Raw genomic sequence first — 144179 nt, forward strand, 5'->3', positions numbered from 1 at the left:
TGATAAGAACATTTTTGTGGCGATAATAGTTTATACAATAATTGTTTTAATGTGATACTCACTTTATCTAATATATCAAAATTCGTAGAACAGTTCTGATGACAGTTCTGAATATCACCCACAGAGTTCTACCAAAAACTACAATAACATTATTTGTGACGATGACATTATATGAGATAATTAATGTGGGACTCACTTTTGTCATGTAAAAGTAATAAATTCGTACAAAAGATCTGATGGTATTTCTTAATACGACCCTAAGAGTTCCACCGACAACTGTAATAACATTTTTTGTGGGGATAACAGTTAATGAGATAATAGCATTTTCGAGAGAGCCACTTGGTCTACATTATAATAAATTGGCACAACCCTTTTGCTGACAGTTCTGGATAGCACCGAAAGAGTTTTTTTAAAAACCCTCATAACATTTTTATGGTGCCAGTAGATTATGAAATAGATTGTGTGTTCACTCTGCAGTGGGTGTGCGCCGATGTGAAACTTACTGGCAGATAAAAACTGTGTGCCGGACCGGGTCTCTAACCCCAGGCTGTGACGAAAGAATATCTTCACAATATCCTTTCGTCCAGGAGTGCTTCTTCTGCAATTTTCGTAGGACAACTTCTACGAAATTGGGAACGCAGGAGATGAAGTACTGTTGGGAGTACAGCTATGAGTACGATCGTAAATTCTCACTTTTATTTCGGAAAACCGAAAATCGAAAACCCGGATGTATATTCTACTAAATACAAAAAGTCTAAATGTTCAGCACTATACAAATGCCAGTACACCTTCTTAAGACTGACTGTAGTAACTGTAGGTGGAAGCGTGGGATGTGCACGCTTAGATGATTCAAGGAGAGAAGGCTCGTCAGTGCAAAACAAACAGATGGCTGAGAGAGCAGATACATCCACACGCGCCACTAACCAGATGGTGTCACACCTGTCGAGAATCGCACCAGAGGTGCAATGAGCTGTGGTGGAGTGCTGTTGGCGTGGTTACTATGCAACTTACTTGATGGGCATCAATACACCGTTATATTAATGTACAATACTTGAGAAACAATGTCATTCACACACTCCGAGTTCCTTATCACTCAGTATTAGACTAAATTACCGGCCTAGTGATAAGCAGCCTATCTACCTCACAGACTACACATCTTCGTGTTATAAGAAAAAAAGAGAAAAATACCAAGGGACACAAAATATGAATCCGGATAAACCGGAAATCCGGATTACTGAGGACCAAATAAACGAGGTTCTTATTTACAAATTTCAAACTTCTTATTAACTTTAATACTGTATCCCCTCAACATAATAACACCTCTATCATTCATGTATTGAATTAGAATTTAAACATACTACTTTGTTCGTTTGTACGGTAGATTCAGTAAATATACTTACATTTCTATACATTGTAAAGACTTTTAACTCTCGCTGTAGTGTAACTCATCAAACTTCCACACTTCATTCTAACTAGAACAAATGTTTGCAACAATATCAACGACAGCAATTTCAAATTTATTCGTTACACACAGCACATGTTTTTATGTATCCTAGCGGCTGGTGATGTTGCCACATAACTTTCATCCATGAGGGTCCTGGGCATATTTTTACCTGTTAGTGGGTCCTGGATGTCATGAGAGCTCAAAACAATTACTGTTTTACGTAATAAAATTCATCTGGTTCTTCCTGATTCTAAAAATATACACTTCATGTGTGCCTTTCATTGTTGTATGATTCAGTATCGACGCTAATGCTCTCTTGATGAGATATGAGCCGATTGCTCGTTTTTATCCACTGTGCCCTTTCGTATTTCATTTCAGCGATTAATTTATTTGTTTATCAACGTAATAAGTAGTACAAAGCTAATCCAGAATGTAAACTGCACTTAAATTCTGTTTGAACTGTTTAATAGTCAGTGTCCGCTGTCTGAACGTCAAATTTCAGATTAATACACTGCGCCTGGTTGCGTTATTTTATAGGAATTTTATTATTATAAGTGGGAAGTACTAGATAATGTTGAAGAAATCCAAAGCATATTGTTCGAAGAGCATAATATTATTCGAAACTTACCTGTACCAATAGGTGCAGCCAAAGCAGCATTTGTGATGCTGTAATTACCTCATAGATAACGATATTTGTCTATTGTAGTTTTGTATTCCAGTCAGAATTTTGAGAGCATCAGAGCCTCATTTCAGCGTGAGAGAGGGGTAAAATCAATAGATGATATTGAATTGAAAGCCTTCATCAGTCTCTTGTTTGTAATTGTTGTTAAGAAAAGTAACAGATAAAGCCTGGAAGATCTGTGTGGAACTGATGGTGATGGCATTGAAAAATTTCACCTCGCCAATGAACATAAAACGTTTCAAATTTATTCTGGAGAGCCTTAGATTTTACAGTCGCGCTATTCGTGATGAAAGGAGACAATTAGACAAGCTAACAGCTATTCGGGAAATATTTACTGTGTTTGTACGCAACTACCACAAATCTTACACCCTTGGAGAAAATGTTACAGTAGACAAAGAGCTGGAAGGATTCTGTGGAAGGTACAGCTTTCGCCAATATGTATCAATCAAAACGAACGAGTGTGGATTCTTAAGTGTGGATTCTTAAGTATTTTACCTGTACAATTTGGAAATATACGCTGTGTTGCAACCAGAAGGATTTACCAACTGAGCAATAAACATTTTGATGTTGTTCTGTGACTGTGTAAACCTATATATCAGTCAGGTCGAAATGTGAAAGCGGACAACTGGTTTACTAGTACTGGAATGATAATAGAGCTATGAAGGGAGAATTTTTCTTTTGTTGGCATGATGAAGAAAAACAAGCGTGGAGATTTCTCTAGAGTTTGCTATCAGTAAAAGAAGGGTTGCCCACATTTCCTTTTTTGGCATCCACAAGACTGAACTCTAGTTTCCTCCGTACCTAAAAAGGGGAAGTGAGTGACCCAGGCATCACGTTTGCATGAAGATAATTCGGTAGACGCTGACATTGTAGATAAACGGGAGTCAGCCACCGTAAATTTTAAAATAGCGTTAAGTGTGGTATTTTCACAGCGGATAAGCCGAATGCTTTGTACAACGCTGCAAGAAATGTGCGCCGCTGGTCAATGGTTGTATTTTTGTAATGATCAGTACAGTTGGAATCTATGCACAAGTGATTTATTGTGGCAACAGTAAGAATTGTATCAGAAGGAAAGGGTTCCTGAATCAGCTATGTTATACAATGTTGTTTTCTTCGCTAAATTCTGCATAACTACTGAAATTTTGTACAGAGAACTCTATAACTATGACTTATCTGTCAAGAACTCTGAAAACAATATATATTTCTGAAAAAAAGGGTGCCAGCTTCACAGTAGGAGCACTTATGCAATTACCTCTTAAACTATTACCTGCACTAAAAAATTCTACTAGGAATTTCGATAGAACTCTTCACGTGCTGTCCAGAACTGTCATCAGAACTGTTGTACGTATATATTTATATTTTCTGTAGAGAAAGTGTGTCCCACATTAAATCAATTTATCACAAACTATTATCGCCGTAGAAAAATGTTATTAGGATTTTCGATAGAGCTCTTGGGGTTCTGTTCAGAACTGTGCTCAGAACTGTTGTACTTATTTACAATTTGCGAAAATTGACGAAGAATGTTTTCGATACGAAAATTTTTTTCCAATATTGTTTTCGTCGCTAAATTCTGCAGAACTATTCAAATTTTGTACAAAGAACGCTAGAACTATGGCATATCTATCAAGAAATCTGAAAAAAGTATACATTTCTGAAAAAAAGGGTGCCAACTTCACAGTAAGTGAAAAGATTTTCTCCTTAAATTGCAATTATCTCGTAAGCTATTAACTGCACAAAAAAATGTTACTTGGGTTTTCGATAGAACTCTTGGAGTTCTGTTCAGAACTGTGCTCAGAACTGTTGTACTTATTTACAATTTGCGAAAATTGACGAATAATGTTTTCGATACGAAAATTTTTTCGAATATTGTTTTCGTCGCTAAATTCTGCAGAACTATTCAAATTTTGTACAAAGAACTCTAGAACTATGGCATATCTATCAAGAAATCTGAAAAAAGTATACATTTCTGAAAAAAAGGGTGCCAACTTCACAGTAAGTGAAAAGATTTTCTCCTTAAATTGCAATTATCTCGTAAACTTTCAGCTGCACAAAAAAATGTTACTTGGATTTTCGAAAGAACTCTTGCAGCTCTGTTCGGAAGTGTGCTCAGAACTCTTGTACTTATTTACATTTTGCGGAAATTGTCAGAGAATGTTTTCGATACGAAAATTTTAGTACTGTTGTTTCCTTCGTTACATTTTGCAGAACTATTGAAATTTTGTGCAAAGAACTCTAGAACTATGGCACATCTAACAAGAACTGTGAAAAAAATGTATATTTCTCGAAGAAGGGGTGCTAACTTCACACGACTCGCTGACTGCGCTGTGTGCAGTCTGTGGCTGGTTGGCCTCATTGTTGGAATATTCGCTTGTGTAGTGTTGGGCAGTTGGATGTGAACAGCGCATAGCGTTGTGCAGTTGGAGGGGAGCCGCCAGCAGTGATGGATGTGGGGAGCGAGATGCCAGAGTTTTGAGCTGACGATCTGGACGTGTGTCCGTCAGAAAAAAGAACTTTGTTTAATCGGATGTCACAAAATTATATAATGACTTTTGAACGCTATGAAGGTAAATACGTTGTTTGTTCTCTATCAAAATCTTTCATTTGCTAACTATGCCTATCAGTAGTTAGCGCCTTCAGTAGTTAGAATCTTTTATTTAGCTGGCAGTATTGGCGCTCGCTGTATTGCAGTAGATCGACTAACGAAGATTTTTGGCCGGCCGTAGTGGCCGTGCGGTTCTGGGCGCTACAGTCTGGAACCGAGCGACCGCTACGGTCGCAGGTTCGAATCCTGCCTCGGGCGTGGATGTGTGTTATGTCCTTAGGTTAGTTAGGTTTAATTAGTTCGAAGTTCTAGGCGACTGATGACCTTAGAAGTTAAGTCGCATAGTGCTCAGAGCCAATTTTGAAGATTTTTGTGAGGTAAGTGATTCATGAAAGGTATAGGTTATTGTTAGTCAGGGCCATTCTTTTGTAGGAATTATTGAAAGTCAGACTGTGTTGCGCAAAAAATATTGTGTGTCAGTTTAGTGATGATCAGAATAAGTAAAGAGAGAACTGCCCGAGTACGTTGTGTATTACTCAGCTGTTTCGGTATTAAATAACGTAAGAGTTTTTACAGCACTGTCATTCATAATTTTTCAAAGGGGACGTTTCAACTTTAGTGCCACATCTATTTTTAAAAATTTGAAAAACGAAATTACTGCAGCAATTGATAAACATTAATGGAGATGCAGAAAGTTGATCTTTGAGATAATGTGAAATTTGAATTAATTACATTATGTGTAATTGACTTTCGTTTATCCACATTTAAGGAGATGTCAAATTCAGCACACCAAGCGAAAACTGTGCCTAATTTATTCTCTAGTTTCTTCCGATCGTTCAGTGACGTTACTTCCCCGTGGACAACGGCATCGCCAGCGAACAATCGAAGAGTTCTTATACCGTGTGACAAGCTCACCTTAGAAAACAGACAGCTCCGCAGAAGAGCAGACTGGTCTCTTTGGAACTGATTTGAGGACGGTCAGGTGACCCTGCACCGGTGAAGTAACTCGTGGTAGTGCCATTCGATTGTCTGGAATTAGTATAGTAATACGAGTTGACGTGGTGCCGAGAGAGAATGGCTGGAAGAAGCTGTAGTAAATGAAGCTGCCTGATTTTTGGTGTATCAATGCTGTCTGTCCAACGTCTCCTCAAGGAACAGTCACTCTCAGTGAATGCAAATCCTTTTGAAACAAGTTTCCGAGCTGACAATGTGAAGGGAACAGCAGACAACTTACATTTAGAATATAGTGTCAAGCAAAAGATCATTCGTCAGAGCAGCACATAAAGCTACACGTATTACATGGGTCAAACGAGATGGAAATGGGACAGTTGTTACTGAGGGAATTTGGATTGCAGAAGACTTTATAATACGGGCATTTGCAATGGAATGGATGCGTTTATGAAAATAAACGGCAGTCGCCTGTTATATGATACTTTAACAGTAGCCTGCTACCAGTTTCTCACCGTTAGAATTGCATCTTTAGGTACATCTAAATGAAGGAGAATATCATGTGGGGGAACTAAAAAATATAATTTTTTAGAAATGGAAAAATCTAGGGAGAAGACAGTATAACTTTGTACACGAAACACGTAAGTGGCAAAAGCAACTGTAAAAGTATTAGTCAAGTTACATTCAGATCACTTATAAGGAAAAGTTGAGAGCATTGGACATCCCATCATTACCACTCACGTTCCAATAGATTCGTCGAAATAGAGACGAATATCGCCGTTCATATTTTAAGTTCCTTTTCCTCGTTTCACGACTTTATTATTCTTCTCTTGGAGCTGACCATCTTTTATGGCCGTCTTCTTCATTCCACCTGTTTCTAAATTTGATTTTCGTCACCATTTCAATGAATTTATTGGAATGACTGGTAATTATGAGACGTCAAATGCGCTCAACTTTTTCCTGTAAGTGATCTGAAAATAAGTAGGTTGACTTCTGTGTTGAAATTTGCTTTCGTCAATTACGTACGTTGTATATCACGTTATACTATCTTCTCTCAAGATTCTTGCCATTTCTAATAAAATATTTAATTTTCTTATATTTTTAATTCCCCATGCGTTAATTCTTTTTATTTAGATGTACTGAAGATGAAACTTTAAAGTTGTGCAACCGGTAGTGCTATTAAAGGAACATACAACAGCTGTTTGCGGTTATTTTCAACAATATTGATACCATCTTTGCAACAACATGAAAAAGCGTGTTTTTGTTTCATTGAAATGAAACATCAGTGGACTATAATGAGAGATTTACGATTCGACTGCCTTTATAGACTGGAAAACAGTTCTTTACAAAAGATGTTGGTTTTTAGTTTCAATGTTTCAAACTTAGTTTTCGCTCACATCAGGAAAAGTCGCCTGATTGCTTGTTTTTTAATTATTTCTTCGATTGGCACTGTTGGTACTGGCCTACTCCCACACTGCTCTGCACAACTGTACATTATTTGCGTTAAACATAGCACAGTGTAGCACTACTAATATTACTTTCTATCTTTCTGGCGAGATATATATGGTTAAGATTTGTGTAGTTCGCCAATTGATTATTTTTATTTAAAACTGTTCTTTGATTGTGCAATTCGTTTTAATTGCGTTATTTCGTTTAATTATATTACTATGTATTTATTTAATGTGTAAGAGAAATGAAGGAGTAGTGATGGAGTTGAAAATGTAAATGGCCTGAGGAGTTGGGGAGGGGGGAAGAGGGAGAGGGATGAGTGAACTGGAGGGAAAGAGGCGAAATGAAACGGGAGGCGGGAAGGAGACGGGAGCTAGAGAGAATGAGGGACTGGACAGGGAAACTATTTTTTCCATTACGTGATATTTTGTTTTTCACTTAAATCTACACGGACCGTATGCTATAGACACTTCCAAAATGACTACAGACGTGTTCACAAGGCTACACGTAAATGCTCATGATTTGATTGAAAGTTACAAAGTGTGAGGTGATGGGTGGTACTTAACCTTGCAACTGGTTTGCTTTCACACCGTACTCCCTGAGTGTCAGGCCACTGAGCTCATCTCAAAATATATTTTGACTTTAAAGCAAACAGCGCGTACATCGGTACTTGAACAATACGGGAAAAGACATAACTAAAAACTTTTCTTCCTAAAAACCAATGAGATAAACACTATTAATTCCAGAAAACAGTACCAATTAAAATTTTTGTGGTAGAAAATACAAAACATTTCTATTAAATCAGTACTTGCATTACATCTGTCTCAAGCAAAATCCGGAACAATTAATCCTTTCATAAAAAGGATTTGGGAGCACTAATTCCAGAGAGAGCAGGCTCAGTTATATTTCCACAAGGATATTCCAAATTATTTTCGTCAAAAATTTTCCTTGTCCCCAGACGGCCATAGCTGACCAACAACAAAACGAACAAGATAAATTTAAAGTAGTTATCGTTAGGCAAGATTGTCAGGGCCAGCTTAAGCCCAGCTGACCAGATTCTGTTAGTTGTAAAACACAAAAAATCTCCTTCGGCCTAAGAATAGCAACGGCCGGAACCGTTAATAACACCAGTTCTTTAGAAAGTGGCCGGTGCGCAAAATGTTAAACAGGCCAGTAATTTCGACGGAATCTAGGCTGTAATTTTTATGAGAGAACGACCGTGATTACCTGGCGGTATCGATGTATAAATATGCAATTTTTTGTTAAGCAAGGATGGCCGTGACTGGTCAGTAAAAAACCAATTAAATACTTGAAAAGTAAATGTAGCATAATATTAAGTAAGTGGCCGTTATTAACCAACAACTAAGTAAGTTACATAATAAAAGACGTAATTCTGCTGAAAGACTACCAGCACCTGTGTGGCAGTATCAATATGTGAATATGCAAATAGGCTGATGGGATTTACGGAGACACAAGTAGCTCCTGGGCGGTTCCTCGGAGATCCCCCAAATTAGTTCTTTTTTTTTTTACTTTATTGTCACCGTAATCTGTGGGCCAAAGCCCAGCTGAAGATTCCAAGACGGCTATGCACAGAAATGTCTGAAATTTATATGATCTGTTCCAAACAACCCATCTCGAACAAACATTAAATTTTTTTTATGCATCTTTAACAGTTTCTGAGATAAGAGGCTCAAAGTTACCCTACTTGTACACGTGAAATACGCACGAAAATCAGGTTTGAGGCGAAAAAATAGTATATAAAGTGACGTAGCCAGGAGAAATTTGATGTAAAGCGCATCCGTTATCAACGAACGATTCTGGAAACTCCATTTTGTAGCACTGAAGCATGTAATCTTACCCTCTCACACATCACTACTAAAATTCTCATTCTTTGCACAAATTTTGAAAGATTCGAGAGGCGTAAGATATACAAAAGAATAACTTTCTACTTCTTGTCCAAACTAGTTATCGTCCATGTTTCACTTCGGTACATGGCTACGCTCCATACAAATACTTTCAGAAACAACTTCCTGACACTTACATCTATACTCGATGTTAACAACTTCCTGACACTTACATCTATACTCGATGTTAACAAATTTTTCAGAAACGCTTTCCTTGCCATTGCCAGTCTACATTTTATATCCTCTCTACTTCGACCATCATCAGCTATTTTGCTCCCCAAATAGCAAAACTCCTTTACTACTTTAAGTGTCTCGTTTCTTAATCTAATTCCCTCATCATCACCCGACTTAATTCGACTACATTCCACTATCCTCGTTTTACTTTTGTTGATGTTCATCTTATATCCTCCTTTCAAGACACTATCCATTCCGTTCAACTGCTCTTCCAAGTCCTTTCCTGTCTCTGACAGAATTACAATGTCATCGGCGAACCTCAAAGTTTTTATTTCTTTTCCATGGATTTTAATACCTGCTCCGAATTTTTCTTTTGTTTCCTTCACTGCTCGCTCAATATACAGATTGAATAACATCGGGGAGAGGCTACAACCCTGTCTCAGTCTCTTCCCAACCACTGCTTCCCTTTCATGTTCCTCGACTCTTATAACTGCCATCTGGTTTCTGTACAAATTGTAAATAGCCTTTCGCTCCCTGTTGGACAAGAAGAGAATAGAAGCTTTCGTAATGTGGTGCTACAGAAGAATGCTGAAGATAAGATGGGTATATCATATAATTAATGAGGGGGTATTGAATAGGATTGGGGAGAATAGAAGTTTGTGGCACAACTTGACTAGAAGAAGGGATCGGTTGGTGGGACATGTTCTCAGGCATCAAGGGATCACCAATTTAGTATTGGAGGGAAGCATAGAGGGCAAAAATCGTAGAGGGAGACCAAGAGATGAATACACTAAATAGATTGAGAAGGATGTAGGTTGCAGTAGGTACCAGGAGATGAAGAAGCTTCCACAGGATAGAGTAGCATGGAGAGCTGCATCAAACCAGTCTCAGGACTGAAGACCACAATAACAACAACTTTCTACTTATCTTCATTATCTCGTTGTTGTTGTCGACGGCTCAAAGTCTTGACTAATGGTACATTGTTGCAGCTGAAATTTCGATTTTGTAGGTTCTTGATGACTAAATAACTGATGAAAGTTTTTCCTGTATTAGTCTTGAAATTTGTTCTTTGTCACATCTTTCGACAGCACACCATTTTTGCATTTTCCAAATTCGAAAGAAACCATAATTTCACTGTTGGTGACAAACTTTGAAAACGTGTACTTCCATCAGAGGCATGCCCGCCACTACCTGCATTCTACGGTACTCACATTATTCCGAAGAATTTACAAAGCAAAAGAGTTTACAAACTTTCTTTACCAAAGAGGAATCTTCGCTAAAATATATCATTATTTTGTAAATCAATCTAGAATTAAATTTAATAATTTGACTTAGATTGTACAATTAATTATATGAATTTTAATTATACCACAAATTATGTAATTTCAAATATTTTTAAAAGAAGAGTAACTTTAACTGTTAGTACATCCCCATTGTAATATAAATATTTTTTTTATACATTGTAGCCTGAAATATAATACATCGTATTCAAAATCATATGGATTCTTTTTAATGAAACAGCTGAGATAATTTTAACGCATGTAAGAATCGATCTTATACATGGTACCGGTCATCTCTATACAAAAAAAGGTAATGTTAGAGGAGGACGATTCATTATAAGAACATGCAAAATATTTGTGTGCGCAATATCTAGCCAGATGTGTAAAATTAGTTTTCGTTATTTCGGTTTCACAAAATAATTTTGCCGACCGATAAATTTCTTTTCATATGAGTTACATGCTCTGTTCAGGCAGGGAAAAGAAGGGAACGTCTGAGACTGCGAGTAAAATGTAACAATCAATACACCTGCATAGTCCACCTCATCGACCAAAAACTTTACAACTTGAAGTCTCATAGGTAAATGTCATGTAACAAGTATTTAAACATCACGTGCATACTGTAAACAAAAGGGAGAAGTAGTACAAGGAGAGTAGGAAGGACAATTTACGTTCAAATTTAGAATCTAACTGATCCCCACAGGTCGTAAATATTAAAAACTGACATGTTACTATAGTTAAGGATTTATACGAAATATCAAAATATTCTGCAATTCGCCGGCCGCGGTGGCCGTGCGGTTCTAGGCGCTCCAGTCCGGATCCGCGCTGCTGCTACGGTCGCAGGTTCGAATCCTGCCTCGGGCATGGGTGTGTGTGATGTCCTTAGGTTAGTTAAGTTTAAGTAGTTCTAAGTTCTAGGGGACTAATGACCACAGCAGTTGAGTCCCATAGTGCGCAGAGCCATTTGAACCATTTGAGCCATTCTGCAATTCAAATCAATATACACATTACACACAAGGAGGTACGATAATCCCTTTAAACATCATGCCGACAGTAGCTGCCCCTTGGGCAGGTAACATTGGAACAACCTTAAAACAGCAATTAATCTAAAACAGAAAGAGAAATTCGTGTACACTCTTGCATAGATAAAAGTTTTACAGAACATCAGTTATTTAAATGAGGTTAATGCTTATTTAAATGCGGTTAATGCTCGAGCGAACTTAACGACTTTTGTTTTGTTTTACCAATTGCCTAAACATGAAAACAGTGGGTGAAACTACCTTGGTTAATGTTTATTAAAATAATAAGAGTACTTAACTAAGATAAAGTCCAAACGGGACAAATAAACTATTAAAGATGATCACACAATAAAATTTCGCTTCCTACATGAAGTACTGAGTAATAGATTCGAAATTTGATACCTAAACATTACAATGATGTAGCTTTAAGGCAGTTTACAAGAACAAAGGTAACGGCCCCTTAAGAAACGCACTCAAAGTACAAAACTCAGTTCTCGCTATTTAACCAACCGGCCCTAGAGGCGCCACTGAAAGTTACTAGTAAACAGGCATCACGTACTCCTTCCCGTGAGATTACAAGAACGGATGTTCACCATGAAATCCATTTAGGTAAGAACTCCTTGGTTCTGGTTCCCACATAACTTTCCATCCACCGCGGAGCCAGGTGGAAATTTCAGAGGAGTGACACCTCTTTCCGTTGTGCGGCGAACGTGCGATTCCGACAGCACAGAACAACACTTCACCAGGCCGCACTCGCCCGGCTGGAATCTAGTATTTACTTCCACGCTCCGCCTAATCTCTGAGGCATAACTCTGCTTTTTTACTGCAAGAGCACACAGCGACAAGTCCATATGATTTCATCGGCATGACTCTTGTATCTTGGGTTATATCGGGAGCTCTTCTTACAAAGTGAGCTGGCAGTAAAAGAGCCGACTGCGGACATAATTCCCGCAACCTCACACGTGCGAACCGGAAGTCAAATTCCAAGGGAACGTCTCTTCTACCGCTCTTGAAGGCTTCGCGTAGGCCTCCCTCCACCTAGGCAGAATTCGCGCGACAGTGGTAACCTCTTTGAAATCGACAGAGACCGTCTCAGCACCCAAAATGTGATCGCGCTACAGAATCTTATTGTCAGTAACTGACTCCAACTGGATGTGGTATACCTGAAGACACTTGTGGACTCTTCTTCTTCTCGAAATGAAGTCATTGTCAATGCCACAGGCGGTGTTATGCGGTATTAAAGTGATGTCTCCTAAGGGCGAGTGGGTTTTGTCTGGCGTGTTTACGAATCCCCTTTACGCCACCTTCGTGCACACCAATGCTTCCTTTTTTTGTCTATTCGTAATTCAGTACATCCACCTCCGCATCTGAGTGGTCATGACGGCTGGCTACCCTGCTGAGGACCCGGGTTCGTTTCGCAGCGCTGCCAGTGATTTTTCGTCAGTGAGAGGACTGGTACAGAGTTCACTCAACCTCGTGAGTCCACCTGAGGACATACTCGACGGATTACTAGCAATTATAAGCCAAGAAACCTGACAACGACCCGGAAAGCGTTGTGCTAACCACATGTCCGTCCATAGCGCATCCGATGACTCCACTGACAGAGGACGACACTGGGGACGATCGGGGCCGATTCGCAAGTCTAGGGCCTGAACTCGGAACTTTATTTACTTATCTGCATAGTTCAGTATAACGTACTAGGTTCTATTAGTCAAATATTCTTCGAGCCAATCATTTATTTGCGACGCCATCCCCTCATGAACGTATCTTAGTTGCAATTGATGGTATAGTATAGTGTCGAACGGCTGTTGACAGTTCTACACGAAAATTTGTCTACTTTTGCTTATTTTCATTCGCTTATGACGTTTGGTTTTATGTTTATGGATAACTCTTCCCATTCTCAAAGGATATTTTTGGCTCAGAAACGGGCGGTTCGGCCAATAACTGGTGTTAAGTTCGCCAACCTCCTGTCGACCCCTGTTCACTAGTCTGGATATTCTGACATTGACCTCTCAATATATCTATTCTTTACTGTCGTTTCTTGTTAATAATATCAGCTTGTACCCAAGAATTAGCAGCTTTTACTCAGTTAATACTACGCAGAAATCCATTCGGCGTTTGGATCGCACTTCCCTTCACTCTTGTGCAGAAATGTGTGCAGTATACTGATGCATCCATTTTCAATAAGCTACGATAAGAATTCAGAAATTTTAGCAGTAATCCTCATAGGTCACTTCTTCTATTCTGTCGAGGAGTTGCTTGAAAAATTAAAGTGATTCCTGTGTTATATTGTTTATTGCGTTTACATAAATTCATTACTTGTCTTTTTTTGGGTTCATAGACATTTTATTTTACCTGTTTCACTTTTATGTTGTAATGGCGAGTACTGACATGTTCCATAACCTTGGGAATTTGCTCCACAATTTGGTTCTGAGGAACTTGACGTGTAAAATAAAATTAAAAAAACTCAATGGACTGTACCTATTCACTTGCGGCTTTTCCCAATTGTGTTTCAGACGAGTGTTTTTTCCGGTTATCTGCATTTTCTTTCAGGATAATTTCCTTTCCTCAAGGTAGTTTATATTATTAGTATTTAGAATACAATATAAATTCGTAAAACAGAGGGACATTACTGATATTGGTCTGCAATACTGTGTATACCTTCTCTTATCCTTCAGTACAACTGAATTTTGCTCTTTCACTAGTACACCGAGAGGATCCCGATTAATATCAATTAGCGAAGGGGTTATTTCACATAATATTCCCTGTAAGACCTAATAGGAATCCCATCAGTGCCCGGTAATTTCTTTATTTTGAGGAGCATTATTGATTTGGAGTACCGAGAACACTTATCTTACTTTCATACTTTCTATGAAAAAGAGTATAAAAATAAAGAATATAAAAGTAAAGAATATAAAAAAACACGCTCCACAAAAGAATTATGCGAGTGGAACGCAAATCAATAGATATGATGTTGGTGTAAAGACAAACAAATTATTACAGTGTCAGAAGAATTGGATGATTTATTCAAGAGAAAAAGCTTCGCAAATTGAGAAAGTCAAGGCTTTGGTCAACCTCTGGCCCTTACACAAGCAGTTCTTCTGCTTGGCATTTATTTACAGTTGTTTAATGTCCTGCTGAGGGATATCGTGCCAAATTCTGTCCAACCGGCGAATTATGTCGTCAAAATCCCGAGCTGGTTGGAGTGCCCTGCCCATAATGCTCGAAGCACTCTCAATCGGGGAGAGATCCGTCGACATTGGTGGCCAATGTAGGGTTTGGCAAGCACGAAGAGAAGCAGCAGAAACTCCCGTCGTATGTGGGCGGACATTATGTTGCTGAAATGTAAGGATGGTTCGCCACTAAAAGCAATGAAACAGTAATAGCACCCCGGACCATCACTTCTGGTTATCAGGCCATATGGCAGGTGACAGTCAGGTTGATATTCCACCACCGTCCGAGGTGTCTCTAGTCAAGTCTTTAGCATGGAACCTAATTGAGTGTAGTAGAATTTTTTCAGTGATGTCTCCCGCTTCGAACTGAACCCCAGTAACCAACGAAGACGGGTCTGGAGAAGACACTGGCAGTGGTGGCCTACCAACCTGACAGTCGTGCGCCACACGGCCCGACAGTCTGGAACGCCATTTATTTTCGTAGCAGGACACCTTAGGTCGTCATCCACGGCTCTCTTACAGCACAGCGGTAGGTCGGCGATATTCTACACTCCGTTTTGTTGTTCTCCATGGCAAGCCATACCGGGCATGCATTTCAGAAAGGTAATCAGCCTGCACACTGCGAGAGTGTCTGTTCCTTGTCTTCTTGCTTGTCAAACCCTACCTTGGCCAGCAAGGTCAACTCATCTCTCACCCCACTGAGAACATTTGGAGCATTGTCAACAGAGCTCTACAGACTTCTCGGGATTTTCATGATTTAACCCCAAATAGACAGACTTTGGCACGAAATCCATAAAGAAGTCATCCAACAACTTTGTCACTCAGTGCTGACCGAGTAACGTCTTGCATGAGGGCCAAAGGAGACCTAACGCGTTATTGACTTGCTTAGTATGTGAAGATCCTTCTCTTGAGTACATCATCCAGTTTTTCAATAATGATAATCATTTTTTTGTACATGTACGCCACATCTACCGGTATTCGTCCCATTTGGATGACTCATTCGTCCTGTCATTTTTTTTCTTCGAGTGTACATTTTTGTGTTTCCGCGACCATCATGCAGTTGTTCAAATGGTTCAAATGGCTCTGAGCACTATGGGACTTAACATCTGTGGTCATCAGTCCCCTAGAACTTAGAACTACTTAAACCTAACTAACCTAAGGACATCACACACATCCATGCCCGAGGCAGGATTCGAACCTGCGACTGTAGCAGTCGCGTGGTTCCGGACTGAGCGCCTAGAACCGCTAGACCACCGCGGCCGGCGCAGTTGCAGGAGCCTCAGTCTTGAATACATGTTTGAACGTAGTATTTAATATTGCGGCGATAATTTGAACAAAGTCCCTCTACTAACAAGAAAATAGTAGTATAACGTAGACGACTGCTTAGCTAGAAAAGCCTTCGTGTATACATCTGTCTGGTTTTCTCTCCAGGTCCAACATGGCTTCCAGTGGTGGGCAACTATTGGGGCATCCGCCGTCTGGGCGAAAAGTTCGGATCGCAGCACGAGGCATACGCGTACCTCGCCCAGAAGTATGGGTCTCCCCTGGTGGGCCTTCGTCTGGGCCGCGACTTGACCGTCATCGTCTCCACCAAGGACCTGATACGCGAAGTGCTCACGCGACCCGAATTTGAAGGACGGCCCCAAAACTTCTTTGCGTACCTTCGCAACTTGGGGCAGCGAAGAGGTGAGTTGCACCGCCGTAAATGTAATTCAGCAACGCTGCAAGAAGTTGCAAGTGACGCAATCAATCTCACGTTCGACTTCACTGTAAGGATACGCACTGAGACTAAAACCAACACCACCCTAACAGCATGTGGGATACATAAATAAAGACAAATAGGTATATCGGGGTGGTCACAGTTAAGAAAGGAAAACAAAAAATAAAGTGACTCAGTGGATAAGTGTATGACGTTAAATGTAAAGATCTGAGGTTAGATCTCAACCTGTCGTGTGTTTTTCCTGTCACTTATCGCTTATTTCACGTTTGGCATTGATTTATTTATGTGAAAATGCCAAGATGCTCTACGGTACGGAGTCTACGTTAAACTGGATCTGTTAGTTCTGGGGTCAGAGGAAGACAAGAGCAACACGACCAGAGGCTACAGGACCAGGACTAGTAAGGCACTGCGATGTTCAAACCACCCTTCAGGAGGAGGACACACTACTTTGTTACGTCAAAATTATCAGACGTGTACCACTTGTTTCAAAAAGTAAAGGATTAAAATGTTTCTTCTTCTTTGTATGGAAATGACAATTATTTATGAATCACTGTAAGTTGAGTGCCAGTAACGTGTTTTCCTTTAATACAATTCGACAGGGTCATGCCTCATGTTAGGAACAAAAACATGCAGACCGAAGCGAATAATTAGAATTTGTATCAGTGTCGCTTCGAACCCATGCCTCCTGCTCACTGGACAGGTGCGCTAACCGCTTCGGCTCCCTGCCACAGTGCCTTTGCTGAACTGCATGGACTACCGTAGCAAGGGTCCCTCCTCAATTCAAATTCCCATTCATGCTTCAGCCCACTTGGTATTCCCTCTATATTCGAACAGCATTGTAGAAGCTGTCCGACTGTACTGGAACAGCACATCAGTATCGAGCTAACGGGGGATCTTGTCTGAACCGCAGGCGCCAAAGTTTTAACCAAATGGAACTGTATGGATCCAGAGTCTTTTAAGTCTGAGGTGCTATTACAATAAAGCTGGGGAGTCTCTGCAATGCTGTTCGTTTTTAGGGGGAGTATAAAGTGGCTAAAGCATGAATTGGAATTTGGACTGAGGACGGAGGCGTGCTAGGGTAGATCGTGCAGTTGCAGAAAGCCACTGTGCCAGGGTGGCGTAGTGGTCAACGCATCTGCCCAGTGAGCAGGCGACGCTGGTTTCAATCCTGTCCTTGGTACAAATTTTCATTCGTCGCTTCAGTCTGCATTTGTACATGATAGATGTTTCAGAATTTATAAAATGCTCTGGAATCAAATAGTTTCATTTGATATATTTAATTTGTATTAATCTGTTTTGCCTAATTTCCACGACGATGGTCGGCTGCAGTGACCGAGCGGTTCTAGGCGCTTCAGTCTGGAACCGCGCGACTGCCTCGGGCATGGATGTGTGTGATGTCCTTAGGTTAGTTAGGTTTCAGTAGTTCTAAGTCTAGGGGACTGATGACCTCACATGTTAAGTCCCATAGTGCTCAGAGCCATTTTTTCCACGACAATGTTCCTGTGACTTTAAGCTAAAGCGTGGTCTTCACACCTGTCCATGCTTTTCTAACAGTCTCATCATGTTCAAACACATATTCTACTCTCTTTTTACACAATTCGCTCTAAAAACAATGTCCTAGTGATGTTGAACGGAGGATCTTGACACAGAGGTCAAGTCTAGCTTGAACAGAATTTTATTAACGCTTAAGTATCAGAAGGTTTCATCAAAAGTTATCAAAGAATACAAATAATGTAATTACAAAACTACATTAATAAAAGTAACTTTACCACTGTGGGTAGTATCAAATTAAATGGACGACTGCATATCCCTATTTGTGCAGCTCACGAATACCAAATAAAGAAACAAAATACAAATCAGAATTAAATCAGCAACTCAGGTTGCATACCTGAAACATATGAGAATCGAGCTAACCAGATTACAGATCACTCTGCAGCCGACTGTGAAAACTTACATCTCGTCAATATCAGTGAAGTGTGTCAAACCGCCCCAGATGGCGTGAATCTTCCGACATCTCTGACAAACTGTCCCCCCGCTCCCCCCCCCCCCCCCCCCAACGTCAAAATGTTTCTTATTCCTGCCTATCTTTTAACCTTTCAAAAATTAAACGTAGAGAGGACGACTCCAAACTATCGCCAATGTGACGGACCAGAAATATATCAAAATTAACAAAAAATTGGACAAAGAAAAGCAAATTTTCAATTTTTGCTTACAATGGCCCATTTTACCACTGCCACGTTGGCACTAGGCTGAAGTACAGTTACCTTGATTGGTCTGCCGGTAGGTTTCGTGCGCTAAGTGACATAAAGCAGTCTCATTGGATAAATCGAATTTTTTGAACGAAGCGGAAGAGACGTTTCTACGTTAACCGCGGTGCCAGGGCCTTCGAAGTTAGCACAGAAATTCAAAAATTTTGTGTTCAAATCATCAGAAGGGGATGAGAAGGGGCACGGCATACACTGTCCAGCACATAGGTAGCGGTCGGCCGTATTAAAACAAAAGCAGCGAAGCTGGCCTGAGCTTGGCCTCTGCGAAGGTTGCTCAACACCCCAGGGAGACATGCTTGACCTAATGAGATTCACAGACTGCCCTCTGCTGACAAATCAGACCTGAGAGCATACCTGTTCCACCTGAACCTGTAGGTGCGCATGGAGCTCTCTCTCCAAGTGTCCACAAATGTAACCAAAAATAGTGGTAAAAAATGAATAGATATTCTACAGCGATTTGTGACAGTAATTTAACACACTGTTATTAATTTTGACGTTTTGTTCTCGTATAGTCCAAAGATAGCAGTAGATTTGAAGCAGTTATTTTCTTCTCTTCATTTCTAATCCCTCGGAAGCACATGAACTTCTTACACTGCCTGCTCAAGCTGAGCAGGTCGCAGTTTCAAAACGAAATGGCGCGAAACAACTAGCTCCAGATCATCTGCTCCGTGTGTAGCACTACACTAGAGAAAAGGATTGAGTTCCTGTGGAAGATCGATAACCGAACGATTCATGCAGACTGGAATTTCTTTGGTTCCTCGCTAAATTCACATATTTTTTCAGATTTCATTCTGGTCAAACGTTATCTACATTTTGGGCAGTAGCTGATCATTGTTAACCTAGCGTTATGCAACATTGTCATCTTTGGTGAAAGTACTGCGTCGACATCAACACGTCAGCATGTTATTGTATTGATTAAAGTTTTGCCAATATTGACATCAGTCTTCAGGTGGGTGGTGCATTTACATCACTCTGAGGAAGGCCACCTGTTGGTTTGGTCAAAACATTGATCTATATAGCAGCTCATCATGGTCACATATCCGGGAAAGTTTTAATGAAGAGCGTATTACTACTTCTCATTTCCTTCTTAATTTGATACCAAAGACTTTATATACATTTACCCCCTTGACGATACAACCGAGGGAATCGAGTACAAATTTCCAGCATTCTGGTTTGCGTTCACGCAAAGTCATACTAACAATTACTTATTCATAAACAGAAACGTCCAAGCTGACTCGGTGTATGTACAAGACCGTGGATTTACCGTGGGGAGGAATGGGGTTCAAATCCCCGTCCTGCTATTCTGATTTCCCTGAATCGAATAAGGCATAAGCCGAACCTATGGCTTTCCCTGAGGACCATGAGATCAGGTTCTACTCAAACCTTACAATAGGGAACTACCGCACGGTATACACAACACTACGCAACGAAATGCTATTTTCAGCACTTAACTAACTGTACAACTGTACTTTCTCAAATAGAATACAGTACATGAAACATCCTCGATTATCCAAAAACACTTGTTTCTCAACTACCTTCTCTCTCTCTCTCTCTCTCTCTCTCTCTCTCTTTCTGACACAAACACGCACACACACACACACACATACCAAATACATTCACACAAAAATCCTGTAATTTCTCGCCCATTACATGCAGCACAAAAAGTCAATCCAACATTCATAATTAGCTCCATACTGGACAAAACAAAACCGATGAACAGATTACGTGAAACGGTGTTTTGTGTGTGTGTGTGTGTGTATGTATTTGTAGACGAATGCTGTGAACTCTCCCAAGTACAGCAAATTGCAGGCTGAGACGTAACACACGTCAACTTCCCAACGAGGCTACTTACGAACGTCGTATCCCCTGTCACCGCAGATATGAAGCACGGCGACCTTACGGAACTTAAAAGATCACGGGTTGCATTTCATTTGTGCGGGGTGTTCAAAAAGTCTCTCCGCAGTGTCGTATGACTGTTAGCCGCGCCTGTCCTATTATTGTTCGCTTGCCTGGGTTACTTCCCAGGTGGACTCTCCCAACATTCCACTGTTTCGTTTATATCAGTCAGCGTCGGTAGTATCGTTGGTGTGTGTCGTTATGTGTTGACGTGAACGTTTAAGTTTAGTTCCTTTGTTCGTTTGTTTCGTTTTTGTCACTGTTAAAATGCTAACCATTGTAGAACGCGTGTTCTTAGTCGAAAAAGTGTCAAAGCTGGCGGTAAATACATAGTTTCAGTTCGTCAAACATTTAATTCAGTTTTCCCGGAGACAACATTCCCACATCGTGATACTGTGCGAGATTTGATTAACAAATTTCGAGGTACAGGTTCAGTGACAGATGCACCGAGAAGTGGTAGTCCTAGCGTTTTGTCTGAGGATAAACTACTCGACATTTCCGATAAAATGTCCATGAGTTCGAACAAGTCAGTAAGAAAACTCTCCCAGGAAATCAATGTTAGTGTCGGAACGGCCCACATAGCTGTAAGAAAAAATTAGAACTTTTCCCATACAAAGTGACAGTCGCGCAAGAACTGAAAAATACTGATCATGGCAGGAGACTGCATTATTGTCAATGGTTCAAAAATTTCGTTCAACAAAATGGAAGGGATATTCTTAATGAAACGTTTTTCACTGATGAGGCGTGGTTTCATTTATCCGGGTACATGAACTCGCAAAATTCTGGTATGTGGAGTACTGCAAATCCATTGTGTATTCATGAGGAACCACTTCATTCTGTGAAAATAAGACTTTGGATTGCAATTTATAGACGTCGGATTGTGGGTCCCATACTTTTCAGCGAAACAATAAACGCACAACGATAATGCAGTGATATTCTGTACCCATTCATAGGAGAACTTTTGTTAAATGAAATACTGAACGGTTATTTTCAACAAGATGGTGCAAGCGCGCATACAGCTCGCGTTTCAATGTCACTGCTCGCTGATGTTTTTGGTGATAGCATAATTTCACAGGGACTTTGGCCTCCACGATCGCCTGACCTAACACCACCTGACTTTTTCTTGTAGGGTGCAGCAAAAACAACTGTCTATAAAAACCGTCCAAAATCCATCGATGAATTGAAAACTGCAATATCCACTTTCACTGCTTCTGTTACAAAAGAAATGTTACATATTGTCTTTGAAAACATGATTAGACGAATTGAATTGTGTATTCAACAACATGGGGGACACTTTCAACATTTAATGTGGAAATCTGTAAGTAAAAATGAATATTCAGTAAATTAATAACTTGTATTTCACTGAGTTTCATTTCGGTATATTCACTGCGGCATACGGCACGCGCGGATAACAATCATACGGCACTGCGAAGAGACTTTTTGAACGCCCCGTATAACAACCTGATTGAACACCTGACCAGTTACACAAGAAGACCGTGTGAGATTGTGTGAGTGATTCCCCTGCCTCTCGTACATCTCAGATGATCGACGACGTGAAGTCTGCCTATTTGACGTAACCAACCTCTTAGAATACTCACCGTCATTCCCACCAGCGCGCTGCCATCTTACACAGCACTCGCGTAATATTCGTGACAGTGCACCGTGCATCCAAGCCCCTTCAGCGAAATTCGGCTAAATCCCAGAGCGCAGAATCCAGTGCAAAATGAGGCACCGGCTCCAGTTCAAGGAGTTCTGATTGTTCCAAACTTAGAACAAAAGTGTCTTAACTGAATGAATTCTGAACCAAGAGTGTCCTTTCGAATCTCCCTCAACTTTCCTCCTATACTTCGCTGAGGTGCTCTCTCCCTGACACTACTGGTAATCGTAGGGCCTGGCACGAATGTCTCTCCAATGAGCGAATTATAACAGCAAACTTCGCTCCCACCAAGATCGTAAAATCTGAGCCGGCCAATTTACAGGTTAGCGCCAGTGGGAAGAGCCCTGACACTTTGTTCTCACACTCCATGGACTGTCCCGAACCCGCAAAACAGGTGAGTATGTAGCAAATGGAGAAATAGCGCTGTCTCTCTTGATCCGTTGTGGACATCGGACAGCGGCTAGTCAAATATTTAATAATGAAACAGTTTTGCAATTGAGATGTTATTTTATTTTTGCTAAAAGTTTCGGCAATTCGTTATACCATCTCCAGACCCCAAATGCACCTCTGAGAAACAATAGATAGTGGTATACTGGGGCCATATGTTTCTGCATGTCGTGAGTTCGTAGCTCAAGTGCTTCTTTCGAAGACTGGACTACTGCTTCATAGAAAATTCAGTACTTTATGACGTTCATTCTAAATAATCGATTACAGCTCTAAAGTAACAATGATGTATATAATTACAATACCAGAAGGAAAAATGACATTCTTCACTTCACATTAAGGTTATCTTTAAAAGGGCTTCACAAGTCTGCAACAAAAAGTTTTGATCGCTTTCGCAGTGATATAAATTGTCGGACATACAGCAAAGTAAAATTTGAAAACAAACTGAGAAAGTTTTCCCTTGACAATTCTTATTCTGTGGAAGACTTTCTATTACTAGCTTACAGAATCTGCATATCACTTCTTTTTTTGTGGAGGGGGAGACTAAAAGTTTAGTAACATTAAGACCGTAACTATATGTGCGGTTTAATTTGCTATGGGAATGTGAAATGATTCGTTTGACATCATTACGACCTATCGTGCAAAATAATCCATGCAGTATGAAACCTAAACTGATAAGTCTTTAAGCAAATTCTTCCGATTACTTTGCTGTTGACATACTGTCAAGCCATAAAACAGTGTAAAGCAAGTCGATCTGTGCATATCATGTCGATATTAAAGTAGTTTCAGCTGAGTAGTCAAAACAACATACAAAATGCGCATCTTATAGTTTTTTGGCCTAACACAGAAAAATAACCGGGAACTTTATGAAATATTTTTACGGAAATAAATCAAGAACTACAGAGAATGACTCAGAGTGTCGAACACATTTGGTTAAACAGGAAAAAGATATACATTACGTTTTGGAGAAGACGGAGATGAAAACGCAAACTCAAATCGCAAATATAAAGGAAAATCAGCAGGAGCTTCCATCCTCAGTAAGATCATTAACCGATAACCGAGATGGTTACTTTGAAAATGACAGGTTAGACTTCTTCCCCAGTCCGAGTTTGTGCTCTGTCTCGAGTGACCTCGTCGTTGACACGACGATGTGCCCGAATATTCCTTCCTTTCTTTCTCCTTATGTGTATGTCGGGTTGGGTTGAGCGTGCAACAATGAGCTGATGGAGAAATGGTTTGGCTGCGCAGGTATTTCGTTGGTTGACGGCAAGCTGTGGCAGGAACAGCGCGCTTTCGCAATGCGTCACCTGCGTTCATTGGGATTCAATGGGGCAGCCATGCAGGCTCAAGTGGAGGAGGAGGTTCGCGCCCTGCTGGAAGAACTGAGCGACAGCTGTGGGAGGCCGAGACAGCTCAAGAACCTGCTGCCGCCCTCCGTGCTCAACGTCATTCTCCAATTCTGCGCTGGTGAGTACACCCAACCATTCAAGTACTGCTACTTAGAGTCTACTGAGGTGACTAAAGTCATGAGATACCTCCTAATATCGTGTCCGATCTCCTTTTACCTGGCTTAGTGGTCGACGTGGCATGGACTCAACAACTCGTTTTAAGTCCCTAGTAGAATATTCACCCCTACTGCCTCTACAGCCGGACTGTAACTGCGAAAACATTGGCGGGGCAGGAATTAGTGAACGAGCTGACCTCTCGATTACGTCCTATGAATGTCTGATGGATGACCAAATCATTCGCTCAAACTGTCGAGAATACTCTTTCTAATCGTAAACAACTGTGGACGGGTGACATGGTGCATTGTCACCTATTAAGATTCCATCGTTGTTTCTGAACATAAAGTCCATGAATGGCTCAGAAAGGTCATCACGTAGCCGGACGTAACTATTTCCAGTCAATGATCCGTTCAGTTGAACCAGAGGACCCAGCCCATTCCATGTAAAAACAGCCCACACCATTCTGGAGCCACCACCAACTTGTCCTTCTTGACAGCTTGGGTCCTTGCCTTCGTGAGGCCTGCGTCACACTCTAACCCTACCACACCACCTCTTAGCAACTGAAATCATGACTCAACTGACCAGGCCAGGGTTTTCCAGTCTCTAGGGTCTAACCGAAATGGTCACAGGCCCAGGAAGTGCGCTACAAGCGATGTCGTGCTGTTAACAAATGCAATCGCGTCGTTTGTCTGCTGCCATAGCTCACTAATACAGCATTTTCCCGCGTTGTACTAATGGATACGTTCCTCATACATCCCACATTGATTTCTGCGATTATTTCACACTGTGTTGGTTGTCCGCTAGCACTGACAACTCCATGCAAACGCCGCTGCTCTCGGTCGTTAAGCGAAGGCCGTCGGCTACTGCGTTGTTCATGGTGAGCGATAATGCCTGAAATTTGGTACTCTCAGCACACTCTTGACACTCTGGATCTCGGTATATTGAATTCCCTATCGATTTCCGAATTGGAATAATCCATGTGCATATATCTGCATATAGCTACCCATTACTTTTTTCACTTCAGTGTACATACAGGTTTATTCATCGGTATCTGCGGGGTTTCGGAAGAAGCCTGCACGAAAACAAATGACACAGAAAATGAAACATATGACTGTGTAGAGCATCCCTTAAAGTTTCCTTTCGTAATACGCGCCGTGGCGTAGTTGCAGAGCGTGCAGCTATTGGGCAACAGTTCAGAACATGGGGACATATAATCCACTCTGTACCGTCGCGTCAAATTGGCCTGTGTCCGCAGCACAGTGAACAAGTTTTCAAATCAATTCCGCTGGCGCAGCGCCTTCGCGGGTAGCGGCAGCGACTTCAATGAATTCCGTACAAATATTACGTTTGCAATGTCACAAGTAGCGCCCATTTTGTGCATCTGTGATGTGAGTTAAGAGTTTGCAGAGATGCTGTATCCACTGATATGCATCTATTTTCTGTATGTCTTTTAGTTTTTTGCACAGTGGTCTTCTGAAACCGTGGAGCTATTTACGAATAAGCCTGTGTCAATGATAAGATTCACTGATGGCATTGCTATCCTCAGTGTAAGTGAAGAAGAATTACAGTATGTGTTAAATGGAAAGAACTGTTAAATGAATACAGAATACGGGTTGACAGTAAATCGAAGAAATACGAAAGCAACGAGAAGTAGCAGAAATGAGAACAGCGAATGTGGATCAGGGAGTAGACGAAGTTAAGGAATTCTTCTACCTAGGGAGTAAAATAACCCACGATGAACCTAGCAAAAAGGACATCAAAAGCAGACTACCTCTGGAAAAAAGACGTTTCTGGCCAAGAGAAGTCTGCTAGTGTCATACACAGGCTTTAATTTGAGGAAGAAATTTCTGACAGTACGCGTTTGGAGTTCAGCATTAGTGAAACTTGGACTGTGAGGAAACCCGACCAGAAGAAAATCAGAGCATTTGAGGTAGTATAACGTTTCCATAACTAGGAGAATGGGGAAACAAACTTTTCTTTAAGTAACGGTTGAATTTGTAAGTAAGACATGGGAGGGTGGAAACGTTGTAATTGGCAGTCCCGTTACGTAACTTCAAAGTACCTGCTTTGGCTCCAGTTAGACACAAAATAACTAAAATTTAAAATGACTCCTCAACTGATTAATTTCATGGGAAGTTCGAATGAAGTCTGTGTACTTTCTATCCAGCTATACCCGCCCAGGCGTAAGATACATACTTGGCAGAACGACAATAATTGACTACGTGAGAGAAATTTAAACTGCCATGCTGTATGAACATTGACTTCGAAAAGATCTGATTATTAGCTTCTGCGTAAAAAGTAAAGTTACTTTTTTAACAAGGTTCATAGTCCATGAAGATTCTACCTGTGGCTGTTGTCGTCTGACCGAATGTTCTCGTCAACGTAATTCTACCAGACACTGATGAGCTACAAAGAAAGTCTTTTTAACATTTATCAAGAGGATGTTGTGTACTCTTTGGAATAAAACAAGCTATTATATGAATTAATCATTATTCAACTTATGGAATTACACTTGTGGATTAAAACAGATGCTTACATGCTTGGCTGAAGATACCGAAGGGAAGAGAATAATAGCCGGTATATCAGCCATAGATACGATAGCGTTCATTGATACTACATCAATAAATTATTCCTTTGAATTTCATAGAATTACAATTCATGTTTGGGAAAAGTGATGAAACTAATAATTATCACTGTCCAATACAGTAGTCATAACCTATGATGTTGTAGAGATATGCCCAAGTACTCGTACATTTCTAGGCGTTACATAGCCCTCTGAATGGCAGGGGCAACGCACGATCTTAGTGTCTTCTGTGCTGCCATTAACCTGTGTCTAGTTGTATTACTGTCACTGTACAAGTCACTATTTGATAACTCCTTCATAATCACATTGTGAAACGCCAACTGAATATACCATTACGCATACCATCACTTCTGTGTTAGTTTGTTAGTTTTTGGGGGCATAAAATTTACCATAAGACATAGTACACTTTTACTACGAACAGTTACTCTTATTTGCCGATGGGTTGCTCGAAACTATCTACAAATATTGGTACTTAAGTTTTATGTAGAGGCATAGACCGTTACATCTTAGGTAATGTCATGTATAACACTATACCGACACTGTAATTGTAGCTCGGTTTTATAAGTTAATACCTTTGAGATCCAAAATTATTTGCAAAATTCACGTTGGTTTTATCCTGTTAGCTGGTTTCTGTTTCCAAGTAAGAATTTATTCGTACCAATTATTAGATTACGTAAGGTAAGTTAGTGTGTTTATCATAAAAACAACATACAGATATCAGAGAATTTTGGCCTGGTTTTATGCAGTACACATATTCGGCTTTTACCAATAAAGATAGGTATATTAACAATTTTTTTTTTTTGGTAGAGCAATAAAATTTCTTCCAGATATGATACTGCTAATTTCATTTGTTACACATTCATCAGTTTACTTTGGTAAAGGTAAAGCCATATTAATTTATCTCATATGCCTGTTTTTTATCAGAACATTCTGGAAATCAATGTTATGTAATTTACTTTAGTAAAACGGTTACGCAAAACCACATTTACCACAGATTTTTAACATTTTGTTGAGCAAACAAATTAAACTGACGTTACAATTGAGCGTTCACAGAATTTCCTCAAAAATCTGTGTGATTTTAACGATCCTATAATAGTTTCTGTTCTAGTATGTGCAGTTATGAGTACATAATTTTAACATATTAATTTCAACAATTCACATATATGAAATGAAATGGGCTGCATTGAACGGAAGGCTCCTCACGCAAATCAGAGGAGCTGGAGGACACTCACTTGGAGCAGTGCGCCGTGGAAACTGACGGCCGAAGTCGTGCGAGTAAAGGCTCAGGAATTTGCACATAGCCGGCCGGGGTGGCCGAGCGGTTCTAGGCGCTACAGTCTGGAACTGCGCGACCGCTACGATCGCAGCTTCGAATCCTGCCTTGGGCATGGATGTGTGTGATGTCCTTAGGTTAGTTAGGTTTAAGTAGTTCTAAGTTCTAGGGGACTGATGACCTTAGAAGTCCCATAGTGCTCAGAGCCATTTGAACCAATTGCTCATACCCTGGGATACGACGGGTTTTCCTCCCACTGATAACTCATCTCGACTCAGCACAACTATGCAGATTATGACAAGTCGCCGTCACCGCTCGTAATCAGCCGTAGAGTCCATGTAAAATTACACAAGGTCATTAATACATGTAGAGTCATTCTCACAACATATTTTGGTCTGAGAGAGGACACGTGCTATCGCATTAAGTCCCATGGATACTACACATGACATCATCATTTTATGTAATACCTGGTATAACAGCGTGAGGATTTTAGTTGTTAATATTTTTGACTGCATCACACATATAATTAAGCATTAAGAAGAGTTCACTATGATGCTAACATGCATTCTCATCAAGACATGTACATAGTTCAAATTATATGGTATATTGTGAGCCCGTTCCCAGCGGGTTGGCTCTGAAGACGGAATTATTGTTCCTGGAGCTCTCTGAAAACAGTCTGCCAACAATCACTTTAACTTCGCTGCTCTTATTATGTATTAAGAAATGTTCATTTCATGCTAACGTGCGTGCTTCTCCATATTTGTGCATAGTTCGGGTCAGTCTGCCCAAGCAGGCTGGCTGTGACGCTTGAATTATTCTTACTGCAGCTCTCCGAAAACAGTCTGCCAATAATAACTTTAACTACGCTGGGCTTCACCACCATCTGCTTATGTCAATCACAGGGCATGGCAAAAGTGTAGTGCACTGTAATCACCACTATAGATACCACTCTCAGTGACATATCAGGACGAAAAATATTATTCAAGCAATTCTCACATCTGCAGTAACAACTTCATCTCATGTCAGTCTAACATTACTTGTCTACTACTCATCCGTTACTTTCCGCTTAGCACGTTTACAGTGTCCTGCTTCACTCATCCTCATAAACTAGTCCAAATTGTTTACTGTTCAGCATCTTTCTTGTTTACTGTCTTTACTCTTGTGACCAAGCAGCAAGCAAAATCCTAAACACTGACAATATTTAAACTTAAGTCCACACACACACTCACACACACACACACACACACACACATATATATATATATATATATATATATATATATATATATATATATATATATATATATAGCGATCAGTGATGATTTATTTTTATCTGTTACATCTGCTTCAAGGAAGACATTAATGATCATCAAACTCACCAGTTTAATCGGTATATTTTACGGCAGGTTTCCATATAATTTATGCAGTATTTATCATGGGCTGTGCTGGCGGAAGGCATGAATAGCTTCATCTTGGTATCCTCTAGAGCATGCACCAATTCGCCTGTGACGCTTTTACCCTCAAATATTTAGTTTCAAACATAAACTGCCTACCACAAGCAAAGACACTGTGACATAAAGTAATTTTTATCACAATTCTGATGAGAATGGACCGTGGATCACTAAATAAGTAAGAATTGATTGCTTAGCACTATATTAAGAGTAATATCTCTTAAGATTCTCAAAGAGATATAGTCTTTATATTTTCTTGGTTTTCAGTAAACCCAGGAGGTAGCTGTTACCATCTGATTTTTCGAATGGTTTCATACGGATCCAGATATAATAAGTGCCACTTCTTCATGTTTTACCAAGGAATGGAGTAGTCTCTTTTTGCAATAGGTCTAGTATGGAATTACATCCACATGATACACAAGTTTTCGTGATGCTTAATGTCCTCTTCCTCTCAGCTGCTACCAGGTATATCCCACAAGTTTTCGTGATGCTTAATGTCCTCTTCCTCTCAGCTGCTACCAGGTATATCCCCATGTGATAAAATTTCAATTTTTATTCTTTGACTATACGTCCCATGTAAATCCTCAATACATGTTGTTGTTGTGGTCTTCAGTCCTGAGACTGGTTTGATGCAGCTCTCCATGCTACTCTATCCTGTGCAAGCTTCTTCATCTCCCAGTACCTACTGCAGCCTACATCCTTCTGAATCTGCTTAGTGTATTCATTTCTTGGTCTCCCTCTACGATTTTTACCCTCGACGCTGCCCTCCAATACTAAATTGGTGATCCCTCGATGTCTCAGAACGTGTCCTACCAACCGATCCCTTCTTCTAGTCAAGTTGTGCCACAAGCTCCTCTTCTCCCCAATTCGATTCAATACCTCCTCATTAGTTATGTGATCTACCCATCTCATCTTCAGCATTCTTCTTTAACACCACATTTCGAAAGCTTCTATTCTCTTCTTGTCTAAACTATTTATCGTCCACGTTTCACTTCCATACATGGCTACACTCCATACAAATACTTTAAGAAACGACTTCCTGACATTTAAATCTATACTCGATGTTAACAAATTTTTCAGAAACGCTTTCCTTGCCATTGCCAGTCTACATTTTGTATCCTCTCTACTTCGACTATCATCAGTTATTTTGATTCCCAAATAGCAAACTACTTTAAGTGTTTCATTTCCTAATCTAATTCCCTCAACAGCACCCGACTTATTTCGACTACATTCCATTATCCTCGTTTTGCTTTTGTTGATGTTCATCTTATGTCCTCCTTTCAAGACACTGTCCATTCCGTTCAACTGCTCTTCCAAGTCCTTTGCTGTCTCTGACAGAATTACAATGTCATCAGGGAACCTCAAAGTTTTTATTTCTCCTCCATGAATTTTGATACCTACTCCGAACTTTTCTTTTGTTTCCTTTATTGCTTGCTCAATATACAGATTGAATAACATAAATATATCAATATATATCAATAATATCAATACATATAAGATCTATTAATATTTCTTGGTCCTTAGCCAACAGGTAGCATTTGTACGAAGATAGGTCAGTCTTCGCACCCCTTTCTCTATGAAAATCAAGCCCAAAAATGCAGCCGATAATCAGTTTATCTATTACAGGGAATGGGATTCAGTTCCTCCATTTCCCAGTTCTACTTTGATCCATGCTTGCCACTTGACAGGTTGTGACCTGCTGCCAAGAGTACCAACAACTCGACAGTTCTGTACTGGATACTTAGGGGCTTCATTACTGTTATTTATTTGTTCAAATAAGTGCTGGGAAATCACACTGTCAACTGCACCTGTATTGAAAACACAATTGTAGGGAATATAGCCTACCACTGTTTTGATATTTGCTTGCTCAGTATTTTTGGGTTTGTTTGCACTGTTATTATATACTTCCAATGATTCTTGTCTCATATTGGTATCATCACTGTAGTGCAAAAGGTGAAGTTATTTAAGAATTTCGCCCTCACTACATTCCTCGGCCAACATATGAGGGCAAGACGTGATCGACCTTAGTTTGTCACATTACACACCCGAGGACGTGACTCCTCAGCCACTTCAATTACGTTCATGGGATCACTGGGAGTTGTACGGTGCTGACTGTAATTGTTAATGTCGCTGAGTTATTAACCGGCTTAACATTACTATTATTATTGTTGTTGCATCGTGGACTCCCTCCAGAAGGACCACAGTTTGATCATAATTATCATTGTTACTACAGCTGTACTATGAACCGCCCCCAGTTTTGCAGTATCTTGGTTGAAATCCAGTGTCAGATCTACGTCTTTTACAAGGATTCCCTGGATAAGTCGAGGAGGATTTGAATTTTGCCACCATTCACTTTTGGGAAAGGTGGTCTATCGTCATTTTTACGTGTTGGATATGGAACATCTCAAAATATTTCCGCAAATTACCATTCTTTCTACTGTACCTCTCAGGATTGAACACCTGTTGACGCAATCGTTCCTGAATACCTTGCCACCAGTACGTAACAAGGAAACCTAGCTGTAACCGTTCAAATGTTTTACAATATTCATTAGCTTCAGTTGCCCAGAGTGTCCCATCACCTTGAATAAGTGCTGCCACCTGGTGTATTTTCTGTCGCTCTGACCTTGAATGTGGTAAAATAACTCGAAACGATCGTATGAACACTGCAGGATGTAAAATACATGAAAATTTGTAATTGTCGAATCTTTAAAAGAGTTTCTTCCCGTAGCAAAGTAGACAGTGTTGGCTCTCCCCACATACGATATGCAGGAAAACAAGCACCAGACTTTAATCGTCTGCTCTTCTCCTTGGGAACACTCACTTGGTATCGCACGATCATTTAAATTCGACATTTTGTTTACTAAACTGGGACAGTAATTACCTATTTCTCTAACCCCAGATAATTTCTTTTGTAAATTATTGAATTGTGTAATCATTATATCTCTCCATCCCCGTATCTCTTTATTTAGAGTTTCCCTTATCTGACAGAGACCCGCCCTGAGTGACTTCTGTGGTTGTGTCTGTTCTACGTTATCCCATCAACAGAACTGCGTGCAGCTTACTTTACCCCTGAAGTTACTACCTCGTCAAGTTGTTTTTCTTTCTGCTTCAAGAATTCATTGAATTTTTGTTCTTGATTAGCAGAAAGCCGTTATAGCACGTCGCTACATTCTTGAATATTAGTTTTCATCGATTCTTGTTCGGTTTGTTTCATAGTCACCTCTTCGGAAAGTTTTTTGACTGTTTCTGGAACTTCACGGCGAGCAACTTGGAAATTCCACATATCAGTTTCTACTGCATGTTGCGTGACGGTGAGCCTGACAACTTCTGGCGTTAATGTCGTCATTTGTGCTGACGTAGTCTGTTGTTCGTTGTCAGTTTCCGCTAACTGAGATGCCGTGCATTTCTGCGCGGCTGTTAATGGAGCAAGTTCAGAACTTACGTGTTCAGTAACCTGGTTATTTACAAGTTCGGTTAGCTCAGCTTTTATTTGTTTCAATTGAGAATACAAACATGTGGAGATTTCGGTTTCAAAATGGTCCAACTGCTGTCTATTTTCATTTCTGAAATGATTGAGCTGCTGCTTACTTTCATTCGGAAATGATCCATCTGCTGTCTTACGTGATGCGACTGCTGTCTAATCTGATGCGACTGTTGTCTCGTCATTCCCATGAGAATTACAAAAGGAGAATAATGTTCAGTCTTCGAAATACCTTCAGCTAAAATCAGAACTGAGATCTGTTGTTGCGATTGCAACGTGATTGCTATCCGCGAGTGTTTCACATCCATCTACGGGTAAAGCGCCACACGCGAACAGCAAAGAAAATCCATACTAGTAGTTAATTTTACCATCGCGTTGTGCTGCGACGTTTTAGCCAGATAAATTTTCTGTTCGAGTCAAACTCTTAACAATCGTCAAAAATATGCCAGTTGCTCAGCTTTTTAGTCTCTCAATTCTTGCAATAATACTGTGAATCACGTCCCTGACAATGGTTACGGTCGCAGAGCATGAAAAACGAGAGCATGTTTTAGTACTAAGACAAGATAAAATTTTATACACGCTTAATTACATAAAGTTACCTACGTGGATCGAGTCCTACACTAGGATCCACCAGTAACGTTTTCGGAAGAAGGAGACTAAGGAAACAAACTTTTCAAGTAACGTGTTTGTATTTAAAATATGGGAGGGCGGAAACGTTATAATTAGCAGTACCGTTGCATAAGTTCAAAGTATCTAATTCAGCTTTAGTTAGATACAGAACAGCTAAAATTTAAAATGATTCCTCAAATGATTATTTTCATAGGAAGTTAGAATGAAAACACTGTATGCTATTTACCCGGCTACGCCTGCCCAGGGGTAAAATACTAAAAGCGGGAAATTTAAACTGCGGCGTTGAACGGACATTAACATAGAAAAGATCAGATTATTATCTGTTGAATAAAAAGTAAAGTTACTTATTGAACAAGATTTATACTTTAAGAAGATTCGATCTGTGGCTATCGCCGTCAGATCGAATGTTCTAGTCAGCGTAATGCTACCAAATATTGATGAGCTACAAAGAGTTCTTGTCAACATTTATCAAGAGGGTGCTGTGTCGTACTCCTTGGAATAAAACAAATTGTTATACGAAATAATTATTATTCAACTAATGAAATTATACTATTGGATTAAAACAGATGCTTACATACTTCGCTCAAGATAGCGAAGGGAAAAACGCAATGGTAGATTTTCATCAACCATCAGACATTGTAGAGTTCACTCACTGATTCTAGACCAGTTATATTCGTCCTTTGATTTTCATAGAACTACAGTCCATGTTTGGGAAAAATGATAAAATTCACAATTATCATTGTGCATTGCAGTATTCATAAACCATGATTTTGTAGAGAAATTTTTAAGTCCATTTCCAAGCATTACAGTATGGTGCTACAAACTGATGAGATAAAGCATGTTTAGGTTCTCCACTGAATCGGAGAGGAAAGGAATACAAGGAAAACACGGACAAGAAGAAGGGTAGGGTGGTAGGATATGTGTTAAGACATCAGGGAACACCTTCCATGGTACCAGAGGAAACTGTAGAGGGTAAAAACTGTAGAGAAAGATAGAGATTGGAATACATCCAGGAAATAATTGAGGCTGTAATTTGCAATTGGCACTTTGAGACGAAAAGGATGACACAGGAAAGGAATTCGTGGCACACCGTAACAAAACATTTGCATGACTAATGACTCTAAAGAAATAAATAAAATAAAATAAGAAAATAAAAAAGGAATCCTATTGGGTGCTGGGAGGTGATCATGTTGTACTACAAACGGAAGTTGCGATGTTAGAAAATTGCAAAATCTCCATCTCGTTATCCTGGTTTACTTATTTCATGGTTGAGCTAAATCACTCAACGCAAATATCGGGATGACTCCTTTTAAAAGGCTTGGGTGATATTCATCCCCCTCTCTCCCCCCTTTTCCCCTACTCGAGCTTGTGTTCCATCTCTAATGACATCTATGGGACCTAAACGCAAAATAATCTTGATCTTCCGCGTATTTCATTCCCTCATGAATTTTGTCGATAATGTAATCTGTTTCTGGACTTCAAGCCAATTTTTAACAGAGCTTAAAACTCATTATTCCACTTTAAAAACTGGTTTCTCCAAGGTAAGAAATTTTATACGTGTATTTCTTTGCTTTCACTACAGAGATGGTAATTAATTTTTCCGTGGTATGTTTTTCTGCAACTAAATGGGTCTTAAAGCAATTTCTCATTTTTTTTCTGTGTTCTGGTCAGCAATTTTCAAGTGTGAGCTATCAGGTATGTTGCTAAGAAGTTTTATTTATTTTTTATTTCACACTATTTCGTTTCCTCATTACAACAACTTCATTGCACACACTTTCCCTGTATATGAGCCACTACCGATCTCTCGTATGACACGCCTATCAGTACCATCGTAACGTCCAAATCCAGTCCACACATTATTCCAACACAAATGGCTCTGTGCGCTATGGGACGTAACATCTGAGGTCATCAGTCCTCTAGAACTTAGATCTACTTAAACCTAACTAACCTAAGGACATCACACTCATCCATGCCCGTGGCAGGATTCGAACCTGCGACCGTAGCGGTCGCGCTGTTCCAGACTGAAGCGTCTAGAACCGCTCGGTCACACCGGCCGGCTACTGCAACACACAAATCTCTCCTTCCACACCTCTGTATAACGTTTAACCGCCTCACCTGTCCATATCATGGAAAGCTGTGTTTGGTAATTGCGGTTTAGTGAAGTTCTTGTTGGCTACATTACCACTGCTATTACACAACGAAGGTAATAAATACGTCATGTTGCTGGTATACTTTCCATACAACCAGAAAAATCTTTGAATTTTTTGTAAGTTTTTGATGCAATATTTCGTTATAGAACTTTGTTAAAGGCACCTCGTAATGAATTTTGCACTGTTTCGAGCTTCTGTTAACGGTTGTGAATCATGGAGAGGGTGCGATCTTATAAAAGTGGTTGCTTCTGTAACAGCACCCTGACCCGTTCTGCTTGCTAAGAGGGATCTGTTCTGTCTGTTATTAATTTACTTGATATTAAACTCTCAACTGCCGTCAATACTATTTCATTGAAGTTGACCCAATATTTGTCCACGCTTACATAATTAGTGTGGAAGAAATGGTGACTGACTCTGGGAAAGCACCAATCTGTCTCTGGTTTTTTAAACAGATATATATGTTTTTCATTCATTTTTGGTGGATTTGGATGGTTCAGTATTCCTTCTCGTTACCACGATCTTGTGTTCATTAATTCCTTTATCCGTTATGTAGCTCTCTAGTTCCTCAGAATTGTTTGTCGCTAGTATGCCTCGTGTGCCATTGCAATTGTTTACACTTCGTCTCCACTCCTAAACTAATATGTCAGTGTAATTTAGGAGACAGCTTGCAGTATAATGTCGGACGTTGTTTCACACCTACCACCGACTATAAAAGTATCTTTTCGCCAACAAATCGACGGATGATTGAAGTTCCCATCAACGACAATACCGTGAGTCAGGTATCTACGGGAAATAAGGCTTAAATATCCCCTGAACTTTCCAGCGATTGTGTTGTCTGAGTCAGGGAAGCGGAAAAAGGAACTAATAATTTATTTCGGTTGTCGAGTATAGCCTTTACCCGTAGTAACTCACAAGGGAACAACACGACAATCGAATTTTTATTATTCGTATGCGAATAAAAATAACTTTTGTGAACACTTTCTATCTTTATTTCCTAACTCGTTTGATAAACTGGATTAACTTACATGAGTCTTAATTGCAGGTTGTTAAAAAAATATAATCTACCTTCAGCAAATGACGACTGGGTAACTATCAGACGTCGTAGATAATGTATTTTGTGTATCTCATGTCGGACATATTTACTGGTGCATGATGTGTTCTTCGCACTGAATCAGGTAATTAGAATGGCTATTTTGGAATCTGGGCCCCTCTTGCTAAAATATTTGCGGACAGCTATGAATGCAGACTAGCCAATCTGCAGTTTTCCACCTACCGTCTACATAAGGGATCCGCACTCAGAATTAGTCTATACTTCTGGTGGTGTTCGGCGGAGGCTCACGCTTGCTGATATTTGTTTAGACTTATTTTAAATTCTCCACATAGGCATGAGCTAATCATGTACATTCATTTTGCTCAAACTGCCGCTCTGACATTATATATAAAAAAAAATTATCTCCGTCTCGAGAACCATACGTATTAGATCAGAAACGAAGATTAGGATATTTAAAACTGTTGTAGAAAGAATAGCAATGGGTGGAGTAGAAACAAGGAAAATAACTGGTAGAATTAGGAGGAACTTCTGGTGAATGGAGATGGGATTTCGGAGATATTGCTGTAGGTTGACACTACGATCATCATCATCATCATCATTTAAGACTGATTATGCCTTTCAGCGTTCAGTCTGGGGCATAGCTCCCCTTATACAGTTCCTCCATGATCCCCTATTCAGTGCTAACATTGGTGCCTCTTCTGATGTTAAACCTATTACTTCAAAATCATTCTTAACCGAATCCAGGTACCTTCTCCTCGGTCTGCCCCGACTCCTCCTACCCTCTACTGCTGAATCCATGAGTCTCTTGGGTAACCTTGCTTCTCCCCTGCATGTAACATGACCCCACCATCTAAGCCTGTTCGCCCTGACTGCTACATCTATAGAGTTCATTCCCAGTTTTTCTTTGATTTCCTCATTGTGGACACCCTTCTGCCATTGATCCCATCTACTAGTACCTGCAATCATCCTAGCTACTTTCATATCCGTAACCTCAACCTTGTTGATAAGGTAACCTGAATCCACCCAGCTTTCGCTCCCATACAACAAAGTTGGTCGAAAGATTGAACGGTGCACAGATAACTTAGTCTTGGTACTGACTTCCTTCTTGCAGAAAAGAGTAGATCGTAGCTGAGCGCTCACTGCATTAGCTTTGCTACACCTCGCTTGCAGTTCTTTCACTATGTTGCCATTCTGTGAGAAAATGCATCCTAAGTACTTGAAACCGTCCACCTGTTCGAACTTTGTTCCTCCTATTTGGCACTCAATCCGTTTATATTTCTTTCCCACTGACATTACTTTCGTTTTGGAGATGCTAATCTTCATACCACGGTCCTTACATTTCTGATATAGCTCTGAAATATTACTTTGCAAACTTTCAATCGAATCTGCCATCACAACTAAGTCATCCGCATATGCAAGACTGCTTATTTTGTGTTCACATATCTTAATCTCACCCAGCCAGTCTATTGTTTTCAACATACGATCCATAAATAATATGAACAACAGTGGAGACAGGTTCCAGCTTTGTCTTACCCCTGAAACTACTCTGAACCATGAACTCAATTTACCGTCAACTCTAACTGCTGCCTGACTATTCATGTAAAGACCTTTAATTGCTTGCAAAAGTTTGCCTCCTATTCCATAATCTTGTAGAACAGACAATAACTTCCTCCTAGGAACCCGGTCATATGCCTTTTCTAGATCTATAAAGCATAGATACAATTTCCTGTTCCACTCATAACACTTCTCCATTATTTGCCGTAAGCTAAAGATCTGGTCCTGACAACCTCTAAGTGGCCTAAACCCACACTGATTTTCATCCAATTGGTCCTCAACTAATACTCGCACTTTTCTTTCAACAATACCTGAGAAGATTTTACCCATAACGCTGATTAAAGAGATACCTCTGTAGTTGTTACAATCTTTTCTGTTTCCATGTTTAAAGATTGGTGTGATTACTGCTTTTGTCCAGTCTGATGGAACCTGTCCCAACTCCCAGGCCATTTCAATTATCCTGTGTAGCCATTTAAGACCTGACATTCCACTGTATTTGATGAGTTCCGACTTAATTTCATCCACCCCAGCCGCTATACGATATAAAATTAAAAACGAAGGCATTGATAAGAGGATTAACCAGAGCAGCAAAGTAATGAATATAATCAAAGTAAATATCTTGAAAAGCTTTAGCCACGTATACTGCTTTGGTGAGGACAGAAGGCCTAAGAAGATGATGGAAGGGATTTCGACTTAGAGAAGGAGATTAGGATGCCTGAAAACATCATGTGAAGAGGGAGTCAGAAGAGCTATTTGCCAGAGGAATTTTGAGAGGGAATATTGAGAACACAGGAGGCTTTGGACGCTAGGATGCGAGAAACATCTTCAGTGCTGTATTAAATTGCAGTTTAAAAAAAATATTCTATTTGTTCAAAATCACGAATCACCAAAAGTTCTTGACTGATTGATCTGAAATTTTCACACAAAACTGCATTCTAATACAGGCTTGTTTCTATATATACAGGGTGGTCCATTGATAGTTACTGGGCCAAATATCTCACGAAATATGCATCAAACGAAAAACTACAAAGAACGAACTCGTCTAGCTTGAAGGGGGAAACAGGATAGCGCTATGGTTGGCCCGCTAGATGGTGCTACCATAGGTCAAACGGATATCAACTGCGTTTTTTTAAAAATAGGAACCCCCATTTTTATTACATATTCGTGTAATACGTAAAGAAATATGAATGATTTAGTTGGACCACTTTTTTCGCTTTGTGATAGATAGTGCTGTAATAGTCACAAACGTATAAGTACGTGGTATCACGTAACATTCCGCCAGTGCGGACGGTATTTGCTTCGTGATACATTACCAGTGTTAAAATGGACCGTTTACCAATTGCGGAAAAGGTCGATATCGTGTTGATGTGTGGTTATTGTCATAAAAACGCCCAACGGGCGTGTGCTATGTATGGTGCTCGGTATCCTGGACGACATAATCCAAGTGTCCGGACCGTTCGCCGGATAGTTACGTTATTTAAGGAAACAGGAAGTGTTCAGCCACATGTGGAACGTCAACCACGACCTGCAACAAATGATAATGCACAAGTAGGTGTTTTAGCTGCTGTCGCGGCTAATCCGCACATCAGTAGCAGACAAGTTGCGCGAGAATCGGGAATCTCAAAAACGTTGGTGTTGAGAATGCTACATCAACATCGATTGCTCCCGTACCATATTTCTATGCACCAGGACTTGCATGGCGCCGACTTTGAACGTCGTGTACAGTTCTGCCACTGGGCACAAGAGAAATTGCGGACGACGACAGATATTTGCACGCGTTCTATTTAGCAACGAAGCGTCATTGACCAACAGCGGTAACGTAAACCGGCATAATATGCACAACTGGGCGACGGAAAATCCACGATGGCTGCGACGAGTGGATCATCAGCAACCTTGGCGGGTTGATGTATGGTGCGGCATTATGGGAGGAAGGATAATTGGCCCCCACTTTATCGATGGCAATCTAAATGGTTCAATGTATGCTGATTTCCTACGTTACGTTCTACCGATGTAACTACAAGATGTTTCACTGCATGAGATAATGGCGATGTTCTCGTTTAGGCTTACGGGGATTTTTCGCTTGCATTGAATTTATGTGAAGCGCTGCTGCAGTGGGCCTGAAGCTAGGAGATGACTGATATTCTGTACGAATCTTTTGTGCAGTGAGAGCACCACGAACTTCTTCTTCCAAAAAGTTAAGTAGTTTCAGTACATCTCCTTCCGCTACTTCGGTTCTTCTAGCATGAATGACCCATTTCTGGCACATTTCAGCGGGAAATGCACGCAGAATTTTCTGAGTGAGAATTTTACCGTATGCCACTACGTCTTCTCCTAAGGCACGCAGTGCTTGAATACGACGGTTACATTCCAGGAATGTACTGTTCAGCGTTTCAGGTGTCGCTGACTGTGCAGGCTTTAGCGCATCCAAATAATCGAGGTGCGCCTGTATAATGCGATTGCTATCTCCGTATCTATTCAATAAAATTTTCTTTGTTTCTGCGTACGTGTTAGCCGTTATAAGTATTCCATCTACTAGCAACTTCGGTTCAAAAATGGCTCTGAGTACTATGCGACTTAACTTCCGAGGTCATCAGTCGCCTAGAACTTAGAACTAATTAAACCTAACTAACCTAAGGACATCACACACATCCATGCCCGAGGCAGGATTCGAACCTGCAACCATAGCGGTCGCTTGGCTCCAGACTGTAGCGCCTAGAACCGCACGGCCACTCCGGCTGGCCAACTTCGGTTCGCCTGACAGATACCCTCGTAGCAAAACATGTTTCTTTGCTGTAGAAAGGAATGGGTCTTTATCAATGGTCGATTCAAATTGTTCCCAGAAGCGGGACCACATTTCGACATCTCCACAAAATGACTCAAGCTTAATTGCTGGTAGCTTGACAGAGTGGAACACAGCTGGTTGTGTGAGCACTGGTGGTGACGTGATATTAATCTGCGACGTTGTGGCTGAAAACTTGTAATCAGTTGCTTTTGTAGCCTTCTTTATAGCGCGTTGACTTTGTCTATATATTATGAATAGCGTCATCTAATGAAACGAGCTTCTCTAGAGTTTCTTGAAGACGTTCCCTGTAATGTTCAAAATCATCAAATGGGCTTTCTATGGTAAGAGCATCAACAGCCGCAGAAACCGCGTAGCATTAGTCCTCTCCCTAGTTCGCTTTCTTTTGAAGTTTGCTAACTGTATCTCTGATTCGTCCTGCATTATGTCTTACTAAAGACGGCTGTTGTAAGATTGTTTAGGAGTGCGCTTGTGAATAGCTTAAACGTTTAACAAGCAGCGTATGCGCAAACGTAAGTGAAGGAAAACCTTTTAACAAAACTAGCTACTCTGAGTGCAAGTTTCAGACTTGCAATACAAAGCCGCAAAAATTGTTTGAAGCAACGAGTTCATGCGATCATATTGTATTGGAATGAACTTAGCTTGTGATGCGGTCCGACGTCGTCTCTTGTTTCCTACAGCGTGAAGTAAGCCGTTAATTGTTGAAATCACGCATGAAATCGCAATTTCTTCCCGGGTTTCGACACCAAAATATTACGGACACACAACACCTTGATTCCAATACAACATTAATTATATTTCTCTCCAAGGAACGTACATCATGGAATATAAAACATTAATTCAAGGATAATCAATATTTCCAGAGTGTCTATAATTACAAATATCAACCCGCAACAGAGGTGGAGGATGTGCAGATGGAGAGGGTGGGACACAATGGTAAAGGCATGGCAACAGGCTGGGGCTTGAGAGGAAGGGGGACACCAGGGGGTGGGGGGTATCGAGTCAGCAGATGATACACAGGGTGCAGATGTGTTCAAGGAAAAGAAGAAGGTGGGGGAAGGGGATGATGTCGTAGAGGATGCACATGGGGTCGGAAGGTGGATGTAGAAGGCGAGGTGGAGAGCCTTATAGAATCTGGGAACGGCGAAATCCAAGCATAACTGGCATAACAAAGGATGTGGCTTGGTTCAAATGGCTCTGAGCACTATGGGACTTAACTTCTGAGGTCATCAGTCCCCTAAAACTTAGAACTACTTAAACCTAACTAACCTAAGGACATCACACACATCCATGCCCAAGGCAGGATTCGAACCTGCGACCATAGCGGTCGCGCGATTCCAGACTGTAGCGCCTAGAACCGCTCGGCCACTCCAGCCGGTAAAAGATGTGGTGGGTACAGGATTTGGAGGTGTGAAGGATGGTGGAAGGATGCAGTCCCTATGTCCAGCTGGACAGGAGTTTCAGGAGGCAGAGTCCATTGTGAGCTGTGTGTTGTATCATAAGGAGATGGAGAGTCCAGGTGAAGTGGCGGTCAAGAGTGAGGCCTAGGTGTTTTAGGGTGAGAGTGTAGTGAATAGGACAACCATAAATGGTTAGGTAGAGATGATGGACACAGAAGGAGCGAGTGGTGTGGCCTATGATGATTACCCGGGTCTTGGAGGGGTTGATACAAAGGAATACTGGTTGCACCAAGTGTTGAACTGGTCAAGATGGGTTTGGAGGGTACAATGGGATTGTTGAAGGGTAGGATAAAGAGCCAGAAAGGTGGTGTCATCATCAAATTGGAGGAGATAAATAGGTGGGGGAGGGGTTGGGGGCAGTTGGGTATATCAGCAGTCTACAGGAGATAGAAGAGAGGGGAAGGGATGGAGCCTTGGGGCACATCAGCAGTGGAATAGAAAGTATGGGAGTTGGAATTGTGGATAGTGACATAGGAGGGACGATGGGAGAGGAACGAAGCAACGAGATAGACGAAATTTGTAGGGAGAGCATATGTCTTGAGTCTGAAGAGGAGCCCAGGATGCCAGACACGGTCGCAGGCGTTCTGGAGTCGAGGGAAACAAAGATAGCGGAGTGACGGACGTTGGAGGGAAAGAAGACTGTTAAGGTTAAGGAGCTGGTCGTCAGCTGACAAGGAGGGCCAGAAGCCACAGTGGGTAAGGTGGTGGTGCAGGTTACGTTGGATATGAATACAATGGGAGAGGATGGATTTGAAGATCTTACTGAACATGGAGGCGAGCAGATGGGATGACAGAAAGAGGTGTCAGAGGGGCTTTACTGCATTTAAAGAACAGCAGGACATGGGAAGTCTTCCACGGGTTGGGGTAGATGACAGTGGAGAGGAGGACGTTGTACACAGTATCAAGGGTAGCCAGGAACGGTTGAGGGGATTCCTTGAGGTGGCTGCATGTGACACTCTAGTGACCAGGGGCAGTGTTGCGTTTGGAGTGGAGGATGAGTGTGATGCCATGTGCAATGATGGGTGTGTTTATGTCTGAGAGGGGTAACTGATCCAAGTGCTGGAAACTGGGGGCGAGCAGTGGGACAGAGGTATCAGTGCATTCAAGGATGGTGGGAAAGAGTGAGTAATGAAAATGAGGATCATCAGGAATGGAGAAGATCTCGGTTAGGAGGGAAGCAAAATGACTAGTCATATTGAGATTGTCATGGAGAGGGCAGTTGTCATGGAGAAGAGGGTAATGTGGAGTGGGATGGCTACCAGTAAGGCAGTGGAAGGCTGACCAGTACGTCCAGGAGTTGAGAGGGTGGGTGGAGTTGATGCTTGTACATGTCTGGCGCCAGTCCTGTGTTTCTTTGCTTTAAGGAGGTTCATGGTGTGTCGTTGTCATTGCCAGTGGCGGAGGAGTGTATCCCAGTCACGGGTGCGGAGTAAAGAGCAGTAGAGCCTCCGGGGCTCATGAAGAAGGAGGATGGCATATGGGGAAAGTGTAGGGTGGTGAGGGTGGATGAATTTGGTAGGAGTGTGAGCCTACACAGCGGGAGTGATGGTCTTCTGGAGGAAGGAAGAGGCATGGGTGATGTCAGCCGGATGGTGAAAGGTAAGGGGGTGGCTTTCGACCTGTGAGGCAATGGAGTCCCGGTCGGTATCTCAGTCGGGGCAGCGGTAGTCATGGATGGACTTCGGGGGACATGGGTGGGGGGCATGCGGAGGGCCACAGGTTGAGAAGATGGAGGTGAGAAGCATGAGGAGGTGGTCACTACCAACGGGATTGAGGATATTCGCGGCGATACTTTCTCGTTTTTTTGTTTTCATTTAAGCAGACTCAGCAACCACAAAGTATGGCTGGGTACAGCTAGTTCTTCAACGGGTAAAGTACACTCCCTAACTCTACCAATGACGTTTTACATAGGAACATAAAAGGAGCACACGTTCTCCTCAGCTCTACAAACAAAACGTGAAAACAGTACTGCTATGAAGGCTGAGTACAAGGTGGGCTGAGGTTTGGCCGTCGAACTGTGCAGGATACCGCTTCCCCCGTGGCGACCAGCGCCTGCAGACGCTGCTCAACCTAGTAGAAACTCGTTCGCGCGCCTTCGACATGGCTGGAGGCAAACTCAGCGCCATGCCGTGGCTGCGATTCATCCAGCCCGAGGCAACGGGATACAACGCACTCATCAAGTTCAACGAGATGGCGCGCACATATTTTATGGTAAGCACTACAAGTCAAGGCTCACTAAATTTAAGTATACATATGCACTACTGGTTTCAGCAGAAAAATTTCTCAGCCTGACAGCGAAAGATAGTACTTGTAAGTTAAAAATAACTTATTATTCGAGGTAGTTTCTTTTGAGGTCTCTACACTTTGTCGCTCAGTGCTCCAATCAGTATATACCGACATAATCACCATTTCTGTCGATGCATTTTGTTTTTAGACGCTGTGATAGTTTTTGTATGCCCATGTCATACTAGCTCGCCGCCATGCTGTTCAGAAAGCTATGAACCTCTTCTTTCACCTCGTTGTCGGAGCTGAATCGGTGGGACCACAATTAACGCTGGCAGGTACTGTGAGCCTCCGAAAAAACTCAAACGGGCAATTCGGAACCGGAGAAGAGAAATGTTGAGCAAGGGCGTACACATTCTCCATGACAAAGCTCGCCCAAACATCGCTCGGCAAACCGTTGCTCTCCTGCAACAGTTTCAGCGGATCATAATCACCCACCCACCCTACAGTCCTGACTTGGCGCCCAGTGACTATCACTTGTTCCCTAGGTTAAAAGAACATTTGGCCGGAAAGCGATTCATAACTTTCTGAACAGCATGGCGGCGATCTGGTATGACATGAACGTACAAAAACTGCCACAGCGTCCACAAAAATGCATCGACAGAAATGGTTAATATGTCTAAAATAGCTAAATGTTCAAGCTGTAAACTGATGTAAACCATTGTAGAAATAAACAGGTCTATGCACTTATAAAAAATGGGAGACCCTACTTTTGGGATTACCCTCGTATGAGGCACTAGAGAATGTAATCTGAGGAGAAAGAAACTACTGGCACTTACGATCGGTCAGTTTTCCCAGTGTCGAAATACCTTTGCATACAAGTTCACTGATGTCGAACTTTTTTCAGTAAGCCTGCTACATTTTGTACCAAGAGAGAAAACCCTCTGTTGCCAGCTTTCAACAGGAAGCAGTACAAAAGTTGCTTATTTTTTGACAAAATTTTCATGTGCTAGCAGTGCTTCACAAATATACAAGGGTGTAACCGGTATAAGTGCAGTTACTTAGATATTTCTACTGGTGACTGAGTGCGGTGTACGGAACAACATTACATCAGTATTTACGTGATTTACAGAATAATAATGGTAGCTATTACAAGCTATAATTATAGCTATTACAAGCTGTATGTTTTTAGGTTGGTTAGTACCTCCAAATATGTGTGGCAGATCAAGCCATTAATGTTTACTTTCTCCTGGCTGCACATCATGTGTTGAAATGTGGACACGTTGACGGAAAACGGTTAGTCTATGCTGACAGCCGTAGTCTGCAGAAAACACATGGCCCTAGAGTTTGTGATTTTTTTTTTTTGGATGACTATTCGATACAGAGAAGAAACAATAAACAGACTGATTTGTGTACATGTTAAGGCACCGCATGTAAAAATATTTGCACTTATACCCTTACACCTACCTTACAAATGGTGCAAATGGCTCTGAGCACTATGGGACTTAACTTCTGTGGTCATCAGTCCCCTAGAACTTAGAACTACTTAAACCTAACTAACCTAAGGACATCACACACATCCATGCCCGAGGCAGGATTCGAACCTGCGACCGTAGCAGTCGCGCGGTTCCGGACTGAGCGCCTTAACCGCGAGACCACCTCGGCCGGCTCGTACCTTATACTAAGTGTATACATCTATATATGCGTCGCTAGTAACAGCAGAATTCATGAACCCTACAAATGAAATGTTGACAGAAGACCTTACATTTTAAAAACTAGAAGAAGATATTTGTGTAATGTGCGAGGAGTGTCCTATGGATCACTGTCACCTCTTTTTTCAAAGTTGAGATTACTGTGTCTATATGTTTGCGGAGTTAACATCAAAGGCAATAACGAACAACGTGGAGTCTGGGAATAAATTCGCCATTTTGATTCCAGAAATAAAGCAAATCTGGATATACCAAAATACAGGTTAGAAAGTACGAGAAACTCATAAAATAAATCTACGAAGAATCTTGAATAAATTGTCAGTGCCCATTCGGTCTCAGCCTATAATAATTTTTATGCAACCAAACAATCAGTTTTATAATTTAAAATAGTCTTCCTAATATCCCACATAATCACATTAGGTTTTAAGAACTTTATTGCAATTACTGCATTTGTCTATAACAAAAATATTTATGGACTTAATTAATAGTAATACTAGCTGCTAACGATTTAGAATTTTTCTATGCAACATTGTGACACTTGATGTAGCCATTGCGAGCGCCCGTTTGTATATACAGGGTGTTTCAAAAATGACCGGTATATTTGAAACGGAAATGAAAACTAAACGAGCAGCGATAGAAATACACCGTTTGTTGCAATATGCCTGGGACAACAGTACATTTTCAGGCAGATAAACTTTCGAAATTACAGTAGTTACAATTTTCAACAACAGATGGCGCTGCGGTCTGGGAAACTCTATAGTACGATATTTTCCAAATGTCCACCATGCTAGTAATAATATGGCGTAGTCTCTGAATGAAATTACCCGAAACCTTTGACAACGTGTCTGGCGGAATGGCTTCACATGCAGATGAGATGTACTGCTTCAGCTGTTCAATTGTTTCTGGATTCTGGCGGTACACCTGGTCTTTCACGTGTCCCCACAGAAAGAAGTCACAGGGGTTCATGTCTGGCGAATAGGGAGGCCAATCCACGCCGCCTCCTGTATGTTTCGGATAGCCCAAAGCAATCACACCATCATCGAAATATTCATTCAGGAAATTAAAGATGTCGGCCGTGCGATGTGGCCGGGCACCATCTTGCATAAACCACGAGGTGTTCGCAGTGTCGTCTAAGGCAGTGTACCGCCACAAATTCACGAAGAATGTCCAGATAGCGTGATGCAGTAATCGTTTCGGATCTGAAAAATGGGCCAATGATTCCTTTGGAAGAAATGGCGGCCCAGACCAGTACTTTTTGAGGATGCAGGGATGATGGGACTGCAACATGGGACTTTTCAGTTTCCCATATGCGCCAGTTCTGTTTATTGACGAAGCCGTCCAGGTAAAAATAAGCTTCGTCAGTAAATCAAATGCTGCCCACATGCATATCGCCGTCTTCAATCCTGTGCACTATATCGTTAGCGAATGTCTCTCGTGCAGCAATGGTAGCGGCGCTGAGGGGTTGCCGCGTTTGAATTTTGTATGGATAGAGGTGTAAACTCTGGCGCATGAGACGATACGTGGACGTTGGCGTCATTTGGACCGCAGCTGCAACACAGGAAACGGAAACCCGAGGTCGGTGTTGGATCACCTGCTGCACTAGCTGCGTGTTGCCCTCTGTGGTTGCCATACGCGGTCGCCCTACCTTTCCAGCACGTTCATCCGTCACGTTCCCAGTCCGTTGAAATTTTTCAAACAGATCCTTTATTGTATCGCTTTTCGGTCCTTTGGTTACATTAAACCTCCGTTGAAAACTTCGTCTTGTTGCAACAACACTGTGTTCTAGGCGGTGGAATTCCAACACCAGAAAAATCCTCTGTTCTAAGGAATAAACCATGTTGTCTACAGCACACTTGCACGTTGTGAACAGCACACGCTTACAGCAGAAAGACGACGTACAGAATGGCGCACCCACAGACTGCGTTGTCTTCTATATCTTTCACATCACTTGCAGCGCCATCTGTTGTTGAAAATTGTAACTACTGTAATTTCGAAAGTTTGTCCGCCTGAAAATGTACTGTTGTCCCAAGCATATTGCAACAAACGGTGTATTTCTATCGCTGCTCGTTTAGTTTTTATTGCCGTTTCAAATATACCGGTCATTTTTGAAACACCCTGTATATAGGGTGAGTCACCTAACATTACTGCTGGATATATTTCGTAAACCACATCAAATACTGACGAATCGTTTCCACAGACCGAACGTGAGGAGAGGGGCTAGTGTAATTGGTTAATACAGACCATAAAAATGCACGGAAGTATGTTTTTTGACACAAACCTACGTTTTTTTGAATGGAACCCCGTTAGTTTTGTTAGCACATCTGAACATATAAACAAATACGTAATCAGTGCCGTTTGTTGCATTGTAAAATGTTAATTACATCCGGAGATATTGTAACCTAAAGTTGACGCTTGAGTACCACTCCTCCGCTGTTCGATCGTGTGTATCGGAGAGCACCGAATTACGTAGGGATCCAAAGGGACGGTGATGGACCTTAGGTACAGAAGAGACTGGAACAGCACATTACGTCCACATGCTAACACCTTTTTATTGGTCTTTTTCACTGACGCACATGTACATTACCATGAGGGGTGAGGTACACGTACACACGTGGTTTCCGTTTTCAATTACGGAGTGGAATAGAGTGTGTCCCGACATGTCAGGCCGATAGATGTTCGATGTGGTGGCCATCATTTGCTGCACACAATTGCAATCTGAGGCGTAATGAATGTCGTACACGCCGCGGTACATCTGGTGTAATGTCGCCGCAGGCTGCCACAATCCGTTGTTTCATATCCTCTGGGGTTGTAGGCACATCACGGTACTCATTCTCCTTTAACGTACCCCACAGAAAGAAGTCCAGAGGTGTTAGATCAGGAGAACGGGCTGGCCAATTTATGCGTCCTCCACGTCCTATGAAACGTCCGTCGAACATCCTGTCAAGAGTCAGCCTAGTGTTAATTGCGGAATGTGCAGGTGCACCATCATGCTGAGACCACATACGTCGACTCGTTTCCAGTGGGACATTTTCGAGCAACGTTGGCAGATCATTCTGTAGAAACGCGACGTATGTTGCAGCTGTTTGGGCCCCTGCAATGAAGTGAGGACCAATGAGGTGGTCGCCAATGATTCCGCACCATACATTTACAGTCCACGGTCGCTGTCGCTCTACCTGTCTGAGCCAGCGAGGATTGTCCACGGACCAGTAATGCATGTTCCGTAGATTCACTGCCCCGTGGTTTGTGAAACCCGCTTCATCGGTAAACAGGTAGAACTGCAACGCATTCTCTGTTAATTCCCATTGACAGAATTGCACTCGATGATTAAAGTCATCACCATGTAATTGCTCATGTAGCGACACATGAAACGAGTGAAAGCGGTTATGCGCATGACACTACTTTGACTCAGTCCACCGGCTCTCGCAATGTCCCGTGTACTCATGTGTGGGTTCATGGCAGCAGCAGCTAACACACCAACTGCACCCGCTACTCCTGTGACGGGCCTATTACGGACCCGTTTGCGTGCTACGACCATACCTGTTGCATACAGTTGGCGGTAGATGTTTTGCAATGTGTGGCACGTTGGATGCTCTCTGTCCGGGTACCGTTCTGTATACACCCTGCAGGCTTCAGCTGCATTTCGTCGATGCTCGCCGTAGATGAGTATCATCTCCGCCTTTTCAGAGTTCGAATACACCATGGTCACAGTTCCTACAACACTACACTATCACAGACGTCTGGTAACAAGGTGTACTACAATTGGTCTGCGTGCGGAGACGAATGCAGAATAACAATAGCAGCAAGCGCTATATGCGGACACTGCGACAGCTAGACCAAACCACAACAGTGCACTACAGCCACACTCGTAAACACGGTCGTCATCGTAAACATGTCCCTGCAGATGCTGCTCGTCGACCGTGGCCCGTGTTTGTTACAACACGCAACTGAACGTCGGAGGTTTCAAGCGTCAACTTTAGGTTACCATGTCTCCGGGTGTAATTAACATTTTACAATGCAACAAACGGCACTGATTACGTATTTGTTTTCATGTTCAGATGTGCTAACAAAACTAACGTGGTTCCATTTTAAAAAACGTAGGTTTGTGTTAAAAAACATACTTCTATGCATTTTTTACGGTTTGTATTAAACAATTACACTAGCCCCTCTCCTCACGTTCGGTCTGTGGAATCGGTTCGTCAGTATTTGATGTGGTTTACGAAATATATCCAGCGGTAACGTTAGGTGACTCACCCTGTATATATATATATATATATATATATATATATATATATATATATATATATGTGTGTGTGTGTGTGTGTGTGTGTGTGTGTGTGCTCGCGTTTCAGTGTGCAAGTTTGTTTACATATTTTTGTCGTGGAAATACTGGAAATTACACCAATAAGGCATTATCTTTTTATAAATAATACAGGTCATTCGGATACTTCTGAATACGGCGCAAAATTAAGACCATTCGGATACTTTTGAACAAGTGGCTACATATTGGTTGGCTGTTCCGTTTTAATGGCTCTTTCATCTTAATGAGTGATAAAATAATGGGCTGCTTAGTTTTTGTGGCCTCTAAAATACTAGGCTGTTATTGCCTGTTTGCTTTATTTGAAACAACATTTTCTTTTATTATCTCTCTTGTTCTTATTGGTCTGGATATACTTTTAGGTTACAATTTCTTCTCAGTGTTATAACAAAAACCTTCTTCTTTTTCAGACAATTATCGAAGACCATAAGGCAACATATACGCCAGGGAAAAGGAGAGATCTCATAGATGCATTTGTCTATGAAATGGCGAAAGTAGAAGAGCAGCAAAATGAAAATACAACTTTTACTGGTGAGTGATAACTTTCCTGCGATATGAGATTTGTGTTGCACTGTAATAAAAGAGGGCTGAGTGAATAAAAAGTTGTACCTAGTCTTTCATCGCCGTGCTGTATGACACGCAGTGCTTTCGGACTTTTCGCCTATGCCCTCAGGCGTCCGAGAGGTAGTCAAGTAGTCTTGATACTTGCCGCCTCCTGGAATCTAGCGACAGACTTTTAATTCATTACGCATTTCTAGAAATGACTGCTATTGCATTACTCCGCGGATTTAGCTCTGCTGCGGCGAGAAATGCTGTAGCTGTACCAATCTCTGATGACTTAGATTTCTTTGGTTGTCACACTCTTGACGGAAAATTACGTCGTTTCCCCATGCCCGTGACGATGGTTGCGGCCATGTCCTGCGGTAAAAGGAAATGGGATCATTGGCAGAACTTTGCTGGAATACAGACCTCTGTCACTTCACCATATAGCCCGTTACCGAGATGCACAAAAAGGGCCGAACCAGCATCCTCGTGCATGGAGGCCAATTACATGTCTCAGCACACTCCTCTCCTCCACACAGCGGCAAAACATAAACGCTGATGTAGCGCACCTGGCAGGCATGCGTCCCCACAGCACAAGCTACTCGTCGTACTGGTATATCTTTCTGCGGCCACGAGTGACCTCTGTGCCCGAATTCTGAGACTACATTCAGTTTAACACGTCAGAGCGATTGCAAAAGATTCTGAAGATCGTGGACGGGAAACTCCGCAAGTGTGACTGTTTATGCTACGTCTATGGGCCTGAAAGAGAAATATCCGGAACCGCGGGGCTGCTACGGTCGCAGGTTCGAATCCTGCCTCGGGCATGGGTGTGTGTGATGTCCTTAGGTTAGTTAGGTTTAAGTGGTTCTAAGTTCTAGGGGACTTATGACCTAAGATGTTGAGTCCCATAGTGCTCAGAGCCATTTAACCATTTTGTGAAATATCCTGTGTCAGCAGTAACCTGATACACAGATTCGTCAGCAAAAATTCTTCATTGTACCAAAATAAAACTGTCTACATTATTATGCAAGGATTTCGAGTACAATTCAATCGTGACATTACAGTTCCAACTGAACTGTTCTACAGCAGTGAAAAAGACGAGCTCGTGTATTGACACTACTGGTCTAACTTTCACGTTAAGCTGCACTTGGTTAGGACTGCCTTATGCTGTCACACAGTCCAAAAAACACGGTTCTTTGATGAAACAGAATCATATACACATAGGAAAGACAGAAGAGTTGCTATGTTTTCAAGTTTCCACTTTCAGCTACTTTTCAAAGTCACCCAAAAATTATAGTGCCTCCATGATAGTGTGTTAACTTTTACTTGGAGTACGATTTGTTTGTCATCTTCTCCTGGTAATGCTGTTGTTGTTGTTGTTGTTGTTGTGGTGGTGGTGGTGGTTGTAGTGGTTCTTTATTTACGTGACCATTACGGCACTCCAACCCCAGTTTTCGAAACCAGTAATATCGTACTACTTTTCTGCGAAGTAACAGACATATTTTTGTGACAATGTTCACATTTGGTTTTATTAATGTATAGGTACTCCGATGTATCGATATATTACAGTGATATGGTTCTTGTGTTTATTCATTTCTGTGAGACTGTCATAATCTTTGACTTACTTGTAACCGTTTTTGCGCGAATGCGCACTGAGCAGTCTTTGTTTCACTTTGGCAGAACTTAAGTTGTTATTTCGCTTAGTAAAAGAACAGTCAAGTCTTGTGTTTTGTTAAAGTAGAAATCAAATGTATAAAGATTGATACAAAACTGTTTTCTTGATGATGTGACAATTGAGAAGAAGTATATTTGAATTTACAAGAAGTTTAATAAAAATGTGGATCGTGAACACCAAGTCAAAAATTACTTCTACCATACTATTGTTCTGATCTGGGATTGTTTGATCATTAAGAATTTCCTGAAAAACGCTTTTGTTAGGTCTTCAAATATTGCTAAAATACAGATCTAGACCATCTAGCTGTCAAAGTGGAATCACCCTAGAATCAACAAGATGTGCCGTAACGACTTCGACGAAATCTATGTGACAATCCCTTCAAGATAAATGCCAAATTAATGACTTTTTTACAGTGACCTCATTATTTCCATTCTGACGATACCATCCACTTTGTTGTTGCCCGATAAAGCAAACATATGCTGTGTGAGCAACATTATAAATTTGATTTCTAATCTACTTTGCAAGTGGTGGTTTTGTTAGATGGTGCTGGTTTTCTCCGGAGACTGGTTTGATGCAGCCCTCCACCCTACTCTATCCTTTGCGCTCCTCTTCATCTATGAATAACTACTGCGAGCTACAGGGTTCCGAATCCGCTTATTGTATGTATCTATTGGTCTCCCTCTAAGATTTTTACCCCCCTTCCACACTTCCCTCCAATGCTAAGTTGGTGATCTCTTGATGTCTCAGAATGTGTCCTATTATCTACCCCTTCTTTTACTCAAGTTGTGTCACAAAGTTCTTGTCTCCTCAGTTCTGATCAGTACTTCCTCAGTCCGCAGCTCGTGGTCGTGCGGTAGCGTTCCCGCTTCCCACGCCCGGGTTCCCGGGTTCGATTCCCGGCGGGGTCAGGGATTTTCTCTGCCTCGTGATGACTGGGTGTTGTGTGCTGTGCTTAGGTTAGTTAGGTTTAAGTAGTTCTAAGTTCTAGGGGACTGATGACCATAGCTGTTAAGTCCCATAGTGCTCAGAGAGAGTACTTCCTCATTAGCTACGTGGTTTACCCGCCTAATCTTCAGCATTCTTCTGTAACACCACATTGCAAAAGCTTGTATTCTCTTCGTGTCTAAACTGTTTATCGTCCATGCTTCACTAGTGTACAGGCCTACAATCTAGACAAATACCTTCAGAAAATACTTTCTAACATTTCAGTCTGTATTTGATGTCTCTGAGCACTATGGGACTCAATATCTGAGGTCATCAGTCCCCTAGAACTTAGAACTACTTAAACCTAACTAACCTAAGGACATCACATACATCCATAACCGAAGCAGGATTCGAACCTGCGACCTTAACGATCGCGCGGTTCCAGACCGAAGCGCCTAGAACCGCTCGGCCACACCGGCCGGCCTGTATTTGATGTTAACAAATCTCTCTTCTTTAAAAACGCTTTTCTTGCCATTGCCAGTCTGCATTTTATATCCTCTCTACTTTACCTGTCATCAGTTACTTTGCTATCCAAATAGCAAAACACAGCTGCTATTTTCAGTGTCTCATTTCCTAATCTAATTTTCTCGCCATCACCTGACTTAATTCGACTAATTCCATTATTCTTGCTTTACTTTTGCTGACGTTAATCTTACATCGTCATTTCAAGAAAATGTCCATTCCGCTCAACTGGTCTTCCATATCCTTTGCTGTCTCTGACAGAATTACAGTATCATTGGCAAACCTCAAAGTTTTTATTTCTTCTTGCTGGACTTTAATTCCTACTCCAAATTTTTCTTTGGTTTCCTTTACTTGCCTTCTCAGTGCACTGACTGAATAACATCGGTGTAGGCTTCAAAATTGTCTCGCTCCCTTCTCAACCACTGCTTCCTGTCCATGGCCGTCGACTCTTATAATGTCGTCTGGTTTCTATACAAGTTGTGACTAACCTTTCGCTCCCCGTATTTTACCGCTAATAACATTAGAATTTCAATGAGCATATTCCAGTCTACATCGTCAAAAGCTTTCTCTAAGTCTACAAATGCTATAAACGTAGGTTTTTCTTTCCTTGACCTATCTTCTAAGATAAGTCGTACGGTCAGTATTGCCTCATGTGAAAGCATTTCTCCGAACTTTAAACTGGCCTTCACCGAGACCCGGTTCTACTAGTTTTCCATTCTTCTGTAAGGAATTCATGTTAGCGTTTTCCATTTACGACTTATTCAACTGACAGTTCGAAAATTTTCGCTCCTCTCAGAAACTGCTTTCTTTGGAATTGGAATTATTACATTGTCCTTGAAGTATGAGGGTTTCTCACCAGTCTTATACATCTTGCACACCAATTGGAGAGTTTTGTCATGAATGGTTCTCCAAAGGCTATCTGTAGCTCTGACGGAATGCCTGCGCCTGGTGCCTCGTGTCGACTTATGTCTTTCATTGCTCTTTCAAATGATTATTATTTTTTTCTTATGGGACTTAACTACTAAGGTGATCAGTCCCTAAGCTTACACACTACTGAACCTAAATTATCCTAAGGACAAACACACACACCCATGCCCGAGGGAGGACTCCAACTTCCGCCGGGAGCAGCCAAACAGTCCCTGATGCCAAATTGTTCTCAAATTATCATATCTCCCATCCCTTCTTCATCTACATCCTCTTACATTTCTATACTATTACCTTCAAGCTCATCTGCCTTGTATAGGCCCTTTATATACTTCCTCAATACTTCAGCTTTCCCTGTTTTCCTTACGACTTGTTTCTAACAGAATGTCTACTCCTGGGGCCTTGTTTTGACTTGACTTTCAGTGCTTTGTCAAATTATTCTCACAGTATGATATCTCCATCTTCATCTATATCCTCTTCCATTTCTCTAATATTCCCTTCAAGCTCACCTCCCTTGTAAAAGCCCTTTATATACTCCTTCAATATTTCAGATTTCCCTGTTTTGCTTGGGACTGGTTTTCCATCTGAGCTCATGATATTCGTAAAGCTGCTTCTCTTTTCCCCAAAGGCTTCTTTAATTTTCCTGTGGGCGGTATACATCTACGTCCCCATCAATTCATTAATTATAATTTTGTATACCCTTTCATCTGCTTCATTTGCTGCATTTTTTTATTTTCTCCTTTCATCAATTAAATTCAATATCTCCTATGTTATCGAGGATTTCTACCAGGCCTTGTCTTTTCACCTACTTCATCCACTGCTGCCGCCACTACTTTATATCTTAATGCTACCAATTCCTCTTCTGCTGTATTCCTTCCTCCTGTATTTCTCAACCATTGCCTAATACTCTCTCTGAAATTCTCAACGATCGCTTTTTTTCAACGTATCTATGTCCCATCTCCTTAATTTCCAAACTTTTTGCAATTTCTTCAGTTTTATTCTATGGTCCATAACCAATAAATTGTGGTCAGAGTCCATATCTGCACCTGAAAACGTCTTAAAATTTAAAATCTGGTCCCGAAGTATCTGCCTTACCATTATATAATCATTCCGAAACCTTCCAGTGTCTCCAGGTCTTTCCATGTGTACAACTTTCTTTCGTGATTCTTAAACGATGTATTAGCGATGATTAAATTATGCTCTGTGCAAAATTGTACCAGATGACTTCCTCTTTCACTCCTTCCCCCCAGTCAATTTTCATTTATCATTTTTCCTTCTCTGTCTTTTCCTGCTATCGAATTCCAGTCAACCATCACGTTTGAATTTTCGTCTTCGTTAACTATCTGGATCATGTCTGCACCTACATTTGCATCTACATGGCTGCTCTACAAAGCACAGTTAAATACCTTTACCTCAATTCTCTGTTATTCCACTCTCTAACAGCGCACGGAAAAAACCAACACGCCGGCCGGTCGCAGGTTCGAATCCTGCCTCGGGCATCAATATGTGTGATGTCCTTAGGTTAGTTAGGTTTAAGTAGTTCTAAGTTCTAGAGGACTGATGACCTCAGAAGTTAAGTCCCATAGTGCTCAGAGCCATTGAACCATTTTGAAAAAACGAACACCTATATCTTTCTGTGTGAGCTCTGACTTCCCTTATTTTAATATGATGATGGTTTCTCCCTAATAGGCTGGCGTCAATAAAATATTTTCGCATTCGGAGAAGAAATGTGGCGATTGAGATTTCGTGAGAAGATCCTGTCGCAACGAGAAACCTCTTTCTTTTATTGATATCCGCCCCAAATCCTGCATCATTTGCGTGACACTCTCTCTCTAATTCTGCCCTTCTTTGAACTTTCTCGACATACCCTATCAATCCCATCTGTGAGTTTCCCACACCACATAGCAGTGCCCCTAAAGAGGGCGGGCAAGCGTAGTGTAGGCAGTCTCTTTAGTATATTTATTGCATCTTCTACGTGTTCTGCCAATACAATTCAGTCTTTGGTTCACCTTACCCACAATATTTTCTATGTGATCTTCCCAGTTTCCGTTGTTTGTCATTGTAATTCCTAGGTATTTAGTAGAGTTTATGTCCTTTAGTTTTGATAGATTTATCGTGTAAACGAAGTTTAACGGTTTCGTTTTAGCACTCAAGTGGATGAACTCACACATTTCGTTATTTAGTGTCAATTGCCGATTTTCGAGCCATACAAATATCTTAATTAAACCGTTTTGCAATTGGTTTCGATGTTCTGATGACTTCACTAGACCATAAACGATAGCATCATCTGCATATAACCGAAGTCGGCTGCTCAGGTAGCCACCTAAATCGTTTATGTAGATACGGAACGGCAAAGGGCCTATAACATTATCTTGGGGAACGCTAGATATCACTTCTGTTTTACTCGATGACTTTCCGTCAGTGCTATGAACTGTGACCTCTCACAGGAAATCACGAATCTAATCACATAACTGAGACAATATTCCTTAAGCAAGCATTCTGATTCCAAGCTGCTTGTGAGGAACGGTATCAAAAGCGCTCTGGAAATTTAAAAATACTGATGCAATTTGAAAACATTTGTCGAGCTCTCAACACTTTGTATAAGTAAAGAGCTAGTTGTGTTTCGCGAGAACGACGTTTACTAAATCCGTGTTGACTGTGTGTCAATAGACCGTTCTTTTCGAGGTAGTTCGTAATGTTCAAACGTACCATATGTTCCAAAATCCCGTTGCGCATTTAACGTTAATGACATGGACCTGTAATTTGGCGGATTACTTCTACTGCCTTTCTTAAATATTGGTGTGACCTGCGCAACTTTCCAGTCATTGGGTAATGGTCTTTCGTGGAATGATCTGTTGTGCATGAAACATTTCTTCAATCTCTTCATCATTTGTGGAGCTAGCTGGCATATAAACATGCACTGGTGGGGTAGGTGTTGATTTTGTGTCTATCTTGGCGTCAATAATGCGTTCACTAAGCTGTTCATAGTAGCTTACTTGCATTCCTATTTTCTTATTCATTCTTAAACCTACTCCTGCATTACCTCTATTCGATTTTGTATTTGTAACAGTCTGTTCACCTGACCAGAAGTCTTGTTCCTCCTACCACCGAACTTCACTCCCAGTACACATAACTTCAACCTATCCATTCCCCTTTTTAAATTTTCTCTGCTACCTGCCCGATTAAGGTGGTTTTATTTTTCCTGATGACAACATCCTCTTGAGTAGTTCTCACTCCGGAGATCTGGATGGTGGACTGTTTCATCTACAGAATATTTTACCCAAGAGGATGCCATTGTCATTTAATCATACAGCAGGGCTGCATTCTCGAGAAAAATATGCAGCTGTAGTTTCCCCTTTCTTTCAGCCATTCACAGTATCAGCACAGCAAGGCCATTTTAGTTGATGTTACAAGCCTAGGTCATTCAATCATTAAGAGTGTTGCCCTGGCAACTACTGAAAAGGCTGCTGCCCCTCTTCAGGAACCACACGTTTGTCTGGCCTCCCAACAAATGCTCCTCCATTGTGATTGCACATACGGTATGGCTATCAGTATCTTTGAGGCAAGCAAGCCGCCCCACCAACGACAAGGTCCATGGTTTGTGGCTGGTAATGCTAAGTTATGCTATTACTTAGTGGAGACTACGTAATACTTTTCCCCATACATCATCATTATACAACGAAATTGTGGCAAATGGTTCCCATTTTATATTCAGTTACAGATGAGCATTAAATGAGACTGTAACAAATTGCTCCCTAAATCACCATGTTACACTAAAATAGTAACAAGTTCCCCCATGTACAAAATGTATGCCATCATCTGAGGATAACGCCAACATATACTGTCACACAGTGGAAACGTCATTGATAAGTAGGCAAGGAAGTGACAGTTTAAACAAAAAATAGGCATCAGGAAATGAAGTAGTATTCTAACACCACCCAGTGTATGTGTCATGATTTGAAAGTAGGTGTCAGTTGCTGGATCTTATAACTCTATTATAACACTACATCCTTGACAGTGTGTGTGCCATATGTTAAGAGTTGGGGTCATTTACTAGATCTCAAATGATACTATAACACCATAAGCTGACAGTGTACATTGCACAAGCTGATTAAAAAAAACGCAACAAAATAAAATAAATAAATAAATAGAAATGTGTGTATTATTTATCAAAATCTAGCCCCAGTGAAATTATAAAACCTTAAATGTGTGCGTGTGTGTGTGTGTGTGTGTGTGTGTGTGTGTGTGTGTGTGTGTGTGTGTGTGTGTGTGTGTGCAATTGTCAACCAGTCTCAGCTTGTCTGAGGAAGTGCACACACATTTACATTGACTCAGTAAAATAGGACATGCTTTGAGATTGCTTCAATGTGAATATGCAGCTGTCGGCCATTCTAATCGTGATGTCACTGTTGGTTACACATCTTAAATTTAGAACAAATCTCCAGGCGCCTGTGAGATTGCTGATTAAGCATACTTACACATCTTAGCACAATCCCACTGATGCTGGATTCATGTGGTCTGGCGAGTGAGGAGTAGTGGGAGGGGATGGGAGCATGTCTGTAATGTCAGAGGGGGGAGGGGGAGACTGTGCAGAGATGTTTATGTATTGTAAGACACCTTTGCCTCTCTCTTACTTTCTTATACAGCAGTAGTATTCCATCTGGTAGTATCCCCATATATTGTCATGTAATAAAATTCTTCAGTTAATGATCAAGTTTATAATTTATTTTGTTTATAGTTCGGCTACAAACTACTAATCGTCACCTACAGTCATCCATTCATTACGTCAGGTTTCTTTCTACTTATCATCATAGCTAATTAAATAATGGATCATGACGTGTTCTAGTTGATAATATGCAGATAGTGACTAGTTGTTTTTCCAGATAAATTACTTCAAACGCATCATGTGCAGCAGTCTGCTATGTGCCACTGTTATTGTCCAAACATTTACACTGACACTTATTTTGAATTACGCTAAATAACTGCAGTTGTTTGCATACTACTCACATGTTTAATCTTCTACATCCTTCAGTATTTAATATGATACTAGAAAAAACCATTAACCAGTTGATCCATAAATTTTTTGCATAGCTGAGCATGCCCACCGTGAACCCACGATTTTTGGCTCCATAGATTTAACAGAAATGGGATATTGTCTCACAGATTTATTATCCATTGTGAGTAATCCAAGCATTATTTTGAGGATGATTCTATTTATTACAACTCCCCTGCGCTCCAGGAGTGTATTACACAATATGAAACTTTAAATTTGAAAAAGTGTAAATATCCTGATTTTCTTCAAATGTCACAAATACAGGGGAAAAGTACAACCAGAATCACAAATATCAATCGTGACCGTACATTCTACAAAATACCAAAGAGAATGATTGATAAACTACTGTACCTAACATTTTGAATAAAGTTCAGTCTTGATCACACCATTTATGTTTCAATGACATAGGTAACCGGTTTCGGTTATTTTTACATAACCATCATCAGACCCATGGCTCCCTTAGGATGGTAGGCGGAGCTCTCCTCAGCTGCTACGAAGTCAACTGATGTAGCAGCTGAGGAGAGCTCCGCCAACCATCCTAAGGGAGCCATTGGTCTGATGATGGTTATGTAAAAATAACCGAAACCTGTTACCTATGTCATTGAAACATAAATTGTGTGATCAAGACTGAACTTTAGTCAAAATATAATAATCTATTGATCACTGTATTCCAAAAATGTTTGCCAAAATTGCACTGTACCTAAACCCATTAACAATGTAAAGTTTTGCGGCAAATACAGGCAACATAAGCTCAACCCTGACGATTCAGGCACCTCGGCTTCCCAAACCCATGAGCCCCATTTGATATTTCCAATATGGTGGTGGGGAACCAAATATTAGCTGTAGCTGGGAGTTGAAAATGATTTAATTTCGATCTACTCTATACATTTGGAGTTTTCACGGAAGTAGCTGTGACAGCGTTCAACGTTCCCTATAAGTTTTGAAATTATGTAGTTTTTATCATTTGGTGCACTACTATTCATGCATTCCAAGCTGATACTCGGCACTGTGGCTGATGGGAACGTCCATAAAGGCATTTCCAGTTCACAGTCGTTCCCATCAGCTAGAGCACTGAGTCTCAACCTGGACTGCGCAAATAGTTCTTTCACACATGATATAGTCGCCAATGTGAGATGACACTGTGGGCGATACAGTGGATTCATATTGTCTAAATGAAATGTCAAAATTCTCCGTTGTTCCTCTAAATAGTTGATACTTTCAATCAGGTTATCAATAATTCCCACATTCTTAGCCGCCCAAGCATGTGCTCTGTCACTAATTACATCAACAGGACATTCACCTTCAACTTTCCTTCCATTGATGAAATCGCAGACTATATTTCATCAGTGGAGAAAATTACTCACCTTTTCCAATAAAGACCCAGCTCACTTGCCTCTCACCACTGCAGCAACCAAAGACCTCAGAAACACTCTTAATTGTTCCCAGAATGAATTTTCATGCTGCAGTAGAATGTTCAATGATTTGAAACTTACTCAGATTAAAATTGTGCGTGGGGCCGGGACTCGAACTTTGGAGGTGTGCCTTTTGTGGGCAGGTCTTCTACTGACTTAGCTACATTCACTCTGGAAATAAACGCCTATAGTCCAGATGGAATAAGATGATCCCTGACAGATGGCAGCACTGTTGTCAACTTTCGACTGTAAAGCGCTAAAAGCTGCAGGCAAAACAATAGCTGTCTGTTGAGCCGCAGTAACACTGAGACGTTGCCATAGAGACCTTCAAAAAATCGCATTACGTGACTGTTTGAGGTAGACACACAAAGCACCCATGCCCAGCCCATTGTGTCAGGGAGCTTCTTACACCGACTCTACCATAGGCTGTAGCTAAGACATTTCTCTGAAAGTCTTTTCCTCCAGGAGTGTTAATCCTGCTGCGAAGTTTGTAAAGAGGAGAAAGGTACCGGCAACTGTGAAGCTACGAAAACCTGCACTTGGACAGCTTGGTAGGTAGAGTGATTATCTGCAAAAGACAACGGTCTTTGGTTCGATTTCCAGGCTGGCATACAATTTTAATCTTCCAGAAGGTGCACTTTTGAACATCTTTCGAGCAAAGCCGGGTAAACAAATAATGAGATAATATGATAAACTGCTTTTCTATGTCAAAATGTAAAGCAGGAAAAATGAGTGAGATCGAACTGGCAGGAACAGGGAGGGATAGAAGGTCAAGCATCTCATGAGAGATATATAACGTACATATACTCAGATCTATGATACTGTGAAGTAAAAACGTCAGAACAGGGCTAAACAAAACCACATCCTTAGTGGTAAACTCTAAGAATAAACTCTTAGAGTAATCTACGAGAAGAAGTCATAAATCCTTGTCAGATATTGCAATTCAAATGCAATGACCATGACAGAACAAACCGTCTGAAGGAACAACTGAAACTAACAGTGCGTCATCACAGAATGCTACGTGGATGACCACTTTCAAGGATTGAGATAGGATTGAGCAGCAATGTCTCCAACAATGTACCAATATAGATCAAGATATGTTACAGCCAATTAGTTGTAGCTATAGAGTACTCGAATGTGCCTCATTTTAGCAGACGTGCAAATACGTGCACTTTTGACCAGTCTGTGTTCGTTTTATCAGTTTTCTGCTTTCATTTCACAGTGTTTTAGTTTAGTTACATAAGCTCTTCAAGACCAGTTTGGTGTATTGTTCTTTGTTTTCCAGAGAACCAGCTTCTCATGCTGTTATATGACATGTTTGTCGCTGGCTCAGAAACGACAAGCAACTCTCTTCGATTTGCTTTTCTTATGATGTTACGGTATCCTGATGTCCAGGAACGAGTGTACAAAGAGATAAAAGAAGCAGTTGGTAATGATAAACTTCCAACTCTTGAGGACAAAGACAGGTAATTAGATCGTTTATACACTGCTGAAAGTATAAGAGAACATTTTTAAGACTTGGTAACTGCAAACCATTCGTAATTTTGTGATATCTCTAAACAATTAATCTTAATATCTAGAATTGATTTACTTTACAATTTATCAGACACTAATATTATCATACACTTTGTTTAAGCTGTGAAACTAATTAGCTAGTATTGACCATTTACAAATTTAACTTTAAAACGTCGTCTTGCTTTTCAATCATTTGTTTTCAAATTTATAACGTCTTTGTTGTATATTTTGCTTTATCTGTACAGATACCTGTTAAAAATTCGTTTTCGTATGTTATCTCAAATTTCTATTGTCTGCTATCAGTACCATTGTTCTCCTGTTTTGTTCCATTATCGAGAATGATTCAGCTGTCTCTATCGATCATTTTGTTCAACCCTCAACGCCTTCGAATATCACGTGCAAGATTCTCACATTCTCTCACTTGCTAGGCACAAGCTATTAGTCCTACAGTAAAACATGAACAGAACATTTCTGCTGGAAATTTAATGTAGTTTTCGCTGGAGGCTACGGTTTTGGAGTTAATCAAGAAAAAAGCGTTTGAGGGTAACTCTCTTTCGTTTTTCTGGAATAATTCGAGAACTACAACCACCAGGGAAAACGTATCCCAGTACAAAATTCAACTACATTAAATTTCTTACAAAAACGTCCTGTTCATTTTTTATTTAGGGCTAATATTTCGCACTTGGCGAGCGAGAAAATATAAAAATCTTGCAGACGGTATTTGAGAGCATTGTAGGTTGCATAACCCCAGTCAGAAGGGGCAGCTGATTCACCCTGTACAAGGGGCAGTCAAATGAAAAACGAAACCAACGGGAAAATGTTATCTTAACTGTTTGCTATTTAAAAAGTAATCACTATAACTGTTAATACATTTATCTCACTGTGAGACAAGATGGTAAATATCGTCAGGAAAAGTGTTTGCGGTTGTCTACACAACCATAACTGTACCCAGGCGTTTACGTCTTCACATGAAGCAAATCGATGGCCACGAATGTCTTCCTTCAGGGCTCCAAAAACATGTAAATTGCATGGTTGTGGGGGGGGAGGAGGGGGGGGGTTGGGCGGCGAGTGAGGTTTGAACTGTATGGAAGATGTGTAAGGGATTCCAAACGAAACTTGTGCTGCATAGTTGGGACAATGTTGGCAACATGTGGGCGGGCAGTAGCGTGGAAGTACCGAATGGAGCATGTCTTGCAGCGATGGCGAGAAGAGGATGTAAGCAGTCATCTACCGGCTATGACTTGCTGACAGCCACTGCGCTAAAAAACAAAATACTGAGCTGGATAGCACCTGCGCGTGCCTAATTTTAATCGATGTGTAAATATGTGTGTGAGGAGTAGACTGAATGCCTTACGTAAATCCTAGATTCAAAATGTCTATCATGAAGTACAGCAAGTAAGTGCCGTGCACTAGTAGGATCTCACCCCTAACATTCTGCAAAGTTGGATCGAACTATATTGAATTTGATGGTAACAAATAGACTTAATCTGTTTGAGGGCTTCCGCGTTGAAACTAGTAGTAGTGACCATTAAGGGGTTCCAGCGAAGATAATTATCCAAGGACAAAAGTTTACTAAAACAAGCAGAAAGATGTGCTTGTTCACAAAATTAGATAATCAGGCAATAGTGTCATATCTGAAGAAGAAAATTGAAACATTTAACTCTGGGCGGGGACATATAGAAGAGCTTGGACTTACCTTTAGACAAATAGTTGGTCAAGCACCTAGTAAACGAGTTCGTGATGGGAATGATATTCTCTGTTATTCAGTCTCTGTAAAGGAGCATAGAAGAAACAGTAACAACTGCCCAATAGCTCTGAAACAAAGTATAGGACCATAGACAGAGAAATGCTAAATGAAAGTCGTTTGGCTGCCGTAAAGGCAACGAGTAAAGCCTTCAATGAGTACCGTAGCAGAAACGTTTCGAAAGTTGTCTCGCAAAACACACAGATATTCTTGTCGTATATAAAAGCTATCACTGACATCAGAGTTAGTGTCCAGACGCCCATTTACGACACTGGAATCGAAACTGAGTACAACGAAGCAAGAGCAGATATAATGAAATTCGTTGTCAAATGTATTTTTTTTTTCTTTTTACAAAGGAAATTCCAGGAGTACTACTGCAATTTAACTGTTGATGGAAGAAAGTACAGGCCGGCACACGAGCCAAAAGGGTAGCGGAAGCGGTCCACAAAACAACTACTGTCCAATACCCTTGACATCCGTCTGTTGTAGAATCTTAAAACATATTCCGAGGTACCTCCAACACAATGACTCCACCGTTCCATATAGTACGGATTCCGAAACTATCGGTAGTACGAAACCTAGCTCGCACTATTCTCACGTGACATACTGAAACTTTTAACCAAGGCAGTTAGGTAGAAACAGTATTTCGTCATTTCCATAAAGGATTCGATTCAACACTACACATACACTTATTATCGAAAGTACGATCGTATGAGGTGTCACGAGAAATTTTTGACTGGTTGAGGATTCCTTGGTAGTGAGGACAAAACATATTATCTCGAATGGAGAGTCGTCGACAGATCTACATCCACATCTACGTGATTACTCTGCTATTCACAATAAAGTGCCTGGCAGAGGGTTCAATGAACCACCTTCAAGCTGTCTCTCTACCGTTCCATTCTCGAACGGCACTCTGGAAAAACGAGCACTTAAATATTTCTGTGCGAGCCCTGATTTCTCTTATTTTATCGTGGTGATCAATTCTCCCTATGTAGGTGGATGCCAACATAATGTTTTCACAATCGGAGGAGAAAACTGGTGATTGAAATTTCGTGAGAAGACACCGTCGCAACGAAAAACGCCTTTGTTTTAATGATTGCCATTCCAATTCATGTATCTTGCCTGTAACACTATCTCCCCTATTTCGCGATACTACAAAACGAGCTGCCCTTCTTTGTACTTTTTCGATGTTATCCTTCAGTCCCATCTGAAGCGGATGCCACACTGCACAGCAATACTCCGGAATATGGCGGACAAGCGTGGTGTAAGCAGTTTCTTTAGTAGATCTGTTGTACCTTCTAAGTGTTCTGCCAATGAATCGCAGTCTTTGGTTTGCTATACCCACAATATTATCTATGTGATCGTTCAAAGTTAGGTTATTTGTGATTGTAATCCCTAAGTATTTAGTTAAATTTACAGCCTTCAGATTTGTGTGACTTATAGCGTAATCGAAATTTAGCTGATTTCTTTTAGTACTCATGTAATAACTTCACATTTTCCTTATTCATTGTCAATTTCCACTTTCTGCACCATACAGATATCTTATCTAAATCATTTTGCAATTCGTTTTGATCATCTGATTACTTTACAAGACGGTAAATGAAAGCATCATCTGTAAACAATCTAAGACGGCTACTCAGATTGTCTCGTATGTCGTTAATATAGATGAGGAACAATAGAGGGCCTATAACAATTCCTTGGAGAACGCTGGATATTACTTCTGTTATACGCAATGACTTTCCGTCTATTACTACGAATACTCCATACCTTTCCGACAGGATATAACGAATCCAGTCGCACAACTGAGGCGATACTCCGTAGGCACGTAGTTTGGTTAGAAGACGCTTGTGAGGAACGGTGTCGAAAGCCTTCTGGAAATCTAAAAATATGGAATCAATTTGGCATCCCCTGTCGATAGCACTTATTACTTCATGAATATAAAGAGCTAGTTGTGTTTCACAAGAACGATTTTTTCTGAAACCGTGCTGACTATGTGTCAATAAATCGTTTTCTTCGAGGTACTTCATAATGTTCGAATACAGTATATGTTCCAAAACCCTACTGCAAATCGACGTTAGTGATATAGGCCTGTAATTCAGCGGATTACTCCTACTTCCCTTTTTGGGTATTGGTGTGACTTGAGCAATTTTCCAGTCTTTAGGTACGGATTTTTCTGTGAGCGAGTGGTTGTATATAACTGCTAAATATGGAGCTATTTTATCAGCATACTCAGAGAGGAAACTGACTGGTAAACAATCTGGACCGGAGGCCTTGCCTTTATTAAGTGATTTAAGCTGCTTCGTTACACCGAGGATATTTACTTCAATGTTTCGCATCTTGGCAGTTGTTTTTGATTGGAATTCAGGAATATTTACTTCGACGTCTTTGGTGAATGAGTTTCGGAAAACCGTGTTTAATTACTGTGCTTTAGTGGCACTGTCATCAGTGACTTCACTGTTGTTATCGCGCAGTGAAGGTATTGATTGCGTCTTGTCACTGGTGTGCTTTATGCATGACCATAATCTCGTCGTGTTTTCTGCCAGATTTCGAGACAGAATTTCGTTGTGGAAATTATTAAAAGCATCTCGCATTGAGGTACGCGCCATATTTCGAACTTCTGTAAAACTTTGCCAATCTTGGGGATTTTGCGCTCTTTTAAATTTGGCATGTTTTTTTCGTTGCTTCAGCAACAACGATCTGACCCGTTTTGTGTACCATGGGGGATCAGTACCATCACTTATTAATTTATGTGGTATGTATGTCTCTATTGCTATCGATTCTATCTCTTTGAAAACGTTCCACAACTTTTCTACACTTACATGATCAAATCGGAAGGAGTGACGATTGTCCCTTAAAAAGGCGTTAAGAGCTTTTTTATCAGCTTTTTTGAATAGATGTACTTCGCGTTTCTTTTTGATTGCAGTAGGTGTTATGGTATTCGGCCTAGCAGCAACTGCCCTGTGGTCGCTAATCCTGTATTCGTCACAATACTCTCTATTTGCCCAGGATTATTTGTTGCTAAAAGGTCAACAAGTATGCTTTCGCAACCATTTACGCTTCGAGTGGGCTCATGAACTAATTGTTCAAAATAATTTTCTGAAAAAGCATTCAGTACAATTTCGATGACGTTTTATGCCTGCCGCCGGCTTTGAACGCATAATTTTTCCAGCATGTCGACGGTAGACTGAAGTCACCACTTCCGCAGCTCGTGGTCGTGCGGTAGCGTTCTCGCTTCCCGCGCCCGGGTTCCCGGGTTCGATTCCCGGCGGGGTCAGGGATTTTCCCTGCCTCGCGATGACTGGGTGTTGTGTGATGTCCTTAGGTTAGTTAGGTTTAAGTAGTTCTTAGTTCTAGGGGACTGATGACCATAGATGTTAAGTCCGACAGTGCTGAGAGCCATTTGAACCATTTTTTTTAGTCATCACCGACTATAATTGTATGAGCATGGTACTTATTTGAAATGAGACTCAAGTTTTCTTTGAACTGTTCAGCAATTATATCTGATGAGTCGGGGGGTCGGTAAAACGGATCCAATTATAGTTTATTCCGATTGTCAGGTATAACCTCTACCCATACTATTTCACACGAACTATCTACTTCAACTTCGCTACGAGGCGAACTACCTCTGACAGCAATAAATACTCCACCAGCAACTGTATTTAATCTATCCTTTCTGAACACTGTCAGATCGTTTGAAAAAATTTCGGCTGAACTTATTTCCGGCTTTAGCCAGCTCTCTGTACCTACAACTATTTGAGCTTCAGTGCTTTCTATTAGGGATTGGAGCTCTGGTTCTTTCCCAATACAGCTACGACAATTTACAACTACAATACCGTTCGTTTCTACAACTACCTTACTGTGTTTTACCTGCCCACTTTTAGACGGACTTCCCTTCTGTGATTCCATGAGACCCTCTAACCTAAAAAAAATCGCTTCGGGTGTACTCCAGGGAAGTGTGTTGTGACCCTTCCTGTTAATGTTGAATAGCAATAGCTTTGTATACGACGTTGGCATTAACATCAGACTTTTTATGGATGGTGTGGTAATCTGTAATGAAGTAATGTCTGAAAAAAGCTGCTCATGTATTCTGTCGCACTTCACAAAATGACATCAACGTATCACAAGTAGTAAATCTAGCTTTTGGACCATGATTTATGAGTTCCAGTTCTACGCCTGCCCATAGTACCGTCCTCGTGACGTCACGGGAAGCAGTTGCCTGCGTTCTGGGGGAGCTGGAGGAAGGGAAGGGGAGTTGGTGCATGCACTAAATTTTTGGTACATTTTATGCCTAACTCATTGAACATGAATGACAATACTGCTTATTCCAGCAATACGGGGCAACGTGCCACGCATCTAGGTATCACTGGAACGAGTCTATAATGTCTTCACTTAAAAACGAACTGTCAACAAATATTTATAGCCTCCAAATTCACCAGATAGAACAACATGTGATTTTTTCCTCTGGGGACACTTGAAGAGCAAGACCTGTGAAACAGATCCACACCCAATACAGAAACCGATAGACAATGTCAACTATGAAGTTGCTAGCATCAGTATTCGAACTTGACGCAGGGTGTATCGGAACAGGTGATAATCACTTGGTGCTAGGTCTGGGCTATATGATGGATGTTCAAAAACTTCCCATTTAAACTTTTTGAGGAGGTCTTCTGTGATGTTGGCACTGTGTGGTCGGGCGTTGTCATGGATCAAAACAACGCCAGACGAAAGCATTCCTCTGCGTTTGTTTTGAATGGCTCTGCAGAGACGACGTAAAGTTTCAGAATAAGCTTAGACGTGCACAGCTGTGTACTGATGTTGCAGGGGGACGTTCTCAACATCTCCTCACATAAAAGTAGCCCGTCTCCCTTTTAAATGCGAATGCAATATTTTGAGTTCTGAAATAAACAGCTACAACAATGGACAGTTTTATGGAATAATCGATAGTTAGCATTCTTCTGTCAGCATTTCAGTCTATTTCTTCGGTGAAGTTAGATGTCCCTCTTAACGGTCTGCAAAATGACTTTCTCGACAGAAGAAAGAATTGAAATTATATATGTACGAGGGCTGTTTTTTTTTTTCAACCTCCGATTGGCTGTAAATAAAAGAAAAATGTACAGAAAATAATAAATTTACTATCAAAAGTGCAGTAAAGTCTTAAATTATTTTTCTACGTAATCGCCAAAACGATTGAGGCACTTGTCATACCGTGACAAAGGCTTTTCGATGCCTTCCTCGAAAATTGTTGCCGCCAGTGAGGACAGGTAAGTCTTGACGGCGTCCTGAAGTTCTTTGTTAGTAGCGAAGTGCTGCCCACATAACCATGACTTCAGTTCTCGGAACAGGTGATAATCACTTGGTGCTAGCTCTGGGCTGTATGGTGGATGTTCAAAAACTTCCCATTTAAACTTTTTGAGGAGGTCTTTTGTGATGTTGGCACTGTGTGGTCGGGCGTTGTCATGGATCAAAACAACGCCAGACGAAAGCATTCCTCTGCGTTTGTTTTGAATGGCTCTGCAGAGACGACGTAAAGTTTCAGAATAAACTTCCTTGGTTATCGTCGTAGCCTGCTCCATAAAGTCCGCCAGCAGCACTCCTTTGTGGTCCCAAAACACAGTGGTCATTGCTTTTATTTTCGTCAGTGTGAATGTTTAAACTTTTTGGGCTTGCTTCGGGAAGCTGTGTGCATCCACTGCTTTGATTGTTCCTTTGTTCCAGGATTGTCATAGAGGACCCACGTTTCATCACCAGTAACAATCGACTTCAAAAAAACGTTTCCCTCATTGGCATAACGTGTGAGAAACGATAATGCTGACGCCATCCTTTGCGTTTTGTGGTCGGTACTCAGCATTTTTGGGATTCAATGTGCAAACAATTTCCGATAACCTAGGTCTTGAGTCACAATTGTGTACAAAGCAGATCATGAAATGTCTGGAAATTCATCAGACAGTTCGCTAATTGTACACCTTCGTTTGCATCTCACCGCCTGATCAACATGCTCAACGAGGCCTACAGTGGCGACAGACTTGCGACCTTGTCCACCTTCGTCATGGTCGTCTGTTCGTCCCTCTTTAAATTTTCGACACGATTCCCGAACACTACCATCACTCCACTCATAACGTTGTTACCATACACGTTGCTCACTCTGCGATGGATTTCCGCAGCACTACATCCTTCTGCTTGCAGAGAACGGACCACACTTCGTAACTCACATTTGGCGGGAGCATCGAGCGTAGTGGCCATGTTTACAAGGACGTAGCTCGGCTACAACTGACAAACTCCAGCTGAAAATGGCAGAGGTTGTGGTGGGGGAGCTGCGCAATCGCATGACGCACAGATCCGGCCCCTCCTTACCTCTTACTTGCGTAGATGGACGATCGGAGGTTGAAAAAAAAACAGCCCTCGTATATATATACGAGGAACAGAAATCGGTAGGTATGATGAACTTCCACAGACAAACAACTGATTACAGTTTCACAAAAACTGGGGAGTTATTCAAGAGAAGAAGCTTTACAAACTGAGCAACTCAGCAATGCGTTGGCCCACCTCTGGCTCTTATGCAAGCAGTCGTTCGGCTTGGCATGGATTGACAGAGTTGTTGGATGTCCTGTTGAGGGATATCGTGCCGAATTTTGTCAAACTGGTGCTTTAGATTGTAAAAATCTCGAGCTGGTTTGAGGTCCATGGCCATAATGCTCTGAACGTTCTCAGCTGGGCAGAGGTCCGACGACATTATTGGTCAAGATATGATTTGGAAGAGCTAAGACAAGCAATACAAACCCTCGCCTCATCCAGTGGACCTTATCCTGCTGAAATATAAGCCCAGGATGGCTTGCCATGAACGACAACCAAAATTAACAGAATATCGTCGATGTGTCACTGTGCCACGGATGACAACCGAAGGGGTTCTGCTATGAAATGAACTGGCAGGGCAGACCATCGCTTCTGGCTGTCATGCAGTACGGTCGGCGACAGTCAGGTAGGTACCCTACCATTGTACAGGGCGCCAACAGACACAGCTTCGGCCAGGAATCTCAGTGACTGGAGAAGATTTGTCTTTAGTGATGAGAACTGAGCCTCAGTGACCGGTGAAGACATACTACACGTATCAAAAAAAGTTTTGCATCACCCTGGTTCCCAGAACTCCTGAAGGTAGACATTAACTGTGGATATTGTGTCACAGACACCGTCCCTTTGACTGTTCAGAAATGTCACTAAACCCTCTCAAAGAAAAACAACCAAGCATGAGAAGCCCCTATTAAATGGAGGGGGTCCGACAGCCGATCAGTTCCAGTTATGCCACCAGGAAGGAGGTACACGGCTCGTCTGTAGTTCAACCATACCTAGACGGTGAAAACCGCGATTCAGTCGCGTACGCATTGCTGCTTTGTGCTAGGAAGGACTCTCAACAAGGGAAGTGTTCAGGAGTCTCGGGGTGAACCAGAGAAATGTTGATCAGGCATAGAGGAGGTACAGAGAGACAGGAACTGTCGATGACATACATCGCTCAGGCCGCCCAAGGGCTGTTACTGAGGTGGAAGATCGCTACCTACTAATTGTGGCTCGGATGAACCCTGACAGCAACGCCACCATGTTGAATAATGCTTTTCCTGCAGCCACAGGACGTCGTGTTACGACTCACTGCGCACAGTAGGCTGCACGATGCGCAACTTCACTCCGAACGTCCATGACGAGGTCCATCTTTGCAACCACGACACCATGCAGCGCGGTACAGATGGGCCCAACAGCGTGCCGAAAGGACCGCTCAGGACTGGCATCACAATCTCTTCACCAATGAGTGTCGCATATGGCTTCAACCAGAAAATCGTTGGAGACGTGTTCAGAGGCAACCCAGTCAGGCTGAATCCCTTAAACACACCGTCCAGTGAGTGCAGCCAGGTTCCCTGACGTTTTGGGGTCGCATTATGTTGGGCCAACGTACGCCGCTGGTGGTCATGGAAGGCGCCGTAATGGCTGTACGACACGTGAATGCCATCCTCCGAGCGACAATGCAACCATATCGGCAGCACATTGGCGAATCATTCGTCTTCATGGACGACAATTCGCCCTCCCATCGTGCACATCTTGTGAATGACTTCCTTCTGGATAACGACATCGCTCGACTAGAGTGGCCAGCATGTTCTCCAGACATGAACGCTATCGTACATGCGTGGTATAGATTGCAAAGGGCTGTTTATGGATGACGTGACCCACCAACCACTCTGAGGGATCTATGCCGAATCGCCATTGAGGAGTGGGACAGTCTGGACCAACAGTGCCTTGATGGACTTGTGGATAGTATGCCTTGACGAATACAGGTATGCATTAATACAAGAGAACGTGCTACTGGGTATTAGAGGTACTGGTGTGTACAGTAATCCGGACCAACATTTGAAGGTCTCGCTGTATGGTGGTAAAACGTACAATGTATGGTAATCCACTTCAAGAGTCCTGCAGTCCTAATAACCATCTAAGAGCAGTTTGACGCAACACGACCATAAATTTTTGCCCATATAAATAACAGTGGAAGTGCATACTACCATAGATTACTGCCTGCATCTCCTTCTTAGTAGTAGAATAACGTTGCTCTACTTTGTTCAAGTGTCTGGATGTACATGCTACAGGAAGCTCTTTGACAGTATTCTCTCCTAGGAGAACCTCCAGAGCCAAATTGCTTGCGTCACAAAACAGGATAAATCCTTTTTCAAAGTCGGGGAATATTAGAACTGGGTCCGATATCATTCCACACATTAAAGTACTGGCATTCAGTAGACCATTCAAATTTGCACCTCTCTATAGTAGACAGTCGAAAGATCTCACAGTTTCAGCAAAGTCGTTTATGCATCAATGATAATTATTGAAGAGGCTGATGAAACTCGACAACTTTTTAACTATCTTGTGTGGCGAAAAATTCTTCATCTGCATGTACATAGATATTCCACACTCCACCGCACACTGCGTGGCAGAGTGTATCCTGTACCACTACTAGTCATTTCCTTTCCTGAACTGCTGAGACCAAGGGTGGAATTGTTTTCGTACCTTCCTTGCTAGTTATAAGCCCAAGGTAATTTAATTCCGTTGCTGCAAAATTATATTTATCGATGCTTAGTGTTAGTTGAGCTGTTCTCAGTCTTTTAAATACGTCCTCCAACCACTGTTCATGCTCTCCCACGTCCTTTGAAAACACTATTATGTCACCCAGACAGTCAGACTTCGGTCTCATGATATCCACTCTTTGAATCTATTGTGGCGAAATAGTTACACTGACCCAACCAAGTTATCGAGAGTCCCTGGTAGGTTTGGTATTTGATATGCATTGATTATCTTTCATGTGTTGAGGTATCAGCAGTCACAGTTAAATCTTTGTCTTTTGGGGTCATCTGGTGACTTTTCAAGACTAAAATTACGGGTGCCCTCAGGGACTACCACTATACTCAATAATACCATGAGCTAGCTGCTGGTCGATAAATCATCTATTACTGGTTGCATACTCTTTGGAACTTGATATAGGTTCTTGCGCAGTGGAACATTATTCCACGATGGTATTCTCTGTTGCGTGAGTGCCGTTGCTGCTAACAGACCACTCGGATCAAACACATCCATGAACTGCAGTAATGAACCTTCCTTTGCTTCTCTACCATCCCCCTGTAAGCGTTTCACTTTCTCAGCTAATGCAGATGGTTTACTTGCGGCAGAGGTCCTCACTTGACCTATCTATGTCATCTTTCTTCAAAACATCTAAATTAGCAGTTAGTAAACCCTTTGCAGACTCACTTCGTCCATACCAAATTTATCAAGACTGACTGGAATCATAAAACCTCCGTCTACGTCACTGATGTGTTCTATACTTCTGCCTACAAAATAGTGTGACTTACCTAATTATTCGCTATTTTCCAAAGGTTCTTCAACATACGATAAATCCTTAGGTAGGTCCATACCTAAGCTCACCCAGATCAACTCCCCTGTACCTTCCAGTATCGTAGTCCAACGAATTGATGTTTAGAATCTGTGTCCTTCATGATCAGTGAACCTTGCGACAGTGTAACACTTGTAGCTATTGCCCCTAGAGGAAAAAAATGTCCCATCAAGTTGAGTTCTTCGCTTCAAAATGTCAAAATTTGCGTGAGGTTTAACAAGAAAGTCGAGTCTCAGGGCCGCACACTATCCCTCGCCAACACGAAACAATAATCTACAAGCTCTCGAAAACGCTTTTTCCCATGTTAAAACTGTACAGCGTTGTTCCCAATCATTTCAGGTGATTATCACCTACTTCACGTAATCTATACTGTGGTGACCACAGTGTCTTAAGGCCAAGAGATCTAGACTGCGTACTGACACTTGAGCCCCTATGTCCAACAGAAATCAATGTTCTGTACTTTGCCTAGGAATCAACGCTCTGTCTCTGCATACGTTTCTGCAATCTCGTGTTCAATTGGGACTGCCGTCCGACGAATGAGGCACTCCATTCCCGTTTAACGACCGATTATTAGGACGCTGCTTATCCCGTGCTTTCTTCTGACAATCACGAGCTTTTTGACCCTCCTCCCCACATTCATTACATTGAGGCTGACGACATTGTTTCCTGATGTGGCCCATGCGCCCTTATTTAAAACACTTCGCTTCAGAAGAAAAAGCACCACGATCACTCTCTCCTCCTCTAATTGTGTAGCAATCCTAATGGCAGCAAATAAGACACTTGGCCTTGACATATCAGCAAGAATACCTCTTAGAAACACGCTATCATTCTATCGGCTTCTGTGTTCTGCGTTAGTTCATACGTTTGCGAGTTCACTTTCCTAATCCTGTCAGAAAATGATTCCACTGATTTGCCGTGCTTCTTCGATAGTCTGTTGGGCTTTTCCCGAAAGAAAGTCGCGCTGTTCTGCTTCCGATAGCGCTGTGTTACACCGTTAGCCAGTTCATCACATGTTTGGGCCTTACTGAGGGTCTCGTGCTACATTACGTACGCCATTGCGTCATCCAGGAACCGTAATTTGGCCATGTTCAGTTATGTTTCTTCCGACGATTTTCCCAATTTTGTAGCAGTTTTTACATCACCAATAAAGACAGATACATACTCGTTTGCCTACCTCTGTATCGATGGAATGGGTAGATACACTCAACCGGGTTTTATTTGTTCCTGAATCAAGGAGTCATTGGCTGCAAACGGCTACCCATTGCTCTTTTTGCCTATGCAATGCTTCATTATGATGCCCTGTTGCGTTGTAATTTGTAACAACGCGGATATCTGTCCACTCAAAGCTTCTACCGTTTCATTCGTTGTTGCTTCTCGTGTTTCTGACACTTGTGTAAACCCCATCCGCCGTTCTACTAGAAAACAAGGATACTTCACACACTACAGGCAAAAACAAAAAAAAAGGAATTAAACTACACTTGATCTCTACACCACATCGTAGCCCAACGGGATTTTGTGCATGTAGGCCACAGACGTTGACATCAGTAACACATTGACTTTTGCTGTAATGGCGCCCTCTGCTCTGCAGGCGACCACAGTGACAATGCATACACTACTTGTAAACTTGCTCGTGTCACAGCGATGAAACAGGAAGGTGGCTGTGCATGTGGTACAAATTTCTGCCTCGGATAGCTGTCTGCTGGTAGCTGGTGTTGTTGCGTCGACATCCACAAGAAACTCAGCATAGGAGGTAGGAGGTGTGGACAGGAGATCGGCATGACTGTGACACCAAGTCCCATGAAGGACTTAATACAAACAGAAAGCACAGCCTGGTCTCGAACCAATGGCTGTGGATCATGGAGCCTACTCGTCTTGCTGTCTGGCATTGTTCTATTGTCATAGTGGAACTGCTGGTTTCTGGCAATAACGAGCGATCCCTGCCCTAAGATCAAGACTAATTTAAATGCTTCTGCCAATTTGTTTTGTTAAAACCGAGCACTTAGTCATGTTTCCAAAACAGAAGATGTGACCTCATGTGGTGACACCACTTCACTTGCTTACACCGATATAACGGTGCAATGCCATTTACCACTAAGCTCTGCTACCCTCTCTGTGCAGTCCACTGACACATCTGTTACTGTAACACACTTGGCGCCACATTTTCAGCAAATGACCCACAACTGTTGAAGCAGTGCACCATGATGCTTACATTCTACTTTTTCTTACTATTTGTTGAAGAGTAACAATTTTCTGACCAAATACTGAGTTGTGGCGGTACACTGCTACACTGCCCTCCCATACTGAGAAGACCCTGTCCTCTGGGTCTTATCCCAGCCCAAGAACTCTACTGTAATTACATCCACTCGTAATCCATAAAACTAGTGCCTAAAACTAAACTGGATACGCTTAACCACTATGCAAATTAGTGTGCTCATCCATGACTTCATAAATTTCCCTTTCATTCGTTGTTTGTGGCATCCAGTCTATGGAATTTGGAATTAGGTCGGAGTCACCTTTCTGCATGGCCTGTCATTTCAAATATGTGAGAACTAGGCACATCTAAATTGGAGCCACCACAGCACTAGGAAGTGCCGTGCTCAAAGTCGCAATTTCTTAACATTTACCATCCTGGTACTGTTTTGCGTGCTGCAACAATTGTTCTGGAGTGATGTGACCCTCCTGAGCTGCCAACATTCAGCTTAGTGAATGGTCAAGGTTAAGTTCCCTGGTGTTGTTAAGGTAGGTGAGGTTTTTTTGGACAACATCTCTATAGGTTCATATGGCCAGTATACCTGTATAGTCAGGGTGATTTGTGCTCCATTAAAAGCAAAGACTGGTTTTTCACACCTTTAATCACAATGACATCACATCCCGAGAACTATGTGTTGTACAATGATATAATATTGATCATACATTCACTGACATAGGTGGATACTGTCCGAAAAATGTTTTGTGAAAAGAGTTAGTAGTAAGGAAGTAATAAACTAAAACGTCATGCCTGATATGGTAGTTTTACTTCATGAACAGCGAAAATGTTGTACAAAATAAATGTTTTTCCTTTCATCATCTAGTGAGAGGTGTCAGCTAGAAAAAGAAATGGAAGGTTTCAACTTTTATATAAAATTTGTTGCAAATGCATAAGTGCTTTCTTTCTCTAATACTCAATGAATATAGTCTGGATATTAGTATGCAGTGAAATACATTGTCCCAAGACATATATACAGTTTCAAATTATAATACTTGTCTCACTGCATCAAACCTTTAACACAAGATTATATATCTTACTGAACCAATTATTACAGCATTGTAAATTTTTAAATTAGTCAGTAATTTTATGAAACACAGGAACTCAAATCTCTGTTACTCTCGAGACTATTTTGTATGCAACCTGTAAATGGGAGCAGTAATGTTATAACCATTCATGTCTACCTAGAACTGGCGTAGCCCCACTACTCTCTATGAGTGAGTTTTCACATATCTTAATCACAATGACATCACATGCCAAGAACTACATGTTGTACAATGATATAATATTGATCATACATTCACTGACATAGGTGGATTCCATCCGAAAAATGTTTTGTGAAAAGAGCTAGTAGTAAGGAAGTAATAAACTAAAACGTCATGCCACTATCAGTGAAAAGTCATGGTCTCTTCTCCCTCTCCCTATCATCAACCAATCACAGCACAGTATTAAAAATGAAATAACAAATCAAAAATCCAAGATGGAGGAAAGAGCCCAATTTTATTGGTGGGAAATCATAAACTGTCTCCAGTTCACCTCTATTCTCCTATTCTAACCAATCATAACGCAGTATTGAAATGAACAAAGTCCAGGATGATAGAAATAAACCAATCGTTCTTTATACCACAGCTCCTCCTCTTTGGAACCAATAAGAGCATATTATTAAAATATGTATAAAATGGCGTCTTGTTATATTATTTCCAAAAGACATTTTAAGTCATATCCATTCCCCTTCCCCTCTTCCATAACACCAACGAATCCACAAAATTTCAACTATGTCTCTTGTGCTTTATACCCCTCTGCCACCTCTTTGCAACCAATCAGAGCATAGCATTAAAAATTGTGTCAGATATGCAGTAAAAAAATCATGTAAACAAAAATTTCTTGAAAGTCAAAAATATTCATCATTTCTGGGATAAAAATCAAGCAACATTATTTTGATACAGAGCAATTGTTTACTTTCTATGGTACTTTCCTACTACCTATCTCCAACCAGTCAGACTGTAGTGTTAAAATGGAATGTGAAAAAGGCGTCAAGTTCCATTAATTCGCTATAAAAGCAAATATACTTACGTACACATACACAACTCTGTTTTTAATCAGCATTGTATTAAAATTATGCTTCACATTGGAGTAAATCATCATTAAAACGAAAGATACAGTTACATTGAAGTCCCATCTGCACTGTGCTCAAAAGTATCCAAATGATCTGAATTATTTGCCAAAAATGTGTCACACACTTCGTTTTGCTTTCCTGCATTTAGAGAAATTACAATGCAGCCCCATCTGAGCTGTGCTCAGAAGCATCAAAATGACCTCAACTATTTGTAAGAGAAATACCTCACACACTACCCTTCTCCTCCTCCAAACAGTATTTTAGATACGATTAAAATGAAAGGGTCAGTTACAGTTTATCCTCATCCAGGATGTGCTCAAAAATATTCAAAATAATTACCAAAAAATACAGCAAAGTATCTGAATTGATAAAATAACGAGCTGTGTTTGCATTACTGACTTCAAAAAATCTTTAATGGACTAGCTTACAAACCGTATCACTAAATTTCGTTCAAATCTATATATCATTCACTATGAAATATTGCTAGGAGTACACAACAAATTCTCCATAAATAATTAAAAACCAATGTTTGCTTATTCAACGTAATTAACCAATTAGTAATACGTAGTTTAAAAACCAACGTTTGTTAATTCAATGAAGTTAACAAATTAGTACTACTTAGTTTCTGAGGAAGAGTGTTACTTTAAATTCCATTCCCCAAATCCTGAGAACTCGAAATAAAACAGCTAATTTATGTTTCCATTACTTACTGTCACTAACAGATGGCTGCACTGGTAAAGCATTTAAACTTGGATCTGAGGACCACAAGTTGCTTACTGTCACTGACAAATGACAGCACCGCTGAAAACTCTACATAAACTATCCTTGCACCACACAACAGAGTCTCAAATTAATTTCTTTTTTCACATTAATGATGCTTGTCAGGTGTTGCAACATTCCTTACAAGTCTAAATAGCTGCAAAAATACAACCGAAATACCAAAAAGTGCATCATTTATGTAAAATAACGTAACATTATTTTCCACATACACACATAGTTATCACAATAGTGCCTAGAACGGGGTTGTCAACTCTAAATTAAGTACTCCAATGCTATTTCCATGCCCAAAGGGTACTTACAAAGAACATGATCAACTAGCAGTTGACTTTATAGAAGTTACACCCAAGTGGTCGATACCTTAAAATTATCCTAACCATGTTTGTAACCTCAGAAAATACGTGGTAGCTACAGTACTATCATAATCACAGAAGCATACAAACAAATAGACAATCTGAGTGTAATTAATTAAGCCTACTTTTGATGTAAGTCACAATACACCCTCAAATGAATTACATACATATCTAAATTGATCTCAAGCACCATTTTAGAAGGGATAAAGGTAATGTATCACTATAAAAACACATAATCGATGACAATTACTGCTTTTATTGCAAATGATGCAGGCCTATTAGAGGTTATATGTGCACTAAAAATTCTTGCTGCAGTTTGCAATATTTACCAATCAGAACTATGGTGTCCTAGCCCTCTAAAAGGCTTATAGAGTGTATTTCCTATAATCAACTATTAAATAACACCATCATCTACTAAAATTACACCACACGCAAAACAAGGTTTAATTATTTCGTATCGTCATAACACTATGCATTCTTACACACATATAATATAGCCAAACGACAAAAAAAAATGAGAAAACACCATATCAGGAATGAGGAATGGTAGAGGATGTTCAATTTGAGGAAGGAGGAAGTTGTTTTATTGCGATATATCACTTAAAATGCAGAACGACATGCTTTACTTTTACACAGTGATGAGACGAGCAAGAGTTGTAACAGAGTGTTGGAATATCTCTACAGACAATGTCAGAGTCGATATCTAGAAAATAAATAAAATTATCATCATTTATTGCGTTATAAATAAGATTTCACACACTTGCTAGTAAATAAAAAATTTTCAAATTTAAATTGGCTGTATCATTTATTAAAATTAATAGAGTTGGCTTATGACCACTAATGATAAAAACTGTTAGCTATGCAGCACTCGTTTTTGATGAAGTTCAGTAGGTGCATCACACTTGCAAGTTCTGTGTTGGATAAGATTTGAAATGTATAAGATTTATACTTACCCTGGGAAACGGAGACAGGCAGGTATTTGTGTAAAGTACATACTAAATGATTATCTACTGATCAGCAAGGATCGAAGATATTTTGTGTCCCTAAAGGAAAACGATTTGCGTATGTAAAAACGTAGTCATAAGTTAATTTGCTCTGAATCGGCAGTATTCTTAGATAGTAGAGTGCACAGTTGTGAGAAAGACTTATGTATGAATCATCCGCTAAGAGATGATTGCCCTAGAATTTTAACACATTTTTATCATCAGTTTCTTAAATGATGTTCTGAAGGTATAATTTTCTCATTTAACTCCACCCTTGACGTCACATTTACATTTAAAAATTATGATACACCTGAGCTACCCTTTACACTCAAAAAGAATAATAGTGGATTAATCTTGAATGCCACACATTGTGATTTATCATGTGAACTATTTGATATGCCTAGTGTATTGCCAACTACATTTCATGCAACTGTACATTTGCCATTACTGAGAATTTTATCTGCTTATTACAATTATTGATACATGTTAACATATGGAGAGCATTCCTTATCAAGTTTTTCTGAAGACAATAATGTAACTAAGGATATCCATGAAAATGTAATTTCTTCCAATAATGAGTTAAACTTGATTGAAGCAGCAAATAGAATTAAGTCCTTCGATTCATCCAGTAAGCAGTGAGCATACTTGATTGTCAGTACTGTGTTTTTTTGCTTTTATTAATTTGTATTTTGTCAACAGCATTTGTCTTGTATGAAATTGTCATCCTGAAAGCTCGCTTCTCAGTACCGAAAGTTACTGTGTCTGTAAATAAAATACATGTTGCAATGTCTTCTGATGCCATGAATGGCGAAATAAATTCATAACGCCCAGGAGGTCGTTTTGAGTCACCTATGGTCGCTCTTTTTCTCTGGGGAGAGTGATGTAAGGGTCTACGGTTTTGCACGTAGCCGTACAGTATGTAACTAGCGCTCGACAGCCGACCTATCTTGGAATGCTGACAATTTGCTTGGTCAGTAGACGTGCGTCGGGATGCAGAGCGCCACAAGAGAGTAAGCCACTGGCCGCCATCCACAGCGCGCCATATAACTAGCGCGGCCTCGCGCGTGAATATGTCTCTTGTCTTAGCTCACCATGGAGCCTTTCGATACGACTGTAATTAGCCGGTGTTAGAATGTCAGACACAGTGATGACGGGTACGTGTAGTGTGTGTGTTTTATAGTCAGTCTTTTGTTAATAATCTGTTTAAACTTACTTCTCGGTGTTCACGTATTCTGTACCTCAGGGACTCACTGCTTACGAATCCTGACAAATATTTCGTGTAATTATCATCTGGGGGTAACAACACAAACAACCGTCTTATAATATGAAAATTATTTTGAATATCTTGTATTGTGATAGCGTACATCACAGTTCACCTGAAACTTGTTTTTGTCATCCCTAACAAAAACTATTCAGAGCACATGTATTGCGAAACGAGTAAAGAAATCCGAGAGCTGTAAAAAGCATTCTGCACAATTGATGTTTATGTACTTTACACGATAATCTTGCTGTTCACTTTGGGTGAATAAACACTTTATTTACTTTGAATTCCCTGCCTCATAAGGTAATTCGTTCTTAGGTAAACAGGCTCTATTTAACGCGATCATTCTGGATTTCACACAAAAATGCATTAGCTTCCTTATGATATGTAGGAGGCCATAAGATATATGTTAGAGAATAAGGGCTGCTGCATATTTTGCTAGACTGTTAGAGAGAAAAGATTTCTGGTGACTGAAACTTTTCCTGGCCTGCCACACAAAAGTTCAACAGATTCCTCTGGACAACAATGAAAGCAACAGGAAAAATGAAAGAATTAATGGTAATAATAGAAGCACCATCATTTAAACAGAACTTATAATGTTGCACTGCGGAAATTTATTACTATACCACTTATCACAAATCTTTCAGAATCAACTTTATTTAAACTAATTCTTTGCTATGGAATACTGTGTTAGGGGGGAAGGAGGAAAAGAAGTTCAGTCAGCTTAAAAATTTAAATCATAACACAGTTTTAAGGAAAACAAATCTTGGAAACTGCAGTTATGTGTTACATGGTGGAACCAGTATAAGGCGTTAATTTACCATTTGCTAGCAACAGATATACAAGAAAATTTAAGTAATGGTAGCAAAATTTAGTATTTTATTTCACACAACCAGACACAAAAGTATAGTTCAGCTATAGGTGACTTGACATCTGTGCCTGTGAGTGTCACCACATATGTATATAATTCTATTTTAAAAACAAGAATATAATCCTTAGTTTTTGAATATAATTATTTTTGTGTAGAAACTCCTTATCTGAGCATTGTGTAGCTTCTCACTGTGGAGTCTTACTGCGTAACGCAGTCTTGTTTTGAAATACTCACTAAGTACAGCTTTTCTCAAATGAGAAATGTGACTATTGAGGGGATGGCCATGTGAAACATGTTCATTAAGCTGAAGAAAAACGTCCCACAAAGCTGAGATAACTAATTTTTCGAAGGGTTTTTCACATTAAAAACCGACATTTGTCTAGTACTTGCTGGCATATTTTGCCCAGAAAAGATCATCGTTGAATATAATGGACAAGCTACCTTTGTTTTTTCTGTTCAAGATACATGAACTTGACATAATGAAATTTTGCGAAAGTGGCTCTTCATCATTTTGTTCTGTTTGCTAGCCAAATACAGAATGAAAGAAACTGGATGAAGTAAGCAAGCACATCATAGTTTTTACAATGGCAGTGCAAATAGCACTAGTAGCTCTTCAAATCTGAATGTATCCAAAAATCTATGCCAAGCAGTTTCAAACTCCTGGACATCTCTCGTAACTACTACTACATCAGTTTTCTTGGGACTGACGCCTAGATACTGTTTTCTGAAGCAGTTTTGCACAATGATCAGGGCCGTTGTTTTAATGGTAATACCAATTTTGCCAAGTATTACTACCACTAAATCGTGTGAGAATCCTTGCTCGTTGCTCTGCCAGCCACGACTCCGTACAGCAGTAAGAACACTTTCAGTTGATCTTGACGCACAGGTAAAGATGAATATCGGCTATTAATTATACCTACAAAACCGGTTCTTGTTTTTCAGTGCTCTAATAACGTTCCACCAGCAGCATCATTTAATGTAAGTATTCAATTAATTGCTTGCTTTACGTATCAATATCAATGTAAATGGCAAAAGCCAAAAACTATAAGCGTTAATTTTGTGTAAAAACCGGACTTATGGATATAAATGGATGTCATTTCGTGTAAAAACTTAACAAAACAGTTCAGACGTATTTTTGATGAATTTACCATAAAAATAATGCTGCCTGCAAAATGATATTTTGTCTCCTATCCCTGTGGAATCGGTGAACTACAAGACAGCGCATCAAGAACAGATATTCACTGAAAAAGTGTAATTTTGTTGCTTATGAAAAGAACTGTCAAAATGTTTCATCTGCTCATTTGTGAAATCGATAACCGTTGCATTAATATTAGGAATTTCAGTGAAATGAGATTGATTGTACTATTACTTGTGTAAAAGCAATACGACAATTCATTTTGTTGTTAAAGTCATTGCTTGATTTCAGATAATGAGAAAAACTGTAACTGTCATATCCACTCAATATAGCATGTATTAATAAAAACTTGCCCATCTGTCCCTATTCACTTGACTTATTGTCGTTTTTTAGGATAATGACGTATTGCAAAGTCTGTGTCACTTATGGGTCATATTCTGTTACGCGGAGCATTGCATTGTTTCAGCGACCTACGATAGGCTATTGCTGAAAGAGGTGCTTGTTCTTCCGAATTTTTGATACAAAATGTGATGCATCATTCTGTCATTTCTGCATCCATGCGAAGATCGAAAGTAGGAACCATGTTTGATTATCTTCGATGAAGCAATATCGGTCAACAGAATCGAATATTGCAGACTGAGTATCATTATCTTTCGTTTCGGGCCATGACAAATATGCGTTTTGAGAGTAGTGTTATTCTTTTGATGTGTACGACTCAAACGAGAACGCAAACTAAGAGACGTAATCGTCCTGAAGTTTGAATCATTTCTGCTCTGGCATTTTTAAAACAACGTTTCAATACATTCTTTTATAAGAAGAATTTATGTGAATATGATTCGTAAATAAGCAAGACCTTGACCATTGGCACATGTTTTATATAATTCACATAAAAGTGTTGTATGAAAATCAATGTCTATGAAATAATAACAGGAACATTTGTTATTTGTAGATTGGTTTACACCAGAGCTGCTCTTATGGAATCACAGAGAATGTGTTATGTCATACCAACACGTGGAATTCGACGGGTGCTAGAAGACACCACCCTACATGGCTATAAACTTCCAAAGGTTAGTATAATAATGTGTCGCATTGAAACAAATATAACGCAAACATGGGTGAAAATCTTATTGCTGAGAAATTTTCTCAGAGTATCAATTTTTTCCATACAAAATTCCGGGATTTCAATAGTTGACTTTTTACGTTAAGATAGTTATTGTGACATCTGTTTCAGTAGACGTATATGGTCTGGCTAGCCAACGATAGTCTAGCGTTGACTGTATTACAGGGTTACGGCGATGATCAACATCTTGGGCAAAACGACATTTCGTTTGCGGGGACGGTAATTTACTTATTGTACAGTATTTTTTTATGACACAATCACTTTCTTGTGATACAGTCACATCAGGTTTCGACCTTCAAAGGCCATCTTCAGAAGCTATGCGCGGCATTTAATGAGCAGGTGTCCTTGCGCTGGCAGCTCACGCGTTGACAAGTAACTGAGATCCGACACATATCTGTTCTACACTCGCAAGTTACCCTGACGTCGTAAAGTAGCGAAAGATAGAAACTGAGTTGGAGTAAACATGTTGTCATAATAACTATATTCCTATAGTCCTTTTCGAAGAAGTAACAAGGTTTCTTTTTCATGTACTTCATTTGTCACAGCACACAAAGCAGGGGCACAAACAGAGATTATAACAAATTAACACCTTCTTTCACCCTCAAATGGACCTCAGATCTACCTAAAACGTAACGGCGCAAGAACACAAACCAAAGAAGCTATTAATGATACATTAGTAGCAAACAGCGGAACGAAGTGTGCTAAGAAAAGCAGAATTGGTGAGCTGAAAGAGATAGAAGTAGTTCATACGGTAATCGAAGTAACGTATTACCATTCGATTTCTCTTATAATATACACTGGTCAGCCATAACACTATGACTACCGACCTACTATCGATACAAACCCGGCGATAGCATCGTCACGTGGTGAGGGATGACTGCTAGTCAGACACACACACTGTACATGTAGTATCAGTGAGCATGCTGCCACGTGTATAATGGGGAAGGCATATGATTATACTGAATTTGACTGAGGACAGCTTATCATGGTCCGCAGGCTCGGCACGAGCATTTCGGGAACTGCTCGACTTGTCGGGTGTTCGAGGAGTGCTGTGATGAGTGTCTTCAACACGTGGCTAAATCTAGATGTAACCAAGACCAGACGTCGCGTGGCTGGACAACCACCCCACGTCAAAGATGTCGGATGTCGTAGGGTGTGCAGACTGGTGAAATAGGACAGGCGGCGAACTGTGTCGGAACTAAAATCAGACTTTAATGCTGGGCAGAGTACAAGTGTGTCTGAACACATAGTGCACCGAACACTCCAAACGATGAGCCTCCGCAGCCTCCCATGCAGGTGCTGACGTTAGCACCACGACATAGGCACTTTGATTGAAATGGGAACGTGACCATTGGTTCAAATGGTTCAAGTGGCTCTGAGCACTATGGGACTTAATTTCTGAGGTCATCAGTCCCCTAGAACTTAGAACTATTAAACCTAACTAACCTAAGGACATCACACACATCCATGCCCAAGGCAGGATTCGAACCTGCGACCGTAGCGTTCGCGCGGCTCCAGACTGTAGCTCCTAGAACCGGTCGGCCACTTCGTGACCATTGGCACTGGATGTTGACTCAGAGGCAGAGCTTTCCATTATCTGACAAATCTTGATACCTTCTTCATCATGCCAATGGGAGGGCACTAATTCGTCGACTCCCATGGGAACAGCTCCTTGACACCTGTCCTGCAGGACAGAGACAAGCTGGCGGCGGCTCCATTATGTTCTGGGGAATATTCACATAGGTACACATGGGTCCAGTGGAGCTCGTGCAAGGCGCCAATAGGGCCAATGAGTAACGTACACTTGTTGCAGACTACGTACACCCCTTTATAACAATCATGTTACCTGACAATAGTTGCATTTCTCAACAAGACAATGCGCCATGTCACAAGGCCAAGAGTATGATTGGGATTTTCGAGAAACACGGGGGCGAGTTCCAATTTATGTGTTGACCCCATCCCCCCTTGCTCAACAGATTTGAACCCGATCAAACACATCTGGGATGTGATTGAACATGGCGTTAGAGTTCATCGCCCCCCCCTCCCTCCCTGGAATTAACGGGAATTAGGTGACTTGTGTGTGTGTGCAGATGTGGTACCAACTCCCTCCAGCGACTTACCAAGGCCTCAGTGTTTCCAAGCCACGACGCGTCGTTGCTGTTATCTGTGCCAAAGATGAACATACTGGCTATCAGGTAGATGGTTATAATGTTTTGGCTGATCAGTGTAACTGATTTGAAGGTTGGAACCATGTTGTCGATCCATCGCTGGGTATTTAGTTTCTCAGAACAAAATGAACTTTTATTGCAGTATTTGTTTTGCACATTAGCCAGTCTCAGTCTGCTGCGATTTCAAATGCGGGTGTAATATAAAACACTGACGTTTATTGTTGTTGATTGTTGCAGCTACACTTCAAAATGGTCAAGAAACGAAACTGGGTTATACACTAAACGAATGTTGATGACATAGTTCAGCGTGCATAATAAATTGTGCAGCCTATGATGGACAAAGTGGTTTTTGACCTGCATTAAATATCTTGATACTTTGCATCCGAGTGTGAGGATACTAAGTAACTGATTTGGCTTATTTGATTTTTCTTGTATGTATCCGTTCCATGCAAAATAAAAGCCTGACCCGTTGTTCCTAGGTATTGTGCCAAGGAGGATTACACGAATCATCGCACTACGTGATATTTCAGCCATTTGCAGGAGATCCCTTTCTGCAATTACGGCTAGAAGAACACCCAAAAGTCATTGAAGGCCTTTTTCGTTTGTCTAGCAAACCTTTTTAAAAGAATTACAAAAGCATTCTCGCAAGGACAAGGAGGCAGCATTACCACACCCAAACAACACATGATAAAAACCTTTTTTTCATAGTGACAATCTCCTTGGTTTTACGTTGTGTTCCTCTGCTTGCAGAAAGTAATAATTAACAGAGATCGGCTTCTTGCAGGATCGCATTTTTAAGTTTATTTTCACGACATGTTGCAGCACAGCTTAGCAAACTGAATTAAATATGCTCACAGTGTGTAAATAAATTTATTCTATTTAAGGCCTATAAATTAAAGTTATACGCAGTATACAAATTAAAAAGCAAAATCTCTTACAAATTCATTGCAACTAATGTGAGAGCTGCACTGTCTTGTCTATAAAGTCTTATTTGTACAAGACATTCTGAACTTTATATAAAGCATCATCAGCGGTCAATTTTGTCTCCCGCATTATTTTCACGTGATCTTCTATCCACAAGCGTTTGTTTAATTTCTAGCACACTACACTGGGATTACATGCAATATTTTCTCGTTTACATTTTTGTATACATCCACATTCACGTCGCGTACTTTGTGTAGGTACTTTGCTTTGATCCTATCGTTTCGTTGTTTTGACTGTGGCAGTGTATACTATTTCGCTATGTGTTGCAAGTCCATTAGTACTTCTTCCCGTATAATAATTCACACATGTACCAAGACTGTTTCAAATCGTTTCAGGCATTCCAGAGTTACAATGGAACACCCAAAGATGTGTATTATCGTACATAGACGACATTTTGTGTTTTCTGAGAATATCTATTACATTCACGAGTGTATACTGAAAGCGTTTTGAAGCTTTGTCCCAAATAGTGAACTGACTCTTGACTAATTGTTTCACTGGCCACTCTCAGGTAAGAGTATTCAGATGAAGATCTGTGTACAAAATAACCACTTTATGCAGCATTTCGGATTCACTCGATCAATTTCAGGTAATGTGAATCATGGAGAGGGGGGAGGGGGATATGTAGGGCACTGGCCATTCTGGCAAAAAATCGCTTAGTCAGCATCAATCAGACAGCTGAGGCAATTATGTAAGTAATATTCCGCTTACAGCAGCACCAGTACTTCCTTATCTGGAAGGTAACTACACACCAAGGCCAAGAAGGGGAGGGGGTGGAGAAGGGGAGGGGGTGAAGAAGGGGAGGGGGTGGAGAAGGGGAGGGGGTAGGGGACTGGTAATTGTGTCGTATCAGCATCAACAGTACCTTATCTCCAAGGCCATACCAGGAATCAAGACTTCAGTAGAAGCACATCTGGCTATGTGTGAATGGCATGTAGTGGGAGGGAAGGGGGAGACCTCCACAGCCTGCCCCCTCCCCTCTGCCTCGTACCCTGTACCTATGTGACAGCCAGATATGATAAGGAATCTGAATTTCCTAAAGTACAGAAAAATTTTGTCAACCAAAATTCCTGGCTCATGAGTCACATTAGTAAAATTCATGAGAAGCTGTATATTAATCGCCATGGAAAATTGGAATGATTAGATAGCATACTTCTCTATAAATAATTAAAAAACAACATTTGCTTATAAAATACAAGTAATAAATTAGGAATTCAGGTTTGCTAAAATGAGTTTCATCTTTAATTCTATCCCATAAATAATGGAAATGCAAAAAAAATCAAGTCCTGTATCACATTCCAGTTTCTCTTGTCACCAGCAGGTGGCTACACTGCGACAATATAGCACAGTTCAATCTTTGAAGCATAATTTCTTTGAGGTTAATACTGCCACCAGTAGGTGGCAGAACTGTATAAATGTGGATAGTTCGTTGTTTTGTACAATGGGTAGTTCTCACTATCACCAACAGAAGTTTCAACTGTTAAAACGCAACAGAGTCGAAAATTAATTATTTTCAATATCTAAGATGTTGAAATATTCTAAAATGTCTGCAAATTACATAGGGAGCGAACAAAGTGCGATGTTCACACAAATTATCCAGAGCCCAACTGAGGTCCAGTACATGAAACACAATTAATGTACACAATATTGCGAAAATATGTCAATGTGAAAGAAAGTGCAAGTTAATTCCATATACGCACATATTTGACCATTTAGTGCCGAAAATTGTGTACTCCAATGCTAGATATCCATACTTAACAACTGACATTTTATAAGGCAAGCCTAAGGATTCTGTGTCATAAAAGTAACCTGACCAAACTTACAACTGCAGGAAAATGTGTTTTAGCTAAACACTATGCTAAGCAAGCAAACATGTAAAAAACCTCACAGCCTGAGTGCAACTAATTAGATCTATTTTTGATGTAAATCATGTTAAACCCCCAGATTAAATATTTCCGTATTTAAATTGTTCGCAAGCACCAGTTTAGGAGGGACAAAGATAATGCATCACGTTATTCACTAAAAAAATATAATTGATGATATTGATTGCCAGTTATTGCTATTATTCTAGATGAAACAAAGTTTACTGAAAACTACGTATAATAACAGCAATTTACAGTCAGATCCATGGTGGCAAGGGTCTCTGAAAGCTTTGTAGGCTGTATTATTTTCTGCAAGTATGAAGTCACAATATTCCAAAAATTCTGCAAAATGTTTCAGCAACACAAAATGTGTGATGTTTGCATCGAGTATCTCGACGTCTATGATGGCACAATATTATAAAATGTGCTGGAAAAATGTACTATTTACGTTGTAGGAGTATCTAAATACAATACAATTGTCTACCAAGAGAAGGAAGAAATAAATTGCTTTATTACAATATAGCCGTTACACTACAGAACAAAAGGAACAGTTTATAAACACTCGACCAAAAGTGGTAACAGTAAGAGATGCGACATTTCCAGAGATAATCTCAGAGTTAATACCTCTGAGATAAAGTAAAATACTTATCATTTATTATGAGATGTTTCACACTTTTCAAGCCCAAATAAGCTCCAAAACTTAAATACTGCTACATCTAATGCGTCAATATAACTCATTAACGTGCATGCTCATCGCAATACATGCAAGACTTCTAGGGAAATTCAAGCAAAACTAACATTGTATTACAAGTAAGACTGCTCATCTTGCAAACACAATGAGGCATCAAATATGCCTAAGGCCTATTGCAAGACATTTCATGATCACCAACCACTGCTATAAATGAATTCCGAAACCCATATCGAAGAGAGGTTATTCGCTGTAACGTACAGATATGTAAATGTAGATTCAGAATTATTTGGGTTCTAAAATTTAGTGGGTCATAAACAGAAATTATATCAGAAATTCTACCAAACCTTGACGCCGCCTCAGCTGCAGTACACACACAACATCAAGTCCTCAACCATGTCGTACATGTTAGGGTCTCCAATAACAGTCTTACAAAGGGATCAAACACATGATCCATTCTGTAGTGGTCTCCAGCCTAGTATTACCACGTTCTTTAGCCAAGGGAGGTGTAAAAGTTTTCTGTAGCTGCATGTCTGGATGCTTTATAAACTCTATAAGTAGGTTAACAAAAACTTTGTTCATTCCTGCTCTTATGATTTGACATATAAATGTATAATATAGGTTTTACTATAAAACTGGAGGTCATTCAAATTAAACACTCAACTCCAATTGTGTCATCATATAACATATCCCTATGTGTCGCTGTATATGAAAGATATCACCTCCAAGTGCCCAAGTGCACATCACTCTCCACCTAGGAAGCTTTATAGGCCCACCAAATCAGGCTGGTTCTGCTAATATAGATTCATAATGCAGTGTCCTGAGACAGGATAGTAATTGAATCCGTTGATAACATATTCCACAAAAAGTGGGGATGAATAGTAATGTAACAGAATAATTTAATGGCAAACTCTGCGATTTGTGTATGAAAGAGTGCCAAATCGCGACAGTCAGACTCCCCCACTGACAGTATTGTGAGGAGCAATATTTCTCCATTTTTTAATATACAGTCGATAGGCAGCACGGCTATGCCAGAACTAATACCCTCACAGAAACCAACCACATCAGACAACATTTAAAGCCTTTTTTGGGCGTTCGTGTGATCATTGGTCCTTTCAGAGAGATGAATGTGTGGGCAGGCCACTTGCCTTGTACTTATACTAAGGTTTATTTCAATATCCTGCAGAACCCAATCCTCCAGATCTGGTGTATGCACAGTCTGCCACCTAGCATCGTCTGCTGAAAGGACTCATTTTCACACAAACTCGCAAAAATGGCTTCAGATGTTGTGTGATGTGGTTTATGTCTGTGAGGATACTTGTTTTGGTATAGCCGTGCTGCCTCTCGACCAATTCCATCTGCTTGGCCATATACAAACACCATCTCAGCTTATTCCCAATATAAATACCAGACCACTTGCGCTGCTTACAGTACGCTGCATCTGTTATACAGCCTGCAACCCATAAGGACCACACAGCAAATGATCACAGGAAATTTCATTTGTCAGCTCCCCTATCATGGCAATGGCGCATTTCTGGACAAATGTTCACAGGACATTTTTTCTTCACTTTTCCGTTCGGAGTCTGTCCCTGAAGTTTGTCGGTTTTGTTAATGCTCATCCTCTAAGAAGACTGTAAAGAACCTACCACCTTACAACTCAATAGTAGCATATACCAGTGGTGACATAAAGATTGTTTGTTAATGTGTGTTTCCAAATACATTAGTACCTCATAGTCTCTTTGAGGGGAGGAAAACCATTTGTCTAACATATCCACAATAACAGCCTTTATAACAGGGAATCACACATCTACCAGTAACGTCCAATGCTTTGCAGGGAGTTTCAGAGAGCCAGTCCTAGCACCGACGAATTCTTGTCAGCATGTGGCTATACACTTTTATAATAATCTCTCTTTCGGATGCCCCACTATTTATAGGGCGCATGCAAGGGGACTGTGCAGCAAGGATATCATCTTTTTCTCAGAATGCATACTGACGCGTGAATTTCTGTGGATATCACTTATTCAGGTGTGGCCAATAGCTGTCACGAAGAACAGAACAATGTTATCACGCAGAAACGTATGGTGTATATCTGTGGAAATAACACACATGGTGTGACGAGAAGCTACACTCACTCCCATGACCATGACTCTGTTATCCATTGTTCTGCAACTGTTGTGATCCGGATTGACAGTGCACAGTGCCAGTGCTGCAAGGCTCCTCTTGGTATCAGCCAAGGCTGAGAACCTTTAACTGTAGACTTGGCATTGTGCGTGGTTGCACTTTCCGCTGCAACCGAAGAGCAGGCAGGACTCATGGTTAGCAGCTGCAGCTGCATAGCGTTTACTGCAGACTTGAACGCCAGAGGGCCCCCAGCGCTTCTGTTGAAGTCTTCTACTCTTTAAATGAAAAATACAGTTTTGTTTAAAAGAGGGCAATTTATTTATTGGTGGACTATGTGATGATACTTTGCAGAAGCAACTACACCACAGCCGACCACATGCAGTTTCATATGGTCACATTCAGCCTTCGCACTCGCGCTAAGCACAACACACTTAACAGCTAACGCCTAACATTTGACACCTAACCCCTGATACCTAAAACATAATGCCTGATGCTTAATGCCTAATGCCTAATTCCTGACACAGTATATTGTCCGTAAATGCACCGTTATATGACCAACGTCCAGTGCTTTAAATGTTACACAACACACGCAGCTTGTATTAAAATGATGTGTAACATAGACATGATATGATCTATTTTCTATAAGCACACACTCCTTCCATCGCTATTCATAACATTTCTGGCCTTTTTTTTTCTCCAAATACTCCATATCTCCATTCTAAGATACATGAGGAAAGACATGAAATGAGTAACAAATAGCACAGTGCAATGTTGTAGCACTGTTCGATGTTTTACCACAAATACACCGCTAACACACACTAAAACGAGTAGCATAACACGATAACTTCGTTTAACATTAAAACCATAAGGTGCAGATAGATGCTCGCTAGCCACTAAATAATATATATAATGACACTTATACAGAATACATGCCTCTGAAAGTCATCTACACACAGCTGCTGCAATAGGTAGATCCCTCTCAGGAAAGTGTTAAGCTGACATCAGCGAAAATCAGTTTGTACTGGGGCTATACACAGCAGGTTATTGTTGTGTCTAGACAAGACAGCCTAGACACAATGAGAGGAAGCCGAAAGGCACGCGCTTAAACTCACGCAGGCTGGCGTGAGGTCTGAAACAGGATACGTAATGAATGCTATAAAGAAAAGTACGTAGCTTCTGGAATACTTAACTTTAATCCACATTTGTAGAACATCGCTCTTGATGATACATTAATAGAATCTCAATATCAATTGAATACGGCGCCTTGCTAGGTCGTAGCAAATGTAGCTGAAGGCTATGCTAACTATCGTCTCGGCAAATGAGAGCGTAGTTGTCAGTGAACCGTTCCTTGCAAAGTCGGCTGTACAACTGGGGCGAGTGCTAGTACGTCTCTCTAGACCTGCCGTGTGGTGGCGCTCGGTCTGCAATTACTGACAGTGGCGACACGCGGGTCCGACGTATACTAATGGACCGCGGCCGATTTAAAGGCTACTACCTAGCAAGTGTGGTGTCTGGCGGGGACACCACAGTTATCTACCTATTCAGATTAGAATTTCGAACCTAGATTGTCTGAAGTGGAACAGCGGCATTCTGGTAATAGGGAACACCTCATCCTGTCATGACAATACATGACAAGATTCCACATTATAACCATTGTAGCATTAACACAGGTATAAATCAGGCACAGAAGCAAGGCATCCAATGTAACTCACAGGTAGGCAGATCGAACTAGAGAATTTGAAGTCAATGGTCATGCGATCAGTGTAGTTAAAGATACACTGCGGTTCATAAGGCTTGAGACACAGATGAAGGCATCTACCTGTAATGTACAGTACGTTTATACCACGATACCCATGCAGTCTGCAGTTTTCTCGACGAGTATGGAGGTGGGGGTCCTTTAAAACAGAGAGCAGCTGTACACAAAGATATTAATGTACGCTACTGGCCATTAAAATTGCTACATCGAGAAGAAATGCAGATGATAAACGGGTATTCAGTGGACAAACATATTATACTAGAACTGACATGTGATTACATTGTCACGCAATTTGGGTGCGTAGATCCTGAGAGATCAGTACCCAGAACAACCACCTCTGGCCGTAATAACGGCCTTGATACGCCTGGGTATTGAGTCAAACAGAGCTTGGATGGCGTGTACAGGTACAGCTGCCCATGCAGCTTCAACACGATACCACAGTTCATCAAGAGCCAGTTGCTCAGCCACCATTGACCAGACGTTTTCAATTGGTGAGAGATCTGGAGAATATGCCGGCCAGGGCAGCAGTCGAATATTTTTTGTATCCAGAAAGGCCCGTACAGGACCTGCAATCAGCGGTCGTGCATTAACCTGCTGAAATGTAGGATTTTGCAGGGATGGAATGAAGGGTAGAGCTACGGGTTGTAACACATGTTAAATGTAACGTCCACCGTTCAAAGTGCCGTCAATGCGAACAAGAGGTGACCGAGACGTGTAACCAATGGCACCCCATACCATCACGCCAGGTGATACGCCAGTATGGCGAGGACGAATACACGCTTCCAATGTGCGTTCACCGCAATGTTGCTAAACATACGTTCCGTATTACCCTCTTGAACCCACCGATTCCATATTCTGCTAACAGTCATTGGATCTCGACCAACGCGAGCACCAGTGTCGCGATACCATAAACTGCAATCGCGATAGGCTACAATCTGACCTTTATCAAAGTCGGAAACGTGATGGTACGCATTTCTCCTCCTTACACGAGGCATCACAACAACGTTGCACCAGGCGACGCCGGTCAACTGCTGTTTGTGTATGAGAAATCGGTTGGAAACTTTCCTTATGTCAGCACGTTGTAGGTGTCGCCACCGGCGCCAACCTTGTGTGAATGCTCTGAAAAGCTAATCATTTGCATATCACAGCATCTTCTTCTTGTTGGTTAAATTTCGCGTCTGTAGCACGTCATCTTCGTGGTGTAGCAATTTTAATGGCCAGTAGTGTATATTCCTGACAAAATACTCCAACCTCCAAACTAGTCGAGAAAACTAAAGGCTGTATGGTTATCATGGTATAAACATTTGTTACAGAGAGATGCCTGCATCTATAGCTGGAGTAGCTCGAGCCTTACAAACTGCAATGTATCTACTAATACACTGAGCACGTGATCACTACCTTGCAATTCCCTAGGTGGTTCTGGCTACCTTTGAGATAAGAGCAAGAGATTTAAATTCATTTGTGGCAGAGAAGATTTGTAGGATATAATGTGTTGGCTGAGTGGATCATGTCCGAATACCAAAACTCAAATAAAATTAAAAAGAAAACAGAAAAACGCACTTGATGTAGATGTGTAGTGCCTGATGGCACTCCTGTTGTAAAGCTTAGTATGGACAGATTCATTGTTGAAACTCATTGCAGCAATTTTGTGTCGCAGACGCTTTACGGCAGACTTTTTCGCCCCTCCATCCGAAGAATCGTAATCACATGCTTGATTGAAGGAAAGCAGATACCGGTAGCTGAAAGTTGAGTCTCGGCTGCGATGCTCCAAAATTTCGTTTATATAAACCAACCAAGGAAAGGGGAGCTACTATGCACTGTGGAATCCGAACCACAGTCTAATTGTGCTGTATCCCCACTTCCTTGACGGGTGAATGACAGGTTTAAGCGCAAAGTAAAAAGTGCTCATACTGGGATTCGATCCCACAACTTTTCGGCAACTAGCTGCAGAATCTGGTGCTAGGACACAACGACATATACATATTTGTTTGCGCTTGCTGCTTTCTCGAGTCACTGCTTTTCCCTCGAGTTGTGACGGCTGATCGCTAGGTGGATTTGGCGTCGTCATCGTTTCCGCAATGGCGAGATACTTTAATTCGCATAATTCAGTCAATTTCTACGAAATATTTATAAATTGTATACAGATACCTTCTTGATGAATCGGTTTATCGAGTAGTCAAACCTAGATCAAAAGCCGTACGCCACTTCCTATGATTAGCCTTCATATATAGAAGGAAGCGGTTAAAGGCGCTGCAGTCTGGAACCGCAAGACCGCTACGGTCGCAGGTTCGAATCCTGCCTCGGGCATGGATGTTTGTGATGTCCTTAGGTTAGTTAGGTTTAACTAGTTCTAAGTTCTAGGGGACTAATGACCTCAGCAGTTGAGTCCCATAGTGCTCAGAGCCATTTGAACCGTTTAGAAGGAAGCGAGCAGGCGACTTCACTTTATACGGCGTGAGTCAGGAGGAAAGGCATATGCTTTGAGGGTGATAGTGCTAGTGATTCCGAACAAAAAACTTTAAATGAACGTATGCGCTTTTCTTAACTACGTCCAAGATACAGCAGTTTGAAAATCGTGGGTGTTGGTCGCATGTCATGTTCACATGTAAAAACAACCAAAGCGACAAAAGGCCACATAGCGTTGTTTTTACTTTTCATAGGTCATTTTTCTGAATCCGAACTTTTTTTTCCACACACACACATTGATTTAGTGAGCCCACTGCTTCCATCAGTAGTCTTCCGATGTATCTTCACAGCAACTGACTTGTACACCAGTTGGGCTGATGCATCTCCAATTGCAGATATTTCGGCGCAAGCAATGGCCGAGACATTCTTTACTCATTGAACTCTTCGTTCGTATTTTACGTGCATGTGTTCAAATAAAGGACTTCATGAACGAGCTCATATCAGTATGACAGTTGCTTCCTACAAGACTTGCAAAATGTGTTGTAGTTGACAGTGGACATTTTTAACATCTTTTGTGCGTAAATATACACAATTAAACATAACATTATATCAAAATGTCTCATTAACCGGCATCTGCATTTGTTCTATTCCCCATTGTTTTCATTAGTTTCTCCTGAAACTGTTAAGAACAGGACATATGTTCAGAGGACACTTTTTGTTCAGAATGACTTATTCTAACACCACTCAAAGTATGTACCTTTCCCTCTGACTGACTCACTATACTCATTGAGGAGACGCAAAATAAATGTTTGAAAGTTTTACTGAACTTCAAAATAGTCACCGTCGTTATGTATAATCCGTCGTCACCAATGTGGAAGTTGTAGGAAATCCTTAGCAGCACCAGTTGTGTTGCTAATGAGAGTGGAGCTGTCTATTACTCGAAGAATCTCTGACGATTCTCAAGCGAATACCATGAAATTCTCCTTCAGCTTAGAGTTCAAGCTGGAGTCATGGCCTAGGCTGTGTCACAAAAAATAACAGCTTTAGAGAGAGAAGCGTCGACGCTTGCTGCTGTACCCACACTTCATTTTGCATGACAATGATGAGGCACAAGTTGTGACTAATTTGTATTGTCGATTGAGCAGGGAAGAGCTGTACCATCCACCGCATTCTCTGGACTTAATCCCTTGTGACTTCAACTTGATAACCAGATTGAAGAAAGCATTCGCTTTAGAACCGTTACAGATATTATTCGGGTAATAGACCGCTCCACTCGCACTATCAACACAACCGGCTGTACTAAGGGTATCTTACGACTAACACATCGCTGGTAAGGGGTTGTACACAATACTGGATACTAATCCGAAGGACACTAAAACTTTGAAACTTGTATCTGTTTTTTATATGTTGTAAATAAGTGTAATGCCACTATTGAAGTTCCAAGCTCATATGTCAGAATTGTTCCACAGGTTTCTATTCAAGAAACAGGTTAGCATTGCATATTTAAAGAGTATGGTCCGTCAGAAACAAGCTCATATGCATGTTAAGGTAATCATTATCAATAGTTCACTGCTGCATAGCAACTAGTTCGTCAGCAAAGTGTCCAGTCTTATTTTATTGATGTTATTATTTACAAATACTTTTATGACTTTTACTATATTACTGTGGTTTCTTAGACGCCACGTCTGGATATTCGCTCCCAGGATTCGGCCCCAGATCGAAGCCAGCATGCAGATTAACGCCAAGGGCCAGTGTGCCAGCCAGTTTGGATGTGACTTTTAGGTGGTTTCCCACATCCAACTAACCAGGAAAGTACTTGGGCTCGAACAAACATAAATACACCAAAATCGTGTGAGAAATAATGTAAAGGTCTCTTATTGCACTAGTGATACTCCAGCATCTGCAAAACTCTGCAGTCGTCCGTTAGAGGCCTTTGCGTATGCCATGCCGCATTGCACACAGACCTGCCGGTACGCCAGTCGGGACCAGTAGGGACGGTGCAGTGTGCCTCTGAAGTTGCGTTTTGTGACTATATTTGTGTATTGGCTCGGCGATTGGTAATCAATCCTGCTAATGTATTGCGATTGGTTGAGACGAAGTTACGAAGGACCCTTCTTCTTAAAGATGGTATTCGTGTAGAAGACGAATCATTCGCGTGTTTTCTGGTATCTCTTATAGTGTAGAAATATGAGCATAAGTTAGAAACAGATACTGTTGTAACACTAACACATAATGATGATGATAGGGATGATAACGACGAACAACTCATTGCAAACGGTAGTGCTACGGCAAGTGCGGGAAGAGGCGATGGAAGCAGTGACAGTGAACACCAACCGTCTCCCACGAAGAAGGTTAAAGTTGCAAGTATCATCACGGCGTTTGATGACAACACACTGGAGAACATGTACGATGATTATTACGTAAGAGGTTTCGACACATACGACAAGCTACTGAAAAGATACCCTAAACTGAAGTCTAAAAGCAATATTAAAAACATACAGGATTACGTGGCAAAGAAAAGAGAAGGAAATACAGTTTTCAAAGGAAATCGTACACTGCTGTTCAAGACCATCAAGGAGCGTGTAATGGCGAAATTCGATGAAGCGCGAGAATGCGGTTCCGCCGTTCATTATTGGCATTTACAACATTGGGCTTTGGACGTAGCCAGAAATCTCGGGTGTACAAACTTTACAGTTTCATTAGGATTTATTACTAATTTGAAAAAGGAGTTTAGGATAACATTACGCCGTATCACTATGCTCCAAGCACGAAAAGATAAGGATGACGAAGAAGAGCTGATTGAAAGAGCTCAAACATTTGATGCTCACGTCAATGAGCATATCACGAGAGAAAACATCGATATTAGTTCTGTATGGAACTGTGATCAGAGTCAGTTCAACTATGAACTTTCTTGTGACAGAACACTATCCATGAAAGGGGAGAGAAAAACTGTCGCGATATTGCAATCAGTTAACTGTGCAACACGTAGTTACACGATCGATGTTGCTATATCAATGGACGGACGATTGGCAGACAAACTCTGTATTTGTTTCCCAGAAACCAGTGGAAAGTTTGGACCCCAAGTATCAAGGGAAATAGAAACGCGGTGCCCTCCAAATGTCGTCGTCGATGCAAGTGTGAGTGGGAAGATGTCGAAACAACATCTGAAAACGTTTTTTCTGTCAGTTTAGAATCCACATTTGTAGAGAAAGTCATTAGTACTTTGTGAATCCTTCTCTGGACATAAGGATGAACGAGTACTACTGGAAGCATCTGGCGGAAAACATGTAGATTTAAAAATCATTCCGCCTAAAACTACAAAATATGCACAACCTCTGGATGTGTACTTCTTCAGGCAATATAAAATATAAAACATAAAACTTTGAGGTTCACTGATGACATTGTAATTCTGTCAGAGACAGCAAAGTACTTGGAAGAGCAGTTGAACGGAATGGGCAATGTCTTGAAAGGAGGATACAAGATGAACATCAACAAAAGCAAAACGAGGATAATGGAATGTAGTCGAATTAAGTCGGGTGATGCTGAGGGAATTAGATTAGGAAATGAGACACTTAAAGTAGTAAAGGAGTTTTGCTATTTGGGGAGCAAAATAACTGATCATGGTCGAAGTAGAGAGGATATAAAATGTAGACTAGCAATGGCAAGGAAAGCATTTCTGAAGAAGAGAAATTTGTTAACATCGAGTATAGATTTAAGTGACGGGAAGTCGTTTCTGAAAGTATTTGAATGGAGTGTAGCCATGTATGGAAGTGAAACATGGACGATAAATAGTTTAGACAAGAAGAGAAAGCCGGCCGCGGTGGTCTCGCGGTTCTACGCGCGCAGTCCGGAACCGTGTGACTGCTACGGTCGCAGGTTCGAATCCTGCCTCGGGCATGGATGTGTGTGATGTCCTTAGGTTAGTTAGGTTAAGTAGTTCTATGTTCTAGGGGACTGATGACCACAGCTGTTAAGTCCCATAGTGCTCAGAGCCATTTGAACCAGCCAAGAAGAGAACAGAAGCTTTCGAAATGTGGAGCTACAGAAGAATGCTGAAATTAGATGGATAGATCACATAACTTATGAGGAGGTATTGAATAGGATTGGGGAGAAGAGGAGTTTGTGGCACAACTGGACTAGAAGAAGGGGTCGATTGGTGGGACATGTTCTGAGGCATCAAGGGATCACCAATTTAGTATTGGAGGGCAGCGTGGAGGGTAAAAATCGTAGAGGGAGACCAAGAGATGAATACACTAAGCAGATTCAGAGGATGTAGGCTTCAGTAGGTACTGGGAGATGAAGAAGCTTGCACAGGATAGAGTAGCGTGGAGAGCTGCATCAAACCAGTCTCAGGACTGAAGACCACAACAGCAGCAACATATAAAATATACGCCAAAAGAATAACAGACTTCATTAAACTACGTTCCAGTAAAATGCAGCCGAAATTGCACCACAGATTCTTTATCATGAATATGCATTCTGTCATTTACAATCAGTTATCTGCAGGAGTGTACAGACCAATGCTTCGTTACGCGTGGCAGAACGCTGGCTACGATATTGGTGAACCAGTGAACAACTTCAAAAGTGTCATTGACGTGGCGTTCAACACTGGTATTATAGAATGTGCAAATACTCCATGCGATCAACTAGCATTTTTTCACTGTGCGTTTTGCAGTCATTCGTATTGCTCGGAGCATTTTATTGACATTCGCCATTTACATTTATAGTTAAGATTGCTGCATTGCGTATGGCGTCTAGAATTACATCTACAGTGATATCTATAGCATGACTGCAGAGTTTTGCAGAAAAACTACAGCCACTAGCACATTCAGAGGTACATAATGGTCCTGTAACCAAACGTTCATACAGATCTATTTGTTCGAGCCCAAGTACCTTCCTGGTAAGTAAAAAACCGGACTGGTAGTCACCTATGCGATTCACAAACATTTAGAAGCATTTATTGTACACTTGGGATAACAATAGACACAAAGGTTGGTTGCACAAATTACGTACTAGGCGGGAAAGCTATGGGACTGAATGGACATTGAGCCACCCTCTTCTATTAACACTGCAAATTCCAGTAATTAACATGTCCAAATGGTGAAGAAATGGCATGCAAGCCACGAAAAAGAAGAATCCCACGGTTTCATGGAGTTGAAACATTAATCTTTTTAATACAGTAAGTAAATTTCACAAAAGCAGGAAATCTACAAAAATATGACACGAGTGATGGCAAATCCTCTGTGTTTTATTACCATTATCGTAATGCATATTGCAAATAGAAATTCCTAAGATCAAACGATTTCGTGTATGTTGCTACTTACAACCTGAGAAATAAGATCAATAAAAATAATAGTGCTATCTCTAAAGTGTACCAGAATAGAACTATTTCTTATGCTTTCTAAATTTAGAGATGTTAGCATGAAGTAACTGATGCATTTTTATATGCAGAATACAGTTGTCCTGACAAACATTTGGTCATTGCATATGGATAAAGACCACTGGGGCGATCCTGAAGTGTATCGACCAGAACGTTTCATTACTGAAACTGGAAAGCTTAGAGAGGATGATGCATTCTTACAATTTGGTCTTGGTGAGTTGTTGCTAATTGAATAAGTAATGGTAACATAAATTGTAACTGGTATCTGACAGCTTCAATTTGACTTTCAGGTCGACGTCGGTGTTTGGGGGAGCAATTGGCAAAGTTTTGTTTATTCCAGATGTTTGCTGGAGTCTTGCAAAAATTTGGTCTTGTTCCTGCTAATGGTACTGGACTGAAGCACTCTAATGTTGAGGGCATTAATCTTGCACCAAAACCTTATGACATTATTTTCAAACTTCGATAACATTGCAACAATTGAAAAGTATTATTACTTTCATTACTGCAACAACAACTAATAGACGAATATATATATGTAAATTAGGCTGACAATTCTCAGTGAAATTAAATTTCATTAACTTAGTTGCATACCAAACCTTTTTTTTTTAAGTTTGTGAAATCGCACAACAGTGTTCATAGGAAAGATGAAAAGTGGATATAAGGTTGCTAAAAACTTGTTATATGCGAACAATAAGGGGAGTGTTTACATATTTCCTGGTATCAATATGTAAACTATAGGTGTCATCTAACGATTAAATTTTAATTTGGCTTTTTTAATTCCATTCAGTAATGTACTTAACATTTTAATTATGTGTATCTACACTCAAGTAAGTAAACCGAATTATATATGTCAGTCTCAGTAACAATTTGTCGATCATAAATTCCGCTATAGTTGTAAAAAGTATTTATTTCTAAAAAGGAAAGCATACCCACTTTCAGGACATATGTCCCATCTCCAGGTGCATCTACAAAATTTTTAAAATGAATAATAATACCTATGCACCTGGTTAAGATAATCATAGGTAAACAAAACAAACAGAAACTCTTCGATAAAACTCTATACCGACACTACAATTTGACTCAAGAAAGAATGTATAACTTAAGTTAAAATAGTTTAAAGAATGTTAAAGTAGTGCATCCCTGGTAGAAGACATGAAACAGGATATCCTCATCAATCTTAGGTCTGCCAGAAAACCCCTCACAGAGGAAGACATACATAAAAGGACAAAGATTTCCAATTAGAAGAGCGGAAATCTCCGTTACCTAGAATAAGGTATGGAGAGAATTGTAATTTTGTCAAATAAAGACATGGTTGGAGACTGCGGCTGTTATATGAAAAAACTGTTGGTGCTTTCATCAAAACAAATTATTCATTTGCTTCCAGTTGGTTGCCCTAGGAGAAACAATAATTCACATTTACGAATGTGTAATCAAAATGATTGCCCTAAAATTTGTGTTGGAATGTAACTTACATGAAATGTACATCTGGCACATTTGATTTTGCATTCTTATTGCAATGAAATACGTTCTCAAGGATTTTTGTATTTCCATAGTTCCAAAACCTACACTACATTGTAAACACTTTCGTTCGATCACAAGAGAATTTTCAGTGTGCTTCACATGTTTTGATTTATCTTGTGAACTGTGTATTTGTTTCCGTATGTTGCAAGTCAATTTCTGTGGTGTACATTGAAAATTTATTTTGTAATCGAACGAAAGCGGTTTACAATGCAGACCAATGTTTGTGACTGCGAAAACACAAACATCCTTGTGAATTTGTTTCATTGCAATAAAACTGCAAAAACAATGTGGCAGATGAACATTCAAGCAAGTTGCATTCCAACACAAATATTAGCGCAACCATTGTAGTTACACATTAGTAATTATGAATTATTTTTTATCCTAGGGAACCTCACAGGAAGTGAATGTATAATTTCTTTTGATGTAAGCATGAAAAAGCCGTCTGATGATGAATTTTGAAAAGTGAGAAACAGGTAATGGTACTTTTTGAATAAAATAACCTAAAACAAATTTGTGGTTGGCTTCTGTACAATATCAACACTATGAAGAATTATCGGCCTGTCATCCTAAATGTCCCATTACGAAATTACAATGGTCCAGAATTAGGGGCCTGACATGCATCCACATGAAGACAGGTGGGCTGAGTTTCAAACACTGAAACGTCCAAAAAGGGTTTCTATAGAATGTGTACCTGCAGGTATGTGAGAAAAACAATGCAACCCCTGAGTAACATTTGAGACTCACCAATGCTTCATAGACACACATCAGACTAGTCTGGAGCACAACCCAAAGTTGAAATGCCAGTGGAAGCGGCTGTGTATTAGTAACGGACTGCTCACGCCATCTCATGGGCAAAATTTAGATTAATGTACCAGCCCAGAACAGGTCTAAGAAACCACAAACTCTAATCTGCTGCTGTGAAGCTAACTTCTCTCATATACCAACGAGGCATTAATTAAATATTATCTGCTCGTGTATAGATTGCAAAACCAACAAACGGGGTCACTGAAGAATAAAAGAATTCATACACAATGGTTAGAGAGTACAGTCTCAAATTGCCACTAATTTGCACATACACAAAGTTGTGGAACAATAACACAAATGGAAGGATACCAATAAAGCACTTATAGCCTACCAGCAATTAAGCAGAAGCAGCTAAGTTAGAGCACTATTGATCACAATAAGAATATCCATACAATAAAATATACACTTCTAATTTGATTTCAAAACTGTTTAAGAATTTTGCAGATGCACCTAAAGATGAGACATGTGTCCTGAAATCGGATAGTGCTTTCATTTTTAGAAATAAATAATTTTTACAACTGTAGCCAGTTTTATCACTGATAATGAATAACAGTTGTGGATGTCCTGTGAAGAGAAATGTCGCTAACAACTGATTGCCATAGTATTCTATTATGGTAATGATTATGCAGTACTAGCTAAATGTATACTTTGGGATTACCACAGTGTATCACAAGTTCTTACACCGTGTAAATTTCTTTAAGTAAAAAGCAGTAGCTGGAAAACTTCACATGCTGCAAACAGAAACTCATTTCTAGCGATTAACCTGGCAGACTGATGTACAAGGACAGATACCAAAATCAAACTGAATCGCAACACCCCATGTCACAATGGATATACAACACAACACAAAGTTGCTGTGCTGAGATATGCAACATCAACTAAGCTATAACAAGATATTCTCAAACAAAAGTTATTTCTTGTTCAATATGTAAAAGTTCATTTGCAAAGAATTCTCTGGATAATTAAACAATGAATTTGAATGCAGGTTTCCATGGTCATTGTCACTGACAATAAGTCATCAGTTTTAGACATATGGAGTGATGGTTAAAATTTTCAATCATTTTAGAATATGGTACGTTGTACACCATGAAGATATCCTTCAAACCAGAATAACTCTGCTATCAGAAAGTTTAATATTGCTTTCACCATGGCATTTAACACTAATAGAGTTTTGTGGGATAGCAGAATAGATGAACAATTATTTTTCTTACTGGGGCGATTGACAGTCAGCCAACTTACAAAATCTAGTTTCCTCGTATTTCACAATAGAAGAGCAGAAGGCAAACTGCAACACATAAATTATGTATATCATTTTACCTTGCATCAAGTAATTCTGTTATGCACCATCAAAGCAAAGGTTTTGATTGATATGATTGGCTACAGCTGATGTGCATAATATTGCTATCAGAGGTCACAATATTTTAAAATTCATTGAGGCATAACACATTATGTGTAAATCATAATTTCACTCACTGACCATTACAATATTTGCTCAGGACTGAATCAGTTATACAGAAAGACATCTTAAGAAGGTACAGGGTTGAGATGGAGTGTAATGTATCCCTCACAGACAATAAAATGAGAGAATGAAATTACTATGAAGTGATGAACATCATGTTGATCACAGCAGGAGCTGTTGACTTTTTAGATTAATGATTAAAATGATCTTCCTGTTCTGACAACTGAAAGACTATAACCTGAAATTTCATATTTTGGTGAAAGTCAGGTGCAGAAATCATCATTGGAGAATGGAGAAGTTTGGACTCAGGACCATGAAAATATTAAACTGAAATGCAAGAAATGATTTGCATGCCAATAGCAGTGATAATTGAGATCCATCAAAAGAAAATTGGATTCCAGGTGCGACTTGTGGAAGACATAATTGCACGTTCAATAGCATGCTGATGGTGCAGGGTTATCATGTCACCAAATCATCCACTACCAATGGTTTAATTAGCTGAAATATATAAATTCCTCGTTTATATTATTACAAAATCACAGTGAAAGAATGTAATAAAGTACATTTGAAATTATTAAATTAATTATTTTATTGAATATATTACCTCTTTCTCAGTACATACATTCAACAGAGCATACAAAGAGCAATAGATATGTAATGATTCCAGACTAAAACAGACATGAATGTTTTGGAAACAATTCATACATTTTTTTACAAATATTAACCTATAAGCTAGGGATTAACTCTCAGAAAAATGATTATATCTTCATCTTTAAATAATGATGTCTTACAGTAGATTTAGGTAACAACTGATATTGTCTATGAATTCATTACTGCAGAACGTAAAAATTTAGTGTCTAATGACACAAAACTAAAAGTTACGTGAATTTTTACATCTTTAAACCCAAGGTATAACATATTGCATTCTCCTTAAGAAATGCTGTATTTTTTATACTTGCTTCCCACCTTTAAGATTATTTTTATCGATGAAGTTGAAATTTCGGTCAGAAAGTTCATCTGACCCTAGAAACAATTACCACAACTATTATGTGTAACTCATCAAAAAACAGGTAACAGTAGCACAAAATAGAAAACAGTACTACTACAACAGAAACATCAAAAGTCAACAGAATCATTTGAATTCTATGTAGCACACTTTTCTGAAGTTGTGTTAACCATGATTATAATTTTTACTATGATCTAAAGAACAAAGTTGGGTAATACTAATGGTTCACAAATTGTACATTAACTTTTTATTATAAGATTACAAGTTTTGGAATCTGTTGTTATCTATATTTATTCTCTACCTTTATGACTATGAATAACAATAATCTGAAAGCACAATAATTCTCCATTAACTCATTTACTTCTGCCCAGCTGGTTTATTTCAAAGATGTGTTGAATGTATGTCACTTTTATTTAAGTCACTTCTGGTTGCCAGGTAACCATTTTCAATTTTTAGTTAAATTATTACTTTATTTTATGAACTACTCATTGCAGAAACTTTGAAAAGTTAACTCTGTACAAGAGCTGACAACACAGTTATCATCTTTCAAGCATTCTCTCTGTGACATTTGGGCAGAAGCTTGGTACTCGATTATGGTTGGTAATAAATGTGGTTGCTATCGGTTTGCACTTTCTGTGAGTTAGCTCTATTTATTTCGGTTATCTGAGGAGACTGATTATGTGCAAGGATATTCTGTTAAGTAATTCATGAGATTCTCGTATTCCTAGGTTAAATTTTATACTAATTGCTGTTACTGAACCTGCTACGAATTGTGGAAATGAACATGCACTCTGTGTCGTGTTGCAAACGATTTGTGTCTTTGTGAAATCAGTAGACACGAGACGGCCTGCAGAATCAAAATTTATCTACTTAATCTGAATACTTATAGTCAGATCTGTCACCCTTTTCTTCAGTTTAGTTTATTCATAATTTTCTTTGTGTTGTGTATGGAATTTAGTTCATGTGATGTTGGTAAATCCGACTTTTCGTTCATATATATTTGTGATTCCAAGGACTGAAATGTTGCTATGTTCACTTGATTTTGAAACAATTACATAAATTTTAATTCGTATACAATTTGTCATTTCTACTTTACTGACCATTTGCACGATATTTAAGTACAAACTGGTATACCTATTTGGCTGCTGCCATTTCGTCATCACTTGTTACTAGACACTAATTTTTCATCAGCTAACTGTTCCATATGGTAAAATTCATCAAATATTTCACATCACAGATAACATCCACTATTCTAAGGATTACGTACTCCCACTATGATGCAATAATTTTTAGATAACATGGTAAGTCTTGACATGGATGCTGGTTGGAGGGACACTGTGCGTGATGCTGAAAATGTGTATTTCCTCAGTGTCTTACAAGCTATCTGGAATAGAGCATTGTCTCGAAGTGTCTAGCATCTTGTGACAAACCATGCTTATTCCAGTCTTTCAAACTGCAACATCATTCAACCAATTTTAAGTTATATTGTTAGCTGATATTCAGCGTTTCATATTTGACAGTTCTGTTTACAGAATGCAGTCTACTTCTCGCTGCACTCTGAGGAACTAAAAGTTGCTCACTACAGCACTTTAGATATCTTCAGTCTCTTACTAATGATTTTCTTGTTCATTGGTACTGATATTAGGCCTGAAATTTTCCCATTGCAAGATTAATGTATGTGCTGCTTGATTAAGCTTCTTTTTTCACACTGACTGTGTTGATTAATTGATTACTTGTGCCATAAATTTGTCGATAATGTGGCATAGTTCTATGAAGTCAGGGCATGATGTTTCTACTTGTACTAGGAGTTCAATTTCAAACACAGCAGCCACATTACAAAGGTACTGTTATTAAAACTCCTTAGGGCGTATTTGGTATTTTGTATTACAGCATTAGGAGAGATATTGCCAGATAAAATGACCTTGTATAATTGCATATGCCTAAATATGTGTGACACAAATATGTTAAACCAGACAGATACACAAGTGAGACAACATATCACTTAACGTTTTTTTGAGCTATGCTACAGACATGAAAGTCAAACAGTACATAACAAATAACATTCTAAATGTAGATAATTTAGCGAAATGGAATGTAGTGCAGACATGAAAGAATAATTTAGAGGAGGCGGAACCACAGACTACATAAACTAATACAAGGAAACACTGAAAAATGGAATATTGATAAACACAGATTTCCAAAAAGCATTCAAATCAGTACAACAGCTACAATTATTATCAGAAGTACTACTGTAGGGGGTACAAGCGAGATTTATGACTGGATGAGGATTTCTTCGTAGAATGGACGCAACATGTTATCTTGAATGAAGAAACATCTATAGATGTGGATATAATTTCAAGTGTGCCCCTGGGGAGTGTGTTGAGACCTTTGGTGTTCATGTTGTAGATTAACAAACATACAGACCTTATTAATAGTAATCTCATACTTTTCGCAAATGAAGCAGTTATTTGTAATGAAGTAGCCCTACTGTCTGAAAAGTATTGAGTCAAATCTTGATAATATTTTAGTGTTGCGAATCTTGGCGAAATGAAACTTCTTGCCTTGATAAGACCGTGTGCAGGACCGGGAATCAAAAGTGGGAACTTTACTTTTGTGGCAGTGTTCTATGACTAAATTATCCAAGCGCGACTCTCGACTAGCCTTCACAGTACCTTTCCTGCATACCTACTCCTGGAAGAAAGGATATATTGAAGCCATGTCCTACCCACAACCAACTTCTGTGAACAGGGGAAAGGAGGAGATAATGCACTAGAGGAAATAAAGCTAAGAGGGCAGGCAAAATTTACTGGTGCTTGGATAGCTCAATTGCTAGAGAAATTGGCCACAAATGGCAAAGGTCCCACGTTTGAATCCCAGTCCAGCACACAGTTTTAGACTACCAGAAAGTTTTAAATCAGTGCACACTTGGCTGGGAAGTGCAAATGTTACAATTTGGAATTGGAAACGTTCCTTAAACTGCTGCAAATGTTCCCAAAATTAAAACGCTGTACTTGACTAAATGAAAAAAAAAGTGTTGAGTGTTCAAAATGGCAGCGGCTGTTAGTTTTGTACACAGTAATTCTATAAATGAAGTTGTAAAATATGAGGAAGAATTTGTCAGATGCGAAGAACTCAAAGGTCACAGTGATAAACAATGTACCTGCTGCTATTTCTATAGATATTACAAAATGGATGTACATATATATGCTTATATGTGTGTATGTGTGTATGTATGTATATTCCACTTCTCCTCCTAAACCACTCCACCGATTTCCACCAAATTTTGTACACACGTCACTCACTGCCCGTAAATCATGGCTGTGGGGGTAAAAACCACCTACCTAACTTAGGGGCGAGGAAGGAAGTGAAAAAACTCTACAGTCCCTTAAGCGCAACTACCCATACATTAGTCATCTAGTATTTGAGAATGAGAGCATTTAGAGATTTGCAATAACGTCTGCAGATGGTTTCAGACTTCTACGAAACTTTTTCTCGCTGGCGACACACAGAAAGCCATGAACGGAAAAAGGTTATCGCTTATAACATTTTCGCTGTTCATGAATCAAAACTGCCGCATGAAACATGACGTTTAATGAAATACTTCTTTCCTTCAGACAGTATTCGTGACGTATTTTGCAGACAGTATTTAAATATACCACTGAATGTACCAGCAAAATTGTATCATTTTACAGCACATACTTCAGCTGCGTCATAAAAATTATAGGGCGAAATTCGTTAAAGATACAGATGAAATATGTGTACATGTATGTGTTAAATATGTGTGAAATAAAATTTCACATATGTGTCCGCTGGCAAAATCACAGGTAAAAATCTACCCTAAGCCCCAGGAACAATCTCAACAACCAAATTTGGCACACATATTATTTAGTATCTGAAAAAATGCTTTGGGGTGAGAACCAGCAGCCTCTTATTATAAAGAGCGTCATAATGTGGAAGAGAAGGAGGAGGTGGAGATTGACAGTGAGGGGAAGGAGGATACCTGCACAGATAGGCCATAGGAGGATACGGACAGGAGAGGGGGAAGGAGAAATGGACAGGCAGACAGGAGAGGAGGAGATGGACTAATAGAAGATCTGAGTAAACAAGTGCCTGGTCAACGTCAGGTACTCAGCTAGTCGTTAATGAAGTAACCGAAGGAAGCAGTGCCAAAAGGCTAAAATACAAAATTGGGAACTCATGTAGAACATCCGAATTGCGCGCTAATCATGAAATAAAACCAATTGAAACTGTTGCTATTGTAAAACAGAATCCGGCGAAGGTAACGCGTGTATTAAATGCGAAAGTGGTGTCGTTCCCAGCCTGAAACAGAAAATCTGGATACGTTGCAATTGTGAAAAAGATTTTCACGTATAGCTTAATAATGACAACTCCATAAGCGAAATCATTAGGAAATCACTAGACGAAACTGAAACGCTAGAACACAAATAAAATGTTCTGTCTAAGACGAACACTCATACTAAGCGAAAAAAGTGCATTGTTTCAAAAGTTATTAGTGAAAAATGGAAACAATAGTCGGAAGATGGTCAGAAATATCCCATGATGGGTACGTAACACATTACGTCATTTCCGTTGAGTGAAAATAGACTCATCAATGAAAGAAAATATCAGGATAGGTACGACTTAGAAGTGTGAAGAATGTTGCCTCACAAACACGTCGAAAACTTCAAATATTAAAAGCTGTGAGCAGAAATGAACTGCCTTCAGTGATGAGACCGACACGTGCATGTGATAATAAAGTGAGTAACAGTATTAAAAGGGAGCGCTGTAAAAATAATACTCAGTTACAAAACCTAGGAAACAACCTTATGAATGCTGTGAAGTACGATGACGAAAATGAGCAAAACAATAAAGAAGATGTACCACAACCTGAAAATGCTGTTAATTAACTGGAGGACACGGATGGGAATAAGACGACAATAAAGCTCGTGGTACTTGGCAGCAGTCACGAGTAGGGGAACGTCAAAACGTTTCAAGAGTCAGGTAAGGACTATCAATTCACCAGTGCTTCTAAGCGAGTACTGACTCAGTGATGTTACGTGTAACCTAGGCTCCTTGCGGTAAATCTTGATCACTGGCTCATGTAATAATGATAACATGGGGTGATAGAAATAGCTCAGACTACAACAACAGCTATGCAGTTAAGGAAGACGTTGCAAGTATTTCCTGAACGACATCACACATCAATATGAACATGGTGTCGCTCTTCCAGCACTTTGACCAGCCCTGGAAAAATTTTTATGTGCAGCGTGTGAATATTGAGCTTCAAAGATTATTTTGGTAGACAAATATTTCCCACATTATATTTACTGACACATTGACATTAATTCCACAACATGACACTCTCCATAGTTTGCACCTAAATTCAACAAGGAAAAGACTGTTTCCAGCGATTACCAAAAACGTTGCATGCAAGCAGGACAGCAATTACCTAATTCCAGTAACATTTAACGCTCTGAGACGACATATTTTAGGATAAAGAGCAAAGGAAGTTACAGAGCAAATTTTTATTTTTTATTCTAATTTATCTCATATCAAATATAACATTAAGGAACGTGTCATGTAAAACTAGGGTGGATTGTGGTTTTAATATGCTGCAATCTGACAAGCCCTGTTATGGTTGCCTGTCCTCAGACGTTAGACAAAAATTATTTTAGTGACCAAAACTGATAATTGTCTTAAATAACTTATTCAGTGTGGTAAACCCGAATGCTAGTTAAATAAGAGTAATCGGATGCTACGAAGATATTTATTATAAAGAAAATCATAGGAATTGGAAAATATATTTTGTACAGTTACAGCATTCAATTAATTCTACTGGTCAGACAAAGTTTAAGGTTAGCATAACACCTATCTTCTATGCAAATATCGAGCCCCATTTTTCAAGACAGAAACATTTAAATGATGGGTAGTGTCTAGCCCCTGTGGTAGTAAAATCTTCCATTCTCATTAGCACTGGGAACAGAGATCTCAAGGAATAATGTAGCGGAACTGAAAACATTTACCGTTACGGTTCCATATTTTTCAAGCCGTGGCGCATACATCACCATAAATATACGAGTTGGAGAGCACGTCTGCCGCATCGATCTGCACAAGACTGCAGTCGTCGTGGACCCGAAGTGTGATGTGCAGAATTTAACTGCACAGAGGACGTGTGGTAGCGTCCGCAAACTCCTTTGCACGACGACCGTTCACGAAGCAAGACAATTTGCTTGCCCACTTGACAGATGCTGACACTTAACTCAAGTGCACGGTTGTCGGTTGTAAGTGAGGACTTCGGAATGCCTAAAGCTCTATGGCGAATCACTGACTTACTCTGCTCCCCGCAGAGAAATAACATGATTCTGGTTCAAGTGGCAGGATCGGCACTTTCTCAGACTAAGTTTGAGAGTGATTGCTGAAAGCTTTGCCGGCAACGTCTCAAACAAATTATACACTTTCCTGCAATGTATGACATTTGGATACCCACGAGAGACTCCCCCTATACATTCTGCCTCCGTATTAGCAAACCTCAGTTCACTAACGTGGATTCTTCTCTCTCTCCATAACGGCCTTCGTCACAACCTGGTTTCCTCCCACTCTTTCTAGACATGAAACTGCTAGACAACCCTGAGCTGTTCGTGTGGTGTCACCGCCAGACACAACACTTGCTAGGTGGTAGTTTTAAATCGGCCGCGGTCCATTAGTACATGTCGGACCCGCGTGTCGCCACTGTGTGATCGCAGACCGAGCGCCACCACAAGGCAGGTCTCGAGATACGGAAGAGCACTCGCCCCAGTTGTACGGACGACGTAGCTAGCGATGCACACTAACGAAGCCTCGCTCATTTGCAGAGCAGATAGTTAGAATAGCCTTCAGCTAAGTCCATGGCTGCGACCTAGCAAGGCGCCATTAGTAACATTGCATGTATCTAAAGAGTCTCACTTGTATCGCCACAATCTCCAGATGTACCAAAAGGATGGATTAAAGTTAAGTATTCCAGAAGCTACGTACTTTTCTTTATAGCATTCATTACGTATCCTGTTTCAGACCTCACGCACCCTGCTTTGGCTTAGCGCGTGCCTTTCGGCTTCCTCTCATTGTGTCTACGCTGTCTTGTCTAGACACAACAGTTCGTATAAAATATTCTAGAATCTTTTCGAACAATTTAAAGCGACATTCACCTGAAGGGCCTACCCAATCATAAAGCCTCCTAGATATACTGGCGGGAAAGTGCTACGCGTCCTGCATCAGAAAGTTCTTAACCATTGATTTCCGGGCATCTGTGTGGCTACCGGAGACGCATTCCAAACTGCAGGCGATTCTTGTTAGATGGCTATCTTTACTGCCCCCTTTCTTTTTCCTACGCCCCTGAAAACAGGAGACAACGGTCGCTGGACCACTCCACAGGATGTCTTTGTGGCGGGCTGTAAAATTCTGCCGTTCAGCCACTTAGAAAAATCTCCCAGCTCACCCCCAACCTGTCCGAAGTTCATTGGTTCCCTAGCCTCTCTCACTAGCCTAACCAGTACAAAAACTACTTTTGTACAGCATGCACTACTCCATTTGTTAGTTTGACGTTTGCCAGCATCAACCAGTGCGATTAATGTACTGATAACCCCAACTAACGTTCGATCCATAATGGTATAAATATATTAATCTATTAGAGGAAATTAAATACGATAATTGAACATGTAAGGAGGCAAAATACTCCTTCCTTACATAACAGACCCCCTAACGACCATTTTTCTGCTGTGATGAGCTAACACACATGTGTTTCGTGATAACACAGAAAATTAACTCTATCGAACATATAACATATTTCCCTCAGTCCAAACCTAGCTTCCGTTGTGCCATCCAGTAAACACACACAGATTTGTTTGGAGCATCCATGAGTTACTGAATTTAACCTCTGGCCATTATTTACTCCCTCACTGGCATCTCTTGACACAGAACACTGGGTTCTGTGACTCAGTGGTTACATTAAGAATGGCAAAATTACAAAAAAAGGAAGACAAGCTTATTGGAGATCGGTCTCGATGAAGACAATGCTTTAGGCTGTCGGGCTGGCAAAGTCAGTCTCCAACTACCCTTAAGTGTGTTGATTCATCTCAAATTGCAAGTATGCCTCAACCATCTGTCCACAGACATACTCTAAATCATATGAACAATTATGAAGAACTGTGGGCGTCCATCATCATAATTCTTTTGACTATCGAAGTGCAATTGATATATAAGACAATTATCAGAAAAACCTTTTTTAATTGCAAAAACTGGCGTAACCACCTCTTAAATCTGGTAATACTGGTAATACGAGTAGAATTAATATATATATATATATATATATATATATATATATATATATATATTGTAGGATTTAAAAAAAAACAAGAATCAAGCAGGATCAACACATAGAAATTAACAGTAGCCCTACCACGAATTCCTCTCCTGCACCAACCTCTTCATCGCAGAGAAATACTTGCAACTTACGCCCTGAATTATTTGTCGGGTGTATTGCAATCTACATCTACATCTACATACATTCTCCGCAAGTGGCCATACGATGCGTGGCGGAGGGTACCTCGTACCACAACTAGCACCTTCTCTCCCTGTTCCACTCCCAAACAGAACGAGGGAAAAATGACTGCCTATATGCCTCTGTAAGAGCCCTAATCTCTCTTATCTTATCTTTGTGGTCTTTCCGCGAAATGTAAGTTGGCGGCAGTAAAATTGCACTGCAGTCAGCCTCAAATGCTGGTTCTCTAAATTTCCTCAGTAGCGATTCACGAAAAGAACGCCTCCTTTCCTCTAGAGACTCCCACCCGAGTTCCTGAAGCATTTCCGTAACACTTGCGTGATGATCAAACCTACCAGTAATAAATATAGCAGCCCGCTTCTGAATTGCTTCTATGTCCTCCCTCAATCCGACCTGATAGGGATCGCAAACGCTCGAGCAGTACTCAAGAATAAGTCGTATTAGTGTTTTATAAGCGGTCTCCTTTACAGATGAAACACATCTTCCCAAAATTCTACCAATGAACCGAAGACGACTATCCGCCTTCCCTACAACTGCCATTACATGCTTGTCCCACTTCATATCGCTCTGCAATGTTACGCCCAAATATTTAATCGACGCGACTGTGTCAAGCGCTACACAACTAATGGAGTATTCAAACATTACAGGATTCTTTTTCCTATTCATCTGCATTAATTTACATTTATCTGTATTTAGAGTTAGCTGCCATTCTGTACACCAATCACAAATCCTGTCCAAGTCATCTTGTATCCTCCTACAGTCACTCAACGACGACACCTTCCCGTGCACCACAGCATCATCAGCAAACAGCCGCACATTGCTATCCACCCTATCCAAAAGATCATTTATGTAGATAGAAAACAACAGCGGACCTACCACACTTCCCTGGGGCACTCCAGATGATACCCTCACCTCAGATGAACACTCACCATCGAGGACAACGTACTGGGTTCTATTACTCAAGAAGTCTTCGAGCCACTCACATACTTGGGAACCAATCCCATATGCTCATACCTTAGTTAGGAGTCTGCAGTGAGGCACCGAGTCAAACGCTTTCCGGAAGTCAAGGAGTATGGCATCCGTCTGATACCCTTCATCCATGGTTCGCAAGATATCATGTGAAAAAATGGCGAGTTGCGTTTCGCAGGAGCGATGCTTTCTAAAGCCTTGCTGATGCATGGACAGCAACGAAATTCATTATATTCGAACTGAAAATATGTTCGAGAATCCTGCAACAAACCGATGTTAAGGATATTGATCTGTAATTTTGAGGATCCGTCCTTCTACCCTTCTTATATACAACCATCACCTGCGCTTTTTTCCAGCCTCTCGGGACTTTACGTTGGGCAAGAGATTCGCGATAAATGCAAGCTAAGTAAGGAGCCAATGCAGTAGAGTACTCTCTGTAAAACCGAATTGGAATCCCATCAGGACCTGGCGATTTATTTATTTTCAACCCATTCAGCTGCTTCACAACCCCAGGGATGTCTATCACTATGTCCTCCATACGGGAATCTGCGTCTTCCTCTACAGTTTTTGCCCTTTATATCCCTCTAATACCATAGAAGTCTTTCCCTCATGTCTTAACAAATGTCTTATCATGCTGTCCCTTCTCCTTTTCAGTGTTTTCCACATATTTCTTTCCTCTCCGATTCTGCGCAGAACTTCCACATTCCTTAACTTTTCAGCCCTAATTTTCGACATTCGTCTTTAGCACCACATCTCAAATGCTTCGATTCTCTTCTGTTCCGATTTTGCCGCAGACCATGTTTCATTACCATACAACGCTGTGCTCCAAGCGTACATTCTCAGAAATATCTTCCTCAGATTAAGGCCTATGCTTGATACTGGTAGACTTCTCTTGGCCAGGAAAGTCCTTTTTGCCAGTGCTAGTCTTCTTTTGATATCCTCTTTGGTCCAGCCATCGTTGGTTATTTTGCTGCCTAGGTAATAGTATTCCTTAACTTCATCTACTTCGTGAACATCATTCCTGATATTAAGTTTCTCGCTGTTCTCATTTCTGGTACTTCTCATTGCTTTCATCTTTCTTCGATTTACTCTCAACCCACATTCTGCAGTCATTAGGCTGTTCACTCCGTTCAGCAGATCATGTAATTCTTCTTCTCTTTGATTCATGATAGCAATGTCATCAACGAACAGTATCATCGATATCCTTTCACCTCTAATTTTAATTCCATTCCTGGACCTTTCCTTTATTCCCGTCATTGCTTCTACGATGTACAGATTCAACAGTAGGGGCGAAACACTACATCCCTGTCTTACACTCTTTTTAATCAGAGCACTTCGTTGTTGGCTGTGCTGTCTTATTATTCCTTCGTGGTTCTTGTACATATAGTGTATTTCCCATCTCTTCCTATAGCTTACCTCTATTTTTCTCAGAATTTCGATCATCTTGCATCATTTTACATCTGCATTTATTTTTACATTAACTGAATCTCAAAGATTGCAAGTCAACCAGGATCACAAATATAAGGTAACAAAGACATGTATACAGCAAACTATCGATGGTCTGCATCTAACTTTAATTTAGGGCTGTATATCATTAATGTCCGATAATTCACTTTGCGCGCTGCTGAACTGTGTGGTGCAACTACACCAAACTCTCGACGCTGCTGTTCGCAGTTGCGGCTGGTGCGGATGAGAAGCGGGTTCCTGCCCAGGGTAGTGTATTGGAAGAAGTAAGGCGTGCACATCGGAGATACCACGTTACTTGCAGATTAGCTCTTCTTGTGGCACCCAATGGGCATCTCTTCCCCTACAGCCCCAGGATCGATCGTTTACGTAGCAAGGCACCTCGCCCTGCCGGTTTGACGACTACCAGTAGTTGCACGCCGCCTCAACCACAGCACGGGCTACGCCGTCACCACTATCAGCCGGTCCTCGAAGCCCGCCCCTAGGCATCTTCCTTTCGCCTTCACTTTCGTTTGAACTTGGGCCCAGCTGCTAGTCCGGCTTCCTGTCAGCGACGTCATGCCATCTGATCCCGCCGCTGCCTCTCCCAAAGTCCGCCGTGTTCAAACACTTTGCTGATTTACTGGCCATGTACGCACTTCGCGTCTGCACGACACTTACCTGTGCCAAATCGTACGTCGAGTCTTAATCTTACAGCTTATGACTAATGTTAGAACATCTTCTTTACATTTATAAAAATGACATTTACAACTGAAAAAATGAATTTTAATTTTGAATTAAAATAAAACTTGTGGTAATAAAGACAAATGATGTAAATTTTGACATTAAGTATTACATTGGGTTTATCAATTTGTATTAAAAATCCTTTGCGATGAAAGGAAAAACGTTAATATTCTTGAAATGTTTCACTCAAAATCCTTAAAAATCTTCGCCCAAATAGTTTTTTGGCAGCATGACTTTTACCCAGGTTAGTGTTACTGAGGTTTAGTGTTTTCAGTTCTCGTTTAGAAACATCCAAGTGTGTAGTTGTATGCATTTTACTAGTTTAGTAGTGTAAGCATTCTACTACCCACACCACTATTGTTAATTAAAATTACTAACATACTCCATTTGACTCCCTTTTATTGACGCGTGCCACCCATTATGAGGACGTCCCCAATCAGCTGTCACCATCATCCGTCTTCCACTTGTACTTTTTTCTCTGTAGCTTTCTTTATTTTGATTTTGTGCAAATGATCATTTTTGCCTCTTGAACAATCGTATCATTAGTGGTAGAACACACTTTCTTAGCCGGCCGTGGTGACCGAGCAATTCTAGGTGCTTCAGTCTGGAACCGAGCGACCGCCACGGTCGCAGGTTCGAATCCTGCCTCGGGCATAGATGTGTGTGATGTCCTTAGGTTAGTTACGTTTAAGTAGTTCTAAGTTCTAGGGGACTGATGACCACAGCTGTTAAGTCTCATAGTGCTCAGCGCCATTTGAACCATTTTTGAACACTTTCTTATCACAAAACAACTGCGACAAAAGCCTACTTGAATTTCTTCACACAGTACATCTTTTCAGTTTGCTACTTCGATAAACATTCTCCAGTCACACATGGTGATCGTCCTGCATACGCTCAATAACCTCCACTCACGAGCAGTGCATCAAGATCCCGTTGAAACAACACAAATGATCGCTTTCGCACTTGCGACAAGCCCGCCTTCATCTTTATAAATTGGTCAATCTTACAGGGAGGAGGAGCCATGCAGTAACATGGTCAAAGAACACCAAACTCGTGATTTGTCAGTCATTAACTCAGATAAAAATTTTCCTCTGTTGTAAAGACAAAATTTTCAGCCGAAAAATGCGTCCTGACGCTTCTTTTTGAAGACTTAGTCATATCGAAGATTTGTTACGAATCTTTCTCTTTAATTTATGGTGCTGTTACACACCATCCTGCTGGACGCCTAATTATTCATACATTGCTCCAGGCAATTCACCAAACATTTTGTAGGCGGTGTAAGTAATGTACTTGATTATCATGAATTGCTAATTTTCAGGTTTGTTTGCAGTTCTGATACATGACGTTTCTAGTTCATTCTCAGATATACTTTGCTACAAAGGATCACTTCGCTTGTTTCATCGCTACCTTGAAAAATATTGGTTCAACGATTATTTTTAAACTAACCTTTCTTTTTTTGTTTCCTTGAGATGCACCATAGTAAACAGAAAAGAATTTGTGGTATACTTTCTTCAGCATTCATAAAGTGTATTTCCAGTTGCGAATACGAACAACCATTAGCTGTGTAATGAAATGGCGGCAATGAAAATTTTTACTGGTGCGCGATTCGATCGTGGATCTCTCGCTTATCGGCTTACCATTGAGCTACCCGAGAACGACTCATAGCCTGACCCGAACTTCCATATGTCTTCTACCATGTGTCTATAACCTGTACTCTACATCCAATATGTATGCTCCCATACAACGGAGACATTTTATTTGAAAATCAGTTTGCCCAGTGTCGGTGGATAAATACAATATTGTAGGCCTGTGTTATTCGAAATTTCAATGCAAAATCAGGAGTTACTGTGGTACGCCAAATTGTTTCACCATCATTGTCTTATCTTGTGTTTTCGCCCATTTTTGCCCCACTATCATTATCTTGTGGAGCACCTCTTTTAATGTTTCAGCATGATGTGATAGTGACCTCAGAGGGAAGTCTACTACTTCTTGTACCAGTTCAGACGTATGTTTGTTCTTTAACACAGTCAGTGGTCGGAAACGTGTGGTGCTGTGAGGCAGCTCATTATGGCGTCTTGAAAATTCAACAAGCACATGTCCCAAGTAACGTGCTGTCTGGTGCACTATATCCTACGAAGATTTTCTAAGTCGTTCATAATGAATTCAAAGGGTTTGAACTTGGTGGTACCTACTGATGTATACCGGCTTTATGTAATGCTTCCTTAATGTATCCTCCACATTTGTGAACGATACTGTGGATTATTGCCCTACGGAATATGATCTACACATTCCATTTGCCTAAGGAAGTCCTCCCACAACGTCTTACTTATGGAAAAACCTGTCGTCTTTCTGATTGTGTGAGCACACGTACTTTGTCGTCAATTTCACTACCGTCATAATTTATGTAAATCCGTGTGACTTGCATGGTAGGGGGTCCATGACATCGGATGCTGCTGTTTCCCTTAATTTAGAGCGTACAATGAGATACATTGGTGCCTGTTTTTGGACTGTCATGGTTTTGGCCTTCTGACAATGTTTACATATTGTCAGCACCTTCTGTATTTGGCTCTCCAAAACATTAAAATCATGCATAATTCTTAGCTTCACGAAGCACTTCTTGACATCAAAGTGTGCACTACTGAGATGTATGTACCAAATAACTTTATTTATCAGCTCCTCTGGTATACACACTACACAGAAGGTGCTGTCCATTTGGCTGCCAAAGAACAGAATGCTTTTATATAACAAATAGTGCTGCCTGATCTTTGTTTGAGTCTTATCTTTGAACTTTGTCTTAATGTTGAGAAGATGCAATTCTTGATCCTCTTCCATATGTATGTTCTTCATCTATACTATGATGAACTTTTCGAATGCCACCTTTTTCATGTAACAGATCGAGAAAGAGTCACCTGCAATGGCTTTCACCCTTTTATCTGTCGCTGCAATAGGTTATCAAAACGGAACATCTAAAATAACATTTGTCACGCCTGGGGGTAAATTTCTGTGAAATCATACTCCTTGATTACAGAAATGGAATGTCCCTGTTTCCCACGCAGGACTTTCTCATCCATTAAATATTATGCTTTGTGGTCGGTTTGGACTTTGTTTTCCTCCCATAGAAGTTACTGAAATTTCTGAAATCCCCAGGAGACTGCCAGGGCCTTCAGTTCAGTATCCAAATAGTTGTGCTTTCACTTCATGAGCAAACAGCTTCCAAAAGCATAGTCTTGTGTGTCATCTTCCCATTCTGTTCGTATTTCTGGAAGATTAACGCGCCAAGTCTTGTTCTACAATTGTCTGTTTCCATGTAAAAGTTCTCTCAAATTTCGATGAGATCGGAATTGGGCCACAAACAGAGCTGCCTTCAAATTGCAGAGCACTCTATCTGGGTCTCGTCCCACACAAATGGCATCTTTTTCCATGTCATGGCATAGGGTCTAGGAGTGGCTACTTATTCAATACACACAAACCCTTTACAAAAATTTACCACCCATACAAACGCTCAAAGCTGTGTTGTTTTTTAAGGTATGTCTAATTCAGTGATAGCCTCCACCTACGCTGGATCTGGCGCTATCCTTCTCCTGAAATGAAAGGCCATAGGAAATGGACTTGTCTAGTCCCAACATAGTACCTGTTAATAGTAACAGCTGCTCCATGTGCATATATCTTGTTCAGTAATGCACCAAACACCTCACAGTGCTGTCCTCTGTTCCTTTCTTCTATTAAGGCATCATCAAAATAGACTTAACTCTGCCCTAAGGCAATCATCTAGAATGGTCCCTAATCCTTGAATGAATGCTGCAGAGGACTCATTGAGGCCAAAATGTAACTATTTAAATTGGAAGCACCTACCGAATGTGATAAAGGCAATGTACTTCTGACACTCAGTTGCCAGTTCAATTTGCCAGAAACTCGACCGGAGATCTGTTGACATAAACACAGATAACCCGTGAAATTTCTGTAACAGTTTTTCTGATTTCTCTGGATGGTCTATATCTTCTACAATCTAGAGTCGAGGACTAGGCAGATATTTCTATCCCATTTGTCTACTACTCATAATGGACTGTTGTAAGTGGAGGATGGTTGTTGTCCCATCATTGTCCATCATCTTTTGCACTGTGTTACATCAAAAATGAAGGAAATTGCAAAATATAATCTGTACAATTGCAACATTTATTAATTCCAGCAATCAGGCTAAGTTTAGTTATCGAAGGAAAGTCACCAAGTAAAGCAGAATTGGTGTCTACCTCTACGAAGTGTTATAGGCTCTTCACTGTTCCTAACTATATAAACGATTGATGAGGCAATCCGAATACCCATCTTAGTTTGTCTGCAGTTGATACTGACACTTACCGTCTAGTAAAGTCATTAGAAGCAAAAACAATTGAAAAACGACTTACACACGGTATCTGTACAGTGTGAAAACTGGCAATTGTCTGTAATTAAGGAAAAGTGTGAGGTTATCCACATTCCTACAACAAGGAAACCGTAAAATTGTGGTTAGATGAAAAATGACACCAATGTAAAGGTTGGCAGTTCATCTTAAGGGGGTAGGGCGTCAAACACGCAGACTTCAAGCACGAGAGGCACCACAGGACATTCTCATTTCCACTCTCTACACTTTTAGAAATAAAGTGCTAAAACTTTGTCAGCATGACCAGGAAGAATTCAGAATTCACACTCATTGCAGTGGATGTTCAAAACATTAAAAAAAATTTACATGTGAAATTTCATTATTATTTCACTTACTATTAGCTGTATTTGTTGTTGTAGATGCACTTTTCTTCATAAATAAGAGAGATTCTTCGATAAATTTTTGGACAGCATACAAACCATACTCACAGGTGTATGAAACTAGAATTTTCCAAATCTACTAAAACAGTGGTAAGAAATTGAGACAATTAACTATAAAATTTTAAGTTTTTTCTAAGCATGAAGTTTTCATAAATTAAATAAATTCTAGAGTTTCGCATAACTAAGTATGGTTGTATGCTATTCAAAATTCATAGAAGAATCTCTCTTACGTATGTAGAAAAATGTACCTGTAGCAAGAAATGTAGTCAATAGTAAGTGAAAAAAATGTTGAAATTTCACATATAAAAAAATTATTTTATTATTTTTTAACTTCCACTGTTATGAGTGAGAATCATGAATTCTTCTTGGTCATGCTGACAAAGTTATTTGAATTTATATGTAAAGGTATAGACATTGGTAACTAATTGTCCTGTTCTGCCTCTCCTGCTCCAAGTCGGCCCATTTGATGTCCTACCGCTCTTAGCATGTAGGAATTAAAATTCCTAATAATCTAATCTGCAATGATTATATAGATAACGTTGTGTGGAAGGCGAGACATTTTTTTTTTTTTTTTTTTTTGGCAGAACACTTAGAAGATACATCAAGTCTACTAAAGTGGCCACCTACGCTACATTTGTCCTTCCTCTGTTAGAATATTGCTGAGCAATGAATCTTGAATCTTTACCTGCCAGGGTTGATGGAAGCCACCCAAAAATTCCAACAGCACAACTCGTCTTGTATTATCGCGAAATAGGGGAGAGAGTGTCATGGAAATGATAAGCGAGCTGAGGCGGCAGTGATTAAAGCAAATGCTGTTTCCATTGCGCCGAGAACTTTTCAGGAAATTTCAATCACCAACTTTCTTCTCTGAATGTGAAAATATTTTATTGACACCAACGTGCATGAATATCATAATAAAATAATCGAAATCAGATCTCATGGGGAGAGGTGTAAGTTTTCTATTTCCCATGCGCTGTTCAAGAGTGCAACGGCAGAGAAATAGTCTGGAAGTAGCTCGCTGAACTCTCTGCCTGTCACTTAAGTATGAATTTCAGAGTAGCCATGTACCTGTAAATGTAGACGTCGAATATGTCATCCTCCCCTGTGTAGGCAAAGTTTCTGAAAGTGTGAGAGTTTCTGCATTGATCAAATTGGCAGCAAACTTTAAACAAAAAAAGGAATTAAATAATAATAATTTCTTACGGCATGTCACTGAAATATTATTGTTTGCGTAGAGCAATATTTAAAGTAATGTGTAATGTGTAAAGTATGTGCCAGATGTCTATGTATGATGTGAGTTGATACGTATGTAACTATAGTTACTGTTGGGTTAACATAATATTATCAGTTATGAGAATAGTACGTTGAAGTACTTTTCATGTCTGCTACATATCATTTTACATTCATATTAACAACAGTAATATGTTTTAGATTGTATTTGAATATGGATTTTAAGATAATATGTCTCACTAGTGATGTATACGTTCTGTTTCTCATCAATATAGTAACAACCTAAAGCCAAGAATGAATTTCTCATGGTTTTAACATACCTACTCTTCCTAACTTACACTGAGGTGACAAAACTCATGGGATAGCGATAATGCACATACACAGACGACTGTAGTGTCGTGTACACAAGATATAAAAGGGCAGTGCACTGGATGTCATTTGTACTCAGATCATTCACGTGGAAAGGTTTCCGAAATGATTGGGGTCGCACCATGGGAAGTTACAGACTTTGAGCCGGCCGGTGTGGCCGAGCGGTTCTAGGCGCTACAGTCTGGAACCGCGCGACCGCTACGGTCGCAGGTTAGAATCCTGCCTCGGGCATGGATGTGTGTGATGTCCTTAGGCTAGTTAGGTTTAAGTAGTTCTAAGTCCTAGGGGACTGATGACCTCAGAAGTTACGTCCCATAGTGCTCAGAGCCATTTGAACCATTTGAACAGACTTTGAACGCGGAATGGAAGTTGGAGCTAGATGCACGGGACATTCCTTTTCGCAAATTGGTAGGGAGATCAGTATTCCGAGATCCATACTGTAGAGAGTGAGCTTAGGATACCAAATTTCAGGCATTTCCTTCCACCAAACACAACGCAATGGCCGACTCCTTTCACTTAACGACCGAGAGCAGCGGTGTTTGTTTAGAGTTGTCAATGATAATAGCAAGCAACACTGGGTGAATTAACCGCAGAAATCAATGTGTGACGTACGACGAAAGTCTCCGTTAGGACAATGCGGAGAAATTTTGCATCACTGTGCTATGGCAGCAGACGTCTTGACACGTGTACCATTGCTAACAGCAGAAATCGTCTGCAGCGTCTCTCCCGGGCTTGTGACCATATCAGCTGGGCCCTAGACAAGTGGAAAACCGTGGCCTGGTCAGATGAGTCCCGATTTCAATTGGTAAGAGCTGATGGTAGGGTTCGAGTGTGGCACAGACCCCACGAAGCCATGGATTCAAATTGTCAACAAGGCAGTGTGCCGAATGTTGTGATGGCTCCACAATATAACGGTATAGGTTGTGTTTACATGGACTGGACTGGATCCTCTAGTCCAACTGCACCGATCATTGACTGCAAATGGTTATGTCCAGCTACTTGGAGACCATCTGCAGTCATTTATGGATTTCATGTTCCCAAACAACGATGGAATTTTTATGGATGACGAAGTGCCACATCACAGGGCCACAGTTGTTCGTGACTGGTTTGAAGAACATTATGGACAGTTCGAGCGAATGATCTGAGCACCCATATTGTCCGAGATGAATCCCATCGAACATTTATTAGACATAATCGACACAGCAGTTCGTGCACAAAATCCTGCACCAGCAACATTATCGCGATTGTGGACGGCTGCAGAGGCAGCATGGCTCTATATTTATGCAGGGGACTTCCAGCGACTTGTTGAGCCGAGCTGCTACACTATGCTGGCCAAAAGAAAGGCCGACGCGATGTTTCAATGTGTCCCACGACTTTTGTCTCCTCAGTGTACGAACATTTAATAAAATCATGCAGTTTGGTTTATTATTCATTGTATTTCCTGATCGTTACTTGTATTCAACTGTTATTTTACTTGTACCGTTACTATCATATTGGATTTTGAGCTCAGTTCCTTCAGAAAATAATTATGAATGAAGGATGTAGCTGCCTTTTTGCAAGTAAAAACATTGTTGTTTTGCTTCAACACCTAAACAGTTTTCACTGCAGTTGTGACACTTTCAGTGTATTTTTCTTTTATTTTTTTGAAATACATACATCCATTTTATATTTGTGTCACGAAAAACATTACGTCGGAGTTTGTTGATATTTAAATTACATATGCACCTTAACTTTTATTTTACATTGCGTGTGTACTGTGGCTGCCAACCAAAATCATAAGTTGCCTTCTGAATAACATATTCCTTAATCACCTTGAAAACAAAATCTTTGAAGAAATAATAAAACTAAAAGAGTAGAAAGCAATATATTGGAATCAATTTATTGATGACACAATTTGCTTGATAGATGGAACACATGACTGGATATTACAGTTATAAAGAGACGTCTATACTACTCACCCAAAAATACACTTCATCCTTGAAACTGAAACAGACAAAAATATAAATTTCCTAGACGTCACGAAAGAAAAAAAGAAACATTAGTTCTCAACATACAGAAAATCTACATCAACCAGTACATTTACTCACAACAGGGCAAACTATATGACAGTCCACAAGCATGGTAGCCTCAGCTAGATCCTACACAAGTTGAACAGAATTCCAATGGACAAAATAGCTACACATAAGAACTAAACACAGTCAGACAGACTGCCACAGAAAATGCGTGCAATGTAAACACTGTTGACGAACTATCCATGAAATAAAAACAAAACTAACACCAAACACATACAACAATATTACAACACAACACACCAGCAAGAACCACACAACAGAAAAAACTCTCAAGGCAAACAAGATGAAGAAGCCACAAGAAAACAAGAAAACGTGGCTCACTCTGACGGTTGACAACAAAACAACTCACACAGTAGGAAACATCACGAGAAAACAGGGTATACATGCGGCATACCAACCAAGCAACACACTGCAGAAAATATTTGAAATACCCAGCATCACCACAGATCACTTCAACAAAGCATGCATACTCATCAGCTAATCTGGAAAGATTGTGATGCAGTATACATTGGACAGACACACAGAAATTGCACGATGAGATACTCAGAACATTTAAGAGCACTAGTGAGTGACAACATACATTCCACATTTGCAGAATACCTTTTTAGAAACAACCATCACACTTATGGCATAGAAACAGACCTCCAAATCCTAAAATGCAGTAATTATCTGTATTCTTTAACAACAGAAGCATGTTACCACATCTAAAAATTTATCACACAGGGCAAAAAAGTTATCAGTGACCAATCAGTACCATGTAATAAAACTTTATCCAACACTCTAAACGAACTATCAGACAAAACAAATAAAACACACTCATACACATACATGCACACATACACACACATGTACACATGCATTCAGACACACACACACGAATACAAACGGAACAGATACAAAGTTCGCAGACGTCAAACCAAAATAAAACAAAACCGTAAAGAAATGGCTATTGGAAGTGCATCGCAATCATAAATTTATGCAGTGAAATGTGTGTCCAAGCCACAGAAACATAGGAAGGCCAGTATTCACAAACGCAAAAGAGAAAAGAGAGAAACACTGTCGAAATAAGAAATAAAATTCATTAATAAAAAAATCTATGTCAAATAGTTCTCCATACCTGAGCTTCACAAAATTTTTACCTATGTCCAAAAATGAATTCAACTACACTAAAATAACAAAAACAGTTGGGCATCCATAAACTAAGCTGTCACAGCTCAGGACTAGCAAAATAATATTATACAATGGTAAGACGAAAAATGGACATTTACCACAATTTTACCTGAACATACGTTCAAAGACTGGATTATAAACAAAAATTCAATGCAGACGTTATCGTAGCATCTCTTGTGTTTGCAGATGACATGGTTTACTAATTTAGACTGCAGCTACAGGACACACTCATTGTAAAATAAAGTGTATAAATATTTCAAATAACAACAAAATCCTATGTGACATATTCCCTAACTTAAGCATAATCTGGATGTATGTATTTCGGAAACACAAAATAAAAAGAAACCACTGATGATACCATAAGTGTGATGAAACATGTAAGGGTGTTAAAGCAAAACAATAATTTGTGTACTAGTGAAAACGTGGACCTTATCGTTAATTCATTATTTATCCTTGCTATTTATTCGTGAGAATAGTGCTCTAGTGCTACTAATACCTCATTAGTGAAGTATAACTACGCTGATGGACAAAGTTTACTTCATTTGTAATCTGGCAGCTAGGTTTATAGGATTTGTCGACCTGAAAAGTATTCGACAGTGCAAAATTGTACAAGACGTTCGAAATAATGAAAAAAAAATTGGAGGTCAACTGTAGGGAAAGATGAATAATATAAAATTTGTACAAAAACTAAGAGGCAACAATGAGAGTGGGAGACCAAGAACTAAGTGCTTCGATTAGAAAAGTGTAAGACAGATGTAGTCTTTCACCCAACTGTTCAATCTATACATCAAAGAAGCAACAACGGAAGTAAAAGAAAGATTCAAGAGTCGAATCAAAATTCAAAGTGAAAGGATATCAATGGTAAGTCTCACTGATGAGATTGTCATTACCAGTGACAGTGAAGACAAATTATCTGCTGGATGGAATGAACAATTTGATTAGTACAGAATATGGATTGTTACGGAGCAAGACGTCGCGGGGGCAGGATGCCGGGACTGGTGATCATGAAGTAGACGAAGTTACAGAATCTGCTACCTAAGTAGAAAAATAACCAGTGACGAACAGAGTGAGGACGACATCGAAGGTAGGGTAGCACTGTCATAAAGAGCATTATAGGTCAAGAGAAGTCTACTAGTATCGAACATATTTAAAAGTAGTTATGTCTTCAATGTGTAATTGGGATTTTCCCAAGGCAGCTGTGAAAGGAGGTAGGTCATTGGTTGTTGCTTTAACTCCGGCTGTGGTTATCTGAAACATGACATTAACTTATCACCCTGATCCTTACTGATGTAATTTTAGGTCATTGTAGAAATTTGCAAAAAAATTTTGGCATAATTATAGATATATGAAAAAATGGCCTTTTTTGGTTCCCACTTTTGCCCGTAAAAATGCTCTATATCAACATAAATCGGCTACGACGAACTGAAGAGAATTCAATTTGCGTCAGAGGAGACCAAAAATCTTGAAAATCGGACGAATACTGTAACATGGGCGAAGACAAACATGCAAAAAAAGATGGTTTTGAGAAGAATCCTTTTGACAAGTATTTGTCACTGATGAAGTGATAACAAAATGGGACAAAGCTTGAAACGTACGGGATATCATCGACACCTGGTCCATAGTAATTATAGCCACGGCCACTTTCTGCTACCTTGACCTGATAAGCCCTCATTTTCGGCCTCAAAGCCCTTTTCGTCACTGAGCGCATCGCCGCTGGCGCCTCAATCTTCACAGAATCGGCGCATTTCATCGCGGATTTTGATTTGAAGGGCATTAATGCAGTACGGCCTACAGTGAGTAGACATACGACCGAATTTGAATCTATGTAGACAAATTCGTTTCTACTTATTTTTGTAGCGTATCTCCAAGTGAGACTATTAAAACTTTCTATCATATTTTGAGTAAAACTGCCCAAGCAATGCTCCAGCGAATCTGGTTTACTCTAATCAGTACCAACGGGGGTAATGGCATGGGTGTTTTGTGTTTATAACTTTCCAATTCACCGTTTGCTTTAGCTTCAAACGCTCACAAAATCGTTGCTTTTTGAGTTGGCGCATAATGTTCTGGGGAACAATTCTTCAATATACCGGGTGATCAGAAAGTCAGTATAAATTTGAATCGTGAATAAATCACAGAATAATGTAGATAGAGAGGTACAAATTGACACACATGCTTGGAATGACATGGGGTTTTATTACAACCAAAAAATACAGAAGCTAAAAAAATGTTCGACAGATGGCGCGTCATCTGATCAGAATAGGAATAATTAGCATAAAGTAAGACAAAGCAAAGATGATGATCTTTACAGGAAATGCTCAATATGTCTACCATCATTCCTCAACAATAGCTGTAGTCGAGGACTAATCTTGTGAACAGAACTGTAAAGCATGTTCGGAGTTATGGTGAGGCATTGGAGTCGGATGTTGTCTTTCAGCATCCCTAGAGATGTTGGTCGATAACGATACACTTGCGATTTCAGTTAACCCCAAAGCCAATAATCCCACGGCCTGAAGTCTGGGGTGGAGCGCCACCCTGCATAAACATTGTACGTTCCAGTAGGTGTTTATCAACCAGGCTGGGGATGATGCGATTCTGTAACATATCGGCGTACCTCTCACCCGTCACGGTAGCAGTTACAAAACCAGAATCACGCATTTCCTCGAAGAAATAAAGCCCGATATTGGTAGATATGGTAAATCCAACCCATACCGTGACTTTATCGCCGTGCAATGGAGTTTCCACGACAGTTCTACGATTTTCGGTAGTCCAAATTCTGCAGGTTGTGGGCGTTGACAGACCCTCGGAGCGTGAAATGAGCTTCGTCGGTCCACAACACGTTACTCAACCAATCGTCATCTTCTGCCATCTTTTGAAACGCCCACACCGCAAACGCCCTCCGCTTCACTAAATCGCAGTTCATGATGCCGATGGATTTTATATGGATAGCATCGGAGGGTACGCCTCAATGCCAACCAAACAGTAGTGTATGGAATCAGGGACGGATCCAAGGGGAGGAGGGGGGGGGGGGGTCATGGGGGCAATTGCCCACCCTCCACCCCCGGTGCGTGACCGATCTTTTTTTCTGACTGCTTTAGGGGCTGATTTCGTCGGCCTATCTAGTATGTTTTACTTGAAGTCGAAGATGTAAACAATGGCACGAAGTTTGATGTAACAATTCAAAAAGAGACCTTGAAGGCTCTTCCATTTAGCGAAAAACTACAGAAGAAACAACTATACTTACGAATAAAATGATAATATTTGCTAAGGCATGAGCGATCTGTGTCCCTTTTTTATCACTTTCCCTGCAGTGCGTATGTAAGATTTTGTTTCTAGGGGCAATTTGAAAAGAGATGGCGTTGATAATTAAGCGATGAACACCGAAGGAATACTTGAAAATATTCTCATTAGTTGCAAATAGTGAGAACCTTACGGCAGTCCCTTTTATTCTGCAGTTGCACGTTTTCGATCTGGATGAACGCTTCGGCCGACGCCAAGTTTATCGTGACAACCCTCAAACAAATTCGGCAGAAGAATATTACAGAGTAACAGTCTATGCTCCCCTACTGGACTTCGTTATAACTGATTTACGAGAAAGATTCTCTGATGAAACTTTGAATGTGTTCAACCTTTCTGTTTTCAGTCCAGAAAGTGTTGTGAAGATCTCTGCAGGTGAAATCGAAAAAATTGCAGAGCCCCTCACCAACTACTTCGGTTCGTTGCTTGACGTGGACAAAGGCATTGCTTCTCTTATGTTACGGGATGAAATGTTGTTGTGGCGAGAGAAATGGAATCAACAAAAGGAACGACAAAAAGAGCTTCCAGCCATCTCCCTTGACATGTTGGCTAGATGTGATAAGGATGCATATCCTATAATACATAAGCTTTTATTGGTCCTGACAACACTTCCAGTGACAACTGCATCTGCTGAAAGGTCGTTTTCGTCGTTGCGGCGCCTGAAAACTTATTTAAGAACATCGATGAATGAAAACCGCCTCCTTGGTCTTGCACTTATGCATATTCATTACCAGATTCCTGTATACGTAGAAAACGTAATTACAAGATTTTCAAAAAGTGGGCGTAGAAAGTGATTAGAATTTAATATTTAAGAGCAGTATTGTGAATATACATATTTAATATTAAATTTCATTTTATTTATACTTTCGCATTTCTATTTTATTTCTTATTTTTTTTTACAAGAAGAAAGAAAGGAATTTCTTATTGTTAATATTTACATTCATGAGGAAAAAAAGCTTATTATGAGAATAAAATGACGTAATTAAGATGGTTTCCAGAACACAGTCAAATACCCTAATATAACTTTTCGCAGTCGTATCGTCATTGCTACGTATAAACACATGCGCGAATTCGGTGGCAACATTCTGTCAAATGAAAGCAATTGGTGAAATAATTTCGAAGATTTAAGAATGGAAGCAAATGAACATTAGCATTTTTATAGATTATTTTACATTAGCAGACAAACAAGGAGTTTCTTAAGTGCACGTGTCGCATTTTAAGAATATTTTTTAAGTAATGCAGTAAGTTATTTCATTAAACACACTTAACACATTGTGATACACAATTAAACTAAAAACAAGATATTATATATAGTACTGGCCATTAAATTTGCTACACCACGAAGATTACGTGCTACAGACGCGAAATTTAACCGACAGGAAGAAGATGCTGTGACATACAAATGATTAGCTATTCAGAGCATTCCCACAAGGTTGGAGCCGGTGGCGACACCGACAACGTGCTGACATGAGGAAAGCTTCCAACCGATTTCTCATACAAAAACAGCAATTGACCGGCGTCGCCTGGTGATACGTTGTTGTGATGCCTCGTGTAAGGAGGAGAAATGCGTACCATCACGTTTCCAACTTTGATAAAGGTCGGATTGTAGGCTACCGCGATAGCGGTTTATCGTATCGCGATATTGCTGCTCGCGTTGGTAGAGATCCAATGACTATTAGCAGAATTTAGAATCGGTGGGTTCAAGAGGGTAATACGGAACGCCGTGCTGGATCCCAACGGCCTCGTATCACTAGCAGTCGAGATGCCATGCATCTTATCCGCATGGCTGTAACGGATCGTTCAGCCACGTCACAATCCCTGAGTCAACAGATGGGGACGTTTGCAAGACAACAACTATCTGCACGAACAGCTTGACGGCGTTTGCAGCAGCATGGACTATCTGCTCGGAGACCATGGCTGCGGTTACCCTTGACGCTGCATCACAGACAGGAGCGCCTGCGATGGTGTACTCAAAGACGAACCTGGGTGCACGAATGTCAAAACGTCATTTTTTCGGATGAATCCAGGTTCTGTTTACAGCATCATGATGGCTGCACCCGTGTTTGGCGACATCGTGGTGAACGCACATTGGAAGTGTGTATTCGTCATCGCCATACTGGCGTATCACCTGGCCTGATGGTATAGGGTGCCATTGGTTACACGTCTTGGTCACTTCTTGTTCGCATTGACGGCACTTTGAACAGTGGACGTTACATTTCAGGTGTGTTACGACCCGGGCTCTACCCTTCATTCGATCCCTGCGAAAATCTACATTTCAGCAGGATAATGCACGACCGCATGTTGCAGGTCCTGTACGGGCCTATCTGGGAACAGAAAATGTTCGACTGCTGCCCTGGCCAGCACATTTTCCAGATCTCTCACCAACTGAAAACGTCTGGTCAATGGTGGCCGAGCAACTGCCTCGTCACAATACGCCAGTCACTACTCTTGATGAACTGTGGTATCGTGTTGAAGCTGCATGGGCAGCTGTACCTGTACACGCCATCGAAGCTCTGTTTGACTCAATACCCAGGCGTATCAAGGCCGTTATTACGGCCAGAGGTGGTTGTTCTGGGTACTGATTTCTCAGGATCTATGCACCCAAACTGCGTGAAAATACAATCACATGTCAGTTCTAGTATAGTATATTTGTCCAATGAATACCCGTTTATCATCTGCATTTCTCCTTGGTGTCGCAATTTTAGTGTCCAGTAGTGCATATGTGTGTGTGTGTGTGTGTGTGTGTGTGTGTGTGTGTGTGCGTGTAGGGTATTAATGGTTTTATTTGGAATTAATGTTTTGGAAGGCAGGTACCAAAAAATATGCCCCTCCCCCCTGACCGAGATCCTGGATCCGCCCCTGTATGGAATGCCGGTGCGACATGCGACTGCACGTGCGCTGACTTCCCCGTGCATAGACAAACCCGCTACAGTCTCTATTTCTTCCTGAACTGTCTCAGCAGCATTACGCCTTGTGCTTGGTCGGCCACTACGGGTTCTAACGTCTAAACAACCCGTGGCTTCGAACTTCGGAATCATTCTCGCCACAGCTGCATTTGTCAGCGGACCTTTACCCGTTCGAATCCCCTTCCTATGGCGATAGGATCGTAACGATGAGCTAGCACATTCCCCATTCTGATAATACAGCATCTCTAAAAGCGCCTTTTCAGGTAACGTCAACATGCTGCGACTGCTGGCGCATCTGATTCTCTCTCCCTCATTACAGCTCCTTTTATACACGATTGTCATGCGCAGTCACTGACGTGCATTGTGTCACCTGTTTTGCCGTGCGGAACGTTGATCTTCATAGTAACATATGAACAGAATCAAGCACAGTCACAAAATATTCTGCATCGTTTTCTATAATGTGCAGTAACTTCTCTTTAATGTTAAAAGGCAATCTGGCTTTCAGTGCCCAGAGTATATCGCGCATAGCTGCAGGTTCACGAAGAAAGTGTCCCATAATCAAATATTTCTCAAAATATCGGCGCAGATTGCCATGTTTAGCATTGAAAGGCTCTGGTTTCACAATCTGTTTCTCAGACGCTCTTGTACCGACTGCTACTAAAATTTGGCCAAGAAAGCTCCTTCTAATTGCTCATATGTCACGCATCTGTCGGCGTCATTATAGGCCCAGATAGGCGGCTGTGCCGCCATGGATGTAACCTACAACGTAAGAAATTCTTTTTCGGTCACGCCATGCTTTTGGGAACGCATTTCTTAACGCTTTCAGAAAAATTACTGGATGTACAGTGTGTTTTCCTGGGATGAAAGGATGAAATTGCTGATGTTTAATCAGACTTACTTCTTCTTTGGCATTGTAGTGTCGATTGCTTTCACTGTAATTATTATAGTGATCGGCTGGTGAATGGAAAATAATGTACTGCCCATATAAATTTCACGATTGTAATTAGGTGTCATGTCCACGGGTGTGTACTGTTGTTGCTGTGAGGTGTGTATTGTGTACGGAGGATACGAGTCATACATGTGTCTGTTTTCATTACCAAAGTGAGCATTTTAATTATTAGCACTACTACACTCCGGTCGTATGTCATCGTTTAGTTGTTTCTGTTATGTTGGGTTGGATTGAGCTGCCTCAGCTATGACATGTTTATTATTTTTAACAAATTCGGCTACGGTGTCGTGCACAACCGTCGGTAATTTATCCTCTACACATTGGGCAAAATATTTATTTTTCTTATAACCCCAATCATGAATTTTTTTTTAATTTATGTTGGCAAAATGGTTGTCAGTGTGTAATTGCAGTTTGTCTGTAAGTTGTTTATCCATAGTGTTAACTTTGCCTTCAGTTATAGTAGTACATGTTTTTATTGAGCCACGAACTGGTGGATAAAATTTGACCTGAGTGGCATCAGTTTCGCATGTAGCATTTAAATGTTTGACTTCAGTTTGAATATCTTTTACTGTACGTCTTTTGAGATTTTTTTCCTGCTGTAAGTTCAATTCGGAAAATTTTGAGTCAAGTTCGGACACTTGGCCGCTCAGTCTCGTGTTAATCTCGCCTACTGTTTCACACGAAGTGTCATTTTAAGTTTTTAGTGCTCTTAATTCACCTAAATCTCGTCATGTCGCGTTTTTAAAATTGTCATGTGTTCGTCAAAGTCTTATTTGTTTTCAGTCAACTGAGTATGTATTGATGACACGTGATTTTTGTTTTCAGTCATTTGCTTGATAATATCACCAAACATACTGGCAATGTTTGTCAACTGAAACTGCTCAGCCTCCGCCACTTCGTTTGACATGACGTCACAGACAAGAATGGGTTCTGAGCTCGAGTTAGCTACTTGACTAGTTCTCGGGCCATTTATGAAATTTCTGCCACCCGGCATGTTGACTGCTGATCGATAGTTACTATTGGAGTTTACTCTGGAGTCATTCTCACTGTTTTTTTCAATGTCCAAGTCGGATTCGGTCTGCATTTGTTCTCTGTCGTGTTTCATTATTGCTAGTTGTTCACATGTTACCACTATACTACACGTAATGTATATTGCAAGAAAAATCTAACACGTTTGAGAATGAATTCACGAAATTAATTTCCTGTGGCATCAATGTTGACTTAACTGAGCAAGAATTGCAATTAATGGTGAAATAATAAACATTAATGGCTGCTTGCCGTTTTGCGTTGCACATGACGCAATTCGCAATTCAGCCATTTTATGGAATGGTATGACTGTATTGTTGTAATAAACTGTATGATAAAAATACTTTGGAATACGCGATTTCGCGCAAAAATGACTGCTACGGTTATAGATCCAAGTATGCAGTGTAGATTCCAGGTTTCATCATCAGCTGCAATGGTGTTTTTGTTTTTTTCTTTTTCTTTTTTGTTTTACAGATATTCAGTGGCAATGGCTCGTGAGATATGATCCCATTATCCGTGCAACAAAGAAAAACAATGTAGCAAATACAAGAAAAGGTCCAGACACGAAGTCGCCAGTTTGATTTATCGTGGCTTTTCCTGTCGAGTTTGTGAATATCAGCCAATAGACAATTGATAATAGATAATGATAACAGTATGTGAACAGTATACACCGACTTTGGGCCTTTGACAATGGCTTTTTGCGTAATTGTTATTCATTGTAAGTTCGACTGTGACTGATTTTTCCGAAAATATTTCTTTATCAGGCTTCGTAGATTGAATAATCCCAATGTTTTGGCTCGTGCTGGCCTTTTGTAGTACGGAACCTTTAACCATACCAAGACGCTGTTTAATTGGAACAATACCTTGCAATATAAATTAAACGCAAGATTAAATAATATCTCAGTCTTTACAAAATATTATACTAAATTAAACTACATAGAACTTAACATTAGTTCTGTTGCTGTGTGTAACTATCAATATGCCTAGTGAAATTGCGCCTCAATAAAATAGAATAATGGCGATGTGTCAAATAATTATCTGCAGCGATGGCAAACATGCGTCCAATATGGACCGCTTCAAGAACAAAAAATCGCAGTCTTCTCAGCAAGACAACTGAACTGCGTAATTTTCAGCAGTTGCACGTCACAATCGACACAACTGCTTATACTAATGAACATCTCAAGTACTTCTTTATTTATATTCTGAACTTTTATCTACGTTTTTGCAGTATATCCACGCCCATCCTGCAAATGTGCCTTTAAAAAAATGTAACGAAATTAACTTAACATTCCAATGATAGGACGATAAAATTTTTAATACAACGGATAAAATTACATATTTTGAGAGAACATTTCAATTTTGGATTTCTTAAGATCAAGAAAACAATTTTAAATGATTTCCAACATTACATGAATGTTTGAATGAAAATAATTTCTGACTGTATGAAGAGGCATCTAAACTTTTTAAATAGCACTCACATGACTTGAAAAAGGCACTTCTGCAATATATTTTGAAGATTGGGGAGGATAATTCCTGGTTCAAAGTCCGTTTCTTGTTGAAGCTAAACCATAAGTGAAAGAGACCATGAAAAACTATTTGATTAGGGAAGTGACAGATTTAAAGCAAAAGCAGGAAGATCAGCCATCATGTAATTTCTAGGGGAATTTATCAGAAGAATATTTGAGTTCATCAGAACAACCTGTAATTGTTTTCCTTCCACTTATCACTACGCATTTACTTGAAGCAGAATTTTCTTACTATGCCGCAATGAAGACAAAGTTCAGGAACAGGCTTGATGCTAGATGTTAGAATTCAACTTTCTATTATTGTACCTAACATCAAGAAGATTTATGATGTAATGACTCAGAACCATCAAAACCCTAGAAAACTTTATTCTCCTTTGTTTTATGTGTTAAGGAAAAAACGTGAATAAAATAATTTTTGAATTAATTTGAAGTAAATACTTCTTTGTTATTTTTAAAAATTTTAATGTCATGTGTGTTTTATTTTTAAGATTTAAAATTGAAGGAATCGCTGAATAAAACTAGTGTTCTCAGTTTTTAAAGTTCTATTCATTTTATTATCCTTCTAGATAAACACAGTGCTCCATTAAAGTTCCAGGACTCTCAAAGTGTTCCATTACAGACAGCAGTGAGACAAAAATGTACAAGCCCGAATTTGAATGCAAAAGCCATACACCAAAATTATTTTAAGTTTATGGGAAATCAATGAAATTAGTTGCAATTAACAAAAAACCAATAACATTAACTAACTAGCAACAAATCATGTGAGGTGTACTGAATGACGCTGCTCACTGTAACTCTACATGTCCTCAAGTCTTATGAAGCAATTACCCACGATTAATCACTTATTCATAATAAATATTACATCATAAAAGTTCGTAAGGACTTCAGTAACTAACAACTAGCACTTCTGCAGTGCAAATGTTACAAAAGTCATAAACACATGGAATACCAGCAAGTACACAAAAAATTCATATAAATCACGTAAATCAAAATTGGATATTCACTTTACTTTGTGAGTTATTTCAAAATTCTTTTACTTTGTACTGTCTTCACTTAGTTATTTATGAAATGTTGTAGAGCACTAAAATGCACAAAGAACATTAAATTATTCTGTGCCTGATTTCATGCACTATTCGATTCACATTAACTGTACATGTAATTAATTTTCTTTCCATTGAAATAGCTTTACGTTTTTCATTTATGATTGCCTCAGTAATAATGATGAAAAGATAGGACCCTGTTTATGATTAGTGAATTGGAATGATCTGTAGCATCCACAATGATTATAGCTCAACTAAAAAAAAATTTATAGTGTTCAAAGTGCAGAAACTACTCCAGTGGTATGCTGTGTAGATAACTGAAAAGATTGCTGAGTACACGCTGCTCCAAAACGGCTTCCCATGCTTTGAGACTGAGCAGAGCGGTGTCTACGGGTGCTCGTTGAGGTCACTGCTCCCGCTTTCACCCAGTCAGGGAACAATCTGGAGTAGTTAACCAATGACGGAGATTGTGCCTCGTCCTGCGGTTCCCTGCATGTGCGATACCATTCTCGATGAGAGGCGAAGTGCATCTTCTACATCTACATCTACATCTACATCCATACTCCGCAAGCCACCTGACGGTGTGTGGCGGAGTGTACTTTGAGTACCTCTATCGGTTCTCCCTTCAATTCCAGTCTCGTATTGTCCGTGGAAAGAAAGATTGTCGGTATGCCTCTGTGTGGGCTCTAATCTCTCTGATTTTATTCTCATGGTCTCTTCGCGAAATATACGTAGGAGGGAGCAATATACTGCTTGACTCCTCAGTGAAGGTATGTTCTCGAAACTTCAACAAAAGCCCGTACCGAGCTACTGAGCGTCTCTCCTCCAAAGTCTTCCACTGGAGTTTATCTATCATCTCCGTAACGCTTTCACGATTACTAAATGATCCTGTGACGAAGCGCGCTGCTCTCTGTTGGATCTTCTCTACCTCTTCTATCAACCCTATCTGGTACACATCCAACACTGGTGAGCATTACTCAAGCAGTGGGCGAACAAGTGTGCTGTAACCTACTTCCTTTGTTTTCGGATTGCATTTCCTTAGGATTCTTCCAAGGAATCTCAGTCTGGCATCTGCTTTACCGACGATCAACTTTATGTGATCATTCCACTTTAAATCACTCCTAATGCCTACTCCCAGATAATTTATGGAATTAACTGCTTCCTGTTGCTGACCTGCTATATTGTAGCTAAACGATAAAGGATCTTTCTTTCTATGTATTCACAGGACATTCTTCTTAACACAGTTCTCTGAATGATTTCCTCATTATATTGCGACCCCGTAGCTTGTTGTGACAACAGGTAACCTCCAGGAACAGCAGATTATGGTGTCGTGAATTTGAGGAGATCGTCTGTAGTTATTGTTTTGTCTCCGCGATTATTCAGGTTGAGCTTCGAAGCCATATTTAAACTAGTATTGGCGGGTATCGATATAGGAATTAATGTTTAACACGAAGATATGCAGACGGCAAAGTCGTATTTGCTGAAAACGCTTGTAGTCCTTCTTAGAGGAGTTGAATTTAGTTGGAGAAGAAGTTGGTCCGACAATGGATAAAGGATGAGGCATAAAAACTATTCTGAATTTAGTAACCAGAAAAACCAACAGATAATAACATAGAAATACAGGGTGACACACGGGAGATGGACGGTTTTGAACTGCGTAGTGCTAAGGGCGCGGTGGTGAGAGGTGGTCGTGGTGGGGATAGTTCTGATCCACACAAGACGCCATTTCATTTACTCACTCACTATGGAGCAGTGGGGCTTGCAACGTCGAGTGTTTGTCTATGACAGTTTCGTGAAAAGTGGTGAGTCTAGTATTGCTACGCAGTGATTGTTTCGTGCGCGGTTTAATGTCGGTCGACATGGAGCTGTTCCGAGCAGCAACACAATCCTCAGATGGGTGGAAAACTTCAGATCAACTGGAAACATACTAGACAAGAAGCATCCTGGCCCGAGACGCAGAGTAACGACACCAGAAAATGTTGAAAGGGTAAGGCCAGCGGCAGTCAGGAGCCCAGGACGGTCAGCTAGACGTCATGCTAGTGAGTTACGAATCAATCGTGAATCGGTTAGACGAATTTTGCATGAAGAATTAAAATTCCATACCTACAAAATGCTCATCGTCAACAACTTAAGGAAACTGATTTTGCTGTACGAGAAGACTTCACTTACAGAATGCAAGTGATTTTGGGATCGAATGAAAATGAAATTTTATTGATGAGCGATGAAGTTCATTTTCATTTAAACGGGACAGTGAAGAAGCAAAACCTACGTTACTGGGCTCCAGAGCATCCACACCTTATCTACTAGCGTCCTCTACACTCAGAAAAAGTAACAGTCTGGTGTGCTCTTGGCTCTGTTGGCATTATGGGACCTTAATTTTGAAGAGAACGGGGCCACAGTTACTTTTAATTCGGTTCGTTACATTCGTATGCTTGAAACATTCTTGAAACTAGAACTAAGAAGAAGACGAATCCCTTTAAAACTTGTTTGGTTCCAGCAGAATGGGGCAACATTGCACACCGCAAACACTTCAATGACAGTTCTTAGACGCATGTTTCCTGGCCGAATTATCTCACGTTTTGGCAATGTTCCTTGGCCTCCCAGGTCTCCCGACTTGTCAGTATGTGACTTTTTTCTGTGGGGGTACCATAAGAAATGTGTCTATAACCACAAACCTCGAAATCTGGACGAGTTGAAGAATGCAATCATTCAAGAAATTGCTGCCATCCTTGCAGAGATTTTAGTCCATGTGATGGAAGATTTTGAGAAGAGACTTGAGTCCTGCATTCGAAATGGACATCACCTTGACGACATTTTTTTCACAAATATCTTTGTCTACTAAAATGGCAAATAATGAGCCTTGATTTTGTGTAAATAAACATACATTAATTTTAAAGTTGGCTGAGTATTATTTCATTAAAAACTGTCCGCCTCGCGTGTGTCACCCTATATATTGGCTGTGGAATAATAAATTAATGAATTGATCCCAAAAGAATTAAGAGCCGAATAGAAACGACAGTTTCGACATACAGTTGCGATACCCCCATTGTTTACTCGCTTCACTGATATTTACACTTCTCCTTGTTGATGATGGATTGTTCCATCATTAGTATTTTTTGATGACCAAGTTTGTGGAATTCATTAACCATTATGGATTGGGATGCCAGAATTACTTACACAAAACTCACTGGGCTGCGTAAAATAGGTCAGGTATCATGCACAAAAAATACAGCAAAAGGTTTTAATTATTCATATACTGTACTTACGTACCTTCACTGCAGCACAGTAGATGTTCATTTACTGTATATTGGACAATAAAAGACTGGACTATTACACTGATAGATAAATAACACGGCATTTCTGTATTTGTACTCTAACTTTAGATTCGTTTATTATTGTATATACATATACATTATTCCCACGTTTATTTGCTTTACATTTCGCTTTTTTCGCCACATATAAAGAAGGGAAATTTGTTTCAATTTCCTGTTCAAAACTGTGTTTTTCTAGGCCATTTTGTTTCATCATACAATAGTTCTAACAAGTTGATAGAATTTGTGTGTGCCGCAAGTTGCATAACGGCCTTTATGCATGCAATGGCTTCTTCAGGCGTATTAATTTTTCTAGAAACATCATTTTCCTCCTCTTCTATTTCCTTTGTTTCGCCTCCATTATCCTCTGTACTGCGGATTTTTATTAAATCTGTTGCTGCAGTGAAAGTGGAGTGAGTTTACAGAAAGTAATCGCTTCGAATGTAATCATCTAAACTACATGAAATGTTTAGCATTTTCATTAATTCAGCAATTGCTGCTGCATTTTCTAGAACTTCGATGGCCACAGAAGCATCTTGTTCTTGACCCCCAAATCCTTCTTTGTTGAAGCACTTGGTGACAGTTTCAAGTTTTTATTTCCTTTACTGCCAAGCCAGTCCAATTTACTGTCCACGAGAGAAACTGACTGTGCAAGAGCAAACGCACTTTTGGCTTCTTCAACACAAAGAATAAGAGATTACATCAGTAATCGCCTGCAACGCCACTTGAATGTTTAAATAACCCCGTGGTCCATGGGTTGTGTGAGGCTGAGACTGACTGAAC

The 144179-nt window shown here is 40.3% G+C and overlaps 1 protein-coding gene across 1 annotated transcript; it reads left to right on the plus strand.

The window, feature by feature from the left end:
* Positions 1-12816: 12816 nt before the first annotated feature.
* LOC126481999 (methyl farnesoate epoxidase-like) lies at positions 12817-103701 on the plus strand. Its single transcript, XM_050105965.1, has 9 exons — positions 12817-12847; positions 16044-16298; positions 23845-24063; positions 44559-44746; positions 51193-51313; positions 63121-63301; positions 85698-85815; positions 103302-103443; positions 103521-103701. The coding sequence occupies exons 1-9, from the start codon at positions 12817-12819 to the stop codon at positions 103694-103696; spliced, it is 1431 nt and encodes a 476-aa protein (XP_049961922.1). The 3' UTR covers positions 103697-103701.
* The last annotated feature ends 40478 nt before the right edge of the window (positions 103702-144179 follow it).

Source organism: Schistocerca serialis, chromosome 5, assembly GCF_023864345.2.
Source record: "Schistocerca serialis cubense isolate TAMUIC-IGC-003099 chromosome 5, iqSchSeri2.2, whole genome shotgun sequence".
Taxonomy (NCBI): domain Eukaryota; kingdom Metazoa; phylum Arthropoda; class Insecta; order Orthoptera; family Acrididae; genus Schistocerca; species Schistocerca serialis.

Coding starts and splice junctions, on each gene's coding strand:
- LOC126481999 (XM_050105965.1), top strand. CDS start 12,817: ATGACGGCTGGCTACCCTGCTGAGGACCCGG. Junction 63,302..85,697: donor ACTCTTGAGGACAAAGACAG/GTAATTAGATCG, acceptor TGTTATTTGTAG/ATTGGTTTACACCAGAGCTG. Junction 103,444..103,520: donor ATTCTTACAATTTGGTCTTG/GTGAGTTGTTGC, acceptor TTTGACTTTCAG/GTCGACGTCGGTGTTTGGGG.